General features: G+C 34.4%; 9 protein-coding genes, 3 long non-coding RNA genes and 1 pseudogene across 53 annotated transcripts; 7 read left to right on the forward strand and 6 right to left on the reverse strand.

Annotated features, from left to right (window-relative positions):
• Nucleotides 1–21141: 21141 nt before the first annotated feature.
• On the reverse strand, nucleotides 21142–23736 carry LOC112278468 (uncharacterized). 10 transcript variants are annotated; one of them, XR_016501059.1, is made up of 4 exons: nucleotides 23530–23736; nucleotides 22183–22231; nucleotides 21478–21605; nucleotides 21142–21363 (listed from the first exon to the last, which is right to left on the reverse strand). It is a non-coding gene; the product is annotated as an uncharacterized LOC112278468 (long non-coding RNA). The 10 variants fall into 10 exon arrangements; XR_016501061.1 differs by adding an exon at nucleotides 21753–21835 and having other exon boundaries at nucleotides 21142–21556; XR_016501058.1 differs by having other exon boundaries at nucleotides 21142–21605.
• Nucleotides 23737–23785: 49 nt separating this feature from the next.
• Nucleotides 23786–27914, forward strand: LOC112278466 (psbP domain-containing protein 5, chloroplastic). 2 transcript variants are annotated; one of them, XM_024512009.3, is made up of 11 exons: nucleotides 23786–23854; nucleotides 24943–25163; nucleotides 25438–25537; nucleotides 25740–25789; nucleotides 26061–26128; nucleotides 26525–26623; nucleotides 26732–26791; nucleotides 26996–27055; nucleotides 27217–27271; nucleotides 27426–27475; nucleotides 27623–27914. In XM_024512009.3, the coding sequence occupies exons 1-11, from the start codon at nucleotides 23802–23804 to the stop codon at nucleotides 27719–27721; spliced, it is 915 nt and encodes a 304-aa protein (XP_024367777.1). In that variant the 5' UTR covers nucleotides 23786–23801; the 3' UTR covers nucleotides 27722–27914. The 2 variants fall into 2 exon arrangements, with proteins under 2 accessions (XP_024367777.1, XP_024367778.1); XM_024512010.3 differs by having other exon boundaries at nucleotides 25441–25537.
• A 729-nt stretch (nucleotides 27915–28643) lies between these two features.
• LOC112278467 (small ribosomal subunit protein eS19z) lies at nucleotides 28644–30083 on the reverse strand. Its single transcript, XM_024512011.3, has 4 exons — nucleotides 29964–30083; nucleotides 29622–29712; nucleotides 29159–29342; nucleotides 28644–28885 (listed from the first exon to the last, which is right to left on the reverse strand). Exons 1-4 carry the CDS (start codon nucleotides 30045–30047, stop codon nucleotides 28810–28812), a joined length of 435 nt encoding a protein of 144 aa, XP_024367779.1. The 5' UTR covers nucleotides 30048–30083; the 3' UTR covers nucleotides 28644–28809.
• Nucleotides 30084–30331: 248 nt separating this feature from the next.
• On the forward strand, nucleotides 30332–32026 carry LOC112278277 (uncharacterized). Its single transcript, XM_024511524.3, has one exon. The coding sequence runs from the start codon at nucleotides 30458–30460 to the stop codon at nucleotides 31307–31309; it is 852 nt and encodes a 283-aa protein (XP_024367292.1). The 5' UTR covers nucleotides 30332–30457; the 3' UTR covers nucleotides 31310–32026.
• Nucleotides 32027–39699: 7673 nt separating this feature from the next.
• On the forward strand, nucleotides 39700–45765 carry LOC112278261 (uncharacterized). Its single transcript, XM_024511480.3, has 7 exons — nucleotides 39700–40465; nucleotides 41168–42494; nucleotides 42843–43326; nucleotides 43459–43712; nucleotides 43836–44059; nucleotides 44305–44457; nucleotides 44710–45765. Exons 2-7 carry the CDS (start codon nucleotides 41394–41396, stop codon nucleotides 45434–45436), a joined length of 2943 nt encoding a protein of 980 aa, XP_024367248.1. The 5' UTR covers nucleotides 39700–40465; nucleotides 41168–41393; the 3' UTR covers nucleotides 45437–45765.
• LOC112278260 (tRNA ligase 1) lies at nucleotides 45477–57281 on the forward strand. Of its 6 annotated transcripts, none has more exons than XM_090247817.1 (29): nucleotides 45477–46242; nucleotides 47297–47406; nucleotides 47523–47987; nucleotides 48253–48303; nucleotides 48481–48563; nucleotides 48775–48874; nucleotides 49127–49205; nucleotides 49403–49523; nucleotides 49984–50090; nucleotides 50257–50385; nucleotides 50842–50903; nucleotides 51126–51296; nucleotides 51461–51627; nucleotides 51894–51925; nucleotides 52051–52226; nucleotides 52431–52510; nucleotides 52788–52853; nucleotides 53333–53622; nucleotides 53806–53901; nucleotides 54085–54182; nucleotides 54337–54397; nucleotides 54520–54596; nucleotides 54738–54809; nucleotides 55171–55247; nucleotides 55522–55602; nucleotides 55813–55915; nucleotides 56084–56254; nucleotides 56493–56753; nucleotides 56947–57281. In XM_090247817.1, exons 2-29 carry the CDS (start codon nucleotides 47398–47400, stop codon nucleotides 57070–57072), a joined length of 3411 nt encoding a protein of 1136 aa, XP_090103943.1. In that variant the 5' UTR covers nucleotides 45477–46242; nucleotides 47297–47397; the 3' UTR covers nucleotides 57073–57281. The 6 variants fall into 6 exon arrangements, with proteins under 6 accessions (XP_090103943.1, XP_024367246.1, XP_024367242.1 ...); XM_024511478.3 differs by having other exon boundaries at nucleotides 45752–45968; XM_024511474.3 differs by lacking the exon at nucleotides 45477–46242 and adding an exon at nucleotides 46376–46409.
• A 904-nt stretch (nucleotides 57282–58185) lies between these two features.
• LOC149986266 (uncharacterized) lies at nucleotides 58186–59683 on the forward strand. Its single transcript, XR_016500993.1, has 2 exons — nucleotides 58186–58770; nucleotides 59141–59683. It is a non-coding gene; the product is annotated as an uncharacterized LOC149986266 (long non-coding RNA).
• LOC141045024 (uncharacterized) lies at nucleotides 58766–59347 on the reverse strand. Its single transcript, XR_012216901.2, has 2 exons — nucleotides 59207–59347; nucleotides 58766–59081 (listed from the first exon to the last, which is right to left on the reverse strand). It is a non-coding gene; the product is annotated as an uncharacterized LOC141045024 (long non-coding RNA).
• Nucleotides 59684–64699: 5016 nt separating the features above from the next.
• On the reverse strand, nucleotides 64700–71868 carry LOC112278457 (protein PSK SIMULATOR 1). Its single transcript, XM_024511994.3, has 14 exons — nucleotides 71659–71868; nucleotides 70764–70854; nucleotides 69988–70610; nucleotides 69405–69709; nucleotides 69126–69218; nucleotides 68791–68881; nucleotides 68323–68419; nucleotides 67743–67840; nucleotides 67484–67553; nucleotides 67150–67256; nucleotides 66794–66910; nucleotides 66375–66451; nucleotides 66075–66119; nucleotides 64700–65722 (listed from the first exon to the last, which is right to left on the reverse strand). The coding sequence occupies exons 3-14, from the start codon at nucleotides 70348–70350 to the stop codon at nucleotides 65113–65115; spliced, it is 2073 nt and encodes a 690-aa protein (XP_024367762.1). The 5' UTR covers nucleotides 70351–70610; nucleotides 70764–70854; nucleotides 71659–71868; the 3' UTR covers nucleotides 64700–65112.
• A 1905-nt stretch (nucleotides 71869–73773) lies between these two features.
• LOC112278458 (CBL-interacting serine/threonine-protein kinase 3-like) lies at nucleotides 73774–78332 on the forward strand (annotated as a pseudogene). Its single transcript, XR_016501022.1, has 12 exons — nucleotides 73774–74172; nucleotides 74621–74891; nucleotides 75207–75269; nucleotides 75454–75525; nucleotides 75638–75853; nucleotides 75981–76142; nucleotides 76287–76376; nucleotides 76522–76644; nucleotides 76908–77019; nucleotides 77196–77372; nucleotides 77551–77625; nucleotides 78219–78332. The product of XR_016501022.1 is annotated as a CBL-interacting serine/threonine-protein kinase 3-like (transcript).
• LOC112278456 (mediator of RNA polymerase II transcription subunit 23) lies at nucleotides 78112–89217 on the reverse strand. Its single transcript, XM_024511993.3, has 22 exons — nucleotides 88957–89217; nucleotides 87969–88012; nucleotides 87688–87790; nucleotides 86525–87253; nucleotides 86121–86303; nucleotides 85406–85670; nucleotides 84927–85159; nucleotides 84494–84722; nucleotides 84076–84341; nucleotides 83651–83734; nucleotides 83369–83463; nucleotides 82989–83151; nucleotides 82465–82713; nucleotides 82121–82294; nucleotides 81754–81867; nucleotides 81132–81257; nucleotides 80639–80790; nucleotides 80234–80474; nucleotides 79393–80095; nucleotides 79101–79279; nucleotides 78796–78899; nucleotides 78112–78525 (listed from the first exon to the last, which is right to left on the reverse strand). The coding sequence occupies exons 1-22, from the start codon at nucleotides 89038–89040 to the stop codon at nucleotides 78303–78305; spliced, it is 4743 nt and encodes a 1580-aa protein (XP_024367761.1). The 5' UTR covers nucleotides 89041–89217; the 3' UTR covers nucleotides 78112–78302.
• Nucleotides 89218–92297: 3080 nt separating this feature from the next.
• LOC112278265 (cyclin-H1-1) lies at nucleotides 92298–97533 on the reverse strand. Of its 25 annotated transcripts, none has more exons than XM_090247718.1 (16): nucleotides 97232–97521; nucleotides 96591–96641; nucleotides 96334–96409; nucleotides 96096–96214; nucleotides 95805–95878; nucleotides 95436–95556; nucleotides 95070–95138; nucleotides 94755–94799; nucleotides 94474–94506; nucleotides 94173–94277; nucleotides 94007–94065; nucleotides 93678–93762; nucleotides 93365–93453; nucleotides 93130–93213; nucleotides 92864–92998; nucleotides 92298–92623 (listed from the first exon to the last, which is right to left on the reverse strand). In XM_090247718.1, the coding sequence occupies exons 1-10, from the start codon at nucleotides 97289–97291 to the stop codon at nucleotides 94236–94238; spliced, it is 690 nt and encodes a 229-aa protein (XP_090103844.1). In that variant the 5' UTR covers nucleotides 97292–97521; the 3' UTR covers nucleotides 92298–92623; nucleotides 92864–92998; nucleotides 93130–93213; nucleotides 93365–93453; nucleotides 93678–93762; nucleotides 94007–94065; nucleotides 94173–94235. The 25 variants fall into 25 exon arrangements, with proteins under 25 accessions (XP_090103844.1, XP_090103830.1, XP_090103835.1 ...); XM_090247704.1 differs by having other exon boundaries at nucleotides 94273–94350; XM_090247709.1 differs by having other exon boundaries at nucleotides 94173–94350.
• Nucleotides 97534–98098: 565 nt separating this feature from the next.
• Nucleotides 98099–100003, forward strand: LOC112278426 (uncharacterized). Of its 2 annotated transcripts, none has more exons than XM_024511907.3 (2): nucleotides 98099–98145; nucleotides 98435–100003. In XM_024511907.3, exon 2 carries the CDS (start codon nucleotides 98749–98751, stop codon nucleotides 99763–99765), a length of 1017 nt encoding a protein of 338 aa, XP_024367675.1. In that variant the 5' UTR covers nucleotides 98099–98145; nucleotides 98435–98748; the 3' UTR covers nucleotides 99766–100003. The 2 variants fall into 2 exon arrangements, with proteins under 2 accessions (XP_024367675.1, XP_024367674.1); XM_024511906.3 differs by having other exon boundaries at nucleotides 98445–100003.
• The last annotated feature ends 42092 nt before the right edge of the window (nucleotides 100004–142095 follow it).

A 142095-nucleotide genomic window follows, 5' to 3' on the forward strand; every position in this document is an offset into this window, starting at 1 on the left:
TATATTTATATATTTATATATTCATATATTCATATATTTATATATTTATATATTCATATATTCATATATTTATATATTTATATATTCATATATTCATATATTTATATATTTATATATTCATATATTCATATATTTATATATTTATATATTCATATATTCATATATTTATATATTTATATATTCATATATTCATATATTTATATATTTATATATTCATATATTCATATATTTATATATATGTATTATAAATCAACTAAATAAAGGTTTTTATTTACATAAAAATATTTTATTTAAGTTAAATTACATTAAAAAAACTAATGTATAATTTTTATTAAAAGATACAATATATATATATATATATATAAATAAAAATCTTTATTTAGTTAACTCTAAATTATATAGATATATTTAGTTAACTAAATATATATATTTAGTTAATTCTAAATCCTATATATATATATATATTTATTATTTTAAATTTAACATTTTAATTTTATGTAATTTAATCTTTTTGGTATTAAATTTTTGAATTGTCACTAATTATTATTATTAATTATGAACCAATCAAAATAATTAGATATTAGATCCAAACTCATAGAATTTTAAAAATAGACAATCTTAGACCAATAGGGTCTACATAAAGGATAAATTAAGATCAATAGAATCTAAGTAAGAATCTATAATAATTTAAATTCACCTAAATCACTTAAAAATTAAATACTTAAAATATAATAGATTATATTGAGATAAAATGTAAACCACTTGCTTAAGCGAAATTCTAAGTTGTAATGATTATTATGAATTAATATAAGTATGTAAGAAACTTGAGTAAAACCAACTCTTGTCTTTGGTACTTTTTTAACCTTATTAAAATCTTATGTTCTTTTTAAAGTACTTATTTTAGATTTATCTAATATTTTAATTTAATTTAATTTAAACTTTTTTCCAACAAAGATTTTGTTTAGCTTATTATTTAGGTCAAAGTTAATTGTATTGTAATTTCTTAAAATTAATGTTATCTTAAGTCTAATATAAAATTAATACTTCTCAAAGTTGAATATTGAACTTGATCAAATTATTTGAAGAATTTTTGCTAACTCTAAATTGTCAAATTTTACATTAACTAAAATAAGTAGTACCAAAGTTTGAATCAAAGACTTAACAAGTAAATATATAAGCTTTGGATTTACAAACATCTATAGTATCAAAGTCTAAACTCAATATTTATTGCATAATTTTCAAAATTTTAGACTAAAATATATCTAAAGTTCTATAGTCCAAATTGATAATTATCCAAGAAAATATTTGAATTCCAAATTTAAGAGTATTTATTTTTAATATTATTTTCTTTAATTTTATATTTTTTAAAGTTTTATTAGTTATTTTAGATAAAACATATTTTTAACTAATATAAAAACCAAAATTAATTCTAATTAGATTAGATAGTAGTATTAAGATTTTGATATAATATTGTATGAATTATAAATAAAATATATGTAATTATTTTATATATATAATATTAAATGTATATATATATTTATAGAATTTAATTTATTTTATAATATATATATATTAAAACCATAATAATTTATTTCACATATAATATGTTTAACATTCAAAAAAAAAAAAAAAATTTATATAAATTTTTATAAATACAACTTAATTTAAATTATTTTAATATTATCAAAATATTTATAATAAATTATTTTCTAATACATAGTCATATGTAATTTGACATTGAAATGAGTATTAGGATGAAATGAGTAATAGATCTAAATGTATTAGTAATTTGTTTGGGCGAATTGCAACTATATTTGGAATGCTAAATTTAAAATACTTGTTAAAAACTAATATCATGAAGTTCTTAGTTATGAAAAATCTAGATTGAAGAAAAAATAAATTACTCATCTATTATAAGAAAATTATAATTTAAAATTACAGCATCAAAATAGCATGGACATTTATTACATTCATATTTCTAATTGAAGGCAATCAAATTGAAGTATAAAGATTATTCAACAAGGATGAGGTGATGCTCCAAAATACCTAGTATTGTAGAAAAATTAGCATTTGAAAGTAGGAGTATTATTTGTATTTTATCTTAGGATTAAATAACTATTTAATTGTAGTAGGTAGGAGGTATTTAACCTCACTCCAATTTCTTTGTCTTTCTCACATTATGTGATAGAAGATAATACTATAGTGGAACTATGATGTAATTAGAATTTTTACTAAAATTATTTTAAATTGGTCCTACAAGTGATTTAATAGAATCTTTATAATCAATAATCAACATGGTTTTATATAAAAAGATAGTAAAAATAAAAATAATTCATGCTCTTGTAGCATCCACCACTTTAAAAGATGAAAGGTAGGTGGAAAGAGCATGCAAACATAATCAAGTGGAGCTAGAGTTAATGGCCATGATATTAAATCTAAGCAAGTTCACATCTATCAATCTGACTTTCGTTACTCCAAATGAAGTTCTTCTTGAGGATTTATCTTGCAATAGAAGTAGTTTTTTTACTAAACATTTGTGAAATTGAGATGCTTCCAGATGGAAAAAAATAAAAACAAAAATGAACCACTTATAATAATATGTCATTAACATTTATTTTTTTAGAGAAGAACTTTTTAGAAAAAACTTACAAGTTTGGCTTAGGCAGTTGAAAATGGACATAAAAAAGGATGTGCAGTTTGGCTAAAAACTTAAACATGGATTTTTTCAATTAATGAGCAAAAACAAAGCTATATCTTAGAAGTTCCTTATACAAATCCTACAAATTTTACAATGGAGCACATACATTTTTTAATTGTAGATATGAAGATTTAACTTGAGCTACTCCATTACCATGAAAATATCAACATGGATTATACTCAAATAAATTTCTAAATTTTTTGAGTAACACTTAAAATCTTATGTAAAATCTTAGACTAATCTTACAAAAAATATATATATTTTAGTAAAGATAGATAAAAAAATTATATATTTTTTTAATAAATAATAGCTTGTATAATATTACAATTGATATTTTTTAATCATGTTACTAGTATTACTACAAAAATTCAAGTGAATTACAATAATCTGTCAATTTGGTACACATGTTGTCTATGAATCTTGTATTTGATATGAAAATATCTAGTAATTTGATATCAATGGTGTCATGGAGAAGAACTTGATGAAAGCAAATAAAGAAATGAGACTCTCTCAAAGAAATTGAAATAGAGAAGTATGCATATTAAAAAGAAAACTAGAATGGCTATTAGTATAAGACAAGGAAACTAGAGACTCTTTGAAACTAGATTAAAAAAAAAAAAAAAAAAAAAAAAAAAAAAAAAAAAAAAAAAATTGACAAGAATGAAGAAGGCTTCATTCTTGCTTCTATATATATACTATTTATCTAGGATCTATGTAATAACATTCTATAGGACCTCCAATAACATGTTCTCATTATATGACATGTATTTTAACTTGTAAGATAAGTTTTTTATATGGATGCCACATAATTAGCTTGTTCTATAAGCTACCAATACATGTGGCACATGAATAGCTTGGTGGCCAAATTTCTAACCTACCAATCAACTACAAATACATGTAAAGTCAAAATAACATCCAAAAAGCTTCTAAAAAGCTTTTCTTGAAGATATTATAAAATTAATTTATTTTTATCTACTTCTACCTATTCATATTACTTAAGTAATAGTTACAATAGATATGTATCCATGATATTATCTCCTCTTTTAAAGACGAGTTCCACAAGGAGCAGTGATCACATATTGAAAAATTCTAAGATGCGTCAAATTATATTTGCTATGTACTTTGATCTTTGTCCCCTTTGAAGGTAGTTAATAGGTCCTCTCAGCCATTAATAATATCCCATTCTAGGGCAAAAAGACCATCCTATGATTTAATTATTATCAAAACCTTTGTTACTTTCTTCAAACAAAATATTTATAATACCATTAGGAGTCGGGCCTACCTCCAATAAAATCACCAAACATTAAAAATCTCTTCCCAAATCATGTTACCAAACATATTATTGTATTGTAATTGTTTATAATATGTAAAAATCAACTATAACATATAATATATTTATAAGTGTAAAGAGAGTTGATGTAAGAAAATTTATTTTGAGGTTTACTTATGTTGATTATAGTGTTCAAATTATATAAGATTTAGATATTTAGTATAAAATTTAAAGAAAAGATTGAAGCTCAAAGAAGAAGATCCAAACCTCTAAGAAATTTATTTGGAGGGATGAAAGATCTAAACTAAAAGGATGCTTTTAAGATATATATCTTTTATAAAATAATTTTTGTGTTTGGAGTTTATATGAAGGAGCTATAAAGCATTGAAAACAATACATGTAATTCAAAGGCAATAAGTGAGTTTTTTTATTGATAGTAATAGTTGGAGCCATAGCTTGAGTTTTTAGACGAATTTTTAGCTCAAATTTCCAAAAGTATGTTTTATTAGATTAAAAAGCTATATATCAAAATTTTATAATATTTCAATACTTATTTTGTGAGATATGAAGAAAATTGCATACAAGTATATGTAAGCAAGGATTTGAAGCTATTGTTAGGATTTTGACAATATTTTAAGATCCATAATGAATTTATAATTGAAATTTGTTGTGGTAGTTTTTAAAAGTACATTAGTACTTTATATAAAATTTTGGTTTGTTTGGACAATTCAATCATGAGATATGACTTATAGAAGTTTGGAAAAAATTCACCTTAAGGATATACAAGAATTTATAATATTTTATCATATTTTTGGTGATCTTTGGTACTTACGGCTTATGTATTGATGTAATTGCCCCTATAGGCATAATTTTATACATAAACTTGGTATTTTTTCTTAATCTTGAGGCTTAATTGAGCAATTAGTGATAGCCAAAAGTCTAGGGCTTTCTTAAGGGAAATTCTCTCTACCTCGATAATGTTGTATCTTGCCATCTATTCAAGAAAGAACATGTTGTTCTTGAAGGTCTTCATTACTAGTATGTTGTCTTAAATTTTTTAATAATTATAATATCTTGTTTGATAAGTTAGCAAATGATGGCTTTTAAGTTGAATCTATTAGCTATTTTTTTTCCATCTCTTTAATACTATAATTATACAAAAACTACAAACAAAGATAGAGGTAGAATGCAATCTTTTCTAAATTATGTTTCTTTTATAGCAAAGCTTTGCTATCCTTCATCTTGGTTTTTATGGATATTGTGGATGAAAAGCTTTGACCTTCTCTACTGCATTTGTAAGTTTTTTTTATTGACTCTCATGTACATTTGCTAATATCATATTTGTACCAATAAATAAATTATTCTAACCTATGTTGATGCCATTTTGAGTCTAAGACTTCTTTTACCTCAAATACTTGATTATTATCCACTTCTATATGAGGCGGTGGTATTTGTCTTTTTCTCAAAATATTTATTGTCTTATATGGCTCTAAAAGAGACATGTGAAATACAAGATGGATTTTCAGAGACTTTGGTGGATGTAATCAATAAGCAACTAGATTGACTTATTCACAAATAAGAAATAATCCAAGTCTATAATAATTCAACTTATCACAAGGACAAATAGTTATATATTACAACAAAATAATTATACCTTATCACCAATATAGAAATAAGGTTGTTCCTTGCAATAATCATGTCCATTGCTTTTTTGTTGTTCTTGAGCCTCTTTTAGTCACACCTTCATTATTATATGTAGTTTAGATAAATGATTTGTCAAATTTTTTTTTGCAAGATTATTAACTTTTAAAAAGTCAAAAATATCAAGTAGTGGATAATATCCATAATTAATTAAAAAATATATATTTATTACATAGAATAATATATTGTGTTATTATAAGCAAACTCTATCAATAGCAAAAAAATCGTCCAATCATCTTATTGGTAGTTGATGGTTGTGAGTCATAAATTATGCACCAAAATTTTATTTAGTTAATTTTTAATATTTTGATAAGATATAATATTATTTATTTGTTAATTATAAAAAAATAGAGGTTATTAGGAAAAATAAAGTTAATTGTAGTCGGAATATAGTAGAAAAAGATAGAGAGTTACTTTGCTCTTGAAGCCACAAGTGATGGTAAAAGAAGAAGATGAAGAATTACTCTACTCTTGAAGCCACAAGTGATAGTGAAGGAAGAAGACAAAGAGCTATTTTACTCTTCAACCATTACTTCTATGATAACAAATCAAGTTGTTTTCTAGAGTATCTCTTTCAAAGGTTAATATTTCTAAGTTAGTAAATTTTTTTGCATAAGTTTTGACTAATTAAGTTATTAGGAATTAAAAATCTATGCATTGATTGATATCCATGATGATTTTTTATCACCTTATAACAAATGGATGCCAACCATTGGTCCTTTCCTTAAAAGGCATTGGTTGAAGACCATGGAGGGTGTAAATTGACTTTTTAATGACAAGTACTACTAGCATGGATTAGCTTATATAAAGGATCTTAAATTAATTTTTACTTGCAAGTTATTGGCAATGGTAATTGCCAATAAATAACTTGAAGGCTTGGATATATAAAGCCCTTTCAAAGCCTTGTTCTTCCTCTTTCAACTTTGGTTTTAGCCCTAGGTAAGGGTGGCCCACTGAGGCACCAAAGAGTTGTAGTATTCTTGTTTGTTATAAACTTATGTTATAAGTGGTTTGTTTCATACACTTGCTGGTCCTCTTAGAACTCACTATTAGAAGATTTTTTTTTTCTTTTTTAGACACGTCTATTTTATAGAAGAGAAAGAATTAGTAAGGTTAGGTGAAAGAATCATCAAATTTGGAGTTAAAATAAAAAAAGTTATGAGGATTTGAAGTTGGGAGGTATTTTTTTGTTGCTGCTGTTGCTCTGCCCTGGTGGTGGCTGCTACTGCTCTATCCCTGCACTGTTTTCATCCAACTGCATCTATTTTCATCTAACTGTGCGGTTTCCATGCAACAATGTTGCTGTCATCCAACTGTGTTGTTTCCGTCCAAATGAACCTGTCTTCATTCGACTGTGCTGTTTTTGTCCAACAAAGCTTGTTTTCATCTGACTCTGTTATTTTCATTCAACAATGTTGTTTCCATCCAACAAAGCCTATTTTCATCCGATTGCTTGTTCTATCCATTTTTTTCTTCATCCAGCTACTCCCATTTGTTAGTTCTATCCTTTTCTTTCTTCTTTTTTTTTTTTTTTTATTTTTTTATTTATCACTTATTTTATGTTAGCTATTTCTTCACCTATGATAATTTTTGTATATAATACAAAATATGCCATCTTAGTAAAATGATCTAGTATCATGAATATAGAGTCATAAAAATCTGAAACTAAAAGATCTGTGATAATGCTAAACCTCAAAGGAGTATATCAATGAATCTAACTTGCAATTATGGAGTTAGATAGCTTTAGGATTGAAGTATAATCACAAGATATACTTAATTGATAAATCCTCAAAACTTGGATCTTGTGCCATCAAACTTCTCGGGCAGTGCAATCCTTATTTTTCTAATACTGAGAGGATATTCTACTTTGAAAGAAGGAACAAGATTTGGTGCAGATGTTGAAGCAGCTCCAATCATCTCTATATCTTTGCTCATTGTCATTCTTGTTGCTCTTTGTGGTAGTAAATTGAGTTGATACATCGCAAGCATTAATTTCTTTAATTGCTCTTCTATTTGTTCCATTGCACTTTTCATTTTGAGAAGCTCTATCATGATAATATTTAAAGAAAAGAAGATATCTGATATCACTCAAGACAAATAGAAGAGAAGACTTGAAAACAAAGAAAAAAAAAATACTAAGATCAATATCAATTTAGAAGAGGAAATTTGTAACTCTTAATACACTTAAGTCTTATGAAGAAAAATGGATAATCCACTCTTAATCAAGAAAAGACAAAGCTCTAATATTATAAATGTACTCTTGTCAATATATCAAAGACAAGAACTTGATGAAAGCAAATAAATAAATAAAACTCTCTCAAAGAAATAAAAATAGAGAAGATTGTATATTAAAAAGAAAATTGGAATGGCTTTTATGAAAAGAAAAAGAAACTAGAGACTCTTGAAAGCAGATTAGAAACAAGAAAGGAATTGGTAAGAGTAAAAAAGACTTTACTTTTACTTCTATATATACTATCTACTTAAAATCTATGTCGTGACATTCTATAGGACCTCCAAAATGTATTGACTTTGTATAACACATATTTTGACTTATAAGGCAAGATTTTATATGGGCACCATATAATTAGCTTATTCTACAAGCTATCAACATATATAATACATAAATAGCTTGTTGACCAAGTTTCTAATCTATCAATCAGATATAAACATATGTAAAATCAAAATAGTATCTAAATAGCTTCTAGGAAGCTTTTATAGAAGATATTATGAAATTAATCTACTTTTACTTATTTTTACCTATTCATATTATCTAAATAAGAATTATAGTAGATATATATATATCCATGACAAATAGTGAGCTGAATTAATAGTCATGCAATCTTCATATGATGCCACTAATAAAATATACAAATACAAAAAGAAAGTCAAATTCACAGGAAGAAATCATCTCTTTTAGCTAAGAAGACTCAACACTAATATTGACTTTGAATACATAAGGAGTAGCAGAGTTGCCAAGCAAGACTCTAATAATTGGTTTTGTCATTAGCTCTAATAATTTGGTAAGGAGAAATAGATATAATTGCAGTTATAAAAACATGTTTAACAAAGACAAAGTAGATCCTAAAGATTCAAAACAAAAAAATCTTGAGTGAGTGACATGGTGCAATTGTGAAGAAGATAGAAGTTAAAAATCCTCACTAAATATCAATAAATTATTGGATACCAATGAATTCAACGAGGAGAAAAATGACTAAATTAATTAATAATATAAGAATTCATACAAAGACATAATACTTGAATTACTTGAAAAGATTAATCTCTTCTATACATCTCTAATAGAAGAAATAAATCAATAAAATGGAGGGCATATAATTATCCTCTTCAATCGTAATGACTTACAATTCTTGTATCTATAAAGGATTAAAGGTCAACAAACCTATATTACAAGAAGTTACCTCGATCCATTTCAAAAGAAACCTCAAAAAAAATTTGAACCCTTTTTTAATCTTAACCTAAATAGATTGCACTGAAGAGAGGCCAAGTTGAAAGGAAGTTAAAAGAAAAGACAAGTTTCCTTCTCTACTAAGACCATCTACAAGAAAACAACTAGAATATTGTTTAGATTGAAGGTTGTTTGATTGGACATAGATCTTAAAGGAGTCTTGACTTTGGAATCTATTTCAATAAGTATTAATTACAATAATATATAAGGCATGTCTAAGATCTCCTTCTTATTTAACCTAAAAAGAAACAAAGTAAGGTTTGAAAAGATCTTTCAATCCCATAGTACCACCAACTATCCATTGATGTGTATAAGTCAGGAATTAATTGACTATTTAATTTTTTTGTTTACCAAGTGACTACGTTGACAAGGCCTTCCTATTAAATTAGCCAATTTTTCAACCAACAACTAAATTTGAATGAAATTTAAAATTTTTCAATCAACAACTAAATTTAAATGAAACATGCTAAATTTAAAGTTTTAAAAAAATGTTTCAAAAGATATATGAATAAAATAGATTTGATTTGCATCTAAGAATATAAATTAAGTCGCATAAAGCTAATCACGGTCTAAAACCATTTTGGACCAAAGACACGTTTTTTTAGCTAAAAGGCTAGGTAACACAAATATATTTACTATAATAATTAGATTATATAAATAGATAAAACTAGATGAAAATAGATTAATTTAATAATATCTTATAGAATAGCTTTGTAAAAGCTTCATAGACATATTTTTATTTTTATACATATTTATAAGTGATTAATAGGTTAGAAACTTGATCAATAAGCTATTTATATTTTACATATATTAATAGCTTATAAAATAAGCTAACTATGTGATGTACATATAGAAAGCTTGTCTTATAAGTTAGACATGTATCTTGTAAATTGGACACATGTTAAAAGTCCTATAAAATATCACCACATGGCTTTTAAGTAGATAGATATAGATGCAAGAATAAAGCCTTGTTTAATCTTATCAAGTCCTTTTTTTCTTCTAGTCAAATTTTAAAAGTCTTTAACTACTTAGTTTTTAAAAATAGCTATTTTAATTTCTTATTGAATATATTTATTTTTTTATTTCTATTTTTCATCTTTCTTTGATTCATTTCTCACTTGTTGATATATTTTTTTGAATTCTTGACCTTAATAGATTGATAAAAGTACTAACTTGTTATTCATGTCTTATTTTTAGAAGTGAATAAATTATCCTATTTCTACTATTATACTTTAAATTTTGTAGATTATCCATCTTGGAAGTAATATTTTTTATTTTTTAAACTTTAATTTTTTTTTTTTAAAGAGAGCGGATTATCCTTCTTTTGAGAAATTTTTATTTGATATTAGAGGTTATAGATTACCTTTTTCTATTTGATTTATAGAATTATTAAATTATTTGAAATAGAAGAAAAAATCACATATTTTATATTTAATAGAAGTGAAAATAGATTTATAACTATTACAGATCTTTACAAACTTATCAACACTCTTAGGATGGAAATTTCATGCATCACCAATGCCAATCATAAAAACACTATTCTTACACCTATAGAAGAAATCTAGAGTCTATATCAAGAAGTTGTGCAGTTGAAAGAAGCAAATAGATCGACCTTACAATCAAATCTAGAAATTCTTGTTTTTATAAGCACAAGGATGATAAGAATTAATATGCCTAAGAATTTTGATGGAACAAGATTAAAATTTTGAAGATTTTTGCAACAAATCAAGCTCTATCTAAATTTACATCCCTTCCAATATCCTTACAAGTTTATTCAAGTTGGATTCATAGGCGCATTTCTATTTAGAAAAGCTCACTTTTATTTTGCACCTTTAATGGAAAAGGATTCATAACTCCTTTATGATTTGAATTCATTCTTAAAAGTGTTTACGGCCACATTCACAAAAAATAATTTAGAAAGAGTAGTAGAGATTAAGCTCTTATATTTATCACAAGGATCACAATCAGCTACCATATATGTTACTGAATTCTAAAACCTTGCTTATGATGTGGATTGGAACAACAAAGTCTTTATCAATAAATTTTAATATGAGTTGAAAGATAATATCAAAGATTTATTATTAATAATATTAAAAATATATTTTTTAAAATAATTTATTACTCAAGCCATTAAATGTGATAATTGACTACTTAAAAGGCATCAAAAATAAAAATTTGATTGAAGAGGAATAAGTTAAGTAATAATAGGAACTCCTAAGTTTTTAAAAACTTATTTTTTAATGCCAAAATCAATGCAAGTTGATATGAAATATTTTAAATCTCTTATTAAGTAAAAAAAGACTTAATGTTATAAAGAGGGTTTATGTTTATATTGTACAAAAATTAAGTACATTACTCAATATTATCTAAATAATCAATGTAATCACAAAATGAAGAGCATACTTATCAAAGAAGATAAAGTGTTGTAAAACAAGTTGCTCTAGCTACAATAAGAATTGTGCACCTCGAATCATATGTAATAAAGGTCTTATTTCTTTCTTAGATCTTACACATTGTTTTACAATAGATGTGCATTTAGAACCAAAAAATTACAAAGTTTTTGCCTTAATAGTTTCAAGAGCTTTAGCTTGTTTTATAGACAAACACTTTGTCAAAAAATAAAAAATATATTTAGTCAAAAAAAATTAAATCTATACATGTAGACATTATAGATGGTTATTTATTATCTTTTAGAGATATTATCTATGAGACTATTCTTTTAGATGTAGCAATTAAAGATCATAATAGCATAATAATATTTAATATAATAAGATATTTTTTTAACTTTTTTATTTTAGGATTATTATGATTGAAGAGATATAATCTTTTCATAGATTGGATTTTTTACAACCTTAACTTTTCTTGTAGTTTAATCTAAATTCTTTTAGTTAAATAAAAAAAATATGTTTAGTACATCTAAATGCTTATTAATAGGTACAAAAGCTTTTATGCATGTAGCAAAAGAAGGATTAACTTTTTTTATATACACCACACCTATTTATAATAGTAGAAAAATATCAAGTGATATTTCTAGCTAATACCAAGATCTTAAGATTACATATTGACTTAAAAAATAATAAGATTTATTGAATACTTTTTCTAGACATTATTATCTTCTATCAAAAAAAAATGTAACTTTTTATCTACAAAAATAGTCATCTTAAAGCTTGAATAATTTCATCTTTAAGCAATAAAATCAATATTGATTGTTGATTCAATTTTTGTCAAGCTTAAGCTTAATTCAATTAAGTATGTCTTCTGATCCTTTCATTCATGATATTAAGAATACTTCTTCCAAGTCTCATGATACTTCCAAGTTAAAGTTCAAGAACAACCTATTTTATTTTGAAGTTTGCTTATATGTTCCAAAAAAAAGAAGCACATTTACATTTTCTTTAAGCTCATTACGACTTTTGAGAGGTAAGCTATTTTGTACAAAATAAGACTTTGTAGCTTATATTTAGAGATATTTAGTAGTTGCAAATGTAGAAGGCTATAAAAGACTTTGTATAATTATGTGACATTTTTTCAAAGTCAGAAACTCCTCGATATTGATCTTACAAACTTTTCAAATTATTGCCTATATCAAAAAAATCATGATTTTTTATTTTTATGAATTTTATTATAGATCTATTAAATTAAATTTCATATGATTCTATATTTTTGATTCTAGATTACTTCACCAAAATGGAAAATTTTGTATTATATACAAAAGCTACTTTAGAAGAAGAAATAGCTAAATTTTTATCGACAACATCTATTGTTGTTATAAATTGCCAAAAGATATTATATCAAATAAAAAGACATAATTTTTTTCAAGATTTTAGAGAATTTTTTTAAGATATTGAAGGTGGATATAAAATTATCCTTGGTCTTTTATCTTTAAATTAATAAATAAATAAATAAATAAATAAATAAATAATATAAATCAAGTTTTGAAGTAACATTTGAGGTATATCATTAATTATCATCAAGATGATTAAACAATTCTTTTGTTATTGGCAAAGTTTGCATACAATAATTTGATATATTCTTCTATTGAGAAAATATCTTTCTTTGCCAATTATACTTACCATTCATGATTAAATATCTTTGATTTTTAAAAATTGATAATCTAAGGGTAGAATATTTGACAAATTATTTATCAAAGCTATATACAACAATGAAGGTATGGTTATAAGAAGCTCAAGAATAATAAAAGATTAACTGAGATGCCTATTACAAGTAATAACTATAATTTAACATAGATGAGAAGGTATGATTACTTTGTCATAATATCAAGATTGTTCGTACTTATAATAATTTGGATTATTTTAAGCTTGAATCTTTTTTTATTTGTGAATAAATCAATCTAGTTGTTTATTGATTACACTTAGTAGAGTTAATAAATTTTTATTTTATATTTCATATCTTTTTTCTTGAGCCATATAAAAAAATAAATATTTTAAAAAGAAAACAAATGCCACAACATTCTACAAAAGTGGATAATAATCAAGAATTTGAAGTAGAAGAAAATTTAGATTTAAGGCAATGCCAAAATAGATTGAAATATCTTATTTATTGATAAGATATAATATTAATAAATGTATGTAGGAGCTAATAAAAAATATTATATTTGTACTAAAAAAAGGTTAAATTTTTTTATCAATGACATCCATCAAAACTAAAATGAAGAATCAAATTTTTTTTTGTTATAAAAAAAAAGATATTCAACATAGATTCCATCATATCTTCTATCTTTTATTATGAGTTCTTAGTATTTTAGCAATGACAACAAGATGGAGAATCTATAATCAGTAGATTCAATTTAAGAGCTACTATTTTTTATTTTGTCAAATAAGACATATTAATTATCACAACCTTCAAGATAACATAATCAAGATGAAGATCTTTAAAAATAACATGTTCTTTTTCAAATAAATGGTGAGATACAATGCATTTGATATCACAATCTTGGAAGAAACTTTGAATGTTTGGTGATATTATTGGACATAGAAACGACTCTTAATGGTATAACTAATATTTTATTTGAAAGAAGTTATGAAGGCCTCAAAAATGATTAAATAACAAGATGGTCTTCTTGTCCTAGAATGGAGCATTATCAATGGCTGAGATGACCTATCAACTACCTTTAAAAGCAACAATAATCAAAGTATGGGAAAAATATAATTTTTCATATTTTGGATTTTATCAACATGTGATTATTGCTCCTTGTAGAAATTATTTCTAAAAAAAAGATAATATTATGGATATATTTACTATAATAATTATTTAGATAATGTGAATTGGTAGAAGTAGGTAAAAGTATATAAAAATAAATAAATTTAATAATATCTTATAGAGTAGCTTCTTAAAAGCTTCACACATACGTTTATACCTTTATACATGTCTATAGGTGATCAATAGGTTAGAAACTTGGCTAATAAATTAGCCACATATTACAAGTTGTTATAATATAATATGACTATATGGTAAAAATATAATCAAAAATGAATTTATAATTAATATCTAATTATCTTGATTCAATAATAATTCAAGATATTTAAATATGACTTTTATAAAAGCATCTTAATTTATTTGCTTATCTTAATAGTTAGTAGGTTAAAGGTTGGTTAATAATTTTACTTTTTAGATTGTAGAGACTCTTTTACTATCTTAAAAAGACCATAAATTGATAGAATCAAATTAGAAGAAGAAAATAATTAATATGATTGATATTAGGATTAAGTTGAAGGTAGGGCTAGACTAAAAAATCCCTAGGATAGGTTAGATTGATACCTAGGAATTGATTGTTTATGAAGAAGGATCGAAATCAGACCTCTAGCGATTAAAATAACAACCTAAGGCAAAATAAGGTTTCATTTGAAGATCAAAGATTAGAATTCAAGAGCTAGCTTAGATCTTAATCCAAAGATGCACTGCTTTTTTTTATAGAGTTTGTTAGTACTTTACAATTTTTATTCAAAGTTAAGATTTGTATTGGCAACTTGAGATTTATACAATACAATTAGGACTAGCACTCTCAACTAGTTCATAAAAATGGTATTACATCTATAGTTTTAAATTTGATAGTGCTTGGTTAATTGGATGTGCTAAGTGTATGTAAAAATTTGTGAAAATCTAATAGTCGAGTTGAAAGATATCTAGGTTTTGATACAAGAAGGTATTAATAGTTAGCAATTTGGAATTAGGTAGGATTTCTATGATATTTAAAGATATACTAGTTGAATTAAGGTGAAATTTGTCATGGTGTTAGAAGACTTAAAAATCAAGCTACACACCAATTTTTAATTTAAGCTAATAGTTAGAGAAAGAGAAATTATTGCTAGAATATTTGAATCAACTTTTAAGTTGGCAGCCAAGTAATATCAAAGTGGTTTTTGGTCATTTTCTCATACTTTTTAAGTTAGATTGGAGTGAATTCTTTATAAGTACATAAAAGACTTATTATCGCATTTGTGCACAAAATTTTGCTCCAAGTAGATAGTTAGATTAGGAACTACAACTTCCTAAAGCTTACTAATTAGAATTAAGATTTGTAAAGAAAAATTCAAAATTGCCTAATTATAAAGAGTAACAAGGTAATTGGAATTTATATATGGTTTAGATTGCTAAGAAGAGTGTTTTTTAGTACTTTGTATGAGATTTAAGTACTTTTGAATTAAAATTCAAATTATATTCTTCTAATAAGAGTAAAACATATTAAAATTCTTTGATACTTCTAAAATATAATCTCACCTTTTATAGCCACATGCGTGAAGCATTTCCAAATAAAAAAACATATATTATAACAATATATTAATAACTTTTGGAACATGCTAACTACATGGTGCACATATAGGAAGCTTCTCTTATAAATTAGACATATGTTTTATAAATTAGATACGTATTAGAGGTCCTAGAGAATGCTTTCATATAGCTCTTAGATAGATAGTATATATAGAGATAAAAATAAAGTCTTCTTCTTTCTAATCAACTCATTTCTTGCTTTCAATCTAAATTTAAGAGTCTCTAACTTCCTAATCTTTAGCAATAGCTATTCCAATTTCTTACTAAATATATTTATTTTCTTATTTTTATTTATTATCTTTCTTTTTTTTACTTATTTATGTATTTTCTTTGATTTTTTATCCTTGAGACTAGAGTAGCATGCAATTATAATATTGATTATGTAAAAATTGACATTATGAAGTGAAAACATTCATTTTTCTTAGCATGTTATACTTTATAGTATCTATGGGCTTTTTTTGGTCTAAGAGAGTTTAATAGATTAGATTTCACGATATTATGTAGTAACACAACTATTAGCTAAAAGAAAAAAAAAAAATATATTATAGAAGTGCCTAAGTAAAAAGATATAATAAAAAAATATAAATAAAAGATAGGCAGGTAGTAAAATCTTTTAATATTAAATTTTCTTTTTAAAAAAATATATTCTAGTTATTTTTTATGGCCATAAATAAAATAAAAGAAGGTAGATTAGAAAAATAAAGAATATAGATATATGTGGAAAAATATTAGGAATTGACTTTAGCAAAAATATTTTTAAGAAAAAAAGAATTGATATTTAGAGAAGACCAATTACCAACTTAGATTGAAATAAAATACTAAGATACAAAATTGAGCACCTATATGATTTACAAGGTTTTTTGAAAAATAAAAGATAGAAATTTAAAAACAAAGTAGATTAAGATTTTTTTTAAGTATTAATTTTGAGAGATTTGAATTTTTAATGACTTTATAAGAGCTTGGCAAAATTAAGGTTGTTTAGGATGACTGTGGATTTTATGAAATAAAATAAGATTGATATTTTTAATAATTTTTTGAATTTAATAATAGATCTATAAGTAAAAAAATTTGAGTTTTTAAGTATAAATATATTTAATTTATATTATAAATTTGAGCTTAATCAAATGGTGAGATTGAAGGTTATTGAAGTTCAAATGAGTTGAGATTTTTAAAATTGGAGTTTAAAAGTTATTGAAATTTTCTAAGATCTTCAGCAATATATCAATTGGATTGAAGTGAAAATTATTTTATGAATAACAAGTTTGATTTCCAAAAAAATTGTGAATTTTAAGAGCAATTCAATGGTTTAAAAAGGATTATTGGCGTTGAAATCTTGGCATTAAGGTTGAAAAAAGAGGCCACCTAACATCCGAATGGACTACCTTACATTTCTTTCAATTAGTAAGTGTAATTGATCTTATTTTTCTTGTATTTGTTTTCAACTAAGTTGTTAAAAATTATACAAATTTTAAGTCAATATCAATAATTTAATCTTAAATTATTGAAATTTTAATTTATTATAGAATTAATTAAAAAATTGATTATGATTAAAGATTTGATTAAGATTTGATTAAGATTTGGTTAAGGTTTCATTAAAATTTGATCTAAATTTGATTAGAATTTAGAAGTTGATTAGAATTTGATTAGTATTTAATTAGTATTTGATTAAAATTTAATTAGAATTTCATTAGAATTTTATAAAAATTTTATTAATATTTGATTTTAAAATTAATTAGAATTTATTTAAGAATTTATTAAGATTTGGTTTAATCTTAGGTTAAGATTGGTTTAGAACTTTTTGAAGAATCTATTAGGATTTGATTAAATTTCAACTAGGATTTTTATTTTTAATATTTTTTAAAATTTTCTTTGATATTTCTTAAAAATTTCTATATTATATATATTTTTCAAATATTTAATTAATTTATAATTTATTTATGGTTTTTTTATAATTTCTTTAAGATTCTTTTGAAATTAAATTAAATATTAATTAGTATTATTATAATTTAATTAGAATTTATTTAGGATTCTATTGAAATTATTAAGATGTCAAAAAATAAATTTCAAAGAAAGAAAAATTCAATATATTCTTGTGTTACTCAAAAAGATTAAAAAATCATTTAAAGATGATAATATATTGATTTAGAATGGCTATTGTCCAAGATAAGAAAACTAGAAAGTCTTGAAATAAGATTAAAAATTAAAAAGGCATTGACATAAGTAAAAAAAGCTTCACTCTTGTATCCATATATATTATTTAATTAGGAACTTTGTGGCGATGATCTATAGGAAATTCAACACGTGTTGACTTTATAAGACACATGTTTTAACTTGCAAGGCAAGTTTTTTATATATATGCCACATAGTTGGCTTATTCTATATTGAATTGTAGTTGTCAAAAAAAACTTAGTTGTTTCTTCACCTATAATAGATTTTGTACATGATACAAAATATACCATCTTGATAAAATAAACTACTATCACAAATAAAAAATCATACAAATCTGAGACTAAAAGATCCATAATAAAATCCATAGAAATAGAAAACTATGATTGTTCTAAAATAGGTAATAGCTAAAAAAGTGTATAAGGTCAATGATGATAAGTTTTTGATCTTGAACAAATATTACATGATTGTATAAAGTCTTTAATTTCCTTTTATATTTGAAGCTATTAAAAATCTTTCAATATGAGCTCCAAAGTCTTATAGTATCCAAAATATCTAGTTGCTGAAAAATTATAACAAACTTGAAGAACTCATAATCATGCTTTTTCTTCTAGAATATATAATTATCTCTTAAAATAGAGTAGATTATTCTTAAACTTGAACTTGAACTTGGAAGTATCATGAAACTTAAAAGAATTATTTTTAATATCATAAACAAGAGAATCAAAAGACATACTTGATTGAATTTTCTTGAGAAAGGTTGAATCAATATTCAATGCTGATTTTATTGCTAAAAGGTGAAAATACTTTGAATTCAAGAAAATCATTTTATATTAATCAAAAACTTCATTTTTTATTTTTTTATTTATTTTTTGTGCAAGATAAGAATATCTAGAAAGAATGTTTAATAAACATTATTTTTTAAGTCAATAAGTGATCTCAAAATCAAATCTTGATAAAGATATGCTCCAATGGACTTGGCAATAATTCAAAAAACGTGCCAACATGAAATACTTGAAGTTCTTGTGATCTGTATATATTTTGATTAGATTTGAGGTGCCTTTTAGATAATGACTCTATTTTTAAAATGTATCTATGATGGCAAGATTTTTTATAATATAATAATTTCTTCATCTTTTTCATTTATTAGTAATGTTACATTATAACAACGTAGACTTTGAACTTCTTCCATAGAAATAAGAGTAGTGTTTCTATGGTTGGCATTGGTGATGCATGAAATTTCTACCCTAAGAGTATTGACAAATATGTAAAGATTTGCAATAGTTTTAAATCTATTCTCACTTCTACCAAGTATAGTATATATAATTTTTTCTTCTATTTCAAATAACTTAACAAATCCACAAGTCAAATTAGAGGAGGATAATCTGCAAACTCTAATATCAAATGAAAATTTCTACAAAAAAACATAATCTGCTCTCTTTAAGGAAAAAAATAAATATTTAAAAACTATTTTTTAAAAAAAAATAGATAATTTACAATCTTCAAAATATAACAGTAGAAGTAATATAATCCACTCACTTCTAAAACAAGACAAGAACAATAAATTAATTCTCTTCTCAAATTATCAAGGACATGAAGTTTTAAAAAAGAAATCCTTAATATACTCTTGTGTTACTTAAAAAGACTAGAAAATCATCTAAAGATGGTAATATATTAAATTAAAATGGCTATTGCTAAAGACAAGAATACTAGAAAGTCTTGAAACAAGACTAAGGACTAAAAAGGCATTGATAAGAGTGAAAAAAGGTTCATTCTTTCTACCATATATATTCTCTAACTAAGAGCTATGTGGCAATATTCTATAGGATCTCTAATACATGTTGATTTTTTTAGATACATGACTTAATTTGCAAGGTAAGTTAATTATATGTATATTATATAATTAGCTTGTTCCACAAGCTACTAACACATATGTTATGTGGCTAATTTATTGACAAAATTTTTAGCCTACCAATTAACTACAAATACATGTAAAGTCAAAGCTATATTTATGAAGCTTCTAAGAAGCTTTTCTATAAGAAATTAGGTATTAGATGTCTATTTTTATTTACTTCTACTTAATCATGTAGATAATTATTTGAGTAAATATGTATGTTTGTGACAACAACTTATCTAAGAGAGTTCATATTATAACAATAAAGAATAGATAGTCTAAAAGGATGACTTATTTTTTTTATAAGCAAATTCATTATCTAACATAGGATCTTAATGAGTTTCAATAAAAGAAGAGAAGAAGTGTCTTTTATAAAATACTTAGCTTGCTTTGGCTACTCTATACTCAAAAATTGACATGTCATTCACAGCGTATTCACTCACAAATGAAAAGGTATTCTACCACCATTATTTAGGTTGAATTGAGAAAACATGTAGTACACTCAGAAGAAGCAAAAAGAAATTGGGTTGATTTGATTAACTTAACATAAAGCAATTACAGTTAACTTGTGTCAAGGAAGAATTTATAACGAGATTGATCAAAGTTGCCTAATTTGTGTGATTGGAATAAGAAAGTTAGTGCTCCATTGATTTTGAGAGTATTGAGCAATGACAAGATGGTAGAGGTAGAGAGTACACATCTTCCACCTTCTCATTCCAAATTCAACAAGAAGAGGGGCATCCAAACTAAGGACCTAAGATAATGTGAATTATACTATCTGACAAGATGAATGCCAGAAGATAATATCTGAATAGATTATCTACAAGAATTAAGACTCACAATATTCATTCTTTTGTGGATTCATTATATCTTTGTATATTGTATCCTCAAAAGATTTAAGCAAGTTAATCAAGCCTACCTTATGCTTCGTAGAGTAGCGATGTAGGTGCATTAGGTAGAAAAAAACAATCGAACATTTAACAAGCCCTTATGGTTCCAAGAACAAGTATACTACACAATATGGCTGAAATTAATTGATTACGAAAGGAATTTTTTGATCAAAATACAATCCTGCATAAACCATAGTCACATTCAAGATGCAAAATATTCTTAGTTTTTCTATCAATAATGGTGTGCAAATAGAACCTTGGCAACATAAGTAGATAACAAATCCAAATAGAAATTATCACAACCAATTAGTATCTTTGTCAATAGTATATAGGTAAATATCTAATAACCTTGATTGGACTTGGTTGGGATTTGCAACTTTCAAATTATATGCAATAGAGATGTAACTCTATTTGTGTCAAAAAATATAAAATAAAATCAAATAAAAATGAAGTGTAAAGATGTGAATTTCCAGATGTGCTTGGATATGGGCTCTGCAGTAAATACAAACATTCTACATTACTTTTAAAACATTTTAAATATCAAATAGCATGTCACGTAGCTGAGAAAAACCTAAGTTTAGATCCACGTTATTGTTCTCGAGATACCTTCTTCAACATGCTTTCCTAAGGAGCATTTCCCCAAGAGATTGTCATGGGCCTCCAGCAGTATCGCCTCATTAAATGCCTGTATCGAGGAAGCCAAAAACTTCCCATAAATGTACTGGTAATATAATCTACATAGAGCGCATAAAATTTTCAAATTAGAAGAAAAGAGAGCAAATAAAACTGATAACTAAGCTTAGCATAACTAGAATAAGCCACAAACAGTAGCTAAAATTGCAAGATGCAGCAAGAACTATGTGAGCATGGCTGTAATTCACCAGGTTGAATGTGTCCTTGTAACCAACATCTAGACCCGGGTTCTAGTGAGCGGCATCGCAGAGTACTTGAAACAGATGATTCACTGACATAACATGGAAGCTGATCATGATGTTCTTTTATACTGAGAAATCACCAAGAACCAATGACAAGACAAGATGCAGAAACCTACAGGCATTACAAGGAAAACAGAAACCATGTAGCGCTGATAATTGCAGTGGAATCACTGGCGGCTATCCGAACTTGCCCAATAATTTCATGACAATCCAAAATGCTTGTAACCAATCAATCTGACAATGGGTCTATTGAACACAAGCAATGCCTAACCAAAATCAAGTTAAGACTCAATGCAATAACGTGGGAGAACGGGACAAGATGTTGTCTATTAACAACTTGGCAAAGGTTGCCGTGGAAGAACAGGGAGAAACTAACCGTAGTCCTCCATTGTACTCATTGCAGAGTTTAAGAAATGAACGTCATTCTGCAAAACAATTGCACAAATGCCGACAAATAAGCAGATTATTGCCGGATACAGGCAGTGAGATCTCGTGATCAATTGCAGCTGTTCAACAAGAGATTGATCGCTCCTATAGCCATGTATTTCGGCCAGAGGAGACTCATCTCCATCGTCCTCGAATTCATATCACTCATGACCTATTACAGTTCATGTAGAATTCTGGAACCGATTCTGTTTTCAGTTTACACTCTATAGGAAATAACAAGATACGAATTGTTGAAATGCTTGTATGGAATGGAAAACGCGTGCACTCCAGAATACAAGAAAATAGACCGCATAAATAGCAAGGGTGAGATTGGATCGACGAAATCATCGACGAGGAGAACATTCTAAGCGCCAATTTAAGATGCAACTTCAATAAATCCCCCCGTCAGAAACTGAAGGGAGAACGGAAAGATCTGGCGCTAGAAATTCTGACATTGGATTATTCGTATTCGAATTCGCTGCGAGATGAAATACGAGTTGTTCACGGATGTTCATGACTATTAATTTAGGATACAAAGAAAACTATAATGCTTGAGAAGCTTCTATTGGTATTAACAACACTACGCGCAAATAGCTTCAATATTGCGGCGACAGCATAAAATCCTTAGCTCTTTTTTTATAAAATTGTTGTTAGTATATTTTTAGGGATAAAGTTACACATAGTTTGGAATCAATGTGCTTCGATTAAATACAAATCATAAACCCAAAACCCAAAGGTCTTGAGACTTATGAACACTAAAACATAAGCATAGATAAATCAAGGCTCCAATTAGCGACAACCAGTAACAGCACAGACATTGAGGGTACACGTGTGGTATAAGGAAGCCTTCTTAAGTTTGTAGAGTGATTTGAACACATTGCAAAACGTCGAGCCAAAATATATCGACTTATTAAGTAACAACTCAAATCTAGCGCCTTCAAATTCCTCAGGCTTCATTCCACATCCGATAAGTGAATCCAATTTCATCTCACAACAAGTGGCTGAACATCCAACACACTATTTACGGAACCTGATGAGATCGCACACCCAAATACACAAGACAAAAATGCTCACATTACGCTCCTGCTAGCTACATGCCACGAAGTTACAAGCAAAGGTAGTAACCCTATTAGATTGTAAGCTTTTTGCAGCAAAAGCAACGGGAATCTTTCACAAATCGCAATGCAGAGCACACTAGAGAAACTCAGTAAATTCGGGGAACTGGATAAAACGCTCATCTCCGATCTCCCAAGCAAAATTCCAACATCCGGCTGTGCGCGCGCATCAATTTGATCACCGTTAAGACATCGCAAAAAATTCCTCTCCCACCGCTGAAGACGATGCAGTTCACAGGTCCGAGACAATGAGCAATGAGCGTGTGAACACGACCCATGCAGAGACGGTTGAGAAACTGGTAGTTACATGGGGGTTAGGGGGATATATATGCTGTATCCTATCCTGGGTGGATAAACTCAATAACGACCAGGGCAGGGTATCAGACGCTTGTGAGAAGAGAGAAGAGCCTGCTGCTGGAGACAGTGCCGCTCTACCTTCAGGCTAGAAGCAGGAATGGATATGGCGCTGCGCCTGGCGCGACCCTGCGCGTCTCCGTCGCTGCGCGGGTGCGTTACTCTTCTTCGTGCTTGTTCTGCATTGCACGCCTTTTTTCATTCTTCTACTCCTCATCAATTTCAAAATCTTTCTTACTCTTATCTCCTTTCTTCGAGTGGTGGAGAGGGCGAGCTTTGTGGATTCGGGTGATGTTGCATTCTTCCTATTCGTGCATTCTACTCAGCTTTAGTTGAGGTTTGAATTATTTTTTAGTTAATTGCAGGATAATTTCTCTTATTTTTTAGATTTCAGTGTAGTGTCTTCGGAAGTGGTGGGATTAGTGTTCAGGACTCGGTGCTTGAGGATAAATGGCTTGTGAATGGAGGGCGTTACGGTTTCCCTCCTAGCTATGACGTTTTTGGATTTACATTCTATTTTTTCGGATGTGAACTGAAATTTTCTAATGACATGGCATCGTGCGGTAAAAATGCTTGCTACTGGTATTTTGCTTGACATGAGTAGTGAATTGAAATGAGTCTGCCAGTAGCATAGACTGGTGTTTTAGAGCTTAGATGTTTTACTCGCAGCCTTTCGCATTTCTAGGTTTACTACTATCTACTCAATTTCAGTAGGATCATTGCAACCGCTCTTTAGAATGAAGTGCATGTATATGACTCTGGTCAGTATCATCAACTGCATTTGCGCATACACATGTACAGGAAGAGTTTTGCCTCGTCGTATTCGAGTGTTCAAAGATATTCATTCCCCTTCTCAGAGAAATTCTTTCCGAGTTGCTTTTGGGATAAGACAAATGTTAAACCGTAATGATGTCTTTTTGCTGAATTCTTGGAGGATATCTTCTTAATTACAGAGAGTTTTTTCATGAATTTCGTCATATGTATCTCACCAATAGTTGAAGTACTTCTCCGTGATTGTACTTGGAAAATCTTTCAGACCAATCATTGTCAATTAGATGTTCTTTTCCTTCCCAAGTAGGATGAAATAAACAAAGAACCGGCTTGATCCCACGGATTGCGCTGACCAATTTCAAGAAATAGAATTTGCTTCAAGGTTAGAAGTATACTGGATTACTCGTTTCTCTAATGTATAACTTGATCACTCTAACCGAGTTGTTATTGTTTTGGATATGTTGACTCAGTGAAAGTTTTCTACTCGAACCTAAAAATGGAAAGCTCCCTTCAAAGCTGCACCTGAGGTCACTAGGGCCTCGATGTGGAAGCTTTGACACTTCAGAAACTGCGACTGCTCATCGGTCGGATTTGCTGAAATCATCTGCTATTTCTCGACGGCAGGCGCTGGTGGCCGGGGTTGCAATTCCATCATTCTTTGTCCTGCAACCTGCCTTGGCTGAGTCATCTGGTACGTTTGGATGATTTGATATAAACATGTACTCACAAATGATTTGAAGAGAGAAATAACAGAGGAGAGTCTCAATAACTGAATCTGCATGACTTGGCTTCAATTAAATCCACTGCCGCGACTGAAGCTTGTTGATATCGTTATTTTAATTTAAACCATTCATTTGTCGAGAAGGTATGTAACGTTGTCGAGGTGCTAAATGTTGGAGTAAAATAAAATTATGGAGTACAGTGTTTAGTCGTTTAATTTGACATTCGAAATTGGGGAATTTCAGCAGCAGTTGATGGGGAGGACAGAGCATTGCAAGTGGACGCAATTAATGCCTATTCCTTCACATATCCTGTATCCATTGGCAAAGGGAAAAACCTTTCCTGGTAAGCGGCTTATGTTAACTTAGTCGGTCTACAAAAACCTGACGGAAGTACATGAGCACTAGGATTTGCAGCGCTTACCAATTACGCCTTCCGCAACGATTGTTCAGTTTTAAAACTTTAAAAAATTGCAATCATTTTCCGAATGATAATACTCATGATCTCGGACATTATGTATTTATCCCATTGTCACATCATGTCACAGGGTGGAATCCAGGAAACCGGAGCGCTACTCATCTGCCGCTCCCCTTGCGCGTAACCCCCCCCCCCCGCCCCCCACATGAAGCACAAAATGCTTCTGAAATCATTATTACAATGGAATCCTTAGATAGCATTTTCTTTGTAGGTTTCAACTGTTGTTCTATTGGGGAATCCGATATACAATATGAAAGAGGAGGACTCGACAAATGTTCTAACTTCAGGTTTTCGTGTGTGAGTGCGCCATTTGTCATTCTTCTGGTTGTTAGGTTCCTCGAGGTTGTTTTGTTTTACATATGTCAAAGCTATTGTTAGTGAACTTTTGCAGCCGATGCTCGACAGCGGATCGTTTCAGAACGTATTGACTTGAAGAACAACCTTGTCATCTCTGTATCGGTATTTTGCTTAACCACCTACATCCTTCGTCCATTCAGTTTTGATCTCCCATTCAAATGCTTCATTCCTCTGAAGGTTATGAGCACTCTGAGACAAATAGTATGTATTGTTCATGTATACCACCCAGTGGACTTCCAATGTTGGATTACGGCCTGAAAGTCGTAAGGGTGTAGGACGATAGGGATAGGTTGCATCCCCTACTCACCTATTACTTTCTACGGTTGCTTTCGATCTGATGATAATTCCTTAACTTCATTTTGAAGATATGTACGTTTGGGTTAGGCTTTTGGGGGTCTATTTCTTGTCAATGAGATGTTAAAGTGAATTCAGCTCTTGTTGATAGATTTCTAATCCTGATGAAACCTCAATCATTGCAACTAAGTTTTACATTGCTAGGTCGGGCCTCCAAACTCTGCTTTCTTAAAAACAAGTGACTCCAAAACATGGGATGCGAAAGCCGTTGCACAATCTGTTCTTGCCGACAAATCAACTGCGGTCAGCTATCAACTCACTCCATTATATGTGTTTAACATAATTTGACTAGTTCGAAATAGTTCCAAATTTTTAACCTCTCATTATATTCTGGTTTCAAAATTGTTTCAGCGGATGACAATGGGACAAAGAGTAGCGGAGGTATCGATTGTGGATGCTCACACAAAGGAGGTAAAATCCTGTCCTTAACTCAATTTTTCGTCTCTTGTATGCCAAAAAGTCGAAGAAGCTGATTGCCTAGCGCCTGGAGCGGATACAGATGTCCTCACATGCTTTCTTCTTTGATCTTTGGTAATTACTTTAGGATCTGCTTTTGAGGAATTATTTCTTATTGAATCTTCAATCTTAGTATCATAACCACTTGCATTATTATAGGTGGATGGTGTGCCGTATTTCTACTACGAGTACCTCGTTCAGAAGTCACCAACTTTGACGGTGCGTTTGTGTTTGCAATCCTGTTTTTATTGGGCAATGCATCCTTAAACATAGAATACTGCTAGAAAATTCTCGTCTTGGTTACTTGAGTTCTTTTTCGGTCTTAAACTGATATTCTGAGTAGTGTAAACTGAGGATTTGTCGCTGCATTGATTTGGCAGCAAGGTGGACTTGACGTTTACCGGCATTCAGTAGCTGTGACTGCCGAAAGGGAAGGTAAGCATAGATAATCAGTGAACACTCTTAGCGTTCCCATTTATCAACGGTCTTGCTGCGTTCGTTTTAAATTAAATTCAAATACCATTTGTAAGCTCCGGTAGGCTGTAAATATTACATTATTAAAAGATTTTAATGATGTGACGGATTTCAGGTTACTTGTACTCTTTGAATGCATCAACGCTGGATTCGAGATGGAACATAGTGAGTGGCTCCTTTCACCCTGTAGACTTTCCATTCCGAAATATGAACTGTTTGTTTGTAACGTGGCTAGAATTGTTTTCATCTTTTTCCTGAACGCTTACTTTGATCGTGACACTCAAATCATTAATTAGTACTGTACTTGTGCAGATTGGACCGGCGTTTAATGAAACGATAGCATCTTTCCGCATGACTCCGCCAACAGAAGAGTATGTCCCTCCATACAAAGATCCATGGCGCTTTTGGTAGGTGCTGTCGGAGTGATTTTGTCACCTTCGATGGGTCCATAGATTTCAAGACAGATTTCAGCGGTTTTTGCGCAACCTGTATTTCGTCTAAATTCAATATTTTTGGCAGCATTGAGCACAAATACGAATCTGTTTGGAACCACTGGATTCTTCCAGTTTCAAGAAATGAGACAATTTTCCCAACGTTTAAACCAGTTGATGCGTTGCTGATCAATTTCCTTCCACAATTCCGCGTTACAGACATGGATGAGAACAGAGTTTTCATAAATCTAGTGAAGGAAATGTTTTGGGGCTGAACAGGAGGAAATGGTGTGAAAGAGTCATGTATTCTTCATACATGGTAAAACTGCTTAACGTCTGTACATCGTCTTCACATCGTCCGTACATCTTCATTGTATTGTGGCATCCTCTGTACATCTGTATTGATGTAGAACGTATCGCAGACTCAGTTTGAATAACTTGAACCTGGATACTATATAATTAGAGTATGTACTTATCATGAATTCCATCTGGCTGCGGGTCTAATAGTAAGTATTGTGAACAACCAAAAGTATTTCAGGTTACACAGTTTCTTCACAACGCTCTCAGCTTATGACTCAATTTAGACTACTTTTTCCTCAAATACTTCATGACTAATTCTGCAGTCACACTTTTTATACAAATATTGTTCACGTTGAAGAGTGGAAACGGAATCGGAACATTATATCAAACGAAATACATGACCCATCTGCTTAATAAGGGTGACAAATACTGCAGATTAATGACCATTTATTTTCATGAGATAAGCGAGTAGAATTGGGAATCCTTCAGTCTCTTAGACCAAGTCACTCAATCAATTCTGACGATACAATACAGTGAAAATCTCCGTCATTCTCCATTTTCACACAAACTCATTGCATACACGACTGTTAACACAAGAAGGGTTAGGTAATGAGCGAGTGGTCATGCTGTGCGTCTCGAGCATTTCAAGTTGTCAAACATCTTAAAATACACAGAATCTCAATCAATTCAGTGAATGGAATTGTCCTTGGGAAGGAGCAAAACATAAAATCCTCGAAGCTGACTTCCAATTTCATAGCGTTGGGGCATCTAGGCGGCAGCAACTGCAATACGTCCAGCAACCTGATCCAAATCTCGCTGCCCGTTGGAGGTAATACGTCTCCCTCTGCCAGACAGTGGCAAAAAGTATTAACAAACGAATTAAACAAACGTGTAAGGAAAGCAGAGACAGGATTCACTTGATAGTTGCAGAGAAGTATCGCTCCAAGAATTCTTTACAGCAAGCTCTCATTCTCAACTGTCTGGTGCATGGTAGCACGATAACCCTAAAGCAGGGTTGGAATACGTATATAATATAGACTAAGTGGCACAAGACTGGAGAGAGAAAAAAAATAAAAATGAAAATAACAGCAGATCATGAGTAGATGGTGAAGTTTACCCCTGGGGATCCTTCTCCACAATATCGAGAGCCTCAAGCTGCTTCAGACAATGCCTGGCGATAGACCCACTGCTCTTGGCAAAATGTGAGGGTCTGACACCATTGCTCTTACGGCCACCATATATCTTGCGGAAAGCACCAACTCCAACACCTTGCCTGAGGTAAATCTTCCGCGCCATAGAGGCTTCGCGATACAATCATAAACATCACAGGAAAGTCAATACCAAGCTCGTATCCCAGAAAGTATCATGAAACTGTAATACTTTACCAAGAGTAGAGCCACCATTAACGATCGGGACTTGGAAACTGCACCGGAAGACTACAGTAGTGACGAAACTACAATCCGAGAGGAGCACCTAGGAAACACTCTCACACAGCTCAAATCTTATGCACAAAAGAAGAAAGGGGAGAAAGGATTCTACAGAACGATAATAACAAAACGAATAAAGTTAATGCAGCATACCAGCTCGGATGTAATACCAGTCAGCATCATAAGGTGCCAACTCCTTAAATGTAGCGGTCTTTACAAGATCGGCCCAGACGGGAACCTCAATCTGTGCACGGAGGCACAAAAGATTTTAACCACATTGCCATCCAAAACCCCCTCCCGAAATTAGGACAAGCAACTGCTCCTCTGAGACCTCAACCAATTAATCCACTCCGTCCCGGAATCAAGCAACGTATCCTCCGCCCACCCATTCCAACCTCCACAGCACCACGAAACGTTCCAAGACAACCAAATCACAATATCAAATTACTCCATCACCCCTGGATCGCTCAACACCACACAAACCACCCCAGGTACCTTGCCGGAGCGCTTGAGATGGGCAGCGTAATTGCGCACGAATTCATGGGAAGACACATCCTTCACGGTCTTCGCCTGCGCCATGGTGATGGCGGATGTGCACTCGAATCCGGCTGCTGAAAGCGGGAAAGAGAAAGATCGTAGATGCCCTCCATAGCTATACCCTCGTTTGCCTCGACCCTTAAAACCCTAATCTGTTACCGACCCCCGCTTACACCTCTTTCATACCCGGACACGTAGGTATCATTTCGCCTGAGGGATATCAGCTGAGTTGTCCACCTAGGCGATCTACGTGGCAGAGCCAAGAAATAATGTTTCTACGTGGATTGCCTAGGTGGCAGAGGCGAGCACAAGAGCTCGTGCGGCTCTTGTCGTTGGCTGCTGACGAAGGTTTTTTGCGGTGAAGCTCCTCATCGTCGACGTGAGTTGTGAGGATTTTCGGTGAGCGTTTGCGGGAATTGGAGCAGGGGAGCGGTGAGGGTTTAGGGTTTTCCATGAGGCATAAACTTTGGCAATGGCTAATGAGCCGGGTTTCCATGGAGCGTCGCTTGGATTTAGGGAAGAAGAGCTTGGATTTAGGAGTTTGTAACCGAGGTGCGGCGGAAGGGACTGGAAGAGGAGGGTTTGTGAGTGCGGTGCGGGTGGATTACGGCGCTGATGGATTGCGGACTGCGGAGATGCACTGGAATTTTAGGAGTAGTCGGTTTTATGCCGTTCCCGTGGCGGCCGGTAGGAGTGACGGGAATGGAGTGGGGAGTAGAGAGGGGATCAAAGGGGAGCGAAAGATTAATCGTGCGATAGTGGCGCGGATGGTTCGGTTGGTGGGTGATGGGAGCAACGAGATTTTGAGCCGGTATGAGGCGTTGAACCGGGCGCAGCAGGCGGGGTTGGATCTTGTGGAGGTGGATGGGAAGGCGGATCCGCCGGTGTGCAAGTTGATGGATTTTAGCAAGGAGAGGTTCAAGGTGAAGAAGCAGGAGAAAGACCTTCGGAAGAAACAGCTAGAGAGGCGGAGGTTGGATGACTTGAAGGAGGTGCGTTTCAGCAGCCGAACGGAACAGAAAGATTTAGATATGAAGGCGGACGTAGTCACCAGGCTTCTTGTGCGCGGGCACCGCGTGAAGTTGGTAGTGCAATTCCATGGCAATGACAAGGGGGAGGAGGTTGGTGTCAAGTTGCTGGAGCGGGCGATGAACTTGTTACAGGCTGAATTTAAAGTCGAGAACGGACCGCGGGTAGAAAAGATGCGAGCGTGGGTTATGATTCGACCCATTCAGGAGCAAAAGAACACCAAGAATAATAAATCTTCGAATACCATGAGTAAAGATGAGAATTTAGATGATTAAACGGATAGGATTACATCAAGAAGGCTGCGAAAGAAGAAGATGAGGAGTAAGTTCTGATGCGGAGTGTGCACGCCGATGCTTATGCACGCACAAGGGCTAGTGCTTCACGTGTTTACTGATTTGAAGCAGATCATTGATTGGATGGTTTGCACGCTAATCATGTGATTGAACTCGGAGGAGTCGGAGCCTGGTGACGTTAAAAACATGCCCGTGCTCATTACATCGTTAGGAATGAACGTGTGCACGACCCATTAGTCGTGCAGCGTTGGTGTTTCAATGCTTAGAAATGCATAAATGAGGGTACTGAGCAAACCCTCTTCTTCTGGTTATCTTCTAGCAGCAGATCTTCGAGTTTACTTCGATGTAGTACAACAATTAATTATGCTTCAAAGTAGAGGCATAGGCTTGCTGAGTACAAATGTTTAGAAAGGCACTGGAGGGGCAGCTCTTCATAGTTAGATATAAGCTTACACATGGATACGTCTGTGTAAATCTGCCACACTCATCGCAATGCGCCCCCGCATTTTTAACTCGTTTTTCGAGCAGATTTCTCTAATCATAGCTCTGTGGAACAAGCCTTTAAGCGTGAACGAGATCATGGCATGATTTATTATATAGAAAGCAGAGGATGTTTATTTCCAACTAGTAAAGTTCTGCAGCACAGTATCCGAGTAAATCGACACTATTATTCTTGGAGCTTCAGAACATTCTTTGAAATTGTTGTGTATGTACACCACTAAACAGTTCTCCTCAACAGGCTGAGTAATTCGTTTTTGAATTTTATTCACTGTTTTACGATTAGAGCACTGCAGACACTTTGCACATGCGCTACACCAAAAGCAATGTCGATTTGAAACAAATGGGACATCAAGTTGAAGTGGGAGATTTTTATGGCATTTTCCAAGAGTCCGGAAAGATGTGGCATTCATGTGATCTTATAACCATTGAGCCTTCGTTGTCATCATGTGGAGGAAAAAGCTGAGTTCGAGAGTGTGTTCCTTCTGCGACCAATGAGCACAGGAATGAGTTTCCACATTGATTTCCAGTAATGTCCTCAAGCCCCAGATAGCCAGGAGTCTGCATCCATAACCCTATACAGGTCGAGGGTCTGACCTTCGAAGACAAGCACCCGGAAGAGGTTCACTCAGCAACAAGAGTTTATTCGGGTAAAACACTCCTCCACAAAAGTCTCCCACTTTTCTAATGTTTTCTTAAATGCACTTAGGAATGGTTACAATAACCAGATATACTAGAACAAAACGCTGTTTGGTTTAAGCCACGACAGGTGAACGTTTCACAATTCATTTAAATGAAATGCTTCATATTTCGCTTAATACGCTCCATTGATAGATTGTAGACATAAAACAACTTGACCCAGAGCTGGCCTCCGTGACCCAGTTGGCTACTTTCAGTCTCTGCTCCTGCAGGTTATGAGACGACGTTGATGTGATGGACAGCATTTCCCTGTCGAGGATGGTGAAATCTGCTTCGGATGAGACCACCGATCACAATGCTGATTTTTGCAAAATGCTCCTGACAACAGCTCTGACTTGGACTATGTCCAAGACAGATAATGAGTAGCTCTAGAGGATGCCAACGCCGCTCAGGATGTATGTGTATATATATATGATTGACTTGTTCTATGAGTGTCCTTTTTGTTGTAGTTCGAAGGCAAAGTTCTGATCACATTCTGATGAATCCCAGATGTTGGCTGTCACCTCCACAATCTGCATTACTTGGTGATCACCTTAAGCAGAAGGTGAGGCAAATCACAGTATTTGTGACTCATTTTCTAATTTCGGTTATTAGCTGCATGTTATCAAGTGAGATCCCTTTGATGAATAATACACATTTTGAGAGCAAATTGTGGTTCTTCTGCATCTCCTTAGGATAATAATATGAGCACCTTTCTTTTATCTTCATGTGATACTTTGAAGTAGAGAATAACCTTGGCAATCTCGATGAAATTTTGATGTCGAAGGTAGAACTATTGAAAGTCCAACATATTGATGGTGAAGTTAAAAAGCAACTGTGAGAATACAGTCATTTCTTAGTTTATTTAATCCTACTTTATTTCTACCTTTGGAAATTAGTTGTCTCTCTCATTTTCAATAGTTTGCCAATAATTGGATGAACATTTGCTATATTTATAAAAGTGAATTTTTGTTTTTATTTTTGACATTGGCAATGCAAGATAAAGAGAAATGCATTTAAAATTTGTATTGCTAAGTGGAATTTGATTTTAAATAACTTTATTATTCTTTCCAAAGGTGTTGATGAAAGAAAAGAATAAACAAATAAAGAAATAATTCCAAGAACTTATTCTATGCTTCAAAGAATAAACAAAGAGAATATATGTATAAATATATATATATATATATAATTATTATTATTATTACTTTACAATTAATAATACTCAATTTATTTGTTTTTCGGATTTGCAAAAAAAACCTATAAAAAAAAATTTAATAAATTAAGGTAAATTTAATATTTAAAAAAACTTAATTAATGCACATATTTTTTATGTTGCTTTCATGGATCTTGTCCAAATAAATATAAAATATAAAATAATAATAAAAAGACGTTATTTCCTAAAATATCCTTTTTCTACCACATTAAGTTCTATCAACAATAGAAGAAAAAAATAGTTTTTGCTCCATTTGGTTAATAAAAAATTGATTCAAACTTTAAATTTAGATAAATAGACAAAAATATATTTTTTTAGAAGTTGATGCTTGTATTCATCAAAATTAATTTGTCTATTGTAATCTTTGTGTATTTATATTTTGTTAATAATCATTAGACTTAGACCAATTAATTTCTAGACTACACTTTTAACAAAAGCTATAAATACTTTTGATATAATGCAAAAATTCATTCTTTATTTACTAATATATAACATTAAGTCATTTGCATATTACCTTAGGAATTATTCATTAGACCTTTTAAATGATTTGATATCAATTTTTTGAATAAAATATTTTTTGTAATTATAAAAATATTTACAAAACATAAACAAGTCTTGAATTAAAAGACAATCTTCTTACATCTCTATCTTTCTTGAAATTTTTGGATAAAATTATTGTTTAAATCTATTACTTTTTTCACACTTTTAATATTGATTCATACTGTATGAATAAGCTAGTAATTAAATCTCAACTTCAAAGAACTTCTTAGAATCATTATTATGAACTTTACAACAAATTCACTTTTACATGGAAAAAATAAAACAAAATAAATGCTTATTGCATAGTTTTTTAGATAATTAAAATATTATCGAGTAAAAATCTCAAAGATGCAAAGGTAATTTTTTAAGTTAATTTTTTTTATGAGTACCAATTTTAAATGTCATTTTAGAGCCCTAGCATTAATTTTTAATAATATGTTCAATAAAATAATGAGTTGTTAATGACAAGACTTGTCTTTTGTCTTCATTTACAAGAAGAAAATATAGTTCTAACTATAATTTAAGGGTATTTATTTACAAGTGATTGGTTGATCTTATCAAAGTAATACTTTGTGAATACATTCTAACATGCTTTAAAAATATATCACTTCAAAATTGTCCATGCTCGATGTTTTTTTAATTGTCATATTTCTTTAATACCAACTTAATTTTATTTGGAGCCAAAGGTTATTATTAATGTATTCTTAACCAAATTTATTTAAAAAAAATATAATTGCTATATCTTCTTAGATAGTACATTGAAGTTTATTTAAATTAGAATTAAAGTCATGATATAGTTTTTCTAGTTTCTTCTTAGTCACCAACATTTGACTATTGGCAATTTTGTAGTAATGAGATTAGAAATTTTAGATTTATTTATTCAAAATTTAGAATATATATCTTCAATCTAATTTGAGCTTCTTACCTTTTCTTTTTCCTTTTTATTTCTTAAATTTTAATTTTTCTTTTTAGACCATCGTAAGAAATCAATAGATAATCTAAAACTATTAATATGCCTGGATGACATTTTTTTTTTTTTCTTCTATTCATTTACCTTAGAGCTTATTGTTTGTAGAAACATATATGAAATTCTTCATCTTCTTACAATGTTTTTGCTTAAGACTTACTCTAGGCCATTTTTATGCCTTTGATAAATAATGCTTAGATCTTTAAACACAAATAAAATATGTCAAAGATTGGAATTTAGAAGCACACGTTAAAAAAAAATAGATGGACAAATCTATTAATAGGTAGTTAAAAAACCACACAAAAAGAAGAAAAAGAAAACATGTATGATAAGGTTGAATGTTAGAATTGTGATGTGTTATATATATATATATATATATATCATACATCAGTGTGTATTAACACTACATTACTGATGAAATTAAAGGAAGTGACATCCATAACTTTTAAATCTAGCATCAAATAATTGGATACCTAGAAAATACCCAGACTTTATTTTTATTACTTTTAAAATAAATTAATGCTTTGATAAATAATCATATTTCGAACTCAAAGAAAAATATTAATATAAATGTGGGCGCAGAGTGTAGCATGCAATTATATAACAACCTGCAATTTATTTATTATCACAATTTTATTTCAAAAATAGCAAAGTAAAAACACAGAAAATTATATATATATATATATATATATATATATTGAGACTCATTCATACAAAATTTTGGTTCAAATCATTATAAAACCTGGTGTGAAATTTATGAATGATTTGTAAACCTCATAGAATAATCAGAAAAGTTTTAGACTAAAATTTAAGAAATTAATGGTTTTCTAAAGAGCCTTGGAATCAATGTCCTCATGTCATGACCCATTTTAATTGCAATTTTAATAGTTTAATTTAATTAAGTTAAACTTTGACAAATAAAAATGACACTTATGAGACCATTAGTTTTGCAACATCTCAATTCCTTATCATATGCTAAATAAACACCCCCATCCATTTTTGATGCCCAAGTGTTGATAAATTTCATTGTGTGTACATTCAATTTCTGAAAAAAATCAATAAAGAATAAAAAGTGATTATTGTAATTTTATGTTCAACCACAAAAATGATGCAATGTTTTAAACATGACAAGGGCATGAACTGGAAATCAAAGACGTTCACTTTTCATTATTCTCCATGAATATTCTTACATTCAATTCATATTTATCATGCTTGCTAGCTTTTCTGTAATATAATGTTTCAGTTTATAAAAGAGAAAATAGAATAATAAAATAACGTTCATATCAAGTAATTGCAAGGAAATAAATGATAAATAACTCCTTACAATTGTAACCCCTCTTATATTCTATCCATCACCAAAAAGCAAACAGAACAAGTCAAGTATATTCAACAACAGTATTCCTTGTAGAAACATGAATTAGAAGCAAGCTAAATACAAGTACAAATTCCCAAGTCATTTTTAAAAAATAATCTACAAACAATTTGTGTAAAGGGCGAACAATGTGGATCACTCATTTACAGTGAATTTTTGCACAAGTCTTGCAACAAACATTATATATGTATATATATATATATATATATATATACATACAATAAATAGCCCATAGCACGAGTGTTATGGCTTAATGTTACCAAATGTAGAACCAACTTGGACCTTACGTTGTTTGATGATCAATCAAACCCAAATAAAACCTTTCTTTGCAACCAAGTTCACGAGTTTCCATGAGAAGTTTTCCTTTCAAGATGTACAATAACAACAATTGGCATTATTGTGTGAAACAAAAGTTTGCCACACAAAACGAATAAAATTATGCCATTTTATTACAGAAGTCCTACTACAAAAAGCAACTTATGTTCCATGATTCTATTGTACAAACAACATTCCCTCAACCCCAACCCCATTCGAATTACTAATCCAAAGGAAGGGTGACGTGGACCAATCAACACATGCCATGTGTCAACTTCACATCATCTATCCACGTGGTGATCGCCCTCGAAACCGTGCCACCCCTGGGGCCACAGTCACGGAGACGGGTTACCGCGAACGTTGAGGTCGAAGAGGCAGCAGCTGCACCACTACCAATACCACTACCACTCACTCATCCTAAGATCTTCCCCGCTGGATCCCGCGCTTTCAATTTCGCACACCCAAATCCGACACACTACTGGCAACGCTGTTGCGCCGCCGCAGCGACGGCTGCGGCAGCAGTGGAAGAAGCAGTTCCCATGCGCGCAGAAGCACCCAGCCCGTTCACTAGTTGTTCTCCCTCTCTGTGCGTCACGGTCGCTCTGTCGTCGTGTCCAGCAGCCGTCTCCAGAGGAGTATGTCATGAATCACGACCCAGTTCGGGTGACAGGGTGGGTGGGCCCCTTCCCCGACACAATTAGATGCGTCTCCGTTGCATCTTCGAGGTCAGGATTTCGCCTAAATGCGGAGCGCTAAATATACACCCACCAACGGCCCTTTTCTGGGCTAAGTTAAGGTAGCGACAACGAGGTAATGCTGAGATGCTGCTCTTCCGCATCGTACGCCATCAGGGGGGGCGCCCATTGAAGACTCCTACCCTGCAGTGAGATTTCTCGTCATTTTTCTCCTCCCCCCAACCCCCTTCCCGAGGCTTCTTCTCCTTCGGTTTTACGGCGCCTGTTGCTATTTATAGTGGCGCGCGTTCATGCGTCTCGAAGGTGGAAGTCTGGGCCGTTATCCGTGTCAGGGTCGGTTTTAGGTCCTTAATGTTGACCTAAAGGTACGATGCTTCCACGTAGGCGCGGAGAAAGGGCTGATGTTTTAGGGGTCCCGTTCTCTACCTAGTGCCGTTCTCGATGAAGTCCCAGCACTCATGATGAAAGTAGGGCGTTTACCTATGGATGAAATTAGTGCTTCATTCGTCGATTGTTGCTGAGGGAATAACTGTGTTGAAAATCTCTCACCTATTGCAAGAGTTTCATTTTGTAGAATGATCTTCAATATACATTTTTTTATTGCTGTTTATTTCTATCAGCTATTAATATTATTTTTATTATCATCAACGTCATTTTTAAATGAAAACAACAATATTTTTGAAAATTAATTTAAGCACTGAGCTGTGTAGATTGAAGTGTTAACAAGCAAGTGCCTTGTGCAAGTTTTTTCTGCCCACTTAGCGAAAACGTTCATTTGACGATTTGATGTCATGTTTTTAGAATTGTTACTTCAGCATCTTGAGTTATAATTTGAAATTTTACAGTAACACGTATACCAAAAATAACAAGACATTTGTTCCGATTTGGTACGAAATTCATTTGAATAGCTAACAAAATAAAGTATGTACGATAAAATAATTTAACATATGTGTTTTCTAAAAAAAGCACGTCTTAATTGTTTACATCGAAATATACAGCAGCACAGTTTTTAGAGTTGTATACAATTAGAAATATCGTACTTAGTAAACATTGTATGCATATAGAACAACTCCTTTGGTTTATTTGGTATATATACATATATATATATATATATATACATCGAGTGGTTTTGCTATGGTCTTGTTGGTATTACGAGCTGTTAGTATTTGGTAAAACCAAATTGTTTAGTTGTTTTGCTTACACATGTATAAAAGTAATATTTTATTTGTGTCACCTTTTTTTTTTAAAAGGTTTCTTATTTCGTATTGAAATATGAATGATAGGTCTAACAAATCCATCTTTAACTGTAACTTTCCATTAAGATATATATATATATATATATATATACGGAAAAATCAATAAGAAATTTAATCTAAAATCTATAACAATAATCATAACAAAGATAACCAAAACACTACAAAAACATGAAAGAATTCTGTTTAAGAAAATATCAACTATTTGCAGCAATTTCATAGCTTGTCTTGCAAATCAAAGAACCAACGACGAAATTTATCCCAACAAGTTTTGTCTAAGTTCAACAGAAAGTAGTAGTATTTGTTACCAGAAACTTACGATCCCATTACAAAGACGGAACATTTGAAAAAGAAGAAGAAGAAAAAAAAAAAAAAAAAAAAAAAAAGAGAGAAAAAGATACCCACTTTGATAAGAGCAGTATTAGGGGAATTAGTGTTGTCTTTTGGACTTTTCCGAGTTAATAAAATTGTGAAAAGTTAAGTACGATTCCAACTTGACCCAGATTATAGCCCAGCACTAACTAAAGCGTCTTGTCAGTCTATAGGAACCGGAACCGTTCCCGATGACTAGAACGTGACCCAGTGGGAACACAATAATTCAAAGAGTGCGCACGGTCAAATCCCCTCGAAAACCTGAAACCACGAGCCCTGGCGCGGTCGTAGGGCGCGGCACCAACGGTCAACCCCTACGACCAACGTAGTTATTCAGTTCGTACGGACACTTACACCAGGCAGGCCACGGGGGACCTCCAACCGGGGTGGGGGGGGAGGATGTGTGGGGTTTTCCCGGCCGAGTCTTTCTCTCGGCCCCGCGATCGGGGGAGCGCACCCGTCCCCCCGTCCCCAACGCTGTCTGTCGCTTTCCGCTCCGCCGATTTGAAAGTGAAGGGAATAGTCTGACGTTGCCAGTTCCTTCTTCACGCCGCCCAGATACGAACACAATAGATTTCGCAACGACGGGTGCGGTTGAGGATCCTTCGTTGCGTTGGTGGCCAGAGCCTCCTCTTGAGGTCCACCGGTGCGGAGAAGAAGAAGATGATGACGATGATGATGCAGAAGAGGGTGCGCTGAGCTTACCGATGCCATTTGTGTATGGTAGTTGTTGGTGCAGCATTAACAGCATCAGCAGCTGCTCTTTCTTCGTGCGCGGCGGCTCTTCTCCCTCCTCTGCTTGTTTCCGTCGTCGTTGTCTCTCATTCTTCTATTTCCCTTCCCTCCCCCCCGGCCTGGCTCTTCCTCGGGATTTTACATCGTGTGAGGGCAGGGCGATGCGTTTGTGCGGAACAGAGGAGGTGTTCGATATAATGCGGGGCGCGTCGACAGGAAGCGGAGGGTCATAGGCGGTTGAGGTGTCTGGAGTCATTGGAGGGGTGGAAGTTTGTAGGTGAAGATCCCTTGTGAATTGTAGTGGCGAGAATCGTGTGTTCAGGTTCCTCGACATCGTTTGTGATGCGAGTGGAGGTCTAGAGGTGCGCAGTAGCGAATGAGCGAGCGAGAGAGGGTGGAGCTTGGAGGGAAGGTGTCGCTGGAGAAGCAGATGCATTGTTGGTGTCGTGAATCATCTGCTTCGTCTATGGGACTATGATGTTTGCGGTGCTTCGTGTCAGGTATGGGATTGCGCACTACGATCTCTTCAGTTATCTGAAACTTTAGGCTGGAAGGCAATGAGGAGAATCACTCCAGAGTGGCTGGATGCGGTGAGACTTTCAGATTCTTTTGGAGTTTTGGTGGGCGTAGTCTGTGGGTGCAAACGGTCTGATCAGCGCTTCTTGAGACAAGAAACCTCAGTAAAGTGATCAGTTTCGTTGGACGATGTATTCGGAAGATCCGCTCAATGTTCAATGGTAGGGCTGCTCTAGGTTTCGCTAGTTGTGCTGGTTTATTCCTGATTCTTATACTGCTAGGCGAGGAATTGCACGATCTTTCTGACTTGAGGCAGATTCTTACGGCACTGTATTGAAATGCCGGTTAAGACTGTTTGAGTGGGCAATTCTTGAATGGACGGAACCTGATTCACTCCGACCGAGCTTCTGCAGATTGATAGATGGTAGTGCGAGTCATGCGAGAATTGTTGCAATTTTCGGGTCGGTAGCTATGAGGGCATCTTTCTCCGACATGTGACATTTGGCTGCTGGACGTTCCTTGGTTGCTGTAACCCTGAATCTAAATCGAGTGCCCCCGTTCAGTTTAATTCCACAAAGGAGAGATTTTGCGCGGCACTACAGTGTCCGTGCATTTATCCCTTAGATGTGCAGGGAACACTTCTTACGGTCCACGCTGGTCTGAAATCGTTGTTGTGGTACTTGCAGGGTGTCTGAAGCCATGGATGATGTTATGATTGCGGAGAATTTTCTGCGGTAGGTACGGAGTGATTGCACTGAAGCATATCCGGATGGATTGTTGTAACTGGACGCATTTGGAATGTTTGGCGGATTTAGCATCGTAGGTAGAATTTGAAACAATTGGGTACAGAGTTTTCACGACTCAGGTTGTTCCAGTGTGGTAACCGTCAGAATTACTGAGAGAACTAATAAAATGGGGTGCAATAATTCTAAGATCGATAACGAGGAGGGGCTTTCAAGATGCAAGCAGAGGAAGCACCTAATGAAGCAGATTGTCGCATCTCGACACAACTTTGCAGCTTCACACGCCATGTTCGTAGTGTCTCTCAAGGGAGTTGGATCAGCATTTAGACAATTTGCAGAGGGTGAGGTGAAGGATGAAGTTAGGTACCTAATGCATTCAGAGGTGTCTACACCAAGAACGGAGACTCTGTCATTTGGACCTCCTCCAACGTTACCACCAGCTCCTATGTCTCCTGGATTTTCACCCTCTCCTCCTCACTCACCTGTCTCTCCTCATGTCAGGCATTCTACATCGCGTATGCAGAATGACTCTCGTAGTACAGGAGCAGTCAGTTCACCAGAGAGCGTAACCCGGGAATTCCTTCCGCCCCCTCCTCCTCCCATAACTATGAGACAGCATAGAATGGAACACACTCCCTCAGCTAGCATAACTAATATATATAGATATCCCGAAGAATCCTCCAACTCTTTCAAGTATAAAATGGATGATTCTATTCCTCCTCCTCCCTTCCAACCCATTCTTATGGACGACGATTGGATACAATCTAGTCGGACAGCCCCAATCTCACATGCTGCTACCAGAAGCAATCCTACCCCACCTCCGCCTGTCACTAGGAGCAGTTGGCAAGATTTGTTTATGGATCCATTTAGACCTTCACCTCCAACTTTTAACTACATGGAGGAGAGAAAGAACCAGGATGTGGATAGCAGGCTGTCTCCAGCTGCAGTAGAGCAGAAACTTAGACAGGAATCCGAATCGAAAATGAACTACGATGCGGAACAGAAAAAGATCCAGCAGTCGGAGCAGAGAAGGAGACTTGATATTGAGCAGAAGAGGATTCACGAGGAACGGAAAAAGTCTCAAGCGATAGAAGAGAGGAGGAATAGGGAGCTTGAGCTTAGAAAGAGAGAGGAGAGGGCGGTTCCCCCGCCACCCAAGAAGATCGTGGAGGTTCAGGAGAGTATACCGGACGATATACCTGATTTAGAGGAAGACGATGTTCCCGATCTTGAAGACGTTGACGAGGATATTGATGAGCCAGCTCCAAAGGCATATATTCTGAACTCACTGTTTTATTTCCACTTCGGGGTTGAACGGATCTGCATTCACTTATGACAATCTTGTTGTAAGGTGCAATTGTTGTTTGAATTCTCTAGATATTTACAGTTACTTGTGGTCCCTCCTGCGCTTGCTGAAGCATTGATTGCCAGTTGGGATGGATTTGTATATGCATTTCGTTGATCTTAGGCAATGCGAAGTTTTTAGTCATCTCATCCGTGAATTATCTAATCTTAACAAGAATGATAATTATGATTATAATCATAATAACAAATGTTTTATAGCTTTCTATGGATCTGTAGGAACTTGATGTTTTTCCTATAAACTTTTGGCTTTTAGGATGAAGATAAGGAGCGGGAGAACAACGCTGTCAATAAACCGCAATCAGCTCAAGAATTAGCATCAGAACCTATTCCAGATGAAAATCCAGAATCAGCACCTAAACCAGAAGAACCGGACTCTGCAACACCGAAGTCAGCACTAGAACAAATATCAGAACCTGAGACCCCGCCAAAAACGCCACCACAGACCCCGCCGAAAGTCCAGGAGCCACCAGCTAAGGTAGCGAATGCAGGGAAGGGACAGAAAACTCCCATATCTGGTAAAACTCCAGGAAAACCCCCGAAACCTGAACAATCAATCTCGAAAACTAACAAGGAATTGGCCGTTGTCAAGGCGGAGAAGGGTGGTCGGGATTTGCTCGACGTCCTAAAAGAGGTCGATGAGTGTTTTCTGAGAGCTGCTGATAGTGGCGAGAATGTGTCACGCATCCTTGAGACTAAGAAAGCACATTATCATTCAAGTTTCTCAGACAGTTTAAGAGGTACTGCACTGCAAGTGAATACAGTTTCTGCTTTACTGCTTCGTAGCATTCAAAACCGGTGAGAGATATTCTTACTATGCTTTTTATGGGCTATTCTCTCATGTTCATGTATATGGCCTTCTGTTTTCGCAGTTGTGGGTGAATCCGCAAGGATGAATCTTTTAAAGCTCTCTGGAAAATCTGGATCAGCTAGCTTTAGAACATCTGGCAATATGAATAGTATGAGTGTCTTAACGGATGAATCCCCAAGCATAATGAGCATGCGGAGGAACATAAGCAACATGAGCAGCGCAAGGTATACGGAAGAATGTGGATTGGGTAACAGCCATGCGGCGACACTCGATAGGTTGCTCGCTTGGGAAAAGAAACTATACCTCGAAGTCAAGGTACGTATTGTACTAGGACCTGTAATGCAATTATGTGGGTTGGGCTTTTAATGGTTTCTAGGTTATCTCTAGTAATCGTTTGTGGAACGGACCTTGATGTGAAAAGTTTCGATGTGTTAACAGGAGGCAGAAGCTCTTAGAGTTGAGTTAGACAGGAAATATCACTTGTTTAGAAATCAGGATGCAAAGAATGAAGATCATACGGTCATTGATAAAACCCGCTACACTATTAAAGGTCTTCAGACTCGAATGGTGGTAGCTATTCAAGCTGTAGACAGCGCTTCACAGCAGGTGCAGAAGCTAAGGGATGAGGAATTGTATCCACAGCTTGTGGAGTTACTGAATGGGTGAGACTTTCTCACCATATCCTTTTTTAATCCGGGAGATTCGCCAAATAATCAAGCTTCATCATAGTTTTCTTTTAACGGTGGTGGCACTTGATGATTGCAGCTCCTCGGGCACGAAACGATGGAAGCACTAGATGAAACTCATCCCTATCAACAAATGTTTGAAGATTATAGTTTTCTTTGAGATATTTTTGTTTTATCTTTACTTTTAAGGTCACACGTATAATCTTTTTATATTTATGTAGGTTGGGAACTATGTGGAAGAATATGTCTCAAGCTCATCAAGCTCAGTTGCGAGCAGTTGAGACCATGAGAAGGCTTGATAACTCTGCTGCCTGTGAACCAACTACAAGCTCTCATCGCCAGTCAACCATGTTTCTTGAACAAGCACTGAACAAGTATTATTCTTATTATTGTTTCTTTCGTGCCTGATGCAGACTTTTTAGTAATTTATTTTTGAGTTCTAGAACTATGTTATTTCATGCCTTTACTTATTTGCCTTGAATTTCCATTTTACCATACTACTGTTGTGTTTATGACTTCCTTCTTAATTAAACGTTAATCAGATTTATGGCTGGAAAGGGCACTGGTATAGAACGGAATAGGATTATTATGTGTTGCTAACGGTCGTTGACAAATAATTGTCGCAGGTGGTCAGGGGGTGTGTCGAGAGTCATAAGTTCACAAATGGAATATTTGAAGAATATGACATCATGGTTACGATTGAGTCTCATGCAATTTGGCAGTGAGGAGATGGACAACCGGAGTGGGTCAAGATCTCCCTCACGGTCTCCTTCTCAAGACATGATGGCTGCTCCTATTTTTCGACTCTGCCAACGGTGGGAAGAACTGCTATCTCAGCTACCCCATCAAGTGGTGTTGGAAGGCATAGGCTCGTTTGCAGCGGTGGTCCGTGAGATGTTGAGATTACAGTGGGAAGAGTTGCGAATTAAGAAGAGAGTGGAAAATTATCAAAGAGAGCTTGAAAGGCGAGAGTACGCACTACTAACTGTCTCTTCGAAAGATCCAGGTCCAGGCTATCATGAGGGATTCAGGTACCAAGCTCCTCCATTAAGGTCTCCCACGACTACTTCAGGTAGTGACGTGGACGATGGTCGTTTGGACATAATCGTTAGCACAGGCTTTCCAGAACGAAGTGAAGTTGGTGACAGGCGCCTAAAATATGAAGCTACGAGGAGAAAGCTTGAAGCCGAGCTCGAAGCCGAAAGGAAAGCCTATACAGATACCCGAGCGTTTACACTGAACAGTTTGCAAGCTGGTTTGCCACAGCTCTTCCTAGGTGTTCTGGCTTTCACCAATAGTGAAGCAGAAATATACGACCAATTAATCGCGATGGGTTCTCTCCCCAACAGATGATCTTTTTTCTTCCCCAACTAAAATCTTTTATTAAGATTTGGCTCACTTCGGAAACTACCTGAGGAATAATGCCAAGTGAATTTTTTAGACCCTTGGAAGCCATCGTTCAGTAGTTTTTTCTCTTAATGATTAATCTATTCTTTGCAATAGCTCGTTTCCACAGTTATTGGTGCTGCCACTGCTGTGCGCATTACTCGATTTTAAGTCCCTGCCCTTGTGTGAATTCTCAAGTTCGCGCTGAGGCCCGGTGATTAGAGTTTGCGAGATGTATATCACTGTCACTCCGAGTTCAAGAGGAATTATCAGTTCCAATCTCACATTTAACTGTCTGATTTGCCTGCTCCACGCATCGGACGTCGCAACTTGTGCACGTGTTTGCTCTAATTTTTATTTCGATCTTGACGTGGGCGTGAAGCCCACGCTGTGAGAATCCGTTCGTGCGGGACCACTTTCATTTTGTAGTTTTATCAAAGCATAGAAAGCTTGTGAGAATCATGCTTTCTTTCCACAGAGTGATGTCGAATTTTGCCATGTAATCCATTCCTCTTTACTCTCATATTCTTAAGCTTTGTGAAATATTTGGGCAGGAGCTATGTAACACAAATTTGTGGAATCGCTACAGGAAGCCATTTGTTCCCTTCCTTTTTCCTCACTGGTTCCCGACCCTCGTAATATATTGCTACCACCTGTTCTAGCGCGATCGACTGCTCTGCTAAGCTCGGCCCTCACACCGCTGCCGTCCAAACACTTACTGAAACCCACTTTTCTTTCTCCTGGTCGGTGCAATTGGCGCTCTTCGCATCGTGGTATATGCACTGCTCTGTGTTTCATGAGCACTTAGGGATGCTGTGGAGAATTTTTGAGCCAGCTATTTGATTCATTAACTTCCGGAATATATATTTTTTTGCCACGCGTGGTATTAGACTAGGATTAGGTGGATGTGAGCCAGTTGTGATGATGTTTTTGTCCCAGTGTGAGTGGGTCTGTTTTTGTGGATTTTTGTGGTTTTTATTCAGTTGAATTGGTGCATGATTGATGAATGCCGCTGGATTGGTGTCGCGAAATTCGGGACGGTGGAATTGTGTGGGAAGAATGCCGTGGTGGCGATGAATGCTCTGGATTCCTAAATTGCCTGTAGAATTGATCCAAATTTGTCTGCAGAGTTGTTCCAAAAGTAGGAAATAGCTATGCAGGGGTTCCGAAGGGGTGAGCTCTTGGATAGATTGGATGTGACGCAGAATTATTGTGAGATCCAAGGTTAATTTGCGAGAATTTCTAGGACTAAACCCAATCAGCACTTGGATTTCCACTGGGCTGAAATAGTGGAGAGTTGTACAGTAAATGTGAGAAAAGATATTTTGTCTTTTAGGACACGATTTCCCTTCTGTTGTGGTCACGGTACATGGTTTTGTAAGAGCGGTGGAGTAGCAGAGGGACGAACTTGCATACGTAGCAGGTTAAATGTTGCCAGGATTTTGTGTCTGGGGTTTTGGGTTTTCCGCGAATTTCGTCATAAGTCCTGACCGCCGATTATATTGGGCGTCAGTCCAACCTTTGCATGCTCTCTGAAGTCGAATGCAACTTTTTTTGAGTTCGAGCCACCAAGTTTTGGCTCTTATGTATAAATTTATGTACTGGATACAGGCACAAGTATGTGAATGAACAATTGGCTTTCAAAACAGAGGAAGATGAGTGAATAACGTCCATCAGATTGTGCTTGTCTTAAGAAGCTGGGATCATTTTCCATCTTTCCATATGACTGCATTGCCGCACTCAAATTGAGCTGCATTGCAATTTGTCTCTGGAACACTTCAGAGGATCGAAATCTGCTTTTCTTAGGGAATTGTCTCATGGTGACAGGCTTGGGAGGACGACTTTTCGTTGGGATACCGCGTTTCGTTGTCTCGTCTTCTTCGAAATTGGCTCTGCTATCTCTTCCCATCCCCCTCTTCTCTGGTCCCATGACTAAGGTACGTCCTCTCACATTAGGTTCTCTTTTTCCCTCTACAAGCCTCAATCACGCTCGTTCGAGAGACAAATCTCTTCAATTTTAGTATACTGTGCTCATCGAAACTTACATATGTAGGGCAAGCACAACATCAAGAAACTATGGCTTCCGAAACCGAAAGTTGAGGCAGTTGAGAAAGCGCCTGGGCGCGATGTTCCTTCTGGGTCCTCTCAACCATCTGCGTCCTTGTCTTCCAGCTTTTCTGGTAAGAAATCAGGCGATCCGCACCAGTACGACTCCGTTGTGGGTGAGCTAGCAGATCTGCACTTGGAACCAGGATTGCATTCCCCTACACAGGAATTCGAGTCAGTGAAAGTCGAATCGAATAGTGATGGAACTGCAAAGACTGTGCCTAAAAATGACACTAATCTGGAGAAGCAAGGGAAAGGGTTAGAAGCTGTCAATCGGAAGAATGAAGGACATATCAACAAAGGCGGAAAGGGGACCGTCGTGAAATCTAAGAAAGTCAATAGAACTGTAGCTCAAGCCCAGCTACTAGCAACATTTTATCCAAAATTTGAGAATGAAAAATCGGATCAAGAGGTGATTCATATGTGGTAACCCAGCAAGTGAAAAATTAGCCAGTACACTATGCATTTCAGCCAGTCTATGCATGTTTGTGATGTTTCGGAATTCAACACCTTAATTCATTAGGTGAAAGTTATAGCTGATTTTTTGGATGAACTAAGTGACTCATTATCCTACTTTCAACACCGACTTGAAGTTGGTCTACTTTGAAGAACACTTAGCATGTGTCGTTTGTTAAGTCGGACGATTATGTTATCAATTTGTACATGTTTGTGTGCAGGTGAGAATGCGGATGCAGGAGGTGGTGAGTGCCGGAAGTGGAGTTTTGGAGGTAACCTTGCGAAATTCCTGCTTGGAATTTGATGATCTTTCTTCTATAAAATCCTCTTCACCACATAATCAAATGGACTTTCCACCTTGTTTTCAACTGAGCACTGATTAACCTTTGGGGAGGTTTAATAAGAGGGTCCATTTTGTGTAAATGCTTACGTTTGGTCATGTTCTACAGGTGACTATGAAACATTCTGGATCGTTATTCCTTTACTCGGGTGACAACGGAGGAGCTTTTGCTAAAAATAGCTTTGGAAATTTGTAAGTAAACCTTCTATAACGTGAGACTATTTCGAATGGATGAGTCATTTTATTTGAAGTTAGCAAGTGCACGTGCCTTCGTATCCCAACACATGTATTCGACATTGTTTTAGTCACATCGATTTATAAAGTGAGGGACACCTCCTGTTAATCTTCGTTGAAGAGATCCTTTGAGTCCCAATCTGATGTTTCAAGCGCGTTGGCAACATAGGTATACAGCAGTAGGTGTGTATGTTTTGGGACGCACTCTCAAAGAAGCATGGGGAGCGCAGGCAGGTCAGAAGCAGCGAGAGTTCAACGCTTATCTCAAGGTATGTTTTTACGTAGTGACGCACACGTCAGTTATCAGAGATGTGCTTTCAATGGTCTCTGTCTGGTCAAACCTATGTGGCAATGCACTGCCCTTGGCCTGGCCTTAGTTGTAGGTTGTAACTTAACCCGTGTGTTTTACGGTTTGTTGCAGGGACTGATCATGTGGTATCCTCTTCTTTTTTTGATTCTTTGATTCTTGAGAAGCAAATCAATTTAATTTTAATGCTGTTTAAATTGATCTGAGGTTGCAGGAGCATCGTATTTGCATAGGAATGGAGCTAGTAACTGCTGTGTTAGGGGATCATGGGCAACGCCCTTTGCAAGATTATGGTTTGTATTCGACTTTATGATCCCCCTTCATTTACCTGACGTCTTTTTTGGCAAGATTCTACATAAACTTTGATGGATAAATCCTTTCTTATCAATTAGTTGAAGATTTGGTTGGTGGAGATACTGCTCTAGTTTAGTCAAGATCAATCTGGTGAAAGCCGGAATGTGCTCATGCCATATCGATATGGTGTTGGCAGTTGTGGTTACAGCAGTGACGAAACTGGACGGGCGTCCTCTCTTCCTGTCTACCGCTGACGTTGTTGCTTTTTGTCATCAATGGCGATTACCAACAAATCATTATTGGTTATTCTCCACCAAGTATACACCAATAACTGCATGTTCTCTGTCTTCATCGCTCATGTTTATTCTCCCATACTCAATAGGCTTAGGATTGTTCCAGAAGCTCCAAGATACGTTTCTTTTGCCTGTACAGAAGTATTCTTATTGGATTTCAATATCTAGTTATCCCAATTTCAGATTTCTTTTACTCCTTTGCCATGTCGTCAAGCATTGATGAACCCGTTTCAATCATATTCATGCTGATGTAAAGGTATTTAGGATAATAGTTTATTAGGTTGACTCATATTGTGCCATGTTGAGTTCTCTGATGCTATGTCTTGCAACGTGGAGGTCTCTTTCAGGCTCTCTATTTTGTTATCAAGTGACAACTCATGTGATAGTTTTAAGAGCCACTCGTTAAGGAAGTGATCAATGGTACTTCAAAGAAAGCACTAGATATCTTCTCGCTTAATGTTATTGTGTGGTTTGTTACATTTAGAGCTTCTGTCACGTCGTTTTTCACCGCTTATGATGCACTCTGCGAGGAAGGACTCACAAGTACTGTTGCAAAAGTATTGAATGACATTGCCGATATTTATTTATCAGGTGTTTGTCAACTTTCTCATGAAGACTTTGTTTTATTTACTTCTTTCCGTATTTTTTCCATCACGTGTTTGGGATTTTTCTAAACTTTTTACTTTCTAGGTCAAGCGTAGTATCTCCACTGTTGATGTTTCTAAAGTTTGATGTCACTTGTGGTCTGGTATGTCAGCGACCAAGAGACACGAGGATATTCAGGGGGAGATCCTTGAGGGGCTTGTAGCTCGTGTAGTGACTCCTGAGAGTGCAACCTCCTTAAGTGAAGTTCTTATTAAGTTTCCACCTCCTCCATCTCCTGAAGGTAAGGGTTTCCGCTTCAATTTATCTTATTTTCTACTATATTAATTCTTCAAATCAGAGCTGGGTTTTTGGTAAGGAAATATGATTTTGAATTCCAAGGGATTTGAATTTGTCCTCTGTTCAGCTTTCATCCACAGAGCATCTGCTTAGGTGAAATATCGCTAGATGGACTATGCCCGTCACTTTTGCCATCATGTTGAATCAATAGTATATGCTGATGAAACTTTTTTGGCCAATAGACCAGGAACTAATTTTGCTACTTGGTAGTGCTGCTTGTGGGGTCTAGCTTATTCTCATACTTAAATTCCACTTCCAGCATGGATCTCTTGCTTAGTTGCATTTCATGGTTTTTATGGCAACGTACTGCTCCCGAGACTATCAAAATCGACTTGTTCCAGAATTTTAGTGAAGGTCTGAATCAACTTTTTACATTTCTTATTTTCTTTCACGTGTGCAGTGTTTATCCGTGAGAAAGGACTTCGTGAAATATGTGCATCTAATCGAGATGCTGTATCTAAGGTATGCCTAAGCTACTACTATGCGATCGAGAAGATATAGATGTTAGACCTAACCATGGACTTGTGCTATTCACCTAATCCAAAGTAAAAGTTTGTTTCGCCTATTCATCTTACTAATATTTCAGTGTTTTTGATGGCATGTTCATATAGCTTTCTTTTTCGTTTCGTTTCATTTTATTTTATTTGTTCCGAGAAGTAATTGTGAATGTGGTTCTTGTTGCAGCAAGTTGAGGCCCTTTTGAAAGCTGTAGGCTCAGACTTCTGCTCAGATTGGACAGATTGGCTTGACGATAAAGTTTCAGGACATGAAGATAAGAAGAATACTCCTTTGAGTCCAATGCTAGAGACCTTTCTTCATTCAAATCCTGCCGATTACTCTACGAAAAAACTTCAAGTAATTGACCCTCTCCTGCTCCTGGTTAATCGACTACATTTCAGATAACTACTCCCGGTGATCTCTGACATAGTTGCTGAAGGTTCTGAAATTGTATGTTACAGTACTGAAAGTTTTATGTTTCCATACATTCTTACTCATCTCAAAACACTTCCTCTGTTCAGGAGATGATTCAAGTGATTCGTAAGTCAAAATTACCTGTCCGATTTAAATGCCACACAATTAAGTCCAGTCAGAGCACAGACGATCAGGACCAAGTTATTTCCCATTTCAAGATGATCGTACACGTCTTATCTGATTCTGCATTTCGACGGTACCAGAGAGAAATGAGGTGGCTTTTTCTTTACATCGGACTAGTTTTCCACATTGAAACTTTGTGATTGTGATCAGGCATCATCTTGACATCATTGATCTGTGGTAGAGGAATATTCAGTGTTCTTGTATATCCAGCCTGCTATGTCATATGGACATTGTATTAAATAGCTTCTCCCATCCCTTCTATGTCTGACATTCGGTTTATTGGAACTTGATAGAATGTTGGATTTCGTTCATTCTTTTTCATCCTGTGATAATTTTGTATCTGTTGGTATTATTCAGAAAGCATGCTCATCTATGGCCTTTATACAGAGGTGCGTTTCATGATGTTCAATTATTTCATCTATTTGTGCTTGAATTGTTATCGTTGATTAAAACCAATATTCATATTTCAATGTGGATGTTGTTTTGGTCCTGAACAGTGAGGGCTTGACTGCAGGTTTTTTCGTGGATGTGTGTGTGCTCACTGGCAGCAACGCTCCTGAAGTGATGAACATGAAAAGCCTAGCAGATGATAGTGATCAGGAAACCAGTGGCTTTGGTGAAAGTGAGCAAAGTGACTCCGTCGATGAAACAGAAAATTTAATGTTGAAGATGAAATTTCTACCATATAAGGTAATGCCTTGTAAGAAGTTTTTGTATGTTGAGTGATGTAAGGTTTTGAAAGTAAATTTGTTTGTCTTTATTGAAGCAAGCTTCCGCATCTTTGACTATGGGTGAGGTGAGTTTGTAATTATTGATAACCTATGAGCTTTTAATCTAAGGAGCCATTTGATCATTCGATGCTGGTAATTGCAATGTGGTTTGTTTTCAATATAGATCCGCACTTTCCTTATTCGGAATGGCATTAGTGCTCTTTTTGATAAAGGCGTAGCTGATTATAAAGAGTATTACACCAGGTGAATTTGCAACACCTTTTTCTTGTGTTTTGTAGTCCGCATTCGAGATATCAAGTATCTTTTTACATGTGGTTTCACCGATTCTACAGTGTTTTGCTGTACCTCTAGGTATTTCTAGGTAGTCGTGGTAGTAATTTCCTTGATTATCTTCCAGAAACTTATTAAAAGGTTAAGCTTCGACTCTTTGAACACATTTTTAGAGGATACTATGGTACCTTTGTTGGTAAGAATAGTTTTGGGGCTAGACGGAGCTATTAATGTTATGGTTGTGGTGCAGGCAGATGCAAATTTGGGGCACGTCGGCAGAAAAGCAGATGGAGCTTACTAAGCTTCTAAATGAATGGTTAGCCGTTAAAAATGCATATTTGTGTTTAGTATTTTGAACTTTGTTGTGCTTTTGGTCATATTAAAATCTTGGCTTCCTATCTCTTAAAACAACTTCGATCTTCTGTAGTTCATCCTGGCATGCCCAAGTGTGGTGCAACCAGCAGCAGCCTCTGGAGAATAGAATATTGCGTAGTTTTCTCGTATGCGTTTTGGTCATATTTAATTGAGCAATGTGCCGAAAACTCGAGCAGTACTTGTCTCAGATATTGATTGCAAGTCTCGTCAACAAATAATTCGTTTATCTTCCCGCATTAGGACCCCGATGTCGTAGCAGTCTCTGATGTCATTAATCGACCAACTACACTGAGAATCAGCGACCGTTGCAAGGATGCCTTGACAAGTGTAATTTGATACTTTAAATTGAAATAATGAAATTAATTCCATGTCATTCTTTGTATCCCTTTATAGTGTTTTTACGGTACTCTAGTTTTGCAGGGCTATGTACATCAAGAAGAAAATGAATGGAAAAAAGCTAAGCAGCAATACATACTTAACTGAAGCAGAACCATTTCTTAAGCAATTCGCTGAGCGAAGTGTCAAGAATAAGAAACTAGTCGGGGCAGCTGGAATAGACATTGATGTCGATGATTTCTTAGCACAGAAAGCAGCCCAGGAAGGCGATGAGGATGAGTTTATTTCCGACAGCGATCATGCACCCGTTCCGACTGCGCCGAGCCCTCACGCTTCAGCAATCAAAGCTCAAGGAATGGTCGTCTTCTTTCCTGGTACTGATCAAGCTTCACTCGTTTTGTTCCTGCCTGGTTCTGGAAAGAGCAATGATTCAGAAATAAATTAAGCCCTCCTCTTTTTTTTTTCTTTTTTTCCTGCACATTATGTGTGACTGTTTGGAAGTTTTTCAAGTGCATTGCGCATTTTCTTACTGAGGTACTTTCTTGGTCGTCGTTCAGGAATACCTGGCTGTGCCAAATCTTGTCTCTGTAAAGAAATTATAAATTCTTGGTCTGGATTTGTAATGCACAACCTGATGGGTGATGTGATAAAGGGTATGCCGCTCATTCTGGAACCTCAATATGCAGATTGGATTTTTCAAAATTTCTGCTTTTTGTATCGCAGCTATATAATGTTGAGAACGCTTCACTGGCCTACTACTCTCGTGATCATCAGTATGTGCACTTTATTTCCATGTTCAACGCTGACATTGGTTCTGTCATGTTGGTTTTGTCCAGGAAAGTACTGGCAGAAGCTTAATAATGATAGGACTAAGAATCCTCGCAGAATCACCTTTGCTGATAAGAATGCACCGAACAAGGAGGTGTGGCAAACGGTAAGTAATTTAGTACACAGATCCGCAGATATTTCATTTATTGCAGATGAGTACTTAGAATGTGGTATATATGCCCCCCTCTGCCTTCATAACTAAAATCATTCAAAAGGCACTTCTTATCCAGTCCAAAATTCCTTCAAATTGCTATTGACAGATCCAGAAGATATGTAAGACCACCACTGCGATTGGTGTACCTGTCGTACCGGAATCAGAGGGTTAGTTTATACCTCAGTCTTTGTATCGTTCTTTTAGCTGTCCTCTTAGTTCACTCAATTTAGCTTGTAGTCTACAATAGTTCTTGCAATCTTAAGTGCCTCACAAGTGGGAATATATGCAGGCACAGGGCTCAATCCATATTCGCTGGATATATTGGCAGTATTTATATATAGAGTCCTTCTGCGGAGCAACCACCCCGTACAGTTTTCAATAAACTGGAGACCTATTCCCGCTCTTTTATGCCTTCATGCTTGTTGATTTGGAATGTGTGTTTTTTCAGCATTGTTGTTCAACACCGGCTTCAATTATCGGAAGCTCACCATGTGTTCTTACGTACAGGGGAGGTTGGACAAAAGTACACCGAATCCTGGATACGTGTTGCTGATGTTTTACAATCTATATGATGGCATGGTGAGAATTTTCAGCAAACAACATAACAGTGTGGCTAGGGAATGATGCATAATTCCTTTATCATGTTTGAGTTTTTCCGTTCTGACGTCTCTTGTGAGACGTTTTTGTTTAAGAGGTCTACCACTCACGTGGACCAGAAATGCTAAGTAGAGTTAGTGTAGGATATTTAGTCGAAAGAGACGCTGTAATGTTGACCAGCATATGGCAAGGTAATGGCCTGTTTTTTTTTTTTTGAAGAAAAAGAAGAAGAAGAAGTTCGTCAGTGTTGATAATTTCTTGAGGATTCCTCACGAAGAGATGTGAAGTCTAGTGGATTGAGCACCTCGTTATTTGTGTGGGTTTTTTGGTTTGGCTTCCTCAGGATCGCGAGGAGTTTGAAGAGGAGCTGATACGTCGATTTGGTCATATTGTGAAAATGCCTGTGCTGAAACACAACAGGTCAGTTTGTGCACTGTAATTGAAGATGGATACGTGAGATCGCTCTCTGTTTTGAATCCTTATTCCATTTTCAGATCTAGCAACATTGTGTGATGGTGTATTTGTTGTATCTATATCTTTACTATGAAACGCACTCCTCAAATTAGTTCGTCACCTTTTGTGGATTTTGGAATGTGAGGTAATCTTGTTTGTTGGTTTTTCTCTGCCATTCATTTGGATTCCTTTAATCCATTCTTCAAATGAGCTCTGTAATGGTTGTACACGTATGCCGCAGGACACCTATGCCTTCAGATGTTTTGAAAATTATTGAAGAAGGTCTAGATCTCTATAGGCGTCACACGGATAAGTATGGAAGGTAAGAAGGACCTTTGAGTTATTGTGTTGAGACTACCATCTCGCAAATGCTCGTTGGTGTAATGAGTGAGAAATACAAAAGGAACATACTTCGATTTTCTTGCCTTATCAAACTGGGTATGAACTTACGGCGCACTGTGTACACTGCACATACTTCCTCAAAGGAATAGAATAGATGTTTTTTCATGTTCCGCATGTTACGTTTTTGCAGGTTGGAAAGTCTTAATGGCTCTTTTAAAGATGAATGGGTGCAATGGGAGAAGCGGTTGAATGAAATATTGTTTGCACACAAGGAACACCTTCTTGAAATTCAGGTTCTCCCTCCAAACGCATAGTTGAACGGGATGTAGGGTGTGCTCATCTTGCTTGGTCTATTTGCTGGTTATGTCATCCTCTTTTCGTATAGAAAATTTCACTAAATCGCGACGTCTAAGTTTACAATAAAACTCTCGAGTATTTACACCTTTCTCTACATGTAATAGGTACCATTTCAAGAAGTAGTCGAAAATGTGCAAAAGCAACTGACGGCTATCACTAGTGGAGATTTTATTATGCATGTTCCTGTTGACAAAGAGGAGGATCGGTCGTTCCGCACTCTTAGATTTGTTGCTGTTACTTTGAACACCGATGAGGTTTTGGAGGTTCTCCTTCAGGTAGGCATTTAATGAATTTGGTAATTGCTGCTGATGCCTGCATCTTTAGTTCTTGGTATATCAACTGAACTATTCTTTGTACCCATGTACAATTTCGAGGAGTAAATCTACTTAAGAGACGAGCACAATATTTAGGTATAGATCTTTGTATGTGTTGAATATGTCCATATTAATTGACCTATTTGTAAATGCTCCTTTGTCATCACCAACAAAATGTTAACTCAAATGACCACTGCAGGCATCAGTAGAAAACCCTGAAGTGAAAGCTCTGTTGTCAACAAAAAACTTGAAAGAGTCCTTAGGGAAAGCTCATGTCACTTTGGCACATAAAGCTTCTCATGGAGGGGCTGCCTTGGCATCTCTTGCTCCCTTACGCGGGTCTGAAACTCAAGTGCAGCTTGTGGCTCTCCTCTATTCCAATGAGCTAGTTGCTTTGGAAGTTAGTTTAACAACTGAGAAGAATACGTCGCTTTCAATGAACGAGTGGCCCCATTTAACGGTACAGGAAGCACAACTCTGATTTTACAGTTGTTTTGATTTAAAATTGAATACTGCATGGACATTATTAGAATTTCAGGCCAGATTGATGGTAATAGATCCTAATGAGTTGATAATTTCTGAAGATTAGCTTTCGTTGGTACAATATTCGTAAGAATAGTCCCTGAGTCTTGCTTGTGTTCATTTTTATGCAGGTATGGACTGCTCCTGGGATCAAAGCCAAGGAGGCGAACAATTTGCCACAGATGGTGAAAACAGGGAAAGCTAGTCGCCTGGATTTGAAACCAGTCACTTTATCTGGGCAAATCAACTTCTACTGAGAAACTTGGGTATTATGTAAATGGTGTACTTTGATGGTTCATTGTGTTAATTTGCGAAGGATGATATCAGGCTCAGACTCGATATAGTTATGAAAATGTATGACGTTCATATGTATGATACCACAAGTATCCCACATGCAATATTATTTAGTTGTTTTTGTCAAATTTATATTCGCAGTCATAATAAAATAACTACAAGATTATATCTAGTTCGATCATGAATCTCAAAAACTCAGGTTGTTTCCATCAATGAGAAATCTTTTAGTTTTAAAGTTTTAAAAATATCATATATGCATATATACATGCATATCTACATCTTATCATTTACGTTGGTATTGAAGTAAAAATGGCATCTGAGTGGAGGATCTCCTTGAACAATTAACTTCAAAACACTTCAATTCCCAAATTTATGTTACAGCAAATTTGGTTTTGATTTGAATGTTTTATAGGTTCTATTTTTAAAAAATTGGATCAGAAAAATTGAAACAACCCAACATCGAAATGGGAACATATGTTTCTTTTTACTGATTATGATTCTAAATAGCCATATATGTTTTGATTGTTTTAATAAGATAATGTATATTCATAACAAAAAAAGAGACTAGAATGAATAATATGATTTGTTAAAAAATGTGAAAAGAAATGGAGAATTTTATCATGTTATTTGAACTACACAGTCAATTACAAATTCAAGCGGTTAGAATATTTTATAATGGAATTAACACGCAATTTTGAATCCAGCATTTTGGGTAGAATAATATGTATCAGAATACTAGGAATTCGATTTGATTATTGGATTGATCAGATGAAATTATGCTAAATTAATGAAGCACACTGTGATTTATTTGTACTTTGATTATAATATTATAAATCTTCTCGCTTAGCCATAGATATTCCATAACTTTTTTTAAAAAAAAATTAACATAACAATTAAATTGTGACATATTGCCAAACTTGCACACAATATACATACAAGTTACTGAGAGTGTGGAGGAAGGGCTTGATAACGATGACGGTGCTGAAGATTGACGGGTTACTTTCTAAAACAATGATATAATAGATGATGTTTAAGTACCATTCATTTATATTTCGGCCGGATTGACTGCAGAAGTTTTAAAGCTGTGTTTGGAGATTGTTTCGCTTATTGAGCTGTTTGGTTTCCTTTTACAGCGAAAGACCGTGAGCTGTTCAGTTTTCATGGAGCTACTTGTGGCCATTTCCTGTGTTTAATATAAGCACCTCAGAGAGTACAGCAATTCTGGAATATGATTTAGTAAGAAACCCAATGTTTTTCTGTCTTCTGGCTTTTTCAGGTGTATACTACTCTGGTGCCTCGTGTATATATACTTTTGGGCTCATTGGAAGCCGGGGAAACAAACCGCTTTCAGGACCTAGTACATTCTTTCAATCCTTCTCTTTGGTGGTTACTCATCTGCATTTTGGTTAGTGCAACAGTTTCTTTTGTGGTGGATCCATACATGTACCAGAGATGGAACAGTTTTTAGTTGCTTGATCTAATATTTTTCCTCAGAGCTTGTGTCGTTTAGCACTCTGGATTGTGGGGACTACCGATCCAAGTGAAGATTATACCTACACTTTGCAAAATGGACTGAACTTGCGACTATAATTATTTGTATTCAAAAGACAATGCCAAGAGTCCAGGTGGAGGAGATTAACTGAAACGGAACTCCTAGAATGGTATGTAGTGTGTTTTATTTCAAAATGAGAAACAAAAAAACAGTTAATATGATGAGCCCTCTAAGGTCAGCATCTCGTAATTGTTTGTGCTGACATTCTGCGATGGTCGATGCCCACTTTCAGCGAGAGGTTGGTTATAATCTTTCAACACACTGTCGATATCCAAGTGATACTGCAGTGTGTAGCTTTTGTGCAGAGCTTTGTAGCACACAGTTGGTGACAAAGAGCTCTCTCGCATCTGACTAATGCTTTGGCCTCATTCATTTGTCGCAAATTTTGGATTGTAATCGTTGGTCCTTTGCAATCATGGTCTGCAGCATTTATGTGGATCCATCCAAAACACTAGTCACTCACCTATTATTTTGTCCAGTGCTCAGATGGGAAAGAGAGAAAGAAAGAGAAAGCCTTCACAGGGCCACAGGAAATGGGGCTCAACTTCTCATGCTGATAAGGCAACTTAGCAGATGCTGCTGCAGGGCCACAAGCTTCTCTCCGCTGCCAGGATCTGCTCACTGACATCCACGCGAACACGAGTTCAATTCAGATACATCAGAAAACAACTGAAGCAGAATCAAACAAAGGCAACCTTTCTTCTCTGGGGTCTTTCTCAAATTCTTCCAGCTTCGGAGCTTGAGCGCTTAAGAGAATTTTAGAATTAGGGTTCCCTGTCTGTTATGGAGAAATCAATTAAAACCCTGATTTTTAGGGTTTCAGGGTTCGCTCGCCTGCTAGTAACCCAATAAGAAGGAGTCTGCCCCATTTAGCATGATCCCCAAGTTTATGTTTTCCATGTGGACTTTAATCAACCAAGGCATCATGGCCTCAACATTATCATTATAGGGGGAGTAAAGGTACTAGTCTTGGATTTTGTATTGAGGAGATTTTGAATTGAAAAATGAAACCCATTTTTTAATACACGTGTACTCTAAATAATTTTGTGTGAAAAAGGCTGCCCAATTTGTAGATTTGAAGATGTTAGCTGGGTCGCTCCTCAAGTTATTTCAGATCATATTCTTCCCATGATGTTTTTATTTTTATTTTTATGTAATTTTTATAATTATATTTCGAAAAAAAAAACAAACAAACAAACAAACCAGTAATTCGTACAATGTTCGTGTGGTATAAAATAAGATTAAATAATACATTTTTCAGATTTTTCTGCATATGGGCCAGGCTACAAGCTCAATTGCTATAGTAACAATGAACAAGGCTACAGTTGTTGCTATTCACTACAAATTGTTCATTCTTGTGTCAAAATATCACTTTTTATCAAACGAGGAACATTAATATTCATTTATACATACACTCAAACAATATAATAATCATAAAAATTTAAAAAATAAAAAAGTTTATTTCTTTGCTATCATCATAATTTTTTTTTTTTTTTTTGAAAAAGGCTCTAAATTCTCTCAAATTTCAAAATAAGAAACACAACAGTTGCAATAGGACTTTATGCATGTGGTTTATCTTACGTCGTTTCATAACGCTAAACAAAAAGCGATAACATCTTGTGTTAATCATTAATGAAAAATCTCCTAAATTTCTCTCAGGATCCAAAATAGTAGTAAAAACATAAGAAATTCATTAACAAACTTTTAATATAATGATTCTGTCAGCAACCCCCCCTCCACAACATTAAATAACACGAGAACTTGGAGATTGGCCAATTGCCTTGCAAGCACGTCTTCAAAGTGGTGAACTCGTTTCCAAGCTGACGAACGTGGGGGAACAGAAGTGGCAGCCTCGGGCACTTGTTCCCAATGGTTCCCGATGGCACCTGAGGCGCGGAAGGATCAGCCAGTCCACCGTGGACTCCCAACGCCACGCCACTGGACCAAACCCGAATGGTCTCACGTGGACGTCGTACGTGGCAGGGGGTGTCCAAAGGGGTCCTCTTCCCACTTGACCGCCCCCTTTGGCCGCCTAAAGTGTGGCCGCAAAGCATCTGCCAACTGGCTGGCAGCCTTTGGGTGGGACTCCTCCCCCTCATACACCGTCAGCAGCACAGCTGGACAAGGGGGTCCTAGGAAAGAAGTCCGTGGGGAACGGGTTTCGTTCACATGAGGGGAACGTGGGCGTCCCAAGTCTTCTTCACCTACACGGACGGTCACCGAGTGCCCTTTCGAAGTACCCCCTTTCCTCATCAGTGCATGATTTTATTATTATTTGACTGTTTTTTTTAGTAGGTTTCGGTACGTCTTCATGATTTTATAAGATGCCACTATTGTTTGAAGTTTGACTACTATTCACTCCTTGGAAAGAATTAAATGCGTGTAGTAGAAGTACTGTAGAGTTTTATTTTTTATTGCGTCCAATAGTGAAAAATAAAAATAAAATGTGGTAGATGTTAACAAATTATCTTTAGGATCTTTTTGCAGTTTGACTGGGTTGAGACATTGTAAGTTAGTCACAGACAGTCTTTCAACGCCCCCAACAAAAATCCACACTGCAGCCAACTAGTTGCCATCAATATTCATTTATGAAAAAAACCCAGGTCCGTGACATGTTTGAAGGTCAGTCGTCTGTAACTTCCTCTGGAATCGAATAAGAACCTTAGATAATCGGAATTCGCAACAAGAATGAAAACTTCAGAAACAACATTTCCACCCCAGCAGCACAATTTATTTTATTTTATTTTATTTCATTTTTTTTGAGTACGTGTGTTCAAAAAAATTCCCTGTTCAGTAGCAGTGGCTAAGACAAAGTTGGGGGAGTGGGGATGGAAGGAGATCTAACGCAGCCAAGTAACAATCGAAGATACTCGTATAATACCCTGGAAACTGTCAATATTAATCCATTGACAGAGTGGCACCGAATAGAAAGAAAGAGATAGGGGTTGAATTCTAAACCCTTCTACGACCCCAATAATGAATATGCCCCACATGCGGCAGTAATGTTGGCAATCTGAGGAAACGTATTTCATAGTGTAATATATATACATATTTGTGGAAGCCATGCCGCAGATGAATCGTCCAGCTCGACGTGACTTCCCATCACAGTAACCCAGTTCAAGAAGAAACCCTTAATTCGGCAATATCTGCAGACTTGAGCTAGAGGGGCAGCAACTACCGCGAACGCCATGAAGGCCAAAGAGACTGTTCCCTTCTCCCCCACGGAAGCTCTGCCACTGCCGAACAACAACACGAACAACAACAACAACACGAACAACAACAACAACAACAAAAACAACAGTGCTTTGACTTTCAAATCACCTCAATTGACCGCCGCTTGTGTGGACTTTGCCGAGAAACCTCGAACGCATTCACACGCACAGGACCACACACACAAACATACACTTAAACCCAAGCCCATATGCCGCGAGCATATCTAATATTCCCCATCCAAAGGTGATGAGACTGGTGGGGGCAGGCAACGCGCCGCCTACAAGCATCGTCAATTAGTGTAGCCCAACTAGTGTTTACACGGTGACCGTGCGTCATAGTGGGGGCAGCAGCGTCTCCCGCGAAGAGCCGCATCGGGTGGCGTGAGGGGTGTGGAAAGAACTGGGCCGGGCCGGGCCGGGCCCGGGTGGTGGTGACAGCCTGGCCCGCCGCATTCAGCGGACATGAATGACGTGGCCATAACAGCCAGTGTGGTTTTGATTCTCTAGCACTCATGGATTCCCTCGACAATTTCTGAGCTAGTAGTAACCAACTAGTAAGTTACTAGTCTCTTCCCCCGCAGGGGAAGTGGAGGGTCTTCGTTTTACCACCTTATTCTTATTATTCTTCCTCCGCCTCTTACTCCACTTCCTCCTCATCCCCATATTTGCCCCTGCACGCTATCCCATGCCCTCATTTTGGTAGGTTTTGGGGGATTCCGGGTGCGTTGAAGCGCGGCGTTCGTCGGGCGGGGGGCCTCGAGGTAAAGCGGGCGGGATCATGTCGTCAAGTGCTTGGAGCCGCAGCGGAGGTGAAGGCGCCCGAGTTGTGTCGAGCATGTGCGAGCCCGATGGTAGTAAGGATGGGGTGGAAGCGGAGAAAGCCCGCGTCGATGGTGGTGTGAGGGATGGTGGAGTGGGAGTGTGGAGTGATGGATCCTTTTGACAGTGCTTGAAACTTGCTTGCCTACTGGCGGCGTGGTGATGAGTAAAGAAGGGAGGGAAGAGTGAACGAAGGAAGGGAAAGGGAAGGGACTTGTATAACTTATCGGAATTTTTTAGAGGGGATTACAGGGAGGGTGTAAAGTGCCTTGTGTGTTTTTAGAGTTTGGTTGAATCGTCCATGTTTGGCTGGAACAAGCCGGCCTCGCCGAGGAGCAGTGTGACGACGTCGATGGAGCTGGGCGCGTCTGCGACCGAGCTCTCTCACTTCGATGAGAGTCTCTCGTACACCAGTCTGCGGGATCTGTTGCCCTCAAGCGGGCCAGGGAGTCCCCGGCAGAGAGAGACTGAAGAAGGTGCTGAGAAGAAGGAGCCGGGGGATGATCGCCCCGCTATCAAGAATCGACTGGTGGAGCGCGCTGCTCGCGCGTACTTACGTCCCACCAGCGACGGGCTCAAGAACCCGTCGGATAATATGCAACTGGCCCGGTACTGGCCTACTTTGACATGGGAGGATCTCACTCGCATGGTCCAGTCCTTGTTCAAGCTGAAGCTCAGCGCCCAGCGTCATCGCCCGCGTCCGCACTATACGCTTCACCTTCGTGATCACGTGCATGTGCACCCCGTGGTGATGTGATCCTGCGCCAGTAGATCACTCCGCTTCTCATTCATGGAAAAGAAAACAAAATTGCGGCCGATAGGTTTGACAAGGCAGAGTCCCAGATGGAGTCGCTGAATTAGTTAGTTACTTGGCGTCAGTGATGTCTGGGAGGAGATTACATGAAGATTTTCGACTTGTGACTGGGTGGGGGAGCACAAGGTGTAGGTTGGATTCAATCTTGGATTTTGCGAGTGGGATTTAGAAGGAAGAAGTATTTATATGAATGTTTAGGTTCTAAACAAGGTTTACAAAAGTTTTGAGGGATAGAAATTGTTTTGGCTGGTTTACGGTGAGATTGCTATCAACCTGATTCGTTTTACATAATTAGGTTCTGGTTTCTCGCTCTCACCTTTTACCCCCAATTTCCGTTCTCGTTGAGACTGTGAAGCAGGCTCCGAATTTTTAGGGGCTCACTCCTAGCGTAGACTACTTCTTCCCGCGGAGACTCTTTCCACTGTCCCTAAAACAAGACTGGTGCCAAGGTCGGAAAAGACGATAGCCTGGATTGTGGTTGTGAGTGCTTTCAGTAAACTTTCCTATGTGGTTGTATAATAAGCCATCGAGAGAAGTGTATACACGTAGCTTAGAGAGAAGGAAGCAACAGGGTGAAATAAGAAAGAGAGGCACTTAGTGCAAACTGCCTTTTCTGTGTTCAGAATAATTCAGTAGTGTTGGGTTTAGTATGGCTAGTCAGGTATAGTGAATCTTATCTGAATACCTTGATATGCACATTATGGCTCTTCGGTCCAGAGTCACTAATTTACCTCGAATGCCACGAGGAAATAATTATCAATGTAACGCTTTGTTGTGCTCAAACTCACGGGTAATTATGTCGTTTGTGAAAATCAGTTAATGATTCGTTTTGTGACATGGATAGTTGCCTATTGAAGAATGTCACTGCTAATTGTATATTGTCATCACACGAATGTGCAACTGGATACTTTTTCAATGTGTAATTAAGAGCCACCTGTTAATCCTGTTCTACTGCACAGTGGAAGGATGAAGGTATCCTGTAAGCAGTCAAAATAGTTTGCAATATACGCATTTTCTAACAAATCCCTCTTAAATGAGAAATTATTGAGAGTTTGACGTCTACTATCATTTATTTCTCACTATATTGATTGTACATGTACTGTACAAATGTGCCATAATTCTGTCAAATCGTTGTTAGTAAACACACAAAATAAATGACCAATGTCAATCAATTACACTTTTTAAACAGGGTATGCACTTTCAAACGTAGAAATAACTTTGTTTTGGATTGACACAAGAAACTTTCATTGGTTCCATTCATTTCGTGACGTACAACTGTGCTCTTGCTGCATAGCCAAAAGTGTGCGAATGGGAAATTCTACCTTACAAGAACTCCCACAGATGCCATTCACAGCGATTGGCATTGCATTGAATATACAGTATAATCCCCTAAGGGAAGGTAAAAATAAGATTTGAAATACAAACTAACCGTAGATACCTTTTTTTTCTACAACAAGACCGGAAAGGTATCCCTATCTATACCAGCAAAGGAGGCTACCTAGAGGGGCAAGCCAACCCGAGTATTTGAAAATTAGAAAGACAATCCAACAAGGAAATGAGGCGATGAGATGTGTACTTCCAAGGAAACCGGTTGTCAAGACTAGCGTTACGATTGAAGAGGTCCGGGGCCGATAGTTACTTTCTCATCCAACCTGTGAATGTTATGGCCGAGTGGTTTGATGCGGTTCCTAGGCTTGTAGAGAGGCGCTTCAAGTTCATGCTTACTGCTCACCGAGTGGCTACTACTTTTATTGAGCTTGAGAAACTCTTTGTTGGAGGCAGCCTTGCTGTTGTCGAATTCTTGTGACCTGCTGAGACCAGGTATAATTTTCCTTTGAGTCCATCCGCTACTGATTTCACGCAACATATCTTTATCCTCTTGAGAAAGCTCGGGCCTGATGACACCAGCAGGCGTAGGATAGAGCAGGCCTTCGGTGAACTTGGCTGCAAGCATTCCAAAAGGAGGCGGAGATACGCTCCGACCTGAGAGTAGGAACTGCTGAATGGGTGCCTTGACGTTAATATTGCAGGGTGATCTCTGTGGTGACGGATCTCCATTGTTGATGTTCTTGCTATTTCTTGCCCGGCTAACTAGATGATGTAGTCCCACAACAAGCTCAAGAATGTAGTCCTCAACTACTTGCTGATTTGCATGGTGTAGAGTTTGTAAAAGGGTTATTTCGACGCAACCCAGGGCTTTCCGGTCTGCCGGCGACCTGACATTTAAATGACAACAAAGAAACTTATCACTTCGCACAATCTGGTTGTCGGATTGAAACACGTGGACAGGAGAGGACAAGGACTATCACAATCAGCTTCAGTACCTCACATATGCTTCATCTAAATAATTACAAAATGAGTGCCAAGCGCAGGGAACCTGGAGTTTCCAACGATTATCAAACACAACGTATGAAACGATGAAGGACGCCACTTATTCCAATTATTCCAGTTCATACAAATCACTCTGAACTTGGAATATAGTCGCTTCAGAAAATCCTAATAGAGATGCAACTCAAGTCCAGGAATAACGTTACAGAAGAACGCAAACAGAAAGGAGTGTCAACTTACCCAGCATTCGCCCACTCTCCAACCCATCCAAAGCCATGATGCTTCCTGTGGCAACCCAATTCAAAGCATTAAAGAGATCGTCCATGATTTGAGTATAACCAAACAAGATACTCATTCACGAAATAGCAGTAACTATAACACAAGAGGATCTAAATTGCAGCAAGACTTGCTAGAAGCGAACAGTTATGTTAGGCAATCTAACTTCCAGCTTGCAGGCGATGAGAAACCAATGACATCCCAAAATATGATACAGAAAACACCGCACACCACTAGGGAACTTTGAGCGGTTTGCAAACTTACTTTGTGGTATTGGAAGCAACAGCAACGATCCAGTTCAGAAGTTTAAATAGTTCGCTTTTAATCTCGTCGATGCTCAGCTGCAGTGAAATGCAACTCAAAGAGTGAGTTGCAGTAATAACTTCTTACCAACAGCACTCTAAAACTAGTACAATTACTCCTTCAGATACGATGTACACAGACCCTATCTGGAAGAAAAAAAAAGCACCAAGACCTGCTACAGGGATCGATAAATGAATGGACTCATGCAAAAGCAAGAAATTAACAGAAGCTTTCTTTCATTTCTTTTTTTGAACTGAAGGAAAGCACAGACCCCAAACGGGTGTCCTTACAGCTAACATGCTACTGGCAGTGCTCCACAAAACCGATGGATTGAAGATTTTTTCTCGGAACTCAAGAAACCACTGAGATAAGTTACTCACTTCATTCTTGTTTCGATAGTGCTGCAGTCGAGTTCTCAAACCAGCTTTGACGGCTGGGGGTAACCCTTGATAGAGATTGTCCCTCGTGTTTGGGGGTACTGAACCAGGTCTTAAAACCTGCACAAAGATAAATGAACAAACTGAGCAAACAGCAATAGGAAATTAAAGGAGCACACCAACACAAAAACAAAACCAAATTTGAAAAGAATATCAAAAGAGAACAAATAAAAAATTAGACTTGCACACAACCTTCATTTAGCCCCTATAACTTCCAAGCAAAGCAAACATCAAAAAATAAAAAGAGAATCCAATGCACTCTATTTTATTTGAAGGTCAGATGGCACCAAGACACAGACCAGGCTGTCAATCTGATTGATGATATTAGCATAATGCAGGGCCAAACCCGATGGACCCAATTTTCCAGCATTTCTTTTTTCCTCCTCCTCAGGCTTCTCAAGAAACACTGCATGCAGCCACATGTATATGTTATAAAATTCACCATACTACTTCTAGATTTTTGACTGCTTGTATTTAGTATATTAATGAGCTGCACACTGAGATGGCGTACTGAGCTGGCACACAGAAGTAATTACTGGGAGACTGGTGAAAGCTCCCAAAATGTTAAGTACTTGCAGGAGTACATGGAACAAGGTCAAACATATATAAAGATAGAATACCACAAACATATACCGTATGGTCCGAACTTCTCTTGAATCTCTTGGTACAGATAATTTGCAATATCCACTAGTTGCTCCATGACCTGTCACGACGACATTGTTACTGAAACAAAACTTGGACGTGGGCTTGATGTTCGAAATATTCCAGGTCCTAGGTCAACTTCACATTCATCCTTTGTAATAGAATTACGTCGGCAGCATGAAGAAAACGTTACGGGCTCCTCGCTATATTGGTCACGCTGAAGGTTGAAGAGTTGAAGGATGAACAGTACCTCTTCGAGATTCCTAGACCATAGAGACCTTTTTTTGAGTGCCTCTACATGCTTTTCCTGGCTTTTGACTTCGCTCCGCAGAAGGGCGATAGATTCTCCTGATAAATTAATGGCCAAAAAGCATAATGTAAGCTCCATGAGAATAACATCTGCCGAGTATTCTAAAGGAGCGTAAAGCCAACCATGTTTCAGTTTCTTTTGAACTTAAGTAAATCAAGGCAACTCTAGGGTCGACGAGATGCGTTAAATGATCAATGAGATGTATCAAATGGGTGCTACAAGCACAACACAAAACCTTAGAGTGCCTCCCTAACCGATTATAATACCTACATGTACACGAATGCACTTCTAACGACATATGCGTAACAGTTTTGAAAATATGCAGAAAGCTTCGGCAATTGTGCATCTTCGATTAATTTCAACGCCATACATACTCAACCCACCATAAGAGAGAAAACTGGAAAAGAGTTGTGATGCATAATTTCTTCCGCTATATCACGGCAATCAACAAGAGCTGCGTAGCAATCAGTATTTTTTGTTAATGGAAAGGCATATGGCAAAGAGTTGATTTGAAGCGCACCTCCACGAGCGGGAGCAACGGCAGACTCTTCTTCTTGTTGCTTACGCTTCAAGTCCGTTCGAAATCGATCAAGCGCATGAAGCTCGTGATATAAATCCTGCATCCATAGAAAGTAGTTCATCAGAGCTTATCATTTTTTCAGTTCGTCCTTTTAAACAGAAAGATACTAGCCTCAAAAGCTTTAAAATTTACACGTCACGAAAACTGTTGACCAAAGACCATTCAGAATTCTTTCCGACTGATATTCCAAATGAGTGTACCAATCCGATCACTTAACACTTTCCCAAACCTTCAGCTCCCAAGGACCAAGTCCTGCTGATGCCCAATATAAAGCACTTAATAAGGCTTCTCACCAAGTATCGCAAGCAAATAAGAAAGAGCCGAAACACTCGTAGCATGAACCAAAGTTAATATTCGTATTTCAAATAGAAGCTTTTGTAATCCACACATTCGCAGCAGTAGGCTTACCGCAGTGTTCTGAGCAAGGGTCATCAAGGTTTCCATGATATTATCTGCTTCTTCATGTTCAACTCTTGGAATCTCCATCTCTTTGACCAGACTGCAAGGCAATCCCACTTCCCTGGTAAGAAAGCTAACATCATCCCAATGAGGTAAAAGAAATCTGGGAAGAAAAGAAACAGGAATCTTAACAAGCCATTTGATGCGCATGTCGCACACTATTCACATTTTCCTGGATTCTCGTGATGCAAAACTTCAGAAGAATGCATGCTTTATGCAGTGCCTTCGTCACTCAACTCATGCAACTTAACACAAGCTGATCAGGAATGTGGACGCGTGCTCACCGATCGAAGACTCGATCATAACGATGCCATCGCGGATCTTTACAATGATTGCCAAACCTTACAACTTCATCTGCATATATTTTGAGCTCATTCCTGCCAAATGCAGTACCAATGTTGAAGAAACTTCTCCCAAATACATATCCAACCCACGATATAGTAAGCCGCCAGAGTCCCAGACTATTGCAAGAGATTAAACGCAAGGGAAAGCTTGAAAAGAGATTTATATATAGGGTAGGCATGAGCAAGAATAACTTTCATTCCACAATTAAAATGGTCCACCTCTTGTCAGCTCCGGCAATCGCCATGAGCTCGTTCTCATCAGTCGAGACTAAACGTTGTACACCCTCTGAGGGCAAAATCTCTTCCACCAAAACTTTCATGTCCTCTTCAGCCAAAGACTGTTTCAAATTGCACCCTTTTACTATTGTGTTTGCAACTTCAAAGCTCAGAATGCCAATTTTATTTCCTTTAGAAACTGCTCCAGCTATGAACCCTCCTTTCGCACCGAGATTAGCAACTGAGGTGCCGAAGATATCCAGTGCTCCAAAGCCCATAGTTCCAGCTCCCTTGAGAACTTCTGAAACCTGCACCGCTTTACCACTCATGAACAACTGATTTTGCGATACTCTTGAAGTATATAGCAACAGTTGCCATACTGACATTGCCATTTTGAACGTGGTCATGACGTTCAGTGCCAAATGCTTCGTTCCACCACTCTAATTAACCAGATCAACGCAATTCAACGAGAAGAAACAGTTGGTCTGGTACTTCCAGGTTTGTGATTGCGTGAAAGCACCGTCTGGAAAGAGACAACTAGGATATGAAGAAGCAAAATGTAGAATAGAATGAAAAGGTAGCATACCCTTGACGCCCCTTTCTTCGCAACAGTAGCTGTTCTCGATCTAACAGAAGTCGCTTTGTCAGACAGCACCCTTGCGAGCTTTTTCTTCTCCTCCTTGTTCCTCTCAGGCTCATATCCATAAGAGCGAACAACTTTATCAGGAGACAATTCATGTGACCGGGTAGCAAAGCTCAGAAAAGAACCCCCTTGTGTTGCCAGGTCGGCATTAGCCACCTGGTGATTCCCTGCCCCAGCGGATTCTATTCCATTTCGAGTTCCCTGAAAAGAATGCCATGTTCGCAAAGACGGTGATGCGTTTTGGCGTTCGTCGTCCTCGTTCGACACCTGGTCCTGCTCAGATGCCTTCGAACACTGGGCACCCATATTACGTAAACCCAGAACCAGGCACAAGAGAGCAATGTACAATCACGGTGATTGTGGCCAGCACAATGCCAGTTTTATTTTTCTGCGAGAAAGATAATAAAACCACGGCAGAGGTAGCAGAGCCGAATTGTTGTTTCAACTGAGTTGAGCACCCAAGTCTGCGATGTGGTTCCCTTCACTTTGACTGGGATTCCAAGTTGTCACATCTTCACTTCGATTACCGTCTTTTTCGAATGCAATTGTTCCAACCAAAGAAAGGGCTGTGCTGTAACAACCTTACGATGTCAGTAACCAGGATGAGCCCATTCATACACATTGACAGTAGGGAAGACCTGGGGCATTTGATCATGAGCTGCGAATGCAGTCGGACATGGCAAAAGAGGACGTCAAGATCCTTTCAGGCACAATCATACCAACACAGAAATAATAATGTGAAGTAGATGCGTCTTCATTTGCCGCTGTCATAAGAGGTTTCTGAGGTATAACTTCAAAGACTCCAGATACCTGCAAGAATCCAGAGTTCTATAATTTTAAAATGTTGTGACGCATTAAAGACCACTTCAGCAGAGAAGCCACGGCAAAAGATTTTAGCATAGGAAAACCACATGAATCCAATAGAACTCCACAATAATCTTGTCGGAACAAGCCCCGTGTCAAATTCGCCATCCTTCGTTCTTTACATGCACCGTTAATTGTCCCAATAAGTGATTTAGTACCTTTAGAGTCTGAGGTTAGTTTAGGGGATCACTTTTATGTTCAGCTTCATCTAATCAAAAAATTCTGGAAACAGTAGTTGACTAAGCCTATGCATCAAAATAACCAGAATCCTCTCCTCGACATTGGTGCATCAGAGTATGGTCCCAGTGGAATGATACTCTCAATTGTCCTCTTCTTCAAGCCTTACAAAAAACCAGATGACTTCGTCGAGAAAATCACTGCTGAACCACACATTACACACTAACAACCACAGCTACTCACATAATTCAATTTACACAAGAAAACACCCACTCTTCCACACAAACACACACACACACAATTGCGCGATCACAACAATGTAACCTCAAACTCCGCCGCACAACATCCTTACTCCGCCATAAACACCGTCATTCTAACAGACATCCAATCGGTCATCCACATACCGACTAAACGCCCCATCCCATCCAATCCGCCTTACACTACCGTCCCTGTTACCGACAGCCACACACTTTCTACCAGAACCGATAAAGAAAGAAAGAAAGAAAGAAAAAAACAAATTATAAACAAAACAAAAGTAAACACAAACAGAGGGGAACCAAACACAAGCGATACCTCGTGACACACCCAGGCTCTTCAGCCGCAAATTCCGATCGGCTAATGCTCACTCGCAATCACTGGCCGACCCCGCAACAAACAAACAAACAACGAAAGCTACGACGGTTGAGCACGAGAAAAATGGCGCGGGGGGGCGCGGAGGCGGCGTCGTGAATGTTCCAGTTGCCGACTACTCCCGAGCTCTGGCGCTGGTTGAAACCGAGGAAAAGCGTGAAGTGCGGTACCCTAAGACGGAAGCTGATATATAAGGGAAACCGAGGCGATAGAACGAGTGGAATCGGGCGGGCACGCAAGGGGAAGGGAGGAGGAAATGGACGACTCGATCGAGTGACGGCAGGTAAGCAGGCTAGCAAGCAAGAGTCGCGGTCTGTGTCGTGACATAGTTTGATTTTTATTAACGCTGCTGCTGCTCCTGCGGGGGTCAGATCGTCAACGAGCTGTGAGGTTGCGAGGAAGAGGGATGATGATGCCACGGTGCTGCTTAGCTGCTGCTACTTTGCCGATGCAATGCGATGCGAGGCGGAGGAGGTGGAGGCGGAATGGCGGGGCCCGATGGTGATGAAGGGGATGGTTGGCTTATGTGACAACCATCGGAGATAAACCCCCCGTTGACATTGAGTCGGTCATAGAGTGGGGTGCCCTTCGCCACTGGAACGGACACCCGTCTCCCCGCCGTACTTACCCCCCCCCATGGCCCCCACACGGCATTGGGTATATCTCCTCTGCCTCGAGATAGAAGCTTCAGTCGCTGTTGATTTTTCGGCAATTTAGATATTGTGGATGGATGGATGGATTGATGAATGAATGAATGAATGAATGAATGGGCTTGTGAATGGATGGATAGATGGATGGGTGTGGATGGATGTGTGTATGGATAGGTAGGTGGGTGGATGTGGCCCAAGTTTCATCCCCAACACACTCCGGCTGCAACGTACCACTGTAAATTTGGACACTCGCATGTATTTAAGGTTTACTTAGGTACTGAAAAATTGTGTTAAATAGTTGGGTGCTCATATGTTTTGCACTGTGTAGTATTCTTGTGCTTTTTACAGTGGTTCCTACCTTTTGAGGTAGGAAGATTTTTTATTTTATCCTTTGTTCAAGAGATTGTGACAAATGCAAGGGGGAAAGAGCTTTGGATTAAGATCAAAATTTATAGGATTCCACTTTCTAATTAACTGATTATCATCATTGTCATCTGCATTATTTAGAATTGTATACTCTAATCATCATTTTAGAAAAGATGACTCCTCATCTCTTTCCTGAGCTTGACTTTCGAAATGGTGCATTTTTACTATACAATGGATTAGGTGAATAATTCAAAATCCTCATTCACCCCCTTATTTTTTCTAGGATTAGGGGGACTATAGCTTTGAACTTAAAAGGGGACCATCTCCTTGATCCATACATAACTTGAATCTTTCCAAGAAAAAAAAAAAAAAAAAAAAAAAAGAAGAGAGAGAGAGTAAAAGAAAACTACAAGTAGTCCAACCTTTGATAGAAGAAATCCAACCCCATAATAATACAAGAAAAAAGGAGAAAAAGATGAAGAAGATGAATTTATCGAGGATGTGGATGAAAATAAATGTACAGTAGATTTGATGAAATGAAATGCCATTAGAATGATAGACACACTTGCTATGATTATTTTAGTGCATTGTGATGATTTTTCTGCATATCATCAGGGGCAAGAAATACGAATGAGTACAGTCGTCCACGGTATACGGTGCGTAACCAGTGACCCGGGTTGGGCCGGGTCAGGAGGAGGGAACGGGTCCGAGAAGGCGGAGGGAAGGGAGGGAGGGAGGCGGGGATTGAGACGCACGCCCATTCTCATGCTGGAATGGTCCTCCCTTTCCCGAGGTGCCGTTCTGCAGGGAGTCACGGAATGCCAAGGCTATGGCAGTACGTTACACTCTCTTGTACCTGTTCTGCCCCTGGTCCCAGGAATCCCTTCCCCAGTCCATTGCTCCGCACTCTTCTCACTCGACTCGCCTCGACTCCTCACTCTGCATGCATGCGCTCACAATTCCTTTCTCTTCTAGTCGCATCTGTGTCTCCGAATCTGGCATAATCGTTCTTTGTCTCTGGGATATTTATTCACCTCTCTTTTCTTTAACTTTCCGCGATGTAGGAATGGAGTGCACACGGGAATGGACACGGAGCCTGGAAAACTGCTGCATACGTGGCTGAGAATGTTGCGTCAGGGTAATCTTTGTAGACATTGTCTGTCTGTGGGGAGATATCAGTGAAACGGTTGGAAGTTGATGAGGATGGGGTGGTTCATTGAGCTGTGTATTTTTTATTATTTTTATTTTTTAAAATTTCTCTACCTTGAATGTTGGTTTAGCAACTCGGGAGAACTATGTGTGGTGCGCCAGGACCGCTTTCTGAATTAGGATTGTAGTTGCTTCTGGTTTGGAATGTGATGATGCGGACTGACGAGAGTATTTCGAGGATGCACCAGCTTTCCGCAAGCATGAGAAGGCTTTCTGCTACAGGTGGCAACATGTTAGTTGGCTTCCTTTTTCCTGTTCAAATCTGCGCAAATTCTTAATTTAGGAGTAACAGATCCCGAAATTGTAGATGCTTTGGTTGTATCCCCTTCCTTGTGGCGCTGTACGTTTGAGTTTCACCCTTGATTGATTCGGAAAGTGAAGTTTCCTTCATTTGTTGTGAGCACGAGTAATCTTACTTAATTTGTACATCGGTCGTGATTCTTTGGGTCTTTGGCATGTCATATGGGTTCATGAGAGATGAACTTCTTTTTCCACTTCAGAGATCGAGACCATCAATAAACACTTTCGGCACGAAGACTATTTCGTTCCTAAAGCAACGGTTACAGTTTGTGAACGCTTACTCGCCGATATACTAGAAGATGCTTAAGTCTTTTTGTGTCATTCGAACTTGGTTTTTTTGCGGACATTGCTATTATTTAATTATAGTGTTCATCATGCAGACTTGAATATATGTAATTTGGCAAGGAGAACTTACGAAGTTTGCTAGAAGAAAGCGTTAAGTGAGGTAGAATTCAAATAGGCGACTGAAGTTCCGTCGACATGAATAAGAATAGTCAGCGCATGAGGGTTGGGAAATATGAACTTGGTAGAACTCTTGGAGAAGGCACTTTCGCCAAAGTCAAGTTTGCAAAGAATTTGGAGACTGGCCAAAGCGTAGCCATCAAAGTTCTGGATAAGGACAAGATCCTCAAACATAAGATGGTTCAGCAGGTAGTCCGAGACCATGCCCATTCAATACAAACTCAATCCAGATTTTTTATTCCTTGATCATGAACAGGTAATTTTGCAGAAATATTGTAGCCAGTCGCATTCCTGCGATTTGCCTCCAAGCCGGGACTCCACCGATGGTCAGGCGGGAGGAGTATTTGTTCATGCTGGTTCAAATTAGTCTGGAATGCTCAACCTGGTTATTATCTATTCTTAAGTTGCCCCCTGTCTTGAAGAGTCTGTAACATTAGTACTAAAGATGATGCTCTTTATTCGACATATATGCGGAATTTCAAGAGAAGATTCTTTGAATTGCAGATTAAAAGAGAAATATCCACGATGAAGCTAGTGAAGCACCCGTATATTGTGCAACTTCTTGAGGTTAGTATTTCACTGAACTTGCTTGTTCCTAGATATTGTGTTTACTCGCCTTAACGATATCTTTTGCATGTAATTGACGATGGGCTGTGGAAACTGTCAGTACTATTTACGTTAATTTTGTATTAGAGGTGCCCTTGGTTCGATTATGTGATTATTTAATATTTGTGATGATTTATCGTGCCAGGTCATGGCTAGCAAAACAAAAATCTACATTGTTCTGGAGTATGTGACTGGTGGCGGGCTTTTTGATAAAATCGTAAGTACATAGTCCGTTCCAACTCAGGCGGCGTTCTTTTGCCTGCGAACTGTTCGCAAGCAGCAAATCTTAACTATCAGCTGATACACGTATCGATTGTTGGTGTTACCAGTTTCATCAGAGGCGACTCAAAGAAGACGAAGCAAGGAAGTACTTTCAGCAGCTCCAATTTCTTGGCTAATCGTGACACTAATTTTTTTTTTTTTTTTTTTTTTTTTTTTTTAAAACTTTTGTGGACACTCAACAGCCAGAGAACTTGCTTGTGGATGCAAATGGTAATCTAAAGATCTCAGATTTCGGCTTTAGTGCACTATCTCAACAATGCAGGGTACGACTTGTTCTTTTTCCAAACCTGACTTTATCCTTTGCAATGCTAAAAAAAGTATTTACTAGCTGAAATTTCGTTATTTGTGAATGATAAGGTTTTCAGTTATTATTCATAAAATTACGTGTAGGCGGACGGTTTGTTACACACAACATGCGGAACCCCCAATTATGTCGCTCCTGAGGTGATTAATGATAAAGGTTATCATGGATCTACAGCAGACTTGTGGTCATGTGGTGGTATCCTCTTTGTGCTCATGGCTGGTTATTTACCCTTTAACGGGTACAAGAAGGTATACAATTTCTGACTCTTGATATCTTGTTTGTCATGCAGTAATCCCAATCGACTACATGCAGAAATCGGAACAAATATGCTTTGAGCTGTTTTGTAGACTATGACCTTCAACAATCTTGACATAAATCTTTTACATTTGCAGATAAACCGACCAGGGTTCACTTGCCGTTCCTTTTTCTCAGCTGGCGCTAGGAGATTGATAATGGGAATTTTGGACCCTAATCCTAAAACCGTAAGTGACGGGTCATTATTTTGTGAAACCAAGATGTTTTGTCGTTTGAAAGCTGCCGTCAATGACTTGGATTGTCGTATCGTTATCTACTGATCCATATGCCTCGCGCATTCTGACAATCTAGCATGTGCATATCTTCTTGCAGCGTATCACAACTGAAAAAATCTACCAAAACAACTGGTTTAAGAAAGAATACTCTCCCCCTAAGTTTGAGAAGGACTTGGACATCAACCTCGACGATATTGATGCTGTTTTCAGCGAGTCCACAGTAAGCTCGAAAAATCGTATATCACATGCATTACCTGTTCAACAAATCCGTATCCACCTACTATAAGCCAATGTGTGTTACGATACGGTATTCCCTTGTAAGAAGTCAGTGAGGGTGTTTCATAATGCAAATGTATGCAAAGTGTTCTGAAGTTCCATCATTATGATAGATGGTTCAGAACTAAAGCATCAATTGTAATCCTGTTGGCCTTGGGGGCGAATGACTTTTCTGGGAGCTTGAGGTTCACGCTACTTTGGCTGTAGGATTATATGGTTACTGAGGAAAAGGATATTATGCCACCGGCAATGATTGCATTTGAGCTCCTCTCTCTCTCGTGGTCTTAATCTGTCTGGCCTATTTGAAACACAAAGCCAGGTAAGCAACCTCCTACTTTTGATTTGTGTTATGCACTTCTTAAATGTCTCTGAATATTGTCACCATTATTTGGAAGTTTTGATGCAATTTTGCCAAAATTGTAGTTCAGAAATTTGGGATGGTGTCAATTGATTTTTTTGATATTTTCAGATGAATCCACTAATCTACTTTCGCAGGATCTTAGGCCACAGAACGAGTCAAGATTCACGAGCACAAAGCCTGCTAATGAAATTATTAGCACCATTGAGAAAGCTGCTAAGCCTTCGGGCTTCAATGTACAGAAACATGATCACAAGATGAAGTTGTAAGCAGACAAGCACGGCAGAAAGGGCCATCTTTCAGTGGTTACTGAGGTTGGTTTAGTATTAATGAAAAACACTAGTACGTTGAATTCTGAAAAGTTAGGTTTTTTGTATTGGAACACAACGTGATGAGTCGTAAGAAATAATCTTTTCACAGAGGAATTGCCGCATTATACCAATGCCAAAATCATGTAGTATCTAATGGTGGGAGACTCATTGATGTCTGCAGGTTTTTGAAGTGGCGCCATCTCTTCACATGGTTCAGTTACGAAAGAAGGGAGAAGATACACAAGAGTATCACAGCGTAAGTACATGTGTTTTGCACAGTTCTGATGAAATGCAAGCAGAACATGAAGCTTCTCAATGGTGCTAATACCTACATATACTTCCAAAAGTAAATCCTAGGAGTATGCATTTCTTATTGCTGCGTGAAAATTTTAAGCTGTGTTTACCTTGACTGTAGTTTTTTGGAGACCTTTCTAAAGGCCTCAATGACATAGTTTGGACACCGCCAAAAGATAGGAATTCTTCTACAGTGAAGTGAACCAAGTTCGGTCATAGTATTCTTGAGCTAAGAGGTGGCGAACACTTGCAGGAAATGAATTTGCATGTTTTTCAAGTCCTCCGATGTTCATAGTAAGTCTTTTGTTAGTTTGTTTTGGTCGAGATCCCGTTTCGTTATGTTCCTTGAGAAAAAAATTTGGGACGAGAGCAAGGCACTGATATATTTGTAAAAACGATTCGCTAGCGATTACTTGATTCTCGTTGGTTCCTCCAAATAAGATAAAGATAAGCAAAAAAAATTCTCTCTTTATTTTTCCTTTCAACATATGTACGGTGATATTTAAAAACCGCCATGATGGTTGGCTTAAAAGTGTAGAGACTGATCTAAAACAGAATCTCGAGAAGACACTCTTCAACCGCACCATTCCCTGCAGCTATCATTATGAACGAGAATAAAGAGAAATATTAGAACATTAATTACATAACACTACCCATGAGTGAGGAGGATCCAGGTCTTTGAAGCTTGGGATGGGTGGCAGCGTAGATGGAGGAGGCTCCATCAGGACTCAGATGTCGGAACAAGAGTTGCACATCCGGCCGTAGGCGCTCAACAGCTTTGGAGCAGAGCACTAATGTCTCAGGTCTAGGTCGTCCTCCTGCTTGGCCTGTCGCTTGCACTTCCATCATCACAGCGTGATGCCTGAGATAGCCACCGATGAAATAATGGGCGAGATAGACATATTGAGACATGAAGCTCAAGTCAAAACAGATTGAAAAGACGAGGTTGCGTAGTAATTAATATGAAGATGCAAAACCAGAAACAGCACTACAGCATGATATAATCATGATACACTTCAGGCGATATTGACAATACCCCCACCGCGACCTAATGTGTTTTATTCAATATGAGATAACGAAGTGCAAAATGGCACACATCACTGAATGCGAAATGAAACAGAAATGTACTTACAGAAAATCGACAAGGTCAACGATATCAGTGGCTTCAGTTGCTGAGGGAACTTGAGAATTGCGACCAAATACATCTGCCAAGATGGTGAAGAGAAGTGCAAGAGTCTGCATATATATGTACCCATCCCAATAAGTACGTCAGGTTTCAGGATAACACACTTTGTGCAACAATCATACTACACAAGCAAACTACTCTCGTGATTACTCTAAGGCAATGAAGAGTTAAAAAGAAAAAAAAATTGAAATATTTGCCGAGACTTATACAGGGATTCCACAAAGATCATAAAGAATGAGGGAAATTGGTACCTTGGCAAACAGTGGACGTGAGAGCAGACGAGGCAACAAAGGCCCCATTATCCTATACGCCAGTCGCAGATGAACTACGGAGACAAACGGTCTCTGCTGTGTAATCACTGAGTGCATACCCTCAAGCCATTCGAATGGCAAATTGGACTGCAGTGTATGCAGCAATGTCACAGTGTTTGCTGCCATCCCATCCAGGATATCAACAATGAATAAACAAGAAACGACAAAGGATATCATATGATAGAAAAAACAGTAATGAAATGACCAGTGGCTTATGGATAAAACTACTCACCAATGACGGTAGCTGTGTCATCTCGAGCGCCCCAACTTGGATCCCAAGTTGAATAACCAAAAATAGCATCAAGATCTCTTGATTGCTTAGAAGGATCAGTTAACCACCAACAGTCCTTTTTTATGATACGAGCGGTTTCTGAATATATAGCACCATGAAACGCGACTGGTAGCTGTGCTAAGAGGAGGCCACACGCTTGTATCATGAGAGGAGAGTGCGTAAACTGAGGCGAGGAGTTGTTCAACCCTGAAGAACTTTGTCCTGACAAGGCCTCTCCACCACTTGAAGGAGATTGCGGGGTTTTGGGAGGTCCACCTTGGGGAAATGAGGTAGGAAGCTTGACTGCAATGTGGATAAGCATAGCAACTATTTGGTTTGGGGGAGGAGGTAAAGAGAGTAGCTCAACCACTGCAGTTTCTAGTAACAACTGATTGTAGGAACCTGGATCTTGATGCAGGTAGAAAGCCTTGTTTACTTCTGTAGTATTGTTGGCAGTACTAGCAGCAGCTTGGTTCCTATTCAACACAAAGCGGGACGATAAAAGACCATCACCACCTGTCGCGCTTGTTCCTGGCTTGCCATGCAAAGGTGGTATGACATTGTTAACCAGACCCACGAGTAGGTTGTGGAAGTACTCGTATGAGGGACTGCTTCCTGTGTTGAATGCCTTGATTTGCTGAAGAAAAGTCTCAGAAAAAGGTATCTGCAGGACGATCGCAACGGCCATTGTAGTTACAAGCCATAAGATACTTATTATAAAACAACACCATCAAAGGACATGTCTAAAATAATATCTATGATCATAGCCCAATTGGAACGCTAACGGGGAAGCAATTCAAACCTTGGGTAGGTCCAGACTGCCGAGAAGGCGACGCACAAGCTTAGTCGGCAGATGCCCATAAAAGTAAGCAAGTGTATCCCGGACAAAGGAGAAACGGGTTGGATGATAGAAAATGAGCGGAGTGTAAACATGAAGCAAGCGCTCCGCAGTTTCTGTCGCGTCGTTCTCTATTAACCGGTATACTATCAAGGGTATGACTGGTAATGCGCGAAGACACATGTCGTCAAAAAACAACGGAAACCTGCAGCCAGGTCCAATGAAAGTTACTAAAGCAACAGAAAGACGGCAATTTTGTTACCAAAAGCATTCAACTAGTCTAGTTAAAAACATTGCTTATGCAGGATGTGTCAGAGTAATTCGTCGAGACAAACGTCCGAACGTTAACCAAAGCAGAGAAAATCCTACCTGTCTTTGCCAGCGAGGTGAGAACCAAGAGCCTGAGGGTATTCTGGACGCTGAAATGGTCCTAACTGCATCCAATGCTCCGTTTGACCTCGATGAACGTAGTAAGTCTGAACACGTTGCTGAAATTCCGGCCGGTCTAAGAGCAAACCCACCTGATAAATATCCAAGGTTGTTAACATTTACAATGTGATGCTAGAATGTCATATCCCGTATAGACAACATATCATTTGGTAAAATGGGAAAAGAAAAAGGAATTCAACTTGGAAGTTGTTTCAAGAAATAATACAAATTTCGCAGTATAGATAATAGATGTTGAACACGAATTGTAGTAAAACATACATTTGAAAAAAAAATCCAAAGACCAGACATCAAAAACTTGCTCCTAAGCTCGCTCCCAAAGCGAGCAGCAAAGATGAAAGCCTTGAATACGCAAAGACTCACAAATGTGCAGAGAAAGTTATGCAGAAGAGAGAAAAGGCAGAAATAGTTGTACCACCAAGCGCAGAGCATGAGCATCATCATCTCTATCTGTAAGGGCTAGTAACACAATGTCAAATGGCAGCAGTTCTTGATTCCACATAAAGTGTGCAAGCCCGGCACTGGTTGCAAGTAGCAAGTTCTGTAACAAAGCAAAAACTTCAGATGGATCAGCGTTCTTGCAGCTAAATAGCTACTCTACCCACTTATATTTGATACATTCAACGTCATTATTGATAGAGTTGCAATTAGCAAAAAGAACATTGGACAAAATCAAAATCTACTGTAAGAAAATAAAAGGACATATAATGGTTGATCGCATTAATAGGAATGCGAGTTAATCTACACGAACTGAACCAGCAGCTGACTGTATTATAAAGATAAAACAGGGAAGCTGTATTTAAAAATAGAAAGCCCTTAGTTGTTGCAGTAAATCATTACCAGAAGAATCATGTTACCAAATTGATAAGAACAAAACACAATCAATCGAGATTCACTAAGCTATGCCTCAAAAATTGCCACTCTGGTGAACACACCATAAATACCGGCATAATGTGGAGGTCCATTACAAAGATAGTTATATTGTTGGACTATACCTATGCACTTGTTTGTTAAATGGAAGAGAGAAATAAATGAACCTGCAGAGAGTGACCATGCTGGAGTTGCACATGAATGTGGTGAAGCAGTACATCCACCATCATATATACATTAGTAGTGACTTCTTCTGGCGAAAATTCTTTCAGTGTTCGACCCTGAGGCATTCAAACAGATTTGATAAGTTCACTATACAACTAAAGAGGATAGAATCAAGTTTCACCAAGGGAGGTCTACAATGTAACAGCAAAAGCCATGTTTTACTTCTCTAACAATAAGCTTTGATAAGTGATCGATTGGAGAAATCAATCCATGATCACTGCAAGGAAAATCGAAATCAAAAGAGATTTGTCTTTTCAAACGAGAGAAACAGTTCAATAAGTTGAATGTAATAATAGAGTGGCAGCTTACAAGATTTGCAATGCTGATACTATCAGGACGTTCAAAATCCATCGACATCCAGGCACCTGCGCATAGGAACTGTCGATGTGCAGGAAGGCTATGTTGGATATATTGAGATACGTAACTTGGATCTGAATTGGCTGATAGCAATTGACGACAGTGAGACATGACGGTATGTTCAGCCTGCAGCTCAAACACACCATCCATCCAACATCACAACAATAACGTAAGTAACTTTTCTTCTCCAACAGGTTGCTTAATAAGCATGCTGTAAGAAAGCACAGTGAACCAACAAACTACAAGTAGCAGATAACAGACAAAGTGTTCATCCGTAATGAAACTGGCGGGAGCACCTGCTGCCAACTTTGAATAACGTGAGCCCGTGTATCTATCCGGTTTGCTAAGGCCTCCCGAAGAAGGGGGGGGAAATGCCGCATAGTTTTCTCAGACCATGTGTGATTGATGCTGGCGAGTATTTGCTCCAGCGCTGGCTTCAGTATTATCATCTGTTCGAAGTCTGCTATACCTCTGGTCTTCATTGTAAACGCCAAGTTCAAGACCATGATCCTGTTCAGAGTTTCCGTGAACTCTGTGGTAGCCCCCTAGAAGACGATGAAACAAACGGTTCAATTCGTTTTGCTAGATAAGAAACAAACTACGGGGAACATCCCAAAAAGAAGACAACCATTAGGATCTAAGGAAAGTGTTAAGAAAAAGAGAAAATATAAAAGTAGATAAGTGTGCTTGTAAGTCTTGCTTTGTAGACCACACTACAATCTAAAAATTCAAAATCCACATTGCAAGATATGTGTGAACTTGGCATTGAGTTCAAAACCAAACATTCAGTTGCGATAAGATTAAAAAAATTGAAACTCACCTTTAATTCTTTCTTCACCAGCAAGACATCTTTCATGTTGAGAATGAGGTTGATCCCTAGATTTTCAGCCAAACGAAAAAGTCGATGCTCTCCTCTCTTGACCTTCACAGTTATGATGATTTTTGCGATGTCAAATATGAGTTGCTTCAACTTATTATGAAATCTGCAACATAGATCATAAAATGTTTAATCAAGTGATCGATCACTTATTTAGAAGAAATAATTTCTTACAACCCAAAGTATCATAAGCAAACCTAACTAACATCTTCAATTGATCAAACACAAATTCATACTTAGCAATCCATCAAACACAATCAAACACACAATTAACAAAAAATAAAGGCCACAACTAGGTCATAGACTAGAATTCACAATAATACCGATATAGAGGTAACAGTCGGTAGTTGAACAACTCAAGCAGAAGAAGAGAAACAGCAGGCTTTGTCATCCCTGATTGAAATCTATGCGCCATCCCCTGCAATTTTCAGTCTTTCTGTTCGTCAACATCATCTCAACTAAATTTAAATGTGAACGGTCGCAGGTCACAGACACCGCTCTTTCCAAAAACAGCAGCTTTGGCTTTTGCAAAGAAAGGCCTGCCATTGCACCAAACTGCCAACGCCCCAGACAAAGACTCGCCAACTTCATATGGTAGTACATACATTAAGATGATGCCGGAATAGATTTTGTGGAGCAGCCAATAAAAGTCGCACATAGGTTTCCACCATGGCTATACTTGGAATAAACTGCACAGACCGTCATCATGTCAGGATATGGTCACTTCAAGAGCACCCATGGAGCACCCTATCATCTGTCACAAACTCCAATTGCTTTTTAAGTTTTAAGCCAGCTTCTCTGAGGAGAATCCTTTGACAATGCTACATAAGTTGAAAAAACAAATGCACCAAGAAAAAACTGATACTAAAACTGATTTAAGTAATTATCAGCACCGGTGCTGTAACTGAAGTCATGATTAACGGCTTAGACCATACAAATACCCTCACATAGGGAAGTTAACTTTTTCATGCACATTCTGAACCGCTTGCATGAGAATCCGCATGTTAAAGTCATCGTTAACGTTCCATACCTGGCCAGCAAAAATGAGCTCCTCGATCTGGGTTAGAAGGCGAAGACATAGGTGCAGCGATAGACCAGACAGTAGAGTCATGGGTAAAGGTCTTGTTTCATGGATCACAGAAAGCCGCTCTCCTTGCAGTATAATTTCAGATAAGCCACTTGATCTAAACCATATCATCAGAGCCTCACTAATAGGTTGAGTCATGGTATTGGAAAGTACCCACACCATTCCCATTGCCTTTTCGTCTAACTGTGCATAGTCAAGCACCCATTCTCCTGCATTAACACAACTGAATTAACAGACAGATATACCGCACTAGGGAGCTCTACTTCATAAGAAAAGTAACAAACCCTGATTTAAATAAAAATTCATCTGAAACATCTCAAATGATTGAGAATAGAACCTTGAACATCAAACTATCTAGTACCTTTCATAACCTGTTTCCACCATTCGTCAATAACCTTGCCCTTCTGCATGTGCTCCTGTACTCGGTTACCATGAAGATTCTCCATCATGTTGCGGTTGATAGACCACAGGCGTAAAGTCTGACTGCTACCAACGAAGTCCAAGAGCAACGCTTGTGCCGTCGTATTACTTGTTTGCTCCACAGAACGCTCAGCCATATTGAAAGATAGAATCTTTCGAGCTGTCTCCACCTGCAAAATTCTTGAACCAAATCAATTAAGATGGGCAGTGAATCCTTACAAAAGTTCACAAGTTATATCTGCCTAATCTAACACCCAGTATGACTCATACATGAATGTAAGGACTTGTCAGGCCTACGTGTTACTAGAAAGCAACAAGCTTAGTTCGGCAACCGTACCACTGAGGAGAGGGAAAGTTAAGAAATCTTGAATCACCTGTGACTCAGAGCTTAGTGCAGAAGTAACTATCTCAAGGCGGAATACTTGAGCTAAAAGCCACGTCACATGGTTGCTAGCCATTACGGTTCCATTCGCAAAGCGCAGGGAGAGCTTGTCAATCAGCTCTAGAAAGTCGAGACAACTGGTGCTCATAAAAAAGTAGAATAGATCTGCAAACATCAACCACTCCTGCCAACGACCTGCTTCGGTAACCGTTGAATTTGTGCTGCCTGCAGCAATAACATTTGTGGAGATGAAAGGATCATCATTTCATCCAATCCAGAGAATCAAATAACGGAAGCAGTCCTTCAGGCAGATGATAGAAAGAAACATCATAGAATCAACGGACAATTGAGACGAGAAGACTTATGAGGTTCATTACTAATAAGTAAACTTCAAGCGTTAGATTACTGCAATAAACAGCTTGATGATAGCTGATCTGATTGCATATTATAAGAAACAGGTGAAGGCATAACCTGTTGGTAGTGGCTGCATGAGCTCCATGATACGTTCAACTACGGCATCACAAGTCATATCTGCTGAAAACTCAAGCGAAGGCTGACCCACGAACAGGGAACCTGTTCTAGGTCCCATAGACTGGGGTGCTTTCTTAAAACGAGGAGCAAGAACTAGAACTTTCTTCCACCAGTCAGTTGAAACACACGCACGAAGAGCTTGTCGTAAGCACCGCATAGCCTTTTCCCACTCCACACTCCCCTTCGGTATCGCTGTAGCAACGTCCTGCAAATTTCACACCCTTGTGAGGATGAAAATCTTAAGATGCTCCCGAGAGGAAGCAAATCTATTATCTGAGAGCCTATAGAAGGTGGATGAGGACACATTTGGAAAATCTTCAAGTCATATGTGCGTGTGAAATTCGCACAATTCTTAGGTGTAAAGAATGCATAATACATTGATAGGAGGGGTCTGCATGCTAGACACAGGTCTGGTGCTTGGAAAAAATTTATGGCAAGTAATGAATGAGACACATATCCCACAAACCTCGAAGTGCCCTACTTGTGAGACGGAACAAAAGAACCCTAAAAGATTGAATAATTTTATAGCTGTAGTTCGAACGTCATACAATACTGAGAAACATCAGGTGCAGCATCAACAGTTACAGATGTTAATCCCACAACTGGATTCATACCATGGACCTCCACAGCATTCAATATCACCTATAGTACATACCTCGCCGTGAAGGAGTTCGCCCATCGTACCAGGATAAGTCAGAGAAGAAACTCGCAAAGTTGCAAATGTGGGGCAGTGCAAGTGCTGGTCTAATGGCAGCATATGCAGAGCAATCTTGTCACGCCTGCGGTGTACTTCTAAGAACAAAGCAAATAATGCCTCGTCGTCTGGCCATCGCTCCACCTGCAAAATTACAGATCATGCAAACCACAAATCGTTCATTCAGTGTGGTGTACTTGTAACTGCTAAATGAGAATAATGATGTTTGCATCGTGAATTACAAGGATCATCAACGAGTGTTAGACAGCAAATACTTCAACATCATAAACAACGACTTGACGGAAGAATCAATAGACTCAGACTACAGCTGAAGTATAAAAACAGAACAGGTTACGGCTATTCACCTGTAGCTGGGTCTTGTCGTGCAATAGCGCATAAAAGGGAACACGGCACTTGTTCTCATCTATTAAAGCCCAAATCACTTCCACACAGCTGTGTATCCACATTTTTGACTTCAGCTTCCAACTGTTTAACCTGCTTTTGCTCTCATCCTCCTTACCATCCACTTCAGCATCCCAGGTTTGGATCCACTGAGCAACATGTAAGAGAATATCCAAGCAGGTTACTGGCTTCAGCTCATTATCCAGGGCAGCAAGCATCACTCGACACACTAAAGGTCGCAACGAATTTATTATACTTGTCCCTGAGGCACCTGTCCCACCGTTGGAGGATGGGTTTACAGAGGAGTACTCGACACCTGAATGAGCAGGAGATGCTGCAACATTTCCATGTGCAGACGATGTCAGTAGATTAGAGGACGGAGACGGTGAAGCAGGGGTAGAGGCAGGGGTCGCGGTTGTGCCCTGCATCATCATTGCCAGGGGTCCAGTTAGTTGAGGCCCCGTTACCCCAACATTCATACCCTGGTGACTCCCCGTTGCTTGTCCAATGTTTTCAGCTTTTTCAGCAGCCCGCAGCAGGATATGCAGAAAGGAGTCCCATCGGACAAACCCCATCTTGACCAATATTTGCAGGCAAGATAACAGAAAATCTGACTGCACACCATGGCTGCAACATTGTACTAACAAAGTTGCCAAGACTGTCTCGGTCACAAGCCGCCCTTGTTCTTGATCCTGCATGATCAATATAGTTATAAATAAGAATCAAATACAATAATATTCTGCAAGCACATGGACGCGCTTGAATATGTTCCAGCGTTCTGGAGAACATTCTCTAGCTCATGAATTGGCTGTACGGCCGTTAATACACACATGATAAGAGCAATGATCACCATAAACGAGAGGTTAAAATAGCTCTTTCACTGAAGAAGAAGTTAAGGAATCAACTGTATCATGGATGGCAACTGATTATCCCACAAACCGACTTTCTAATAGTCTACGAAAATAGGCATGTCACGTAATTGGATTGACCTGTAACTCTTAAGGCTAGAAAGAGCACTGAAGAACTACTACTGAGTGACTGTCAAGTCTCGATCATGAAGAAGCTTAAGCTAGAGAGTCGATGGCTTCAAGTGATGATACATTGGCAGCAGATAAGCACCACTCACCGTAAATTGGGACTGCAACATCAAAAAATCGGACGAAAATTGATCTTCTTTAGGAGCCTGAGGTCTGCTAACAGCTGCCACTCGTTTCCGAACAGCCAATGACCTGCATTCTCAAATGCCACAGAATAAGATTAGAGGATACACGCCTGAATCATCTACTTACGCCGTATAGATAGAAGTAGCATGTGCCAAAGCAACAAGGCGAAAATATAAGCAAAAATATTGAAATGTAAGAACTTGAGGCCATATGAACAACTACCACAACGGGGAACGAGACTTACAGATTTTCCCCCCGATTACCATCAGCTTTTTCAAGTAAGCTCCGCTGCAATAACAATTACAAAAATGTTCACACAGCGAAAACTACAAAGAGCGCGAACACCGCGCACTCAAATCCATATTTCAGTATAAGGAACGGTAAATCGGGAATAATAACATACAGTTTGAAATCCCTCGACAAGAGAAATCGCCTTATCACTTAGTAAAATCCACAACCATTTTCCATTTTAGCATAAACATCTGTAAAAACAAGTCTGCTCCGTCCCTAACTCTCTGGCTTTTAAACCGCTTGTGCTTATGGACCGCTACTCTAGGCCAGTATGTGAGGTGTGAAGAGGTGAATTGCAAGGAACATGGATGGATAATTTACGTTCAACATCAAGTATTAGTGATAGCATTTGATCAGATGCCCTAGTACTAGCTAAAAACCCTTCAAAGGTTCAGCATAAAACATTCAAATTCACAATTCAGATGCAAATGCTAGTAAGCCTACTGTAATGCTCTCCATCCTGCGATGAATTGGATCCTCATACCTCCGATCCACAATACGTGTCATCCACAATTCAGAGTCTTTTTTCCCCAATATAAATTCCAAAACCATATACCACTTATGCTCAGACAGAGAGCGCGTAACAACCACCACCATACACCCTCTCCTTCGAGTTGAACAAAATTAACGAGGGAAAATAATAATCAATAAAATAAAATAAAATAAAAAAAGAGACAGAGCACATTCATGCACTAAATGACAATCTCCAGCTTCAACAGCTCCAATTCAATATCAATGGAGTCATCAGCACCACAATGCACCACGGACGAGAAACCTCCATGGCTTGTTCCAACACATGAATTCCGTCAAATAACCAATTTTGACGCATTGCAAGGACACAAAAACCATAAACCTAGACGCGCCAATAGGATTCATCCCCGCGAAACCCTACGAATCCATCATCAAATGCGGCATTCGCAATTCGGAGCGGGAATACTTACTCCCAAGTACAAGTTGAAAAGGTTCTGGACGGCGATCCGGATGCTGTTCATGTTCATGGAGACGCCGCCTGAGCTCTCCTCCATTGCTGCTGTAATAGTAGTAGTACTACTACTATTACCCCTCCTTCGATCGTAGACAACGGCGAGCGTTGAAGAGCTTCGACGAGACACAGAGCCCTGGAAACCCTAATAGTGCTCAAGCAGCTTCAGTGTTGATGCCAAGCTTGCGTCGGACATTCGAGCTCACGGACCTCCATGACTTGACAATGCTCAGCTCCGACTAATTTCCACGTCAACAAAAGCTTCCTGGACATCGCTAGCTCAGCTTCGATCGGGTCCACGTCAGCACTCCTTCAGTATTGTTCTGACCCCTGCTCTACTGGGCCTGCCTGCCATAAAACCTCCACCATGTATTTCATTTGTAAGAATAATTTTACAAGCTAGGTTTTGCCATTTATTTCATACCATTTTTATTTTAATATTGTTATTTTGAAGGGTTTTTTAAAATAAATTATAAATATAAAAGTGAAGACATGGTATTGCTTATTATTTTTATATGTTGAGATGTTAAAATAATATATGTAACCCTGAATAGTAATAGTGATTACAAAATAAATTAATTACAATATTGATTGATTCATTTATTTGAGGCTTATATGTGTTTTTTTTTTTTTTTTTTTTTTTTTTTGCAAACTTGGCTTTTCATAATCCATTTCCTTCCTTCAATTTTATTTTTTATTTTTTTATCAACTGCTTGAGTTTACTTTTCCTGAACACCACAACTATTCACATTTAGAATAGAAAAGCATCCTCCAAACAAATTTTATGAAGTGATAATACTAAAAATATGTCACAAATGTGGTGTTTTGTCTAACTGTACATGGATCAGTTGTTTGCATGAAAGCCAATGTTTAAATCAAGAACAGAAAAATGAATCTGAAGTATGGTCATGCAGAGCCAATCTTGTGTCAAATTCAATACTGAGAGAGGTGCTGAAGCATGTAAGGTTGCAACAATCTGCAGTCAAAGAAGTGGTACTTACATTTTTAGTGGTCCTGCATTTGGAAGTACAAGGACCTCGAAGGCACAACGAGAAGCAATAATCATGCCTTATTGAACAATTTCCATGTGTATGGAATCCATGTCTTGACCATACACCCAGTTAGCCCTCAGATCATTATAATAAGCTCATGGTCCTCACCATTTTTTAATATTTAAAAATGCATGAAGTGGGCAGTTTACAAAATATTCCTTACCATGCCTAGCTCTGCAGCAGATTGTATACCAAATAACAAATGATGCAGGTCAAATTTGGAGATAATTATTCATATTCATGATTATCTCAACAGGCACTTCATCTCTTTTGCCAACATGTTGAATGCAATGCCATACTTCCACTAGGGTTGTAAACATAGTTGCAACTAATTTCAACAATTTTTTTTTTTTTTTTAATGATAATCAAAGATTCGAAAGGTTCTGCTGCTCATGATTACCTCCATACTGCATCATTTTCTTCCTTGCAGCAATTTCTAGTATTACATCAAATTCTTGCACACACAATCTAAAGACAGGGATGCACACAAGACATCTTTGGTAGGGGATGCCTTCCCTGATGGAGCAGCTCATTGCATCTAGTAACATGAACAATATATCCAAATGGTTACCTAGCTGCATGTGGCATATATATATATATATATATATGTGTATATCATATAAAACAGCTCATAGAATAGACAAGAGAAGACAAAAACCCTCTATGATTTGGTGAATGCATCATCATTTTCATCAAAAGTTAACCAAAAGTTGAATTCATAGGGCCTTAATAGAACCAATCTTAGCTAATCTAACCCACATTATTGAACTTGTGCCGATTTAAGCAAAAACATGTAGATATTCATTGATGCAAGCAAAAATGCACTATGAGCAAAAAGAGCATGTGAGGAATGGTGGCCATAGAAGTGGGATGTGTGATTGTGCGTTTCCTTGTTACAAGGTTTGTATGGTGTATTTGATGGCATGTATGTATTTTATTGTTCTCACTCATACAACATGGCTCCAAAGAATTGCTTTTTATTTGAAAAATGTAATACCATTATAATGCTCATGCATTTACTGTTAATTTTGCACAATTAGTACTCTACTTACAAAAGCACTATCAAACTCTACTAGACGATTATTCACTACCTCTCAAATGAACAAAACTCTTCTTGAACCTCCTTGAGCAACAACTAATTTATCGAGCTTTGACATGCGAGTCTACACTCAGTTCTCCAAGGTTAAATGTTAAATGCTAAGAATAAAATTTACTTTGATAACTTATATCTTGAGGTATGCATGCCAACTTATGTTTGGTGTCCAAGTGTTTGGAGTGAATAAGGTACTTGGGGTGTCTAGTGTCTGATGTAGGTATCAAAGCAATTAGAAAGAGGGACAAGTGGAGATCAAGTTTATGAGTCATAGTAATGTTTGGAGTCAATGGCCATTTAATTCCTACAAATTTTTGCCTCCAATTGACTTGCTGATAAGGCGATGCTAATCTACGTATTCTGTGGTCTGGTATGCCATTTGGAAGGAAATAAAATTTTGCCATGTTAATACAGTGAGGATTTTGTAACTGTGCAGGTAGATCTTGGATAACCCACATCGCCTCAAATGGTCTCTGATACATTGTGCATGTGTAGGTTGTTGGTTAGATGAGCTGCATTGAAGTGAAAGTGAGAGTTTCTGCTTGAGATTTTGTAGCAATTTAATTGCTGTAGCATATGAAGCCAAAGAAGGTCTATTAGATTGACATGATTTTGGCATATCACCCATCCTTTTACTGGGTTTTGCATTTGGGGGCATGAGCTACAACCATGTGTAACATCCAAAACACTAAATCATAATTGGATCATAGACATGTCTTCAAAAAAATACTTTTTTGGAGTCAAACTTTCCATGGTAACAGCACGGTTTCTTTAGGAGTGATCAATTTTTGACTTGACAATCACAAATCAAACTTTCACACCTTTTTCTTGGCCAACTACACGGGTTTACACTAGTATATGTATAAATAATATATATAAATAGTATATATATAAATGTGTTTTTATCTCATTAACCTCGGGCAGCAACAAGCAGAAGAAGAGCTTTCCAAGATCCCTGGTCATCCTGGTGGATGGACATCCTGCCAGACCGCAGATTCACGCATATCGCACGTATCTTACATACAGCATGGAAACAACGAAGGTAGATAGAAGTACGATATGAGTGCGCGCTCGGCAAGGTGATTAACGATGGCGTATCACAGAATCAAATATCTAGGAGAACGAAACTTTTCCCATATCAGCGACAAGTTTGCATTCAATCGTAACTCCTGAAAGTCTATTGAAAATCATGGAAACTGGTGCGTCCACATTTAACGGTTACCTTGATTCTATCAAACCTTTCTGAACGTGGAAATTCGCCAATCCATCAAATTGCATCCAGAAACAATTGCCAGTGAACAATCGATCAAGCACAACCCTCGAGATGAAGGCGACTGCTATCAAGCAAAAAGCAGCTTCTGCACTTAGCAGTACCTGTATTTGCATAATTAGCTAACCACAATTGAGAAGGGGAAAATCATTACCCTCACCCAGCTCACAGGCAATCCTCTCTTGAAAACAACAATACCGTTCCCAATAACCTGCAACCATGAAAACCATTTAAGTTCTTGGAGATATTTATTTTTTGAGGCATCTGGGAGCCTAGCCCAACAAGCTGAGCTAGCTACAGGGCGTAGACAACAAACATACACAGAACAATTGTCCTACCATATAATTTTAAATGTTGGTATTCATCCATGTTGAGTGTAAGGAAAATTTGTTTCAATTTGTAGCAGTGGAAAAAGCTAATCTAGTGGTTTCATCAACGATGCTTCACTAACCTTCGATTGTGCAGACTTTCGTACGTTGAAAACAATGACCAGGATTTCGACACTCCATCCCCAGAGCTCCATGCCTATATCACTGCATCTCCAGCAGTCTGCCTTCTTTTGACATCGTGTGCCACATTAAGTTCTCTGTAGTCCAGACATCACCAACTTTTCCTCAATACATTGGATTCATAAAGAAACATATTTTTGTTCGCAAACTAGAAATATGGCTTTTAAAGACGTGTTGTAAAAACTGCACGTGGAAATGCTGAACATACAGGGGCTCATCAGTGGCATTGGTCATTGCAACGTCACTGGGTGGTCGCTTGTTGCTTTTCTTGATCTTCCGTTTGGCCTTAGCCCTGCACTTAGGAATTGCATTGTTACAGCGTTTTGAAAGACTGCTTGTAACTAAGAAGGAATTACTGAATTTATAACCAAAAATTTGATCTGTTTGTCTTAAATTGCGTTAAATTGAATTGAATATTGTAAGAAGTAGGTCAAATAACATACTCATCCTGCAAACTTGGATTTCTGCAATACTTCAACTTGCGATCGATTTTCCTCACTTCTGCTTCTACGGGTTGTTCAGTTCACTTAACCTATTAATTACATTAACACAACACGATTTAGTTTTTTATTTTTATTTTCTATGCTTTGCGTAAAAGAAAGATCCTAGCAAGGATTGATCAAAAGATGGGCAGTATAATTGCTATCGAACTGTTAAGAAAAAGAACCTCATCGCTGGACAGGACAATATGGGAAGAAGAATCTGATTTCTAATAATTCCTGGCAGTGCCTATCGGGGCTATGCATTGTAACTTACCAGAAATTCAATGGCGTCAAGCTTGGCAATCAACTCGGCGTATGAAAGCTGCAACCTTTTCTGTTCCGGTAGGGCTTGGAGGTATCTGGACAAAATGATTTATTTTAAAATCAAGAATTGGTTATGCCACTACATATAAGCTGCAACTTCGATTTCATGATGCATCCAACAGTTCGTGCGTCACAAGATTGATGAAGGATGTTCAAATACAACAGGTTGATACTACTCATCTGCGAAAGACTCCTTTTTTAAGCGAGAAGGTTAAGTACTGATAAAGGAGTAATACAAGCATCTCGATTCCATCAACGAGTCACTGAAACGTAATGTACCAGTCAAAATCCACTTTCGACTGATTTTGATTGGCGATCCGAAGCGCAGCTAATGCTAACTATACACAATATACACTTTGTCAGGTGTTAGAGAGAGAGAGAGAGAGAGAGAGAGAGAGAGAGAGAGAGAGAAAAAAAAAGAAAAAAGAAAAAAGAAAAAAAGAACCTTCTTAACATCCATATCCAAATGTTCCTGATCGCCAGAATACTTGAGACTTCTAAAAGATTACTACTCCAAGAACCTGATTGATTCATTGTTGTCACACCTGGCCTGGAGGATAAAGCAAAGGAGCATCTGTGAGCATCATGTTATTCACAACAGATCCAGCAGCTACTCGTAACTCCTGTTTAGAAAACAACGTACACACATATCACATTGGATATAAGTTAAGTTGGTCAGCATAGCTACATACTAGAAGACTCAAAATAAATGAAAAATTATGTTGAGAGAAAAATTCAAGTTGTACCTTCAGATAGCTGAAGGCTTCCAAAGCCTCGCACTAAAAACTCGCAGAAATAAATAATTAATGTAACATTCCAAAACCAAACCCTACTTCCCTGATACAGTGAACAAGTTAAAGCTAGTGATACAGCTACTTTGTCTTCAGCTTAAATAGAGAGCAGATAGAATCTAAAATGGCTTGATGAAGACTACCTCTAACGTCATGAGCTTCAGTCTACGAAACCTAAGCAAATAACATGTTAGCTGATAAACTAATACAGAAACACAGTAATCCAAGAGCCTCACCTGTAATGCTTTCAAGCCAGTTGAACCCATCCCTTGCACAAAGGTCTGCAGGACATTGACCATGTAATAAATCATGTAAAATTTCTCCTACCCATTATCAGCTACTTGCAACTACTCTTATTCTTTCGTTCATGTATTGCAGGAGAGAACCGCAGCACAGAAATAACATGCAAAGTAAAGAAGACGTGAATTCGACTCCTATATCAGTCCAACTGTCTAAACCATATATTACAATACTTGTGGATAGATTCTCTAAAATTGAGAAAACACCATACTCTAGAAGTTCAAAATAAGAGAACTGCCAAGGGATCCTACCTCTAAGTCGTAAATGAAGCCCTCCATTGAGCGATAAGGAGGATAAACAATGAGCTCAAACTCTAATGCCTGCATGCAGAAGGAGTATACATCAACACAAACCCTAAATTTACAAGTTTCGATTCTACTCTAAGCAAGAAATAATTAAGAATACGCTCTGAAACAAACTTCAAGGTAAGAGGACTAGCAATGAAGCTTCATGACATACGCACGCTCAGCGAGAACATGAAAGATTTATTTCCTAATAAAATGAAACAAATTTATTCGTGATATCAGATACAATTTCGCTTAGAGCCTGATAGTAGTTTTCACTAACCAAACCTCATGTAACGATTGACACACACAAGACCTACAGGAGGAACATACTTGTAACACAATCATCTCATTCTTGAGAACCACTTGTGGATCTTGTTGAATACCCTTTCCCAATTCCTCAGCAGAAACATGGGACTCCTCTACCTTACATGCCAAGTATATACACGTGAGCCTGCCAACAAGGCATAATATTCCTACTCAGAAATAGTGTAACATTTGAAAAGGAATATGAAGGTAGTCAAGCAATATCCACAGCGACTGTATATAAAAAGAAGTAGAGAAAGAATGATTATTAGTGTGTCAACTACCGAATTTCTGATTTGACAAGCTTTTGAAACTATTTTAGCGCAAGGCTTCGCATGCTGATGCAATCAACCCACGCAAGTTGACTGAAATACAAGAGGTGAGGCGTAACCATACAGGATATTCTTGTGGTCGTGCTCCATGATAGACCATTGTAGATAAAATCTCTTGAAGTATATTATAGCTGTTGCCTGTAGGATGAGTTTCCCAGATCGGCATGAAATACACATGTCAAAGCAGTTAAGGTGGCGTTCATGGCATTTGGAGGTATAATGTGCTTGTTAAATAAGTAGTAAAATTCGCGTCCAGGCCATGTTGAATTGAGAATCTAAAAATAATATCCAAGAAATCCTCAATACGTGGGACTACTACTAAATCCGAAATATTAGTCCATACAAGTAAACCTACCTGAATTTTGTTTGGAAGTCTTAAAGCTGCACAAACTTCCTGAATTTTACCCTCATAGTATCTTTTAACAAGAAGCTCCTCTTCAATGGATAGATGCTCTGGTAAAGATTCTCTCCTTCCTGAAGAGGCCAGTAGGTCATGTAGAAGGTTAAGCACTTGTAGTACAAGCCAGGAGAAAACGGACACATTTTCTGCATCTCAAGCACACATAAACAATAATTAAGGGAACCGTGCAGACCATTTTCTCCTCCTCCAGAACCACCGGGGTATATCAAGCTCCCATCGGATTGAATTTCAACTCTAGTTGCGCCACACTGCCATCACTGCATCGTTATGATTGCTAATACATGCATCAAACTACTCAAGAATTTCAGAAAAAACCTTAATTGTAATAGACACCAAGCACATACATGGAAATTGATATAAAAGAGGAGTCTTTAAATGACAACACTTGTCGACACTGAGAAAGAGCACAGCGGGTCGAAAGCAGTTAACCTTCTGCAGAGCATCCACTGCTCGTTGATTTGCAGCTTCATACTTTCTAGTCTGAGAACACAGACAAGTAGGAGTCTGAGTATATAAATCCCGATGGTGACACAATCTAAAATTAAAAAACAGTCCAAGTTCCAAATTGACGTCGAATTACTCCATGAGGGAGGCTAGGTCCTGCTATCAGAGCCTTTCGAGCTTAGAATCACAATAGAAATCCCTCGAAAACATGACTGAAGGCAGCCGGTAACACTCTACAACGCCATCATAAAACAAATGAAACAGAAAGGCAAAATGATAATCGCGAGGCTGTGCTCCATTTGCACGATGAAAACCTCAAACATGAACACGTCGACTGCTGCAAAATCCCTGTCTCTTGAATTACTTAGAAATTAACCACCGACAAGAGAAGGTGACTAGGCGCGTTTCCATCAATTTATCCAGTGTCCCCTCATTCAATTCCCTCTTTAACCAAAAAATTAAATAGCGACTGAAAGAACCAAAAATCAAACCGCTGCCTAATTACCTCAATTACATGCTAAGTTCCTGCGCACATCACTCGATTGCAATCCCATCCTGCCACCACACCAACACCAGACAACTTCATTGCATAGAACTCGATCAAGACAATGTAGCGATAACGATACCAAGTCATGAGGATTGAGGATCCACCGCTTCCGGTGCGAGGACGTCGTGAAATCTGCCATCGCCGCTCACTCTCCGCTCCACCACCTCCCTCCCTCCGCTTCCCTTTCCTTCCCTTAAATGCTTCACTCAAATTGTAACCAACTTCGAAGACAAGAAGCCTCACGTGCGCAGCAAAAAAGTGCGTTCAGGTGATAATAGCCGGGGGAGGAATTCAAACCCGCAACAAGACGGGATTATATTGCCGTTTACAGAATGCGACGAAGGAGGAGGAGGAGGAGAAGGGAATGGGTTCTCGCCATCTCCTTCCCCGAGACGACGACGGGTTTTATATTGGAAAACGCGCTACTCTGCTCTGAATATATGAATGAAATTACGAACTAACGAATTTATGAACGAACGTAATCGCAAACAAACGAATGAACTATCCCAGGTGACAACAATCGGAACAGGGTAATTATTTGTTGCCACGCCGCAAACTCTTACGAATTGTTTAGTACGGTAACTCCAGCGACCCGGTAAAAGTGTTTCACTGCGAAAAGAAGGCGACGGATTCTTCCCGACCGTGTCAAAAAAGCTTAGAAGAAGGCTACAGTTCCACAGTGGAATCTCGTCAGGCTTCACCAATGATTATGCCCCAGAATGGTACCCCTTACCGTGAATTACGCTCTCCTCGTAAGGCCCGGTGATGGGGTGGCCTGTAAGGAGACGCACCCCAGCAGCAGCATCGTTGAAATGGAAGTCCACGCGACGCGTTTTCATTCGAAGGGCCGATTATCACACTCACTGTCCTCCGCCGTCTTACGACGACCACTGCGACTACTATTACTACGACTACCCTCATCTAGCACCAGCCAGTTCCTTCAGATCCATATCCGCGCCCTCCTACGCTACCTGAAGTGTGCTTTTCTGAATGGTTAGCGCCTCCCGCTGTGTCGACAGTTTTTTGTTTTTTTTCATTGTGGTCTTAGAAAATCGGTTCGGGTGTCGATGTTTTGTTAGATTCATGTCGGAAGATTTTGGAAATTGGTGGTTTTGTTTAGGTTTTTTCTCCAGGGTCGACGTCTCACTTGAGTTGATTCATTCCCGCGTCGAATTTTTGTTTGTGTTCTGAAGTCGGTTTCGTGCTCCGCTTGTTGCTGGCTATGTGTGCGGGGGTAGATGTTAACGATTTCGTAAGGATTTTTGGCTGAGTTCTATGTTAGGGTTTCGCAGGTTCTTGAGTGCTTTGCGTGGGAAAGCTTGGGGAGGTTCCTTTTGAGGTGAGGATTGCTGTTGGATTGCCGAGGGCTGCTGAATACGGCGTAATCATACGTGGAGAAAGACGAATTTGGATTTTTTTGATTATTGGGCGTCGAAGCTGCTGTGAATTTGCACACTATCGCAGGCACCTAGTGGGAGGATCACCGTGGAACGTTCAAGATTGTAGTTTCTGCAGAGCGAAGCACGTGGGTACCACGTTTTGAGGGCTTCTTTTGGATTGTGAAAGGAGCTTTGTGGTTGGTTGCGGTTGATCATAATGGATGGGGAGCCTGATGAAATGCGAAGTTTAGGGGTTGTAGGGATATGCAAGGAGGTTTTCAATCTCTTGCGATCTCATCTGCGTCTTTTCGTTTCATTAGCCTTTACTCTGGTGCTGCCGTTGGGGCTCGTGATATTCTGTCATACCTTGGTTTCCGATCCTTTGATGAACAAGATTGGCCGAAATGAAAATGAAAAGGCGACGGAAATACCTGGCTCTCCAGCAGCAGTCCGCACCCAGAATCGCCTGGATGCCGAGTTTTTTGCACTTGCTATCATAACCATCCTCTATTTTGTATTTGTGTTAGCCTTTTCTCTCCTCTCAACTGCAGCTATCGTATACAGTGTAGCTTGCATCTACACAGCCAAAGGATTGTCCTATGCGAAGGTGATTAGCGTGGTTCCCAGGGTCTGGAAGCGCCTGTTATTCACATTTCTGTGGGCCAACGTACTGATTTTCTTGTACTACGTCGCCCTCTTTTTTATTTTCGTCATCCTGTTATTTTTATCAGCGATCCTCAACGTGAATTTGCTTATATTATTTATACCTGTAGTTATCCTCTTCTACTGCCTGTTGATATACTTCAACTTGGTGTGGCACCTTGCGAGCGTCATCTCTGTTCTAGAGGAGAGTTACGGCATCGGCGCGCTAAAGAAAAGCGCGGAACTCATCAAGGGCAAGCGGAGAGTTGCATGCGTGGTGTTCGTCGTCTATGGAATGTGTACCATCTTCGTGGTGTCTCTGTTCAACATCTTCGTTAATTCTAATGATCATGTCAACAACTACTTCGGAAGGTTCTTCTTCGGATTGTTCCTCTTGTTGCTGTGGACGTGTGTGCATCTGATCGGCATTTTGATTCAAACAGTTGTGTATTTTGTTTGCAAGTCCTATCACAACGAGAACATCGATCGGTATGCACTTTCCGAACATCTTGATGGTTACTTAGGAGAGTATGTGCCTCTCAAGGGCCCTGTTTCACTGGAAGCCCTGGAAGCTGAGTTAGAAGATAGGTAAGAGTTTAGCTACCTATTTATTGTTTAGTTAAATAGTATCGAGGTCGGGCTCTGGATTTATGGTGTGAAAGACATACCGACATTAGTTGTGCACTATCAGCCTGTTGTTCAGTTAGCTGTAGACTGTGTTGATTATGGAATGGAATTGTAAATGGATGCAAGGTGGTTAGAATGATCATGCTGCCTTCAAGAGAGACGTAATCATGTCAACCAATATTTTTGGTTACAGGTTCATTTTAGTCTCACGTGTTTATAGAATCTATATGTAGTCATGACTAAGATCCACTGTAGCATGAGATGTGTAGCTGGATACAGCTAGAAAATTGGTACTTCATGAATTGGGCCATGGTTTGAGTTCTGAGCAGCATTCATACACGCTTGCTGAATTGCTGTGAATTAATGATCCACTTCTAGCTGTTTCTATTCAGAGTTGAGGAATTCTTATATATTGGGATTTGAAGTAGTCGGTACCAGCTGAGGTGATACAAGAAAGACCAAGTATTGTAAGCAAATTTTGGGTGACATGCATTCACAACTTCGACGTGATGCTGAACCCATCTCATTTGACTAGTTTGGTTCTCCTTTGGCAAATAGTTCGGGAACTATGTCTATTAAGTATGAGATTGGTTATTGGGTAGATATATATATATATATATATGTAAAAGATCTGTTGCTAAAAACACCAGTTTAGTATTTTAATCAGCCATACTTGTATTTTGCCAAATTTTCTATTTAACATGTTTCAACACTGAAGTTTTAGTGTTGCTTGATTACTTATCTTGTGCATGAAACATGTTTCAATAGAGTATTCAAATTTGCCACATCTATAAAAATTATTATTTTTTACATCACTTCTAGTGCTACTTTTAGGAATAACGTAACTCATTTTATTACTGCAAAACTCTTAGTTGAGACTGTTGCTTTGTCTTTTACCTTGAGATATTCTTGCTAAAACTAATCAGTTTCTTCTTGTTTTAACAGAAAAATTATAAAAGAGTAGAATTCATTTCTTTATTTATTTATTTATTTATTTTTTCCAATTTGGCTTGCTTAAGTAATTTTTCTATCTTCAAAAAAAAATCATATCATCTTTCAAAGGTTGAAGAAATTTAATCAAGGCCTCTAAGATATATTCTTGCAATCTAATTTAAAACATATACCTTTTGTATATCTATACAAATCTATAATAAAACATTCATTTGTATATAAGCATCTAACATATGAATGGAGAGATTCCATGTATATGTGATGTACTAATAACATGACTTTTCTACCTTGGTATTCAAGCATGAATTTCTTTCAAAGCACCTTTTTAAACCAAACCTCTTGTATGATTGCTACATACATCACTTGTTTACAATTAAATAGTCTACAATTAAATAGTCTACAATTAAAAGACATCTTCTTTGAAAAATGTGGTTGTAATTTGGAAGTTTTTGAGCTTATTAATGTTGCATAATACAATAGGTATACTTTACAAATAATAATATTTCTAGCTATTGCCTTTCTTAATACTTATAAAGTTTTTTCATTTATTTATTTATTTATTTTTAAAATGTATTAAAAAGGAGCATGATGTTATTATTATTTTTATTATTTCTAAAATTTTAAATCAACTTAATTTATAAAATTAAAATTCTTTTATTTTTCTTAAATTCTCAAGTAATCAATACCAAGAATTAAAACATATTCAATAAAAAAAACATATCTAATTTTCGGTAAACTAATCTTTTAAAATCTCATGATAAAGAAAATTTAAAATACAACCTTCCCAATGGGTATTCTTCTAAGTTCAAGTATTTTCTACAATGTAAATTAACAACATTTATTCTTCCTATTTTTCAAAATATAGAATCATCTACATATTCTTAATTATAGAGCATATAGGATTTTTTAGAATACAAATACATATTATTTTTCAAGATTATTATTCTTTTAAGCTTTATGAAAATAGTTCAAAATACATTTAATTACCAAATTTTCTAATCACTGTTTATGCAATTCTAAAATGTGTTTGCCCAAATTTTGTTCCTATATTATTAGAAATATCACTTGAGACATCACAATAATTAAACAAATTTAGATTTACTAAGTTTGACTTTTAGATTGTACAGATGTCAACAACTATAAAAACTTGCAGTATATATTTTTGAATATAGCAAGTATTTTTTATTAACAAAAATTATTATTTTTAGAATTACAAAAAAATGAAATTCTTCCTTCCAATACTATTCAAAAGATTTAGTTGTGGCATCTACTTCTTCCTCTTTCTCTTTTTATATCTTATTTTCTTTGACTTCTTTTAATGAGATACTAGAAAAGTTTTTATAATATTTTCTAAAAATATTACTATCTGGCAAATTTTAAATAGCCTTCTAGCTTTTAATAAGCTAGTATTCTTTATCTTTTGCACCAATTCAGGCAAGAATGTTGTCTATGTAAAACATTATATTTATGTTTTATTCAATTTTTAGATGTATTTTTAATAAAATAGAATAATAGAGTTTTATTGACTATACGACTAAGTTTACTGAATAAAACGTGTAAAGTAGATCAATGATAGTATTTCAAAGTTACAACATTAAAATACTAATATAAATTAGTAGAAAAAATTATGTGTATTGGTTTTAGCAAGTTTGAATATTAATAAGAAGCTGAGGTTTTTTAATTCAATTCTATGATAGCAAAGAAAAAGAAGAAGGTAGCAAAAAATAGAGGAAAAGATAGAAGAAGATGAGAAAGAGATAAAGAAAAAAAAGAGCAAAAGAAGTATAACTTTTATACTAGCTTTGTCAAAGATATAGAATTTTTAATTAATAACTTGTACTTCTTATGATTTCCTTTCTACAGTTTTTTTGTTGCAATTTTTATATTGTTATTTGGAAAATATGGGCTTGATGATCAATCACAATGACTCTATTGCAAAAAACTTAATAGAAATAATTATCAAAATGCAATAGAAGTCACTATTGTTGTACCATTTTAATATATATATATATATATATATATATATATATAATCTATAGAATTGAATTTGAATAGGAAGCTTTAATAGTAAATTTATCCATTATTATAAAAAATTCTTTATTTCTTGGATAATATAGTTTTGACTACAAAAAGAATTTGAAATTTATTATTTAAAAAATTATTAAAATTTATTAATAGATGAGACAAAGATTAGTATTTATAAAAAATAATTAAATATAATAATAATAATAATAATAATATAGCAAAAAATTCTTTGTAGAATGATACAATGAATATATAAAATAGTTGCAAAAGATTCTTGAGAGTTTATGTGTATGCTTTAGAAATGTTTAAATAAAATTTATTGGTTCTTTTATTAAGTCCAGTATCTTTCATATATAAATTTAAGACCTTATAAATGAATGAGATTGTACTTTTGAAGGCAAAATTTTTAATTATCATTTGATTAGGTAAAGAAACAATCCTACAAATTATCAATATTAATATGTATTATCTAATATAGTAATCTTTACTGTATTATATATTTTTAATATTAATAAAAATTATATAATATCAAAATTTAGAAATTCTTAGGAAGAAAATTAAGAAAAATAATAGAATGTCAAAAGTGAAATAAAAATTATTAAGATGTATATAAGGCATCTATGACACTAAAAAGAATAAAGAATTAAATATCATGCATGTAGAAGTATTTTGAAGATTTTTATTTTTACAAATGCTATTAAATATATATATGTAAAACAAATGCCAGTAAAATAAAACATTAATACAAAAAATAAGAAAAAATTGTAGAGATGGTTTTTTATGCTACTTAGAGTTTTACTACTTTATACCTAAAAAAACTACCTTTGTATAATTTTTCTAAAATCAAAAAATATTAATGTAAAAATATCAAAGTTTATTACAATATTTACACATTAAAATTTATAATTTTATTTAGAAGCTGTTTTAAATTTTAAAATAAATTATTTTAATACATCATATATAAAATAGATATGAAACCATTGTTATGAAGAATAAAGTAAAAATTTATTTATTTAATATAAATAAGAAAAAAATCCATAAGAATAATATATATATATATATATATATATATATATATTTATAAAAATAATATAGAATAATAATTATGGCTATCATATATGTATGTAAAAGAAAAAGAAAGATGTGCTAAGATTTATATTATAAAGTGATATTTTTCTTAAAAGAACTAAAATTTTAAATTAAATGAAATTTACCAGTTAGGAGATAATTGTCATAATCCACTCTAGTATTGGTTGGCATCCTTCTCCAACCTTCATGCCAAGCTCTAAGTGTCTTTTATTCATTGTTGAATTACTCTCAACTTTCTCACAAATGTTGGAAATCAAATTTTCTACTAGTCTACTAAACTTTATTTCAATTCAACTAAAAATTTGTTGTAAATCTTGGATAATCTATATGGCCTTAAAAATCCAATTTCTAAGACTCAAATCTACTTGAATTTCAATTATCTTTAATTTAATTTTCTAATAAAGATAAATCTTATAACTCATATTTAACACAACTGTGTTCACAAATTTATACATTTTCATCTATAGATGTACTACAAAGCTTATAAAATTTATCAAAATATAAATCTTTTTTCATTTCATAAAAACCAAAGTTATCCAGAAGAATCTTGACTTTGCAAAGCTCTTACAAAAATATTATAATCTCAAATTATCTAAAATTAAGACTCAAATAAGCTCTTTTAAATCTTATCTTAAATCTTATTTTCCAATCAACCAAAATGAAAAGCTTGCAATAGGTATAGGTTTGTGGTTTTGTGTCTTGGAGTTTGATTTCACCTCCAAATATTAGAATTTAGTATTTTTAGGTAATTTTTGCTAAGAGCTATTATTTACTTTTATTTGAAGTTATCTATGATACTTATTTTTTTAATCTATCTTATTTTATCTTTTTATGGCCCTATAAAGTAATTAGAAGGTTTTTTATAAAAAATTAGTATAAGCATTTATAATTTTTATTACCACTTTAACTTCTATTTATATTTATAAGATATTTTATTATATTATTTTAAAATAAGATATTCTATAATATAATATTTACATCTCTTTTCACATAATAGCTATGTTATAGCACAATATTGATATTTATAATTAAATATAAATTTAAATAGTATATATTTTAAATTTATATAATATATTCTATTAACAAAATAATATTCTATGACTATTTTTAGAAGCAAAGGCAATGATTATTGGAAGCCAGACATGTTATAAAGTTAATACTAGGATCATTACTTGTAGGCAATTTTTTTTATAGTTGATTGTTAAAATAAAATTTGAATTAGTTAATCCTTTCACAAATTATATTTTGCAAGAGTACTTTTATAAATATGCATCAAACCATCAACAAAAATATATATATATATATATATATATATATATATATATTTTATGTTCTTTTTTTATATGTCTATATTGTTGAATAAAAAAATATCACTTTGTAATTTATTATATAAGTTTATATTTAGAGCCAATTCTTTTGTAGTTGTAGAAAGATGTCTATTATATGTATTACAATTCTATCTATACAATATATGTGGCATGCATATAAGAAAGTTGCCTTGCAAGTTAAAACATGTGTCTTCAAAAATGAATACATGTTGGAGGTCATATAGGTTGTTGCCACATAACTTTTAGTTGGATAGTATATATAGAGTTAAGAATGAAGCCTTCTTCATTCTTGTGAATGATTTTCTGGTCCTTAGTCTTATTTCAAGATTTTCTAGTCTTATTATCATTACTAATAGCTACTCTAGTTTAATATTATACTATCTTTGAGTTATTTTCCAATCTTTTTGAGTGATATAAGAGTGTATTGATCTTTTAGTCTTTTGAGATTTATGTCCTTGATAGTTTTGACAAGAGTACTAACTTGTTGTTATGATGTAATACAGTAAAAAGGTAATAAAATTAAAAGCAAAAATATTACCTTTTTATAAAGTATGCTTTTATTTATTTTGTAGGATCATAAATATAGAAAAAAAATGTAGATTAAAAAAAAGAAAGGATATAGACATATGTATAAGAAAGTAAGGAGTTTATTTTAGTAAAAAATTTCTCAAGAAAATAAGAATTGATACCCAAAAATGACCGGTTGCTAACTAAGGTCGAAATTAGACCCCAAAGTACATAATTATGTACCTATTTTAATTCCAAGGTTATTTCACAAATCAAAGAATGGAATTTGATAAAAGACTTTATAGGATTTCTTTAAGAATGGATTTTAAGCAATTTGAATTTATAATGACTTTGTAAGAGCTGTGCAAAGTTAGAATTGTTTTTGGTGAATATGGTTTTGTAAAATAAAAAAAAATAATTTACATTTGAAAGAATTTTGTGAATTTTGTACTAGATGTACAAGTGAAAATTTTTAGGTTTATAATTATAGTTGTTTTTATTTTATGCTATAAATTTAAGCATGATGAAAAAATTAGATTGAAGGTTATTAAAGTTTAAGTAGGTTAAGGTTTCAAAAATGAGGCTTTGATGATTATTGAGGGTTTCTAAGATCTTTAGTAATTTTCGAATTGGATTGAGATGAAATTTGCATATATAGGTAGTAGACTTGATTTTCAACATATTTGTGAATTTTGAAAGGTATTTAATTAAGGGATTAAGAAATTTTTTCTTAGAAAGATTGACATCAAGATTGGAAAAAGAGGCCGATCAATACCTAAACGGATTTTATGATTTATCTTCTATTTGATAAATTTAAACTTCTTAAAAATATGTTTACTTATTATTATCTTAATTGTTGAAAGACATGCAAAATTTGAGTTGAAATCAATGATTCAATTGTTAATTATGGAGATTTCAATCTCTCATAGGATTTGTTAAATTGTTTTTAAGATTTAATATTTGATTAAGATTTATCTAAGATTTCATTAGAATTTTTATAAGATTTGTTTAAGATTTTATTAGAATTTGTTTAGGATATCTTTAGTATTTTTTTATAATTTGATTAGATTTTTTTAAGGATTTGTTTAAAGTTTGTTTAAAGTTTGATTATTATTTATTTAGGATTTATTTAGGATTTATATAAGATTTGATTAGGATTCAATTAGAATTTAATTAGGAATTCTATATTTTTTTTATAATTTATATAAAAATTTAATTGAATTTAATCAATATTTTATTATATTTATTAAGCTTTATTATAATTTATATAGGATTTTAATAAAATTTTTAGGACTTGTTGTCACAATTATTTTACCTTCTATAATAAGGTGCTTGGCACATTCTCAAGAAAGACTTCACATAATATGGTATTTTTGTTTATATTTTATGTTAAAAGTGAGTGGATTATTCTACTTCTATTGTTGTATTTTGAAGGTGGTGGACTACCCATCTTTCAAATATATTTTTAATTTTTTTAATCCTAATTATTTTTTTAAAAAAGAATAAACTATCTTTCTTTATAAAAACTTTCATCAAATATTAGAGGTGTAGATTATCCTTTCTTAATTATACTTTTAGATTTATTTGAATTATCCATAATAAAAAAAATTATAGATACTATTCTTAATAAAAATAAGAATAGATTTATAATTATTACAGATCTTTATAAATTTATCAATACTTAAAGAGTAGAAGTTTCACATATCTCTAATATCAATTATAGATGTAGTATTTTGACAATCATAGAAGAGGTCAAAAATAAAGTTTAAAGTCTATGCTGAAAAATTGTATGATTGAAAGAAGCAAGTAAATCAAGCTTACAACTAAATCAAAGAAGTCTTACTATTCCAAGTATAAGAGAAGTAAGAATAAGTGTGCTCAAATAATTCCATTGAACAAGATCAAAATTTTGAGGATTTCTACAACAAGTAAAGTTCTATCTAGAATTCCATCCTTCTCAATACATCAATTGATTTACTTGAGTCAAATTTATAGGTGTATTTTTTTTAAAAGTACTTTCTCTTGGTTTGCACATTTAATGGAAAAAAATTTACATCTTTTTTATAATTTTAATTTATTCTTAGAAGTATTTATGGCTATTTCTAAAAAAAAATTAAAAAAAGATAGTAGATATCAAACTTATATCTCTATGATAAGGATTACTTTCAGCCACCATATATAGTGACTCAAAAAAATGTTTTAATATTGACATATTTTGGAAAGAATGGTATATTATAGATGAATTGTAGTGAATAATAACACTTGATTTGTATAGCAAATAAATTACTCTTTTAAAACTATCAAATGAGTCCATGTTGAAAAGAATCCATCAAGTAACTATGGAACTATGATCAATCTAATTTGGAATAGTATTGAAATATTTTTTTGAGTGTAATATCCAATTATATATCAATACTTTGTAGGACCTCTTTTGGCCTTGATAACTGCTTCTAACCTCCTAGGCATATCTTCTATTAATTTTTGATATAAAATTGCTTCAATATTATTTTATTTTGTAACTATTCTTTTCCATAATTTCCAAACTTCCTTTGATTTTATCTTCTAAGTGTTGAATTGGCATTTGAAGTACTTCCAAAGATATTCAATAGGATTAAGATCAGAAGACTGAGGAAGCCAATCCATTACTTTAATTCCATGATAATCAAACCACTTCTATGCTAATTTTGAATTATGCTTGGAATTTTTAGCTTGTTGACAAATCACCTTTTTCTCAAAAATGCTAGATTCTTCAATATTAGGGAGCAAGTTTTTTTCAAGAATTTCCACAAATTGCTTGGCATCCATCCTTCCTTCAACCTTTGCCATCTTCTCAATTCCATTCCATTCCATACAATCCCATACCATTATATTTCCACCTCCATGCTTCAATGTTTTTTAAATCTTCTTGTCTAGCAAGGATTGAACCTTTTGTTTCCACATCCACTTTCTATCATCTAATCCAAATTTGTTGATTTTTGTCTCATCTGACCAAATAATCTTCTTCCAATCTTCTACAATCTATTTCTTATACTTTAGAGCAAAATCCAAGCATTATTTTTGATAGCAAGTAGATAGTAGTGGCTTTTTTTTTTCTTCACCTTAGCTTTCATATTCCATTTCTTGAGAACATTTCAAATGGTTTTGGTTGATATAGGATTATTGATAATATTATTAAGGTTTTTAGCAATCTCAACAATATTTTCAGCCTTCTTGGTGTTGATTTGAAAAATGATTGCTCTTTCCTCTACTACATAGAGTTTCTTTGATCTGTCTAATTTAAAATTCTTCCAATTAAAAGTAATCTTTTTTACTAGCCTAAAGATAGTAGCTTTATTACAGCAAAGTTTAGAAGCAATTTGGTTATAAGATTTTTGAAAATAAAAAGAGCGGAGGTGATGTTGTCTTGAAAAAAGAAAAAAATGGATCTCATAATTGTTCAAGGACTTTTCAAAGATACAAGAATGTAATTAAAAAAAATATCAAGATTAAAGACAAAGAATGACATTAATAATAAAAGTGGTTTCAAAGACTCCTATTTATACTATAATGAAGGTTAAAAAAGTCTATGGTACTTTCTATGGAAGTTTTTAGAAGCCCATGGAACTTTCTAAAAAATTATGAAAGATTCTATAAGTATTTAGAAGATTCTAGAAATTTACAGAAGATACTAAAAGGTCTTAGAATGTAATAATTTGGAATATATCCATGCCAAGAATTGTAATTAAGAATGGTATTTTTATAGCTACTAATAAGTATTTATGATGTCATTAGATTAGTAATAATATTCTTATAATAAATCTAATAATGATAGAATGCTGTAATGTTGAATAATTGATAGAATCCAAAAATTAGACACCTCTCTCAAAAAATTATTTCAATACTATTCTAAATTAGATTGGTCATAGCTTTGTAATTTTTTAATGGATTCTTTTAAATCTAGGCTCATTTGATAGTTGTAAAAGATAACTTTGTTTGATATGCAAACCACATATTATTATTCACTACAATTCATCTGTAATACACCATTCTTTTTAAAATATGTCAACATTGAAATAGTTTTTTGAGTCACTGTATGCTAATAAATTCCACAACTTTACTTGCGATGTAGATTGGAATGATAAAGCCTTTATTAATCAATTTTGATATAGATTAAAAGATAATGGTAAAGATTTATTATTGATGATGTCAAAAATAAATTCATTGAAGCAATTTATTACTCAATCCATTACATACATTAATTGACTATTTAAAAGATATCAAGAAGAAAGATTTGATTTGAAAGATACAAATCAAGTGTTGGTGACAGCCTCTAAGTTTATAAAAGTATATCCATTAAGACTAGAATCTATACAAATTGACACAATATATTTTAAGCTTTTTACTAAGAAAAAAAAATTCAATATCATCAAGAAGATTTATACTTATATTATGGAGAACCTAAACACATTATTCAACATTATCCAAAGAAGCAATGCAATCACAAAATGAAGAGCATGGTTGTTAAAGAAGATGATTTATCAAAAAATGAGTTTTTCTAGCTACAATAAGTAATATGCCGCTAGAATCTTAAATAATACATAATAAGGTCCTATTCTCTCTTCAAATCCATTACCTTATTTTATAATAGAAGTTTATTTAGGATCGAAAAATCACAAAGTCTTTGTCTTATTAGATTTAGAAGCCTTAGCTTATTTTATACACAAATCTTTTGTTAAAAAATAAGAAATATTTTTAGTCAAAAAAAAAAAATCCATGAATGTAGAAGTCATAGATGGTTGTTTGTTATCCTTCAAACATGTTATTCATAAAACAATTCCTTTAAATGTAGCAACTAAAGATCATAATAATTTAATAATATTCAATGTTATTAGATCCCTATTCAATCCAATTATATTAAGATTATCATGCCTAAAGAAGTAGAATCATCCAATAGATTGGACTTCTCATAGCCTTGATTTTTCTTATAGTTTAGTCTAGGGTCTTGCTAGTTGAATAGAAGCTATGAGTCCAATACAACCAAACTTTTGTTGGTAGATGCAAGAGCTTTTATGCATGCAGCAAAAGAAAGATAAATTTTTATTATATATACTATATTTATTTTTAATAAAGAAAAGAATTAAAATTATATTATAAATTAGTACTAAGATTATTAAGATATTTTTAAGGAGATGAATTTAGATATTCTACTAAAATATGGTCTTTATGACTATTCCATTGATTTTGAAGATGGAGCTCAACTATCATTTGGACTAATCTATAGTTTATTGTAATATGAGTTGACTTCACTTAAAAAATACATTAACAAGAATTTGGCTAAAAATTTTATATGCCATTTTAAATCTCTAGCACAAAATCCTAACTTATTTGTGAAGAAAAAAGAAAAATCTTTGTAAATGTGTGTAGACTATCAAGGATTCAATAAGATCATTATTAAGAATAAGTATATTCTACTTTTGATTTTAGGACTTCTTGATCAATCCAATCAAACAAAGATTTAAAATGAGGATACAACTTGGTATGTATTAAAAAAGAAGATAAATAAAATATGGTATTTTGAATTAAGTAAAAAAATTTTAAATATGATGTCATGTCTTTTAGATTCACAAATGCACCAGCTACATTTAAACATCTAATGAATGATGTCTTTCATGATTTTCTTGATAATTTTATCATTTATTATTAAGATAATATTTTAGTTTATTTTAAAAACATAGAAGATAAAAAACCTCATATTTATCATGTATTACAAAAAATTTGAAATACATGATTATATGTTAAGATAAAAAAGTATATACTTCACATTACTTAAGTTGACTTCTTAAAATACATGATATCAAATGATGGCTTTATGATGGATCCTAAAAAGGTCCAAACTATCATAAATAAGAAGATTATGAAAATAATAAAAGATATGTAATATTTTTTAGGATTTATTAATTATTATCAAATCTTCATTAAAAACTTTTTTCAATTTACAACTCTTTTTACATGTCTAACATATAAAGATAAACTTGAATGGAGCAAAGAAATTGAAGCATCTTTTGAAGCCTTAAAGATAATATTTATATCTGCATCAATCTTCTATTGTTACGATTTTTTTAAGATATTCTTTCTAAAAATAGATAAATCAATCTTTACTATGGTGTGGCACTATCATAAATAGAAGTAGATGATAAGTTCTAATTAATAACTTTCTATTCTATATTTTTTTAAGAACCAAGATTAACTGTGAGATTAATAAAAAATACCTTCTTATAATTATGGATTCATTTTAAGAATGGCATTATTATCTAAAAGGTGCTTCTAGTCTAGTCACTATATATATGGATCATAAGAACCTCAAGTATTTCATATTGATATGTATTTTGAATTGTTATCAAATCTGTTTGAGAATGTTTTTATCAAGATTTGATTTCAAGATCACTTATTGATCTAGAAAACAAGATTTTTTAGATATCCTTTCTTAACATTCTTATCTTATATCTAAAAAAAGAAATGTAGCTTTTGATGAATATATATATTTTTAAAATTAGAACATTTTTATCTTCAAGCAATAAAATTAATATTAACTATTAATTCAATTTTTTTTAATTAAGTATGTTCTTTGATTTTCTTGTTCATGATATTAAGAATAATTCTTTTAAGTCTCATGGTACTTTTTGATTGGAATTGAAAAACAATCTATTCTATTTTGAAGGATGATTATATATATTCTAAAAGATGAAGTACAATTATATGTTCTTCAACCTTCTCACGATTTTTCAACAATTAGATGTTTTAGATACAATAAGACTTTGGAGCTAATATTGAATGATTTTTAGTGGCTCCAAATATATAAAGTAGTCAATAACTTTGTACAATCATGTAACATTTGCTGAAGATCAAAAATTCATTATATTTAACTTTATGGACTTTTTCATTCATTACCTATTCCGAAATAATTATCGTCTTTTGTTTCTATGGATTTTATTACAGATCTTTTAATTTTAGGTTCATATGATTCTATATTTATAATTATAGATTGTTTTATTAAGATAGTATATTTTATAATATGTACAAAATCTATTACTAATTAAGAAACATCTAAGCTTTTTCTTGATAATATCTATCACTATCATAGATTGTCTAAGGATATTAGATTCAATAAGGCAATTTAATTTGTATCAAGATTTTAAAAAATCCTTTTCAAGATTCTAAAAAAAAGTATAAAGCTATTTTTGGCTTTTTAGTTCATAGACAAATAGAATACATAAATTAAATTTTGGAGCAATATTTGAGGTATATCATCAACTACCAACAAGATAATTCGATAGTCTTTTATACTTTAATAGAATTTGCTTATAATATCATGATATATTTTTCTATACAATAAATATCTTTCTCTATTAATTATGATTATCATCCATGATTTAATATTTTTTATTTTTTAAAAGTTGATAATCTTGTACCAATAGATTTGAAAAATTATTTATTTAAGCTACATATAACGATGAAGGCACATCTAAAAGAAGCTTAAGAATGATAAAAGACCAACACAGATGCTTATCATAATAATCAGCCTCAATTTCATATTGACAATAAGATATGATTAGTTTCTTGCAATATTAAGACAAGATACTCTTGTAATAAGTTAGATTATCATAAGCTTGGATCATTTCTTATTTGAAAATAAATCAATCATGTTGCTTATTGATTATATCTACTTAGAGTCTATAAAGATCCATTATATATTCCATGTATCTTTTTTTAAGCCATATAAAAGAATGAACATCTTGAAAAGAAGATAAATATTATTTCTTCTTTTAGAAGTAGAAAATAATCAAGAATTTAAAATAGGAGGAATTTTAGATTGAAGTTGGTGCCGAAATAGGTTAAAATATCTTATTCATTGATGCAGATATGATATTAATGAATGTACATGGGAGCCAACTAAGAATCTCACAAATACACCAAAGAAGGTTAATGCTTTTTATTGGCAATATTTATAAAAATTAAGATAAAAAATAAATCTTTGCTATAAAAGAAATGTTGTTCAAAAAAGATTGCATTCTAATTTCTATCTTTGTTTATAATTTTTATATATTTGTGGTGCTAAAGAGATGGAGAACCAACAACTAGAAAATTCAACCTATGAATTATTTTTTATTAACTTATTAGATGAGATATTATAATTGTCACAACCTTCAAGACAAGGTAAAAGAGATAAAGATTTTCAAGAACAACAAGTTCTTCTTCAAATAGATACTAAGATGCAACACATTTATTATCTTAACTTTGAAAGAGATTCTCAATATTTGATAATTTTATTAGAGGTAGGAATGACTCTTGATGGTATTACAAATATTTTGTTTGCAAGAAGTCATGATCACTTCAACAACAACTAAATAATAGGATTGTCTTCTTGTCTTCAAATGGAATGTTATTGATGAATAATAAGATCTATCAACCACTTTTGAAGAAAATAAAGATCAAAGTATGTGGCAAATATAATTCATTGTATCTTAAACTTCTTCGATATATAATGATTGTTCTTTGTCAAACTTGTTTCTAAAAAAAAAAGTGATATCACAAAGATATATATTTACATAGATAAAAAGTATTAGATAGAAAATAAATATAAATAAACTTGATACTATCTTGTGGTAAAGTTTCTTAGAAGCTACATAAATGTGTATTTGATTTAATACATGTTTATAGTTAATTAATAGGTTATAAACATAATACGACAATGTAAACATTGTAGTGCACATTGTCGTATTACTTGGCTAACAAATTAGCCATATGTTGCATATGTAGATAGCTTGTGGTATAAGCTAACAATATGGTTTATATATAAAAAACTTGTCTTGCAAATTAAGACACATGTTTTATAAATTTGATACATGTTAGAGGTCTTATAAAATATTACCACACAACTCTTAATTTGAGAATATATATGGAGGCAAGAATGAAGTATTCTTCTCTCTTATCAATGCCTATCTAGTTTTTAGTCTTCTTTCAAGATTTTTTGGTCTTCTTATCTTTGGTAATAGCCATTCTACTTTAATATTATACCATCTTTGGCCACTAAAACGACAACCTAGGATAAAATAGGAATTCATTTGAAGATCAAAGGATAGGATTTGAGAGCTAGCTTAAAATTCTTTTCAGAGGCATAAGGATTGTTTTTGGAAGATTTTTGAAAACTTAGCAATTGTTGTTTAAAGTCAAAGTTTGTATTGGTGATTTGGATTTTATATAATATAATTAGGGCTAGAAATTTTAGCTAGTTTGTGCAATTGGTGTAACATCTATAGTTCAAAATTTGATACTATTTGGATTATTGAGTGTGCTGAGTGTATACAAAATTTTATGATAATCTAACACTATGGTTTAAAGATATCTGGTTTTTAGCATAAGAGGGTTTCAGAAGTTGGTAGTTTGAGGCTGGGTAGGATTTCTGTGATATCTAGAGATCTATCAATCGAATCAAGGTGAAATTTGGCATAGTATTGAAGGACTTGAAGATCAAGCTGCATACCAATTTTGAACCAAAGTTAATGGTTGGAAAGGAAGAAATCACTGTTGGAATTTTTGCTTCACTTTTCAAGTTGGCCGCCGAGTGACATCAGTGCAATTTTTGGAAATTTTCTCACAATTTTTAAGTTGGATTGGGCTAAAAATTGAGCATATAGAAGACTTACATTAAAAATTGCATGAAAATTTTTACATCAAGTGGATGGTTGGATTGGATGTTACAACTTATTAAAGGTCTTTGATTAGGATTGGGGCTTACAAGAAAAATCTAAATTGCTTAAATATGAAAATAACAAGGTAATTGGAATTTATGTATGGTTAAGGCTACTAAGAAGAATATTTTTAGTACTTTTGAATTGAAATTTAGATTATATTCTTCTTGTATGGATGAAACTTATTAGGATTTCTTAGATACTTGTAAAACACAACCTCACCTTCTACAGCTAGGTGCCTGATGCATTTTCGAGCAAGAGAATACATAATACGACAATGTGCACTACATAGTTAGCTTGTTTTGCAATAAAAATTAAAATATATACATATTATTCCTACCTTTTAGACACGAGTTTTACAATGAGCAATCATCATATATTGAACAAATTTGTGATGCAGCAAATTATGTTTGCCACATACTCTGATCTTTATTTGATGGTTGATAGGTATTTTTAGGAAGATGGTTAATAGGTACTTCTTACCATCGATAGTTTCCTATATCAAGGTAGGAAGACCATCTTGTTATTTAATTGTTGTTGAAGTCTTCATAATTTTCTTCAAATAAAACATTCAAAGAGTTGTTTTGACATCTAATAAAATCACTAAATATTGGGAGTTTCTTCCAAGGTCGTGATATCAAACATATTATATCTTGCCATATATTTGAGGAAAGACATGTCATTCTTGAGGATCTTCATTTTGATTATGTCGTCTTGAAGGTTGTGACAATCATAATATTTTGTCCAATAAATCAATAAGTGATAGCTTTTGAGTTGAATCTGTTGGTTATTGATTTTTCATCTATTTAGCATCACAAATGTACAAAAGTATTAAACAAGTGTACAAGGTGGAGTGTTATCTTCTTTGAATCTTATTTCTTTTATAGTAAAGATTTGCTATTCTTCATCTTGATTTTGATTTAAGTCATCAATAAAAAATCTCAACCTTATTTATTACATTTATAAGATTCTTTATTGACTTCTATGTGCTTTCACTAATATCATATTCCTACTAATGGACAAGATATTTTAATCTATTTTGGCACTACCTTGAATCTAAAACTTCTTCTATCTCAAATTCTTCATTATTATCTACTTCTATACGAAGAGGTGGTATTTGTCTTCTTTCCAAGATATTTATTATTTTATATGGCTTAAAAAAAGATACATAGAATATGAGATGGATCATCATAGACTTCAATAGATTTAATGCATAAGCAATAAGATTGACTTATTTATTAATAAAAAAGTCAAAGCTTACAATAGTCCAACTTGTTACAAGGATGAATAATTTTGATATTGCAATGAACTAGTCATATCTTGTCATCCATATTAAATTGTGGTTGTTTCTTAGAATAGGTATTTATATTGATGTTTTGTCATTCTTGAACTTCCTTTACTTATGCCTTTACTATTATATGTAATTTTGACAAACGATTTGCCAAATCATTTATTATAGGATTATCAATTGCTGAAAAGTCAAAAATATCAAGTCATAGATGATAACCATAATTGGCAAAAAAAGATGTCTGTTGAGTAGAAGAATATATCAAATTATTATATGAAAACTTTTTCAATGGCAAAAGAGTTGTTTAATCATCTTAATAATAATTGATGGTACACCTAAAATTATGCTCAAAAAATTGATTCACTTATCTCATTTACCTATCATTTTGAGGATAGAAAGTCAAAGAAAATTTTATATCCATCTTTAATATCTTGAAAAAGATTCTCTAAAATCTTAATTTAAATTGAGACTTCCTATTTGATATAATATCCTTAGGCAATCCATGATAGTAATAGATATTATGAAAAAAAAGCTTAGCTATTACTTCACCTATAATATATTTTATACATGGTATAAAATATACGATCTTGGTAAAATAATCTACTATCACAAATATAAAATTATACAAACTTGAGATTAATTATTTTTTAATAAAATCCATAGAAATATAAGACCATAATTGTTTTGGAATAGATAATGATTAAAGAAGTCCATAAGATTAATAATAAGGAATTTTGGATCTTAAATAAATATTACATGATTGTAAAAAGTTTTTAATTGCCTTCCATATTTGAGGATACTAAAAATCTCTAGATATTAGTTCCAAAGTCTTTTTATATCTAAAATGTCCAAGTGCTAAAAAGTCATGATGATTGTAAAGAATACGTAAATATGATTTGCCTTCTAGAATGTATAATCTTTTTTTAAAGTAGAGTAGATTATTCTTAAATTCAAACTTAGAAGTATCATGAGACTTAGAAGAATTATTCTTTAAATCATGAATCAAAGAATCAGAAGACATACTTGATTGAATTTGCTGCACAAAGATTGAATCAAAAATCAATGTTAATTTTATTGCTCAAAGATGAAAATGCTCCAACTTTAAGAAAATTATTCTTTTTTGATCAAAATTTATATTTCCTTCTTTTGATGCAAGATAAAAATATCTAAAAAGAACATCTAATAAACCATGTTGTTTTTCAAATTTGTACATGATCTTCAAATCAAATCTTAATAAAGATATATTTCAATAGATTTGGGAGTGATTCAAAAAATATATATCGACATAAAGTACTTGCCATTTTTATGATCTATATATACAATAAACAGATTAGAAGTACCTTCTAAATAATAATGTCATTTTTGAAATAAATCCACAATTGCAAAAAGCTCTTATTGTAGAACTTGTAGTTAATTTTAACTACTAAAAAAAATTTAGAATAAAAAGAAACGAGGTCAAGCTTATCATCTACTTCTATTTGTAATAAATATCACCTATAGCAAAGTCCAATGCATCTATTTCCATAAAGAACGCCTTAAAAAAATCAACACAATACAAAATTGGTACAAAAATAAATATTATCTTCAAGGCTTCAAAAGATATTTTTACATCTTTGTTTTACTAAAGTTTGTCTTAACATATTTAATATGTAAGAAAAGCTACAACTTGACAAAAGTTCTTGATAAAGATTTGATAATAATTGACAAATTTTAAAAAATATTACACATCTATAAGTGTTCTTGGAATCTTTTAATCTATTATAGTTTGAATCTTCTTAGGATCCATCATTAATCCTTTTTGGAAATGATGTATCCTAGAAAATCAACTTGAGTAGTATGAAATATACACTTTTTCATCTTCGCATATAATTTTGCATCTCTAAGTTTTTGTAATACATAACAAACATGAAGTTTATGTTATTTTATGTTTTTAAAGTAGATTAGAATATTGTCTAAATAAAAGACAAAAAAATCATCAAAAAATTCATGAAAGGCATCATTCATGAGATATTGAAAAGTAGCTAGTTCATTTGTGAGTCCAAAAAGCATGACATTATATTTGAAATATCTATACCTAATTCAAAAAGTAGTCTTCTACTGATCTTCTTCTTTAATACATACCAAGTTATATACTCCTTATAGATCTATTTTTACATAGATCTTTGTTTAATTGAGTTGGTTAAAAAGTCTTGAAATCAAAGGTAAGAGATATTTATTCTTAATAGTGATCTTATTAAGTCCTTAATAGTCTATGCATATCTATAGAGATCCATCTTTTCTCTTCACAAATAAGATAGAAACTCTTACTAGAGATTTCAAGTGGGATATGAAATTCTTAGCCAAGTTCTAGTCAATATATTCATTTAGTGCAATCAATTTATTTTGTGATAAGCTGTAGATTGGTCTAAATGGTGGTTGAGTTCCTTCTTATAGAACAATTGAACGATTATAAGATTGATGTTTTAAAACAATATCTACATTCTTCTTTTTAAAAACATCTTGAAAATCTTGATATTAGCTAGAAATATCACTTGACCTCTTTCTACCATTAGAAATGGATGTGGCATATATAACAAAAGATGGCCCTTTTTTTGTCGTATGTATGAAAGTTTTTGCACCTATCAATAAGAATTTGGATATAATAGACTTATCTATTTCTACTTCACTATCAAAATTTTGGATTAAACTACCAAAAAATTTAAGGTTACAAGAAATCCAATCTATCTAAGGATTATATTTTTTTAACCATAATAATCTTAAAATAATAAAAGATTATTTTTTGCATGCAATAGCTTAAGTAATAAATTGTTTTAAAGATTTTTCTTTAAAAATTATCAATAAGATATCTTTGACGTTATTCTTCAACCCATATTAAAATTGATTGATGAAGGCTTTATCATTCCAATCTACACCACAAGCAAGCTTTTGGAATTCAACAGCATGTATAGTAGCTAATCATGATTTTTATCATAAAGATAAGAGCTTGATTTTTTCTATTTTTTTTTTATCACTTTTTACAAATGTGATCATAAACACTTTTAAGAATGAATTCAAATCATAAAAGAGTCGTGAATTCTTTTCTATTAAAGGTGCAAACTAAGAAAAAATACTTCCAGATAGAAGTGTACTTATAAATCCAACTTGAGTAAATCCATCAAGATATTGGAAGGGATGCAATCTTAGATAGAGCTTGACTTGTTGCAAAAATCCTCAAAATTTTGATCTTTTCTATTAAACTTCTTAGGCATACTAATCCTTGTCTATGTTGTACTTGTACAAATAAAAATTCTTAGATTTAGTTTTGAGGTTAATTTACTTTCTTTGTTCAATTGTACAACTTTTTGACATAGACTATAAACTTCTTTTATAGGCATAGGATTGATATTTCCATAGTTGACACTTACAATGCATGAAATTTCTATTCTAAAAATATTGACAAGTTCTTGAAGATCAACAATAGTTGCAAATCTATTTTTACTTCTGCCAAGTAGCATCGATGATGTTTCCTTTTCTTTTAAATAACTTAACAAATTCACAAGTTAAATAAGATGAAGATAATCTGTATCTTCTAATATCAAATAAAAATTTCTATAAAGAAGGATAATTTGCTCTTTTTAAAAAAGATATCGATGTAAAAAAACTTAAAAATTTATTTAAAGATGGTTGATCTTTAATCTTTAATATACAATAATAGAAGTGAGGTAATCCACTTATATCTAAAAAAACAAAAATAATAAATTAGCATTCTTGTCAACTTATCAAGTACATGATTTTTAAAGAAAGAAAATCTCAATATACTCTTGTATTAGTCAAAAAGAATAAAAAATCAAAAAGACTTAAAGATGATAGGGTATTAAATTAGAATCACTATTGTCAAAGATAAAAAGATTAGAAAGTCTTGAAACAAGACTAAAGATTAAAAAAATATTAACATAACTAAAAAAAGCTTTACTCTTACCTCCATATATATTTTTAAGTAGGAGCTACGTGGTGGTATCTTATAGGACCTCCAAAACATGTTGATTTTGTAAGATGCATATCTTAACTTATAAGGAAAGTTTCTTATATATGTGCCATATAATAAGATTGTTCTATAAGTTACTAATACGTGGTTAATTTGTTGACCAAATTCCTAACATATCAATCAACTAAAAATACACGTAAAGTCAAAGTAATATCTATGAAGTTTTTTTAAAAAATATTATGAAATAAATCTACTTTTATCTACTTCTATTTAATCATATAGATAAATACTAGAATAGATATATATGTCCATGATATATTATCTTTTATTAAGGTATTGTGGACTTTATATGTGCATGACCTAAAATACATTTGGTTTTTGATTTGTTTCTAAAAATTATCTAAGTTTATCTATATCAATTAATTATTGACTTAAATATGATTATTTAATGTGACCATTTTATTAGATAAAGCAAAAGAATGAATCTCAAGAAAAATACAACATTAAAATAAATAGATGAATTTGATGAGATGCTTGCATAGATTATTAATAATTGAATATTGACTTAAATATGACTAGTATTGAATATAAATAATATTATATTACTTTATACATCAAGTTATATTATTGCAAGTGCATCTTATATTTAAGTTGTTTAATTTATTAAATTTCTAACATCACATCCTATAATACAATCATTTTTTTAATTATCAAGGACTCCATAACATCAAAGGAAATATTATTTATCTTTTCTTTGTTGCCTATTTTAGTAGTATTTGTATACAGATAAAATAATAGGAATAAAAAAATTAAAAAAAGAAGTAATAGGGGTAAGAAAAAGAATAAAAAAAATATAAAATATGACAAGGAGGAAGAAAAGTAATATTAGAAGGACAATGGATATGAATGCAAGTGCAAGTTTTAATAAATATTGATGCAAGAAGTCAAGATTAAAATAATCCATTGAATGATTACAATTAAATTTTCTACCAATAATAAGAACTTATTTATTTATATAATATTTTTGTGAGCCAACTTTTGTTGAAGTATGAATGCAAACTATACAAAGACTAGTTGATAGTGGAATAATCATAAGAACATTATAGCCATCTATCAAAGACATGAATCTCAAAAAAAGAGAATCCTTGATACACTCTTGTATCATTGAAGAAAACTAGAAAGTCATTCCAAAGGTAATGTAATATTAACTAGAATGGCTATGGCCAAAAAAAAAAAAACTAAAAAGTCTTGAAACAAGACTAAAGACTAGAATGGTGTTGACAAGAGTGAAGAAGGCTTCACTCTTGCCTCCATATATACTCTTAAGCAGGAGCTACATGGCGATGTTCTATAAGACCTCCAAAAGATGTTGACTTTGTTAGCCACATGTCTTAACTTGCAAAGCAAGTTATTTATATATGTGCCACATGGTTAGCTTGTTCCACAAGCTAATATATGAAGTTAAATTTTTCTATAAGATACCAACATGAGTTTAACTTGTTGGCCAAGTTTCTAAACTACAAACACATCTAAAGTCAAAATCATGTCTATAAAGCTTCTAAGAAGCTACACTAAAAGATTTTATGAAATTAATCTATATTTATCTATTTCTACCTAATCATATAAGTAATTATTGAGGTAAATATATATGTCCGTGATATTATCTTCTTTTCTAGGGGCAAGTTCCAAGAAGAGCGATTTTCATATGTTGAGGAAGACAAAGATGTGGCGAATTATATTTGCTACATATTCTGATCTTTGCTCTCTTTGAAGATGGTTAATAGGCTGTCTAAGCCATTGATAGTGTTTTATACTAGGGCAAGAAGACCATCCTATTATTTGGTTGTTGTTGAGGCCTACGTAACTTCTTTCAAATAAAATATTTGAAATACCATCAAGAGTTGTTCCTACCTCTAATAAAATTATAAAACAGCGAGAGTCTCTTCCAAGATTGTGATACCAAACACATTATATCATACCATTTATTTAAGAAAGGACGTGTCATTCTTGAGGAACTTCATCTTGATTTTGTCATCTTGAAGGTTGTGAGTGTAAATTTCCACTCCTCAACCCAAATTATAAGATGGCCTCAATTAAGAGTTACTTGCAATGGGTGGTGTGAAGTGGAAGTAACAAACAACAAGAACTAAAGAAGAATAATACAAAATAAGTGAAACAAGTGCAATCAAGCAATTGTACACTATAAAACGAGTCGCAATGTGTTCACTGAATTTTCACCCAATAAAAAGTAAAAAATAAAAGTAAAAAGTATATTTTAAAAAAGATAATTTTTTATCTTTTCAATGATGTAAAAAACATGTAAATCCGAGTTACTAAGAATAAGTTATGAAGGATTGAAAATAACAAGTAACAAATGGAAAGTTAAGTGAAAATATTTTATCTCAAGGATAACTTGTTAATTGATCAAGGGTTCCAACCTCACCAAGGCTCACATGTAGTGTATATGGGTTTCCTAAAGAGGCCTTGAGGCCTTAGTCTTATCTTCCTACTTACATCCAAGGTGCTACAACCCATATGGGACTTGTGCACCTCTCTTCTTACAAGGACTATACTAGCTACTAGTAGAATTAATATTTTTGCATTTTTGACTTCACCATGGTGTTCACAAACATCCAATTAGCCTGGAAACATTGCGTGGCCTTCAAACCTTGCTCCGTTTCTTCATAATGGCTCCCCAAGTGGTAAAACTCAATTTTACCAAGGTTTGGAAAATTACCCTAAAAATTCATAGAAATTTCTAAATAAACTCTAAATAAATTCTAAAAATTCCTATAATATTTTTATAATTCTAATATCAATTTAAAGATATAATTTCCTATATTGATGATTTTTTATAGTGATAAAAATCAATTTGAATCTACTAAAAATTCTAAATAATTTCTAAATAAATTCTAAAAATTCCTATAATGTTTCTATAATGCTAATAGTAATTTAAGGATATAATTTCCTATATTATTGATTTTTTATAGTAATTGAATTAATTTAAATCTACTATAAATTCTACTTTCTATATAAATAATTAAAAACATATGAGGTTCTTTCTCATGCTTCTTTTAACTACTAACTAACATTTATAGTTTTTGTATAAATAATACATATAGATATAAGATCAATATAAATATTGATTTTAGTAACTAATCCTTATTCCTCAATAATAAGTAAAAATACTAAACCAACTAAAATAATTGCCTCCAAGACTTACTAAGATTACATTTCTTCTCCACTAATACTATTCTTCTTTCTTTAACATCTTCTAAGCACATATTTACCTAATAATTATAATTTTGGCACTCTACATGCATTCTTTTGTCCTAAAAAAACTAGTGACTCAATCTGATGACTCACAAAGATTGTGACAATCACAATGTCTCATCTAATAAGTCTATAAATGAAATTTCTTGAGTTGAATCTGGTGGTTGTTGATTCTCCATCTTCTTAATGTCATAAATATAGAGAATCTACAAAAAAAGTTAAAAAATAGAATGTTATCTTCTTTTGATCTTATTTCTTTTATAGCAAAGATTTTCTATTCTTCATTTTAGTTTTGATGGATTTCGTTGATGAATAGCTTCAACTTTCTTTAATACATTTGTAAGATTCTTTGATGGCTCCCATGTGCATTCACTAATATCATATTTGTACCAATGAATAAGATATTTCAACCTATTTTGGTGCCGCCTTAAGTCTAAAACTTCTTCCACCTTGAATTCTTGATTATTAACCACTTCTATAGGAGGAGTTGGCATTTGTCTTCTTTCCAAAATATTCACCATCTTATATGACTCAAGAAAGGACACACAAAATACAGAATGGATCTTCATAAAATCCTAAGTCTTAATACTTGGCATTTGGCTTGAAAAGGTATCAGGCATTTGATTGTGGAAGATAAAAGAAAAATTATAATAACAAGTCCTAACAACTCTAATAGATTTTTAAATAAATTATAAGTAAAGATTAGCAAGTATAATCAAACATCAATCAAATTCAATCAAAATTACAAAAGAATTATATAAGAAACACAAAGTATTCTTAAAGATTCTTTAAAGAAATCATAAAGAAATAATATAGAAATTCAAAAATATATTAAAATAGAAATATTAATAAAATATTAAAATAGAAATTTTAATTAAATCCTAGTCAAATCCTAATCAAATCCTAAATAAACCTTAATAAAATCCTAGTCAAATCTTAAACAAATCCTAATCAAATCCTAAAAAAATCTTAACCAAATCTTAATCAAATCTTAATCAAATCCTAAAAAAAATTTAACCAAATCCTAATCAAATCCTAATCAAATCCTAATCAAATCCAAAATAAATCCTAATCAAATCCTAAATAAATCCTAACCAAACTCTAATCAAATCCTAACAAATCATAACCAAATCCTAATCAAATCCTAAACAAATCTTAATCAAATTCTAAGCAAACCTTAATCAAATCCTAATCAAATCTTAAACAAGTCCTAACCAAATCTTAATCATATCCTAAATAAAACCTAACCAAATCCTAATCAAATCCTAATTGAATCCTAATCAAATCCTAAAAAAACCTAAATAAATTTTAACTGAATCCTAATCAAATTCTAAACATATCCTAACCAAATTCTAAATAATTTCAAGTAATTCTTAAAGTAGATTTAAACCTCAATAACTAATGAATGAATTGTCAATTTTAACTCAAATTTTGCACACCTCTTTACAATTAAGTTGACAACAAGCACAAATTTTTTAAAAAAGACCAAATTCACCAAAAAGAAGATCAATCCTAATATTTGCACGGATATTGGCCGGCCTCTTCCAATTTATATGTTGAATTTAAATTGAACTTAAATTTCTTACATAAGTAAGAAAATAGGTCTACCATCTATATACATAATTTTCACTCCAATCTAATTGATAGATTGTAAGAAATCTTGGAAACCCTCACTAGACCTAAAACTCTACTTTTCGAGACCTTGACCCACTTAAATTGCAATAATCCTCAATCCAATCTTTTGATCAAGCTCAAAATTACAATATATATTGAACACATATAAATCTAAAAATCTTCAAAATCTTATTTTTAGATTTATTGCCAAACTTACAAAAATCTCCAAAAAGTATCATCCATTTTATTTTATAAATCCAAAGTCACCCAAAAAAAATCTCAAATTTGCAAAGCTCTTACAAAGTCAATATAAATCCAAATCACCTAAAACTAATACTCATATAAATTCTATCAATTTTTCTCTCTAATCCCATTCTTTGATTTACCAAAGAACTCCAAAATCGTCGTTGAGGCTTGGTTTTATGCCTTAAAAATTGATTTCAACCCTGGTTCATAACCAACCCTCTATGGATATCAATATCTAGTTTTTATAGATAATTTTTGCTAGAATTTACTCTTAACTTCTTCTTAAAGATGCCTATGTCATTTATTTTTCCAACCTACTTTATTTTACCTTATTTATGGTTTTACAAAATAAGTAGAAGTTACTTTTCTAAAAAAGAAGCATTACTACTAAAAGTTTTACTACCTTCCTATCTTTTATCCATATTATTCTATTTTATCTTTTAACTTGGCTCTTCTATAATAAGATCCATATTATCATCTTTCATCATATAATTGTATTACAACATAACATCGGTTGATGTGATCGATAAGCAATAGGATTGATTTATTCACAAATAGAAAAAAGCCCCAACCTACAATAGTCCAACTTATTACAAGGACGAGTAGATTTGATATTGTGACAAAATAACTATATCTTATCACCTATGTTGAATTGTGGTTGCTCCTTGTGATAGGCATCTGTATTGATTTTTGTCATCTTTGAGCTTCTTTTAATTGTATCTTCATTGTTGCATGTAGCTCTAAAAAATGATTTGCTAAATCTTTCGCCGTAAGATTATCAACTTTTGAAAAGTCAAAAGTATCAAGTCATGGATGATAACCATATTTGACAAATAAAGTTGTTTGTTGAGTAGAAGAATGTACCAAATTATTGTATGCAAACTCTGTCAATGGCAAAAGAGTTATTCAATCATCTTGATGATAGTTGATGGTAAACTTCAAATATTTTTTGAAAATTTGATTCATCCATTCCATTTATCCATCATTTTAAGGATGAAAAGCCGAAAAAAGCTTTATATCCACCTTTAAAATCTTTAATAGGATTCTCCAAAATCTTCATACAAATTGAGTTTTTTTATCTGATATAATATCCTTTGGCAATCCATGATAGCGATAGATATTTTAAATAAAAAACTTAGTTATTTCTTCACCTAAAATAGATTGTATATGTGGTATAAAATGTATCATTTTAGTGAAGCAATCTATGATTACAAATATAGAATCATATAAACTTGAGATTGAAAGATTCGTAATAAAATCCATAGAAACAAAAGACCATGGTTGTTTTAGAATTGATAACAATTGAAGAAGTTTATAAGGTCGATGGCAAGGAGTTTTGAATGTTGACCAAGTATCACATGATTCTACAAAGTCTTTAACTTTCTTCCTCATTTGAGGCCATAGAAAATCTCTTAATATTAGCTCCAAAGTCTTGTTCTATCCAAAATGTCCGGTTGCTTAAAAATCATGATGAGCTTGAAGGACACGTAATCATGCCTCATTTTTTAGAATATATAGGTAATCTTCAAAATATAGTAGGTTGTTCTTGAACTCAAACTTTGAAGTGTCATAGGACTTAGAAGAAGTATTCTTGATATCATGAACAAGAGGATCATAAGACATATTTGATTGAATTTTCTTGACAAAGGTCAAATAAATAATCAATGTTGATTTTATTACTTGAAGATAAAAATGCTTTGATTTCAAGAAAATTATTCTTTATTGATCAAAAGATGCATCTCTTTTTTTTGGTGCAAGATTAGAATGTCTAAAAAAGACATTTGATAGACCTTATTATTTTTGGATCGATAAAAAAACTTGAAATTAAATCTAGATAAAGACATGCTTCAACAAGCTTGATGACAATTCAAAACACGTGCTGACATGTAGTACTCGAGGTTCTTAAGATTTTTATATATGGTGACTGGATTTGAAGTGCCTTCTAGATAATGATGCCATTCTTGAAATGAATCTATGATTGCAAGGAGCTCTTTACCATGGATCTCATAATTAATCTTGGCTACTAAAAATTTCCTAGAATGGATAGCTATTGAATGGAATTTTCCATCTCTTTCCATTTATGATAACATGGCACCCATAATAAAGTCTAACGCGTCTATTTCTACAAAAAAATATCTTAAATAAGTCAACTCAATGCAAGATTGGTGCAAAAGTAAACTCTCTCTTTAAAGCATCAAATGATGCTTTTACTTCTTTATTCAACTCAAATTTGTCTTTACAAATCAAACATGTAAGTAGAGTTACAACTTAAGAAAAATTCTTGATAAAGATTCAGTAATAATTAGCAAAGCCTAAAAAGTATTGCACATCTTGTACTATTCTTGGAATCTTTCAATCTATGATAGTTTGGACCTTCTTGGGATCCATCATAAGGCCTTCATTGAAAATGATGTATCCTAAAAAATCAACTTGAGTAGTGTGGAATATACTTTTTTTCAACTTTGCATATAATCATGTATCTCTAAGTTTTTGTAATACACAAAAAATATGAAGTTTACATTCTTCTATGTTTTTAGAGTAGATTAGAATATTGTCTAAATAACAAATGACAAAATTATCTAGAAACTCACAAAAAACATCATTCTTAAGATGTTGAAAAGTGATCAATGCATTTGTGAGTCCAAAAAGCATGACATTATATTCAAAATGTCCGTACCTACTTCCAAAAGAAGTCTTCCATTCATCTCTTTCTTTGATACAAACTAAGTTGTATACTCCTTGTAGATCTATTTTGATGTAGATCTTTGCTTGATTGAGTAAGTCAAGAAGTCTTGAAATCAAAAGCAAAAGATACCTATTTTTTATGGTAATCTCATTGAGTCCTTGATAATCCACACACATCTGCAAAGATCCGTCTTTCTTCTTCACAAATAAAGTAGGAGCTCCAACTAAGAATTTAAAATGGCGTATGAAGTTCTTTGTCAAATTTTCATCAATATACTCCTTTAATATAGCCAACTCATTCTGCGATAAGCTATAGATTGGTCCGAATGATGGTTGAATTCTTTCTTGTCAATCAATTGAATAATCATAAGATCAATGCTCTAGAAGAATATCTACATTCTTTTTTTCAAAAACATCTTAAAATTCTTCATATTGACTAGGAATATCACTTGACATTTTTTCACTATTAGAAATGGGTATGGCATATGTAGCAAAAGATGATCTTTTTTTTGCAATATACATGAAAGCTCTCGTACCTATCAATAAAAGTTTGGAAGTACTAGACTTTTGTACTTCTACTTTATAAACTTGATCTTGCATTATAGTACTAAAAAAGTTAACGTTACAAGAAATCCAATCTATTTGAGATTTATATTTTTTTAGCCACAATAATCCTAAAATAATAAGATTGGAAGGAAATCTTATTATATTAAATATTACTACACTGTTATGATCTTTAATTGTTACATCTAAAAGAATAGTTTCATAGATAATATTTCCAGAAGACAACAAATGACCATCTATGATTTCTACATGTACGGATTTAGTTTTCTTGATTAAAGATATTTTTTTATTTTTGACAAAATCTTTATCTATAATACAAGCTGAGGCTCCTAAATCTAATAAGACAAAGACTTTGTGATTTTTAGGTCCTAAACACACATCTATTATAAAACAAGGTGAGGGATCTGAAGAAAGAATAGGGACCTTTACTAGGTATTGCACATGATTCCAGCCACATGGTTCCTATTGTAGTTGAAAAAACTTATTTTTCAACACATTATCTTTTTTGGTAATTGTGCTCCTCATTTTGTAATTGTATTGCTTCTTTGGACAATATTGAGGAGTGTGCTTAGCTTCTCTATAATATAAATATAAACCCTCTTGGTGACATCAAGCCTTTTCTTACTTTGTGAGATGTTTAAAACGTATCATATCAATTTGCATTGGTTCCGACCTTGATGAATACATTTCAAAAAACTTGGAAGCTGCGACCATTACTTGATTTGTTCCTCTCGAGCCAAGTCTTTGTTTTTGATGCCTTTCAAATAATTGATTTTTTCATGCAATGGCTTGAGCAATAAATTATTCTAAAGATTTTACTTTGGGCATTGTTAATAATAAATTGTTGATACTATCCTTTAATCCATATCAAAATTGATTGATAGTGCTTTGTCATTCTAATTTACATCACAAGTAAAGTTTTAGAATTTAGCAGCATATGTGGTGGCTAATTGTGATCTTTGTCGTAAAGATAAGAGTTTGGTCTCTGCTACTTGTTCTTGATCACTTTTCTCAAATGTAATCGTAAATACTTTTAGAAATGAATTCAAATCATAAAGAAGTTATGAATCTTTCTTTATTAAAGGTGCAAACCAAAAGAGAGGACTTCTTGATAGAAGTGTGCCTATGAATCTAACTTGAGTAAATCCATTAAGATATTGGAAAAGATGCAACCTTAGGTAGAGCTTGATTTGATGCAAAAATCCTCAAAATTTTGATCTTGTTCCATCAAACTTCATAGGCATATTAATCCTTATCCCCATCATACTTATAAAAGCAAAACATCCTAGATTTGGTTATAAGGTCGATCTATTTGCTTCTTTTAATTGTATAACTTCTTACCATAGACTCTGAACTTCTTCTATATGTGTAGGCATAGTACCTCTATGATTCACGTTAGAAATAAGTGTTAGAAAACAAGATTTTTTTTTTTTTTTTTTTTTAAAAGGTGGATAATCCGTAACTTTTTAAATACAACAATAGAAGTAGGGTAATTCACTCACTTCTAAAACAAGGTAGAAATAATATATTAGTACTCTTGATAAATTTTCAAGGATATGGATCTCAAAGAAAGAAAATCCTTGATACACTCTTGTGTCACTAAAGAGAACTAGAAAGTCACTGTAAAGGTAATGTAATATTAATTAGAATGGCTATTGCCAAAAACAAAAAAAACTAAAAAATCTTGAAAGAAGACTAAAGCCTAGAACGGCATTAACAAGAATGAAGAAGGCTTCATTCTTGCTTCTATATATATACTTAACTAGGAGCTACGTGGTGATGTCCTATAGGACCTCCAAAACATATTGACTTTACTAGCCACATGTCTTAATTTACAAGGCAAGTTATCTATGTATATGCCACATGGTTAGCTTGTTCCATAAGCTATTATATGGAGTTAACTTGTTCTACAAGCTACCAACACGTGGTTAACTTGTTGGCCAAGTTTTCAACCTACAAACACATCTAAAGTCAAAATCGTACCTATGAAGCTTCTAGGAAGCTACACTGAAAGATTTTATGAAATTAATCTATATTTACCTATTTCTATATAATCATATAAGTAATTATTGAGATAAATGTATATGTCCATGATACCATCTTTACAAACCTATAAAACATGATTTCTTCCAATCACTAATAGGTTGGAAGAAAATATATATATATATATATATATATATATATATATATATATATATATATATATATATATATATATATATTCAAGCTTATTTATGGAAAGGTATTTAAATAAGTAGAATAAGTGGAATGGTTGTATGAAAAATTAGTAGAGGATTTTAATTGATACCAAAAGATAAGAATAAATTTCTTACCAAGGCTATTGGTGGAGCTTAGAAATTACATCATTAACATTACTAAATATCTTGTCTTTTATTTCTAATACATTAATAATGACCATTGTAAAGAAGATTGATTATTACTAGATATAGTATTTTTTTTATGCCAAAAATATTATAAGTTATACACAAATTGGTAAGCTTGCATATGATGCTCTTCAAATAAGAAATCTCGCACTATTTGGAATTTATTAAATATAAATCATTGAATTTTTTAAAAATATATTTTAAATTGATTGATTTTACTAACATTCTATTATGATTTGTAGGAAAGATTCAATCAATAGTATTAAATGAAAATATTGATAAATTTTACTTTATAATTAATATGGATAATAGTAAGAATCTTAACTTCTAAAGTAGTAACAATTTTAAGTATTGGATGTTGTATCCAAAAAGACATGTATGACAATATTTTTCTATCTAATTGGTAGACTTGGCTCAAGAATTTGTGTGCCTTTTATGATCTTCTAAATCAAAAATTACTCCTACTCAATCTCATTTATACCAGATAATTTTTCTAGAGAGTCTTATTAGTGAATTAAAAAAGAATTTATGACAAACAAGGTGTAGCTACAATGGTTTGAAGAACCGTGTATTTGGCAATGCAATAATGCGGCCATCAATATGCTAAAAGAGCAAGTTAGACAAGCCTTGCGGTACTACGAGCCAGTATTTCCAAGCTCATTGCATATACAACCAACAAGATTTAGTCCTATGATAGCTTCAAAATCTCAAAGATCAAAGATGCTCAAACAAACATATGAGAGCAATATAAATTCAAAGATATGAAGGACAATGATTAAGTGGATGTGTTTAGAGCTATCAAAAATTTGAACAATATATTCTTTTTCAAGCTTGTAATAGAAGCAATTAAATATTTTAACGCGATGACAGATAATAATGATCTTACGTATACATGCAAAATTAAAATCAAATGTGCTTTGTTGCTTCATGTGATTGGAAAGTGAAATATTAAGTAGTTCTTCCTTAAATTGTATTCTAATGTAGCCAACTATCAAGTTTATTTTAATAAAAAAGTTGTGCTACATTTTTGTCCACATAAATAATCCTATCTTTAAATTGGAGTGGCATTCAACTTAGATTATTATTATGATGTTGTTCAAACACCTTAATCTTTGGAATTACAAATATTTTGCATGGTTAGACCTTATTAGCATTCATGAAGATCATTTGAGCTTCTAGCATCTTAATGGCTTCTTTGGTCATTAAATCTTTATTATTAATTATCAAGAAACTTCTTTAATAGGCCAAAAACCTATTCATAAGATATATATATATTATAAAATATAGTCTATATACTATTTAAGTATAAATATGAATAATATGATACATTATATTTAAAATATCTTATTATTAATATATATTCTCAATTAGTGTGATATACATAATAAATAAGGTGCTCATATTCTAATATAACTTTGTAAATAGTATAAAACATACTAATTACAAATATCTATGTAGTATATATAAAAATACTATATAGATAATATAAAATAATATATTTGATGATTTTGTTGTTTCAACTCCTAATAGATCAATAGTTTTATTAAAAATTCAAAAACAATACTTGACATTGTAAATACATTTGATAAATAAAAATACTAAAATATAATATCTTTGTAAAAAGAATATACTTTAAAATTTTCTATTACAATTAAGATTTTGACGAATATGTAAAAAGCAAGTAAAAGAAATATTTTCTATATTAATATAATTTATTATAGTTATTTAAAACTATTTATTGAATATTTTATATCTCAAATATACAAAATATATATATATATATATATATATATATATATATTAAAATAGATCTATCATCAAATATAAAATATTTTATTTTTATTCAATTTTAAATATAATCTAAAATTCTTGATTTCTTAAATATTATTAAATATTTTGTAATATAATTTATATTTACTTATTAATAATTCTTTGATGATGATTCTGAAATTCACATTTTATAAGAAAAAAATAATATATATATATATATATATATAATTATAATTATAAAAATTATAAATACTAATTTTAGGAATAAAAAATTGTAGTTTGATGGATTATAAGATCACCTTAAAATATTTATTTTAGAAGTATATGCACTTCTTTTGAATCTTATAGTAAAATGATATTATAAAAATTAACAAATGAAATTCAATTCTTATTTTTAACTTTAAATTAGAATTTTATTAATATTTTTATTTTAATGAAATAGAAGTTTGAATTGATTAAAATTAATATTATATTATAACATTTATAGATTGATACCATTGCAATTATCAACAATATTTTTTAAAAAAAATTAGCAAAGGTTCTTATACCTAATTTACTTGTAAAATTATACAAAAGTAATATACTGCAAATATTTATTTGTCTAATTCATAGTTTGCAACAACTATATTATAATACCTTTTAGTCTATTTTATTTGCATTTAAGATACAATTTTATATAAATAACATAAGATTTTGTTTATCTATTATTATCAATATTATATATATATATAAAAGTTTCATATTAAAAAAATCAAAAATCATAAGTATATATATATATATATATATATATATATATATATATATATATATATATATATATATATATAGAAATAGGAAATTATTAAAGCCACATCTTCATTTTGTTAATACCACACCTTTTTGCCATCCATGATTAATTTAGTCTATTTCCATCTCATCTCTCTCATCTCCCATCTATTTCATGTCTCATGTTTCATATCCATAATCTACAATCCTTCCATCCTCATTCCTTATTTCTACTCCCTTATTCCGTATTCTTAGTTTCTAATTTTACTCCCTCTTCCATCTTTTTCCTTCCTCGTTTTCATCCTTTGTCCTTTATTTCCATTTCATGTCTCTCATTCTTAGCCTCTAACCTTAGTTTCAAACTCTCTCTTCTCCATTCCCTATACCCATCTTTTATTTCTAATTACAAAATACAATGAGAAAAACAAAAAGAAATCTACTCTTCTTTGTAACTAATTTCTCTTCATTCTTTTCTCTCACACATACACACACATATATACTCTTATGAGAAATTTACCAAACAAAAGTTATACAAGAAAATATTTATGACCAATACTTATTTGAAGCTCTTACTTCCAACTTTCAAACTCAATTCAAAAAAATGAAAAGTTAAGCTAGTATTCCAAAGAAACAACTCCAACTAAAAATGTGACCAATAGGATTGAGAGAAATAGAATAGCATCAAAAATAAAAGAAAGAAAATGGGAGGAGAAAAAAAAAACAAAGCATAAAAAGATAGAAATGATTCATTCCACTCGCATCTCTTAAAACATGGATGGAGAACTTGAAACAAGAGATGATGGAGTTCAGGGTTTGAAATGGAGACTAGGAACAAGAGATAGGAAACAAGGGACAAGAAATGGGGTATAAAAACTCAAGATGTGGAAGGTGTGTGTTGTTCTCGTTGTGTTCAAGCTTCAGTATACCAAAACAATTGAATTAATAGAGGTGGGTTCGAACACAGGGAAAGATTGGTTATATGAATTGGGTCTGTTAATGTCAGAATTGACTGTATTCTGCCTATCTAAAATCAAGTATCAAACTACAAAACACCGCAGCTTACTACTTCCGTCTTAATTCAACCCATAATCCATTCTATGATTATCAATTCAACAATACTTCTCTCAATCACAATTCTTCATAAGCAAATAATAAAAAAAATAAAGAAGTAGCACCAAGCTTTTCCCAGCTTACGACTCTCACAGTTTGGCCCTCAGCTAACGACTCTCACAGCCTGACTCTCGGCTTATGACTCTCACAATCTGACTTTCAACTTACTTTCCTCAACCTATTTATCCTACCAAAAAGATGATTCGTCGGCCAGCAGATTCCAAAGGTTATGAATCTTTGAATTCTTAACCATTTATTCCACTAACAACCTATTGTTACCAATTAAACTGCCTAACCATCAGTCTAATTCTCAAGGTTGTCAATAACCAACTAGTAACTTATCACGAAGTTTATTTACCTATTTTACATAGCCCCACTCCTAATTGTGTAGCGTCCTTGCAAACATTATTTAGCCTTAACTTATAAAGACGTAGCAGTGTTTGCTTCTTCAATCAATGGCATTGGCTTACCATCCTTTGAATTGGTGATCTTTTTCTCTTTACATCTTCGTCGTCTGCCTCGATGTTTGATGGTTTTTCATCCAAACACGTCGTCAAATCTTCATTCAACAAATCCAATTCTCGTCCTTGAGACTCAAGTCAGGTAATTTGGTTGTCACATTCCTCCAATATCTTTTGCCATTCTTCTGTCAGTTTCAAAGGTATCTTCAAAGATGTTGTCACTGAAATTGGCATATTAGTCTGCACGAAATTATTGGCCTCCTTCACTAATGCGGCTAGTTTAGTCTGTAATATCGCAACCTCTACCTGTAGCCACTCTTGCCGTTCCTTCTATTCGGTCTCCATCTTTGCTTTCTCAGACACCATGTTCGCCATCTTCTCCTTAACCACAAAAGAAAACATGATGCTTGTCAAGAGCCTCCCTCCTACTTCTTACTATGGTCCAATCAATTGGGTCAACTCCCGCTTTTATAATAGAAAACTTATCCCAGGTTTATAAATAGTAAAGTTTAAGCCGATTACCATTGATCCGTGTCATAAATTTAGTACCCATAAAATCTTCTAATTATACTGAACCATTTGGAAATCCGTCAATAACTCGATATGGCCCATACCATTGAACTTGAAATTTTCTTGAAAATTTTTTAAATCGACTATCATAAAGAAGTACCAAATCATTTGGCATAAAAGCCTTTGGTCTAAGCTTACTATCATAATAAGTCTTCTTTTGTTTTTGTGTAGTTTCTATTATCATTAATGCATTGGCTCTAGTTTCATCCAATTTTTCTAATTCTTCTAAACGGTGCCATAATGAATCTTGATCTCCCAATGTAGTATCTATAGCAATTCGTAAACTTTGGACTTCCAATTCAATAGGTAAGATTGCTTCCTAGCCATAAACCAATTGGAAAGGGGTAGCATTGGTAGTAACTTTATATGCAATATGGTATGCCCATAAAGCTGTGAACAACTTAGTATCCCAATCTGTTCCTACTCTTGAAATTATTTTTGTTAAGATTTTACATAAAATTCCATTAATCTTTTCCATTTGTCCATTGTCTCTAGGGTGATACAGTGTAGTCTTATGATGTTTTATCTCGTATTTAGCCATGAGTGCTTCGATTGTACTATTTATAAAATATGTTCCTCAATCACTAACCAATTCTCGTGGACAATCGAATCATGTAATAATATTTTCATATAAAAAGATTACTACTATACTTGCACTATTGATTTTTGTAGCTACTGCTTCAGCCCATTTTGTTATGTAATCCATTGCTACCAATATTTACTATTTTTGTCCATTTCTCGAAGCTATTGCAATTGGTCCCACAAAATCAATTTCCCATTTTTCAAAAGGTGCTTGAGCCAGAATTGGTACCAATGGCATTACTGAAGTTCGAATAGGTCGACCCGTTCTCTGACATAGGTCACAATGATGGACGAATTCGTGGGCATCTGCAAACAATGTTGGCCACCAATAACAAGCATATAAAGCTTTACGAGCCGTGCTATCCCACGCAAAATGTCCACCACAATTGTCTAAGTGGCAACCTTCCAATATATTATGTACTTCAGTCTGATAAATATAGCATCGCAAAACTCCATCCTTGCCTTGTTTATATAAAGCTTTATCAATCATCGTATAAAGTGCACATTTTAATATTAAGCGTCATTTAAGATTTTTATTAAAATTGAGTGGGAAGTTTTGAAATGTCAAGTATTGAATTATTTCACTATACTCCGGAGTAATTATATCTACCATAAACAGTTTTGCATCGGATAGTGCATCGTTAATGGATTCATTACCTAATATATTGGATAACCAAGATAAATGGTCCGCATTAGAATGTGATTTTCCTAGTCTTACCTGAATAGTAAAATCAAATTCCTACAAGAGTAGAACCCATCGTGCAATACGACCACTCAATTGAGGCTTATTAATCATATATTTTAAAGCATCATAGTCAAGATAGAAAAAAAATTTATAACCAAGAAGATAATGTCGAAACTTTTGTACTAAATAAATCATCCCCAATGCTTCTCTTTTGGTTGTTGTATAATTTCTTTCAGCTGCTACCAATTGACGACTTGCATAATAAATAGTGTGATGAAAACCTCGATCATGTTTCTGGCTTAGTATAGAACCAATCGCAACATTAGATGCATCCACATAAACTTGGAATGGTTTTGTCCAACAAGGTGCTACCAGTATTGGTGCTGAAACCAATTTCTGTTTCAATGTTTCGAATGCAATTGTACATTCCTTTGTCCAAAATGGACTGGTCCCATTGGTTGGTGGTTTTTTTAAGAAATTTGTCAAGGGAAGGCAATTAACTACGAATAGATAGTTAAATCGCCGATAATAACTGACATGGCCGAAAAATGTTCGAACACCCATAACAGTATCTAGTTGCTTTAATTCTACTATAATCTTTATTTTATCTTGATCTATAACAATGCCTGCCATCAAAACTATATGACCCAATAGTTTACCAGAAGACACACCAAATTGGTATTTTTTTGAATTTAAAGAAATTCCATATTTAGCTCATTGATTCAAACATTGACCTAGACATTCTAAATGCCTGGCTCTCGTACTAAATGTACAAAAATCATCTAGAAAGATTTCTATTGAAATTTGTAGATAATCTTGAAGTGCTTCCGTCATTACCCTTTGAAATATAACTGGTGCATTACAAAGCCCAAACGACATAACCTTATAGGCAAAGGTCCCCCAATCCGTAGTAAAAGTAGTTTTTAACTGGTCTTCTTTTGTAATTTTAACTTGATAATAACCGGAGAATCCATCAAGCAATGAATAACATTCATGTCTAGCAACAACATCCAATATACTATCCGTGAATGATAAAGGAAAATAATCCTTCTTGGTAGCCGCATTTAATTTTCAGAAATCTTGACATATGTGAACTTTTTCATTCTTTTTTGGTACCATAACAATCGATGAAATCCATTCACTGAAAGAAACCAGATAGATAAATCCAACCTCCAAGAGTTTATCTAATTCTTCTTTTACCATAAGTGAGTATTTTGGATTAAGTCGATGTTGTCTTTGGCGTACTGGTGTAGCATTCTCCTCCAATATAATTTGATGCTCACAAACTTCAGCTGGAATTCCTTTCAAATCCGCATATGACCATGCAAAAGCAGTTTTATGCATTAAAAAGTAATCCACCCAAATTTCTTTCTCCTTGCCTTTTATACTGTCATAAATCTGAATGATTTGGAGAGCCTCCTTTGTATCAAAATTAATTAGTTGACATTGTGGAATTTTAGGAGTCCCTAGATTGATGTTCAACTCAATTTCAGAATCTTTCATAAAATCCGACACATTAGAACTTTCCAACTCCAGTTCCATAGCACTAATGTGATTAACATCCCGTCTATTCATCCAATATGCAATCATATGATTAGAATTGTCAATAACATCTGGAGGAACTAAGTACTCTCCCGGTCCCTTATACTAGTAGGACATTCTAGTGTGCTCAACAACTTACCTTGTATCAGCATAAATTGTGTCAAGTGCACCAATTTCTTCTTCTATAGACTCATCTTTACAATCCAATGTGAATTTTGAACTGGCAACTTGAGTTTCTCCGTGATATTGGACAAGGTAGATTTAAAGCACAATTTTATCATTACCTTTCCCAATTGTCAATGTACCACGGCCCCAATCATTTCGAGCTTTAGCTTGATACAACCACAGTCGCCCCTATAAAATTGAGTATGACAATATAGAGCTTTGCAATCGAAAAATAATATAATCAATTTCGTAGGTAATCCCCGTAATTATTGTATCAATACTTCGTAAAATATCCATAGGTTTAACTCGATTGGAGTCAGCTATTCTCAAAACTACTATAGTATGTAATAAGTGATCCAAATCCAACTCCTCCATTGTAGCAGCATTCATAAGATTTACACTAGATCCTTCGTTTACTTGTACTTCCGATAATAACATTCTATCAATTGAGACATCAATCGTAGGTGCACTCTGATCGGGATTCAAACTTACTTTTTGGATTTCTTTATTTTGAAATCTACGATAAATTAATAAAAAATTCAAGATAGTTCGACACTCAGGTGCTACCGCCAATAGTTGCTTTATAGAGATTGTGGATTATATGGTGCCCAAATCTTTTAGAATATCATATGATTCTGTATTAGTGGTAATTTCCAATGTCCATTTCTTCTTCCCAATCTTAGACACCGACATAGGTAAATTGGTTTTCTCTATATTGGAAATTGGTAGAGCTATTGGAACTGAATTTGATAGAGCCTATAAAATCGATTCTTTCAACAAGTAAGATTATTCTCCCAATTGGGTTGATATTAGTTCCTTAGAATTCACGCCTCTTAGAGGAGCTTTAAATGAAAAGGACGTTTCCCAAAACTGTGTAGAGAACAAAACAGCTTGACATAGAATTGAAGCCTCCGTAATTGGTACCTCATTAGGGTGCACAACTGATTCAGGTCTTATACTAAGTAAAGGGCCCATATCAGGACCTGGATTGGATGTCCCTGTAATTGGGTCCAATTGGCCCTTTGCTTCAGAATCATCCAAATGTTGAATTGATCCTTTTCCCTTTTGCTGACTTCTTGTATGGACAGCTTGGAGTACTTCTACCCAATGAATTGGTGAATCTTGAGGACCTTAATTTATCTCCTCCATTTTTTCCTCGGCTATGGATCTGCTAATCTCAATTATTGAAATTGAACGGAGCATTACATTGCTGATAAGTATGTCCCGACTGCTTGCAATTTGCACACACTGGCGCATAATTGTCACTGGCCCTTGGATTGGGACATTCACTCGCATAATAACCAATGTATTTGCAACAAAAACAACGAAGTGGTCTTCTTGCACCCCCATCTGGCATATTGGATGTCTCCACCGATATATACCTACTAGGCTTGTTCCATGTAGGATTAGAAAATGATCATGGTTGACCCATTTGTACAGAAGGTACTTGCTTCGATGACGCCGATGGAGCATATTGTTGATACCTTTGCTGCTTCTTCCCATAGTTTTGGAGGTTTGATACAGACCCCTAATAAAAATTGGAACTTTGAAAATTATTGAATGTTCGATTTTGTCGATTAGATCGATTTCCATTCCATCCATACGTATTTCTTGTTTGAACTTGATTGACTTCCCACTGAGTCGGTGGAATCATGGTCTGATTACTAAATTATTGTTGCCTTTATAAATGCTAGTAGTTTTAGGTAGGATGCTTTCCTCTGCAAAATATACATTGAACATCCGTTTATCTAGGTGATGGACATTCCATATCAAAATGACCTTATCCATTACAATTATTACACCATACATTAGGTCTCATATTAGAAGGCTTATGTCGTTTCTCCTTATCTTTAGGCAAATTCACGGCCAATTCTTCCATCTTCTTTGTTAGATTTAATAACAAGGCTTCATTTGGATCTTTAACAGTCGCATTTGTGAACAACTCCGGTTGTTGATAAGTTGGCAATGTAAAATAAGGTGTCATCATTATTGGCACTATTGCTTGGAATGGTGTAGCATTAATTGGTTGTTGCAACATAACATTCTTCACATTGGAGGTAGCTATTTGTGGATATTTATCCATCAACACATTTTCCGGTTGTATTTTTTGGCTTCCTGAACTTGGAATCATCGTGGCCCCCACTGTTAACAATTGGTCATAATGACATTCTTTCCATACCTTTGATCGTGCCAACGATGCCTCTACCGTAGCTGGTCGAGCCTCTTTTACAAACATTTTCAATTCTGGTGGATGCAAACCATTGATTAATATCGATAATATAAACGCATGTGGCATTTGATTATTTGACCATTTACAAAGTATATCCGCAATCCAGCCATAATAGGACTCTACGGATTCCCTCGCAAACATCCTGCTATTCATAAAACTTTCTCAAAGCCGATCTTCAAATCGAATTGGTCTAAAATGAGTTAAAAAGGCATTCTTCAAGGCCTCCCAATTGAAAAATCTACCCATTGGTTGCCGAATATATTATTCAAAAGCTATATCTTTTAAAGTTGCTGGCAACCATCTCAACCAAATGTCTTCAGTTCTACCATTATTAGCCTCGCAAGTTGTCAAGAATTGAGATATATGGTGATCGGGATCAGAGCCCGGCCAACCACTAAAAGTAGGTAATGGTGCCATATTTGTAGTTCTGTCTCCTACTGCTTTCATTTGTACTGCAATTGGTACTTCTAACACTCTTGCAGCCATTGGTGTTATCACTAGTCTCCTTACTATTTGAATTTGAATTTTTCTTCCTTTGGTTTTATTTGGACCTATAATTCATTTTTGTCGTTCCCATAGGATATTTCTTATGCGTAATCGCTCTTGTCTTTCTTTCGCTTCTCAATTAATTCTTTGATAATCCTCCCTTTCATGGTTATCACTCATAATCTTTCATTTTTCCCATACAATCAATTTCTAATATTTCATATTATTGTCATTTCTCCGGCAGCGGTGCCAAAATGTTGTTCTCGTTGTGTTCAAGCTTCAG

Source organism: Physcomitrium patens, chromosome 25 (genome assembly GCF_059467195.1).
Source record: "Physcomitrium patens ecotype Gransden chromosome 25, ASM5946719v1, whole genome shotgun sequence".
Lineage (NCBI taxonomy): Eukaryota > Viridiplantae > Streptophyta > Bryopsida > Funariales > Funariaceae > Physcomitrium > Physcomitrium patens.

Bases quoted from the DNA above. Each gene is read 5' to 3' on its own strand.
- LOC112278466 (XM_024512009.3), top strand. From the start codon at position 23,802: ATGGATATGGCGCTGCGCCTGGCGCGACCCTGCGCGTCTCCGTCGCTG. The intron at 25,790-26,060 runs GTAACCCCCCCC...GAACTTTTGCAG, and splicing joins ATCTGCCGCTCCCCTTGCGC to CCGATGCTCGACAGCGGATC. The intron at 27,056-27,216 runs GTGCGTTTGTGT...TTGATTTGGCAG, and splicing joins AGAAGTCACCAACTTTGACG to CAAGGTGGACTTGACGTTTA.
- LOC112278456 (XM_024511993.3), bottom strand. From the start codon at position 89,040: ATGGAGGAGAGCTCAGGCGGCGTCTCCATGAACATGAACAGCATCCGG. The intron at 85,160-85,405 runs GTTATGCCTTCA...TTATTGCTGCAG, and splicing joins CATGCAGCCACTACCAACAG to GCAGCACAAATTCAACGGTT. The intron at 80,791-81,131 runs GTACAACTATTT...GATATTTATCAG, and splicing joins CTCATGCTCTGCGCTTGGTG to GTGGGTTTGCTCTTAGACCG.
- LOC112278261 (XM_024511480.3), top strand. From the start codon at position 41,394: ATGGGGTGCAATAATTCTAAGATCGATAACGAGGAGGGGCTTTCAAGA. The intron at 43,327-43,458 runs GTACTGCACTGC...CTGTTTTCGCAG, and splicing joins TTTCTCAGACAGTTTAAGAG to TTGTGGGTGAATCCGCAAGG. The intron at 44,458-44,709 runs GTATTATTCTTA...TAATTGTCGCAG, and splicing joins CTTGAACAAGCACTGAACAA to GTGGTCAGGGGGTGTGTCGA.
- LOC112278426 (XM_024511907.3), top strand. From the start codon at position 98,749: ATGGATGGGGAGCCTGATGAAATGCGAAGTTTAGGGGTTGTAGGGATA.
- LOC112278467 (XM_024512011.3), bottom strand. From the start codon at position 30,047: ATGGCGCAGGCGAAGACCGTGAAGGATGTGTCTTCCCATGAATTCGTG. The intron at 29,713-29,963 runs GTACCTGGGGTG...CTCCGTGCACAG, and splicing joins ATCTCAAGCGCTCCGGCAAG to ATTGAGGTTCCCGTCTGGGC. The intron at 29,343-29,621 runs GTATGCTGCATT...TGTATCGCGAAG, and splicing joins CTGGTATTACATCCGAGCTG to CCTCTATGGCGCGGAAGATT.
- LOC112278265 (XM_090247703.1), bottom strand. From the start codon at position 97,291: ATGGCAGATTTCACGACGTCCTCGCACCGGAAGCGGTGGATCCTCAAT. The intron at 96,410-96,590 runs GTTAACTGCTTT...CAGTGATGGCAG, and splicing joins CAGTGGATGCTCTGCAGAAG to TGTGGCGCAACTAGAGTTGA. The intron at 94,351-94,473 runs GTACAACTTGAA...TTTTCTAAACAG, and splicing joins AAGCCTTCAGCTATCTGAAG to GAGTTACGAGTAGCTGCTGG.
- LOC112278260 (XM_024511473.3), top strand. From the start codon at position 46,624: ATGCAGGGGTTCCGAAGGGGTGAGCTCTTGGATAGATTGGATGTGACG. The intron at 54,398-54,519 runs GTTAGTTTATAC...GAATATATGCAG, and splicing joins TGTCGTACCGGAATCAGAGG to GCACAGGGCTCAATCCATAT. The intron at 55,248-55,521 runs GTCAGTTTGTGC...CGTATGCCGCAG, and splicing joins CCTGTGCTGAAACACAACAG to GACACCTATGCCTTCAGATG.
- LOC112278277 (XM_024511524.3), top strand. From the start codon at position 30,458: ATGAGGCATAAACTTTGGCAATGGCTAATGAGCCGGGTTTCCATGGAG.
- LOC112278457 (XM_024511994.3), bottom strand. From the start codon at position 70,350: ATGGGTGCCCAGTGTTCGAAGGCATCTGAGCAGGACCAGGTGTCGAAC. The intron at 68,882-69,125 runs GTGAGCACGCGT...ATTGCCTTGCAG, and splicing joins TATGATCGAGTCTTCGATCG to TCTGGTCAAAGAGATGGAGA. The intron at 67,554-67,742 runs GTACTGTTCATC...TCGTCGTGACAG, and splicing joins GGTCTAGGAATCTCGAAGAG to GTCATGGAGCAACTAGTGGA.